A 142,381-nucleotide genomic window follows, 5' to 3' on the forward strand; every position below is an offset into this window, starting at 1 on the left:
GTCCCCAGATGTGATTTTTAGCTCTGTGGTTTGCTTAACCAACCATGTTGTGCACTTCATGCTTAGAAGTCACAATCTTCCTAGTTTCCTACATTCACCCCCAGTGCTTTTATTCTTACCCTATTCCAGAACTCCATCCTCTTTCGCTTAAAAATAACACTAATTGTGTTATATGTGTAATATTTAACACAAATTGTGTTATATGTGTAATATTTAACACAAATTGTCTCACAGTGGGTTAAGGACTAAGCTGCTTCTGATGCTCAGCATGCTAAATAAATTCATGATCATGAGGTGTCTGCTAGACCCTTAGACCCTTTGGCACTTCCTTGTGAGCTTGATTTCCTATCTAGGTTTCTAAAGAAGTGAGTTTTATGCCTTCCCATGCCAGCAAAGCCCTTCCAGTCTAGCATTGTCTGCTCATCAGGAGCAGCACAGAAGAAGAATCAGACCTTCTGCAGCAAGACAAAATGAGCTATACTGGCTATCAGCTTTCTTGCTCAAATGAGATTTTTAGGCATAACTACACAAAGTGATGTACTTTGCTGCTACTGCAAGTTGAAGCCTGACCAAGGTAGCTTACAGCACTGTGTCCCACATCCTTTTCTTGCATTGATTTTCAGCTCCATATCCCTACCCTTTTGCCACAGAGTGGCACCAAATTGGCTGGTGCAATTTGACCTTGTGTCTTCCAGCACAGTTGCAGAGTTTGTGACGTGAGCAGGATTTGAACTGGAGGACTGCTCACTGTGGCCATTCATCACTGTTAAATAATATTATCTCCTACTTGCTTCCCAGCCAGTGACATCCTGAAAGCAATTAGAAGTTCAGTACTCTTATCCCTCTCTTCTGTTTTCTTAATACTGTCTACATTCAGTGGATTTCCAGTGATTTTAGCCATGTTGACTCCATAGCATCCATCTGTGCTCCCTGTGCTTTGAACATGGTGCAGTTATTAGACCCAACCTGTCCCAGGCTGGAACAAAAAAAACTTCAAGTCCCTTCAATAAATCACTTAATCAAATGTTTCATTATGGGAAGAGCCAGACCTGATCCACTGCTTATGTTTTCCCCTACAAAGGCTATGACAGAGATAGATTCTGCTCACAGAAGCGATAGTACTGTCAGAGTTACTGTAGCCATGAAATGGATGAGAGGGGCCACTGACACTCAGGGCACTTCCAGACAAATAATCCATATTCTTACCCACCCTGAATACTGCCAGCACCATGACTAGAGAAAACTGGTTGTGCCAGTGCAGGCAATGACTTTCCTGGGACCTCAGGGTATGGAAAATTTAGAATTTGGTGCAGCACACTCACAATCTTTCAGCCTGCATCTGCAGAGCCTATCTGCACAGCCTGTCAGTCGCCAGTGTGACTCAGCAGCACAGGGAAATTCGGTTTTGGATGATGAAGGCAGAGCCTGGTGAAGCCCCAAGCTCTGACTCACAGAAAGCAAATGCATTTGACATATGCTGGACGTGAATGAAAGTTCCCAAATCTGGATGTTCCTCAGGACTCAAGAGCAAGCACCTTCAAGACAATGCTGGCTCTCAGATGGTCATGCTTTAAAGTGTTTGCTCACTGAGGTGCAGGTTGTGTCCCTTCCAGATATTTCTGCCTTTTACTGTTTCTGTGCAATTGTAGTGTGTTGGGTACATTTAGATTTGATGTCATTGTAATTCTCCAAACAGATTTTCATTCTGATTCCACAATGTTTGCAAAAAAGTGATGGAAAATCCTTGGTGACTGAGTGATGGGAGAATGTGTGTGTGTATGGGAGGGTCTGTCCACTTGCTGTGGCCAGGAAGCTTGTAACCACTCTGATGCTACCACATGTTGAACAAACCTGTTTTCAGCCTGAAGATTATGCCTGGAAAAACAGCTGATTGCACTAAGGCCAAATCTTTCCTACCTAACATTGTGAATATCCTTCTTTCAGCCTAGTTCTGCCTGCAGAGGAACTCTGGAGGAAACTGGGGAGGAGTGAGTCTCAGAATCCTCACCAAAGGCTGTAATTGTAGCCACCCTCCATCCTGGTTGCCAAACTGCAGAAATCATTCTCAGTGAGGCCACCTCAGTCATTATCTAAGAAAGAGACAGAGATGATGTAGTGAGGTTGATTTTAATCTACTGCTTCCTTGGCTTTCTTTGAAACAAATCCCACCATTTATTTGGGAGGAAAATATGAAGTGAATATCCTTCCCACACCCCAGCCTTGCACAAAGTTGACCCTCTGTGCCTTCTGTGTTAGCAGTATTAATAATCATATCCATATCTACTCATGTAGTTCTTGGCAGCAAGTATGGCTTCATAGCATAGATCAGGTTGGAGATTTAGGCTATTGCTTTTTGTCTGTTAAAAAGGTTGTGACAGAATGAACAGTTCTTTCCTTTCACATTGGAGGTATAGTTAATATATGCCTTGGAGATATATTTAATAATAATTATTGGTTTGCATGGGACTTCATCTTTATACTGATTCCCAAAGATGAGCTAACTGGTCTGCACAACTTGCCAGTGGGTGAACCCTTACAATTTATCTTTGGGATTATTAAAGAGAGGAAAGCCTCAACCCCTCATTCAGCAAAGCATTTGAGATTATGCTTCATTTTGAGTGTGTCTGGGAGTGAAGTATCTATTTAAGTGGGCTTAAAATCCCAGCTACCTGGTTGGGGGAGAAGCTTCCTATTTATCATAGATAATAAATGTGTGAGTGTTGCTGTGATGATTTTTCTCTCACAGCCCTGGTAAGATGCCTCAGGTAATGCCATCATTAGTAATAATAGTGAAGCCAAAGCACCCATGGTTTTAATGCAGTTTGTATCAGCCTGTCACTGACCTTAGATAACTATTTGAGTAACTTAGAGTGGTGAAATCACATCTTTGTGGTTCCTGTTCCTTCTGCTAACTGCTGTAAATTGCACTTTGCAGTTGCATCATAGATGCAAGGTGTAAGTCCCTGTGACTGTATTTTTTTCTAGAAGGTTTCCTGTCTGTCTGTTCTTGAGCTTTATGAACTGGAGTCCCACAATTTCTAAATGCACTGAACAGAGCCATGGTACTCTGAGAAAGACTTTCCATATCCTAGTAGTTTTACTTTAGTGAGTGTCTCAGGCTTATCTCCATTCAGGAGATTTCTCAGCATGATTTCAACTCTCAGTGTTGCTGATGTTATGTAAATGGAGAAAAATAGACAATATAAATAAAATTATTTGCTACTCTCTCCCTTCCTACTTTGTTCCTGTCTAGACTTACAAAATCATAGAATCATAGAGTATGCAGAGTTGGAAGGGACCCTGAAGGCTCATTGAACCCAACTCCTGGCACTGTGCAGGACCATCCCCAAGAATCCCCCCATGTACTTGAGAGCATTGTTCAAATGATTCTTAAACTCAGACAGCCTTGGCGCTGGGACAACTCTCCTGGGGAGTCTGTTCCAGTGCTCATCTACCCTCTAGGTGAAAAGCTTTTTCTTCATATCCAACCTTGATCTCCCCTGACTCAGCTTCATGCCATTTCCTTATGTTGTGTCACTGGTCAGGAGAGTGAAGAGATACCTGCCCCTCCACTTCCCCTTGTGAAGATATTGAAGACCACAATGAGGTCTTCCCTCAATCTCCTCTTCTCCAGGCTGAACAAACCAAGTGACCTCTGTCACTCTTCATAAGGCTTCCCCTCCAGACCACCCCATCCTGTGGTACTCCTTTGGACCTTCTCTAATAAATTAATGTCTTTTTTGTGGTGCCCAAAACTGCACACAAGCTGGGGCGGTGCCAGTGCAGAGCAGAGCAGGACAATCCCATGCCCAGCTGGTGATGCTGTGTGTGATGTCCCTCAGGACTTCCTGGCTGCCAGGGCACTGCTGGCTCAGATTCAATTTGCCATTGTCCAGGATCTCCAGGTCCCTTTCCCATGGCACTGCTCTCCAGCCTCTTGTGCCCCATACAGCCAGGGTTGCCCTGTCCCAGTACAGAATCTGGCCCTTGTTAAGCTTCATACAGTTGGTGATTGGCCACTTCTCTAATTTTACCAGGACTCTCTGCAGGGTCTCCCTGCCTTGGAGGCAGTCAACAGCTACTCACAATTTTGTATCATTGGCAAGATTACTTAGTGTTCCTTCAAGTCTTTCTTCCAACTTCTAATGTTGAAGAAAAGTGGGCCAAGGATGGAGCACTGTGGAACATCACCAGTGACAGGTCACCAGCTGGATGCTACCCCATTCACTCTAACTCTTTGTGCCCAACCTGTGAGCCAGTTGCTCACCCATCTCATAACATGGTTATTCAGCTGTATGCTGGACATTTTATCCAGAAGGTTACTATGAGAGGCAGTATCAAAAGCTTTGCTGAAGTCCAAAAAGATTACATCATCAAGATAACTAGGTGGGTTACTCTGTCACAGAAGGAAACATGTTTGACAATCAAGACTTCCCCCTCATGAAGCCGTGCTGGCTGTGATCAATGCTTGCATTGTCCTCCAGGTGTTTTTCAATACCTTCCAGAAGAATATTTTCCATTATTTTAATGGGCACTGAAGTGAGATTGACCACCCTGCAGTTTCCAGGGTCCTCCTTCTTGCCTTTCTTGAAAATTGGGACAATGTTCATCAGTTTCCAGTCAGCTGGGACCTCTCCAAATTCCCAAGACACTCAAAAATCATCAAGAGGGGCTTTGCAATGATATCAGCAGCTCTTTGAGGATTCTTGGTTGAATCCCATCAGGCCTCTTATAGTTGTGGAGACCCATCTGGAGCAGCAGATCCCTCACAATTTCAGGGTCAGCTGGGAATTAATCATTCTTGTAGTCATGGTTCTCCAGCTCAGGGCACTGAGACCCCTGATGTGTGCTTTTTTTACATTTTCATTTACAGAAAATGTAATTTTCTGTAATATTCTTCAATATTTGCAGTCTTTCTTATCTCAGACTTCCTTCCACACTTCTGTAAATGAGCCATTGTCCATAAGCTCCTGATATCTGCTCTACAGTTAGCTCCTTCCAGCTACTCCTTGATGTTCCTCCAACTTGGAGCCACTTGTGTGCATTCTGCTGACCCAGTGCAATAGCAATGAGCTGGAATATATGTATATGATATGTATATCAGAATATATTACATGACAGAATCACAGAATATTCTGAGTTGGAAGGGACCCACAAGGATCATTGTGTCCAGCTCTGAAGTGAATGGCCCATTGGGGATCAAACACACAACCTCGATTTTCTTAGCACCACGCTCTAACAAACTCAGCTAATGCCAGGTTCTGTATAGTCATGGAAACATGAACATGAACATGAACTACCCTGGAGCCAATTAGCCTCTTTTACCTCATTGGAATCCCTTGTCTTGTCTTCTGGACACCACCTTACATCTTCCTCCTTCTTGCCTTTATATTAACAGGTTGGAAAGGACACAATGTCTAACATTCATACTGTGCATCAGTGGTACAAGCAGGACTTGAACCCTAGCACCCTCCCTTGCCTCTGAAACTGAAACTGAAAACTGATGTTTACCAGAGATTGTGGTGCAGTCTCTGGGTAAAAGTCACTTGCATTCTTGCTCTGACCCAAGCCCTGAAAATGTGGCCTTCTCCTCCTTGGAGTCCATCAGCCCATGTTGTATATTTTCAGATGTGCCTGTGCAGCAGGAAAATTAAAAAAAAAACTATGCCAAGGAGATCTTTTCTGTGACTCATCTGTGCTAGGAGGGGAGAGTTTCTTTTTCATGTCTCAGCTGGGAGCGGTCCATCCTCCAGTTCCTCAGCAGGCCAATTTCTGACGTGTTTCTGAGCCACCGCACTAACACAGTATGTGCAGGGCCAGAGAGGGAGGACTGTGCTCTCTGTCAGTGATTTGAGGGGAATCATCCTTTTTTAAAATATGCCTTTCTGTCTCCCTCCCCCACTTTCCTTTTTCCTCCTTCAGTGTTGCCACCTTGTAGTATTTTAATCAGAGGAAGCAGATATATCAAGGAAGTCAATGGCAGGGGCGAGGTGGGCGGGGGGGGGCAGAGAGGAAGAGGAGGAAAATCACATCACAGCCCAGTCTGCCAGTGTAAACACTTGATGATTTCCTGTTATTGTAGCCTAAAATGTACCATGACATCATTTGCAGGCCTCCCAGAATCACCCAGAAGGAGGAAAAGCCAGCATTCCCAGCCCGCCCCCAGTGTGATTCCAGGGGATTCAGACCCTATAAGGCAGTGAAGCTCTGCAAGCAGCAAAGATAGTGTTTCGAAAGCTTTCTTGTTCTTGGCAATGTGGAAATTTCACAAACAGGAAAAACTGCTTTTACTTTTCCTAAAGGGGAACCGTTTATGCCTCATGAAATATTAATGCCTTGAACTATGGTTACTTTAGAGGCAGAGCTGAAATAAATGAAATGCTCTGAGCTGAGGACAAATACCGGGAATCCCCTCACCAAAATCACATCAGTTCATCATAACCAGACATCTATTGTTTTATAATACCTACTTTCATTCCAAATCACTCTACACACAAGGCAATTAAGTCAAAAGCTGTGGATTATATAAAAGAGTACAATATGAAATTAATCTGATAATTTTGAAAGGTCAAGCTAGCCCTCAATATAGCTGACATTGCCAATGAAATGTTCTTCTTTAATTTCTGAGCATTAAGTCAATTCCTGGAAAGTGAAGAGCCAAGCTCTGTGGAGCCTGGATACAGAAACTGTCCTAGAATTTGACCCAAGTCAGATTTCTGTCTCAGTTACAGTTAATCACTCAGTCTGTGCCACTGTAAGAAAGAATAGAATCAGGATCAGAGTGATGGGCTCTCATAACTTTTTTGAGAAAGATAACTAGGCTGATTTCACAGCATGCCCTTCAGCTACAATTTCTTTGGGCAGACTTTCACATGATCACAGTGGGATATCTGCAAAATATCCCACATTTTTCCCCTAAACAAAGTTAAAAACTTCATAATACAGTATACAGTATACAGTACTGTATATGAAATCATTTGGACTCATACCCTCCTTTGCACACCTGCCAACTGCCTGGCAAACATCAGTAACTACAGTGACTTTTTGTTATTGAAATATGCAAAATCAGTCTTTTCATGTTATATCTAAGGAAAGTGAGACACTGAGATTAAATGAACCTCCGTTCTGCAGAATAAAATGAATTGTCTTAATCTGGGTTTAAATCAATCCTATGCCTCTGAATAGTACCAGAATATTAGATTTGTTTTACCATAAAGTAGACTTAAAATTCTGAAGAGAGTCAGCCTAGAGAAGAATACAAGCAAGTATAATAAATAAAGCACACCTGAGACTGATATTAAAAGGAAACAGAATGGTCTTGCAGTTTACTGAGCAAAAAGTAAAATCATGTATAAATTTTGCTGGTTTACTCTCACTTGGACTTACTGGAATATAAAAGTGGGCTGTTCCCCATGAGCTATTTTTGGATAGGAGAACCAAGCCATTCAATTCTTCACCATGCTGAGCTCTTTTCAAAGCTATATATACAAGATTATCAGTCATTAAGTAGTTTGCTCTTCATTCCCAATGCTGCAGGGTGCAGCACTAGGAACTGAAATGAATTTAGGCACAGCTGTGCCAGGACCCTGCATCCAATGAAGTCAAGTGCTAGGCTCCAATAACAACATCAGGATCTTACAGACTCACACCCAGCTGTGCTGCAAGAAAGGCACCAGGACAACAAAGTGCTCAGGCACCCTTGTGAGAGCTGTGGGGTGTCAGGCCTGGAATTAACTTCTGTTATTCTGTGTCATTAGAGGGCTGGGGTAATTGGGTGGGCTTGGCAAGGCAGGAGAGGAGATTCCTCTGAACACTGAGCTTGCCAGGTCCTTTGTGCAGTTATCCTCTGGGTTTTTGCTGAGTAATGTGAAAACTTGTGGCCTGCACACTGAGAGGGGGGGCAGCAGCAGGGCTGTGTACCTGGCAGAGGATGGGCAGCCACAGCTTTGGAGTTGGGGAACCTGTGGAGCTTTGTGAGGTGTGAATGTTCATCTAAGGTACTGGTTTGTGTGCTTCTAGGATATTTATCTGTGTTTGTGCAGCAGGAAATCTGGGTCATGTGCTGAGTCTGATTTCATTCTCACAGCACAAAGATGACTTTCTACATGAGGCTGCTTTCACTTGGTGCTTACGCACTGCAGGCTGCTTCAGTGCTCTGCATGACAGGTTTTTTTCAGGTGATTTTTGATGTGAGTAATCTTTGCTGCTAAATGTTTCCCAATTTGGTTTTATGGCATGATGCCATGCCATGTTTCCTGTGTCTGGGCAAGATAAAAATGACACAGTACTGTGATGTAGTATGGTTGGGATTTATGGGAATTCTTAATCCCTTATGACAAATATTAAATGATGTAGAGAGAAGATCAGAGAAGATGACAAAGTAGAACTGATGGAAGTTCAGGTTATGATATATTTGGGAGAAGAGCAAAGTGTGCTTGATTTCCACTGGTTTGTACAGGATTATCTCTGCTTGCAGCCAGGGTAAATCCCCCAGGAAAGTCTCCATTTATTGGGAAAAAATCTAGGCAAAATCAAAGTGAAAGAGAAAGCAAAAGAGCAATCATTCACTAGGGCAGTAAAGTCAGATTTAGGACTCTGAATATCAGAGCAGAAACAAATCAGTCTGGTGATACAAAGAACCAGTCCAGAGGTGGCTATTTCTTCTGGTCCAAACTTATTAAACAACATTACTGCATTTGTTTGTTCCAGGAAGAAAGATCAGACATCACCTGTCCACATACCTGTAGACTTACACCAGATCAAATCTCATGTCTGCTGAAATGTTTTAGCATTAAAGCATGAAGTCAGCAAAACTCAAAATGCCCTAGCTAATCAGACGGAAATGTCCTGTCTGCTTCAGATGAAAAGTTTACTGTCAGCAGTACAGAACTGTGTGAATCCAGTATAAGTATTCACAGAAACACAGCTTGTGTGAAAAAAAAAATCTTCTAAAATAAAATAAATACCTTATTTGTATTTCGTTGGTCTACTTCCTCTAAATTCTTTAAAATGGAAATTGCCAGAAAATTCAACTGAAGGGAAACTGACACAGTTCACATCTGTGGTTTGGCATAGATTCAGGTAGTTTGAACATATATTCTGTCCTCACACTTGGCCTTTTTTTTTGTTCCCTGAAGTAAATAGACAAGGTTCACAGATATAAAATTAATGCCAGGCCCAAGAAATGGTCCATGTCAAGTAACTTGAGAGGAACTTAGGGAAGGTGTTGACTTTTTAAGTTTCGTAGCTCATTAGTGTGTTTTTGTTTTGGTCTGCTGTGGACATGCAGAGGCCTGGGGCAGGGACTGAACAGGCATTAGGTTGTTCAGTAGGTTAGTCCATGAAGGTTTTGAGGCAAGGGAAGGGGATGTCTGCTACATTTTAATGCTAACAAGCAGGGTATGTGATGTATCATGTAGTACAGGAATCCCTCTAAACAACATAATTTCAAAATCTTCTGCGCCTTCATGGAATGGAGGAAAAAGCCCGAGGAAAACAGAGTTTTCTGTGATTGTGGTAGATGAAACAGCTTCCTAATTTTATTCTGTTTGAAGTAGATGTCAGCAGTCTGCACGTGTCTTCAAGTCACTGGTTTTGTCTGCACCCATGGGAGAAGTGGGCCAAGTCATGCAAGGCCAAGGAATACCTTGGGAGATCAGCTGCTCAGCAGCCCAGAAAAGTAGGTGGGCACCTACCTAATACATGTTTTTTTGACATGTATTTATATGTATCTAAGATCTTCTGTCTGGAATGAAAAAGATCAAAAACTCAGGCTCAAGGCTTTTACACAAGGAATGGAGCTCGTACAATGTAAGCATTGCACTGTTTTGAGATCTCCTTGTCTCTTTGTATAATACTGGTACCAACCATCAGGCTTAGGTGGACTGGGCTCTAGCAGCTAAAGTAACACCACCTGTATTCTGAAATACAAGGAGCTACTCAGCAATTCTGAGCCAACCTCACAAAAATCAGTATCAGTTTTCTTCTCCTTGCCTTGTGTCTTTTATTTGTCCAGAGAATCACGCTTTATATTCCCTGTTTATTTACTGATAGCAGCAGTGCTGGGGCAAAGGGAGTGGGTCAGCTCTCTCCATGCAAGCGCTTGGGCAAAGATCTGGCATATGAAATCTCTTCTTGTGATTCCTGCAGAGTCCTTAGCAGAGCTTTTAACAGTATTTTTAACACTTTTGTACCATAAGATCCCCACATATTCTCAGGGCCCAGAGGTTTGTCTAATAAGATATGAGGCAGATTCCCTGCCAGTCCCTCAGAATACCCATACCAAATGAATCCTGGGAAGCTAATGCCTTTTTATATATAATATAATTTTTTATATTTATATAATTATTTATATAATACTTTTTGCTTTTGGGCCTCAGTGTGCACTGCAATTGTTAATTAAGACTATCAGCATCCCAGTAATTAAGAACTGACTGAAGAAATCCAGGCAAGACAGAACAACTTGCAGTAATTCCTCTTGAGATAAATAGCCATTCTTTCAAAGCAATTCATTTTCTCAGAGAGAAGGCATCAGCCTGGAGGTGGAATAATGAAATAGAGTGTGGTCTGGTGATGTACTTCACCATTTTTTTATGTTGTAGTGGGGCAATACAGGGTTTACATTTTGTTTCAAGAAAGCTTGTTATCTTGGCAGGCTGTGCAGGTGGTGCCTGACCATGTGATGGTTAATATGGATCTTGTTGTCTGTGCTGCTGAAATGAAATATTTACTGAATTGACATTGCCTGAAATATTAACTGTAAATTATATTTTATTATGTCTTTACTATACTATATTATATTTTAATGTATCTTTACTATAAATAATATCATTGTAAACATTGAGGACATTGAGACCAAGGATTAGATCAAGTTTGCTTCTGTGCTATGCTCTACCTTGCTATTCTTGCTATTCTGTCTGCCTTACACCGTCCTGTTCCTATACTTATTATTCTTCTGGAAGCATTCAGCTCCTACAAATGGAGCTTACATTTTAGTAGCAGGGTTAGTAGAAAATAGGAATGGACTTTCCAGAAACCACCTAGTCCTGTCTTTAAAGCAAAGTTAACTATCCAGCTTAATATTTTCTGACAGTGCCAACCATACTGCAGGGAATTAAATACTAGAGTCAACCAGTGGAAGACCTTGGACCTCTATGGCAAAGTGAGTTCAGTTTCTAATTCTGACCTCCACTGTCTTTGGTGGTAGTGGAAGGATCTGAATGCCAAGTCCAGGACGGGGCCTGTCCCAGTTTCTCTGTGTGCATGAAAACCTCTCCAGAGCAAATCAGCTCCAAACTCAAGCAAACTCATTGTTCTGAGGTCCTATAATCAGGGAAATGCAGGGAATATGTATGGTGGGGAAAGGGAAAACTCCTGGGCTTGATCTTCTCAAAATATGTTTGGATTTAAAAAACTAATTTTGAGATTAGAGGCTTTTATCCTTGTTATTTTAACTCAGGGGATTTTATTTTCTTAATGATGAAGAAACAGAAATGGGTTGAGAGAAAAAAATTGTAAGACAAAGCAAAGAAGTCATGGCTGTGTTTTAAAGGTAGAAGTCTGTGTTCCTTATGAGGACAGAAGAATTCTCCTGAAACAGGGCAGGTATAATTGGGACTGAGTGCCTGCTTCTTTGTGTCTGTTGCTGAAGACAAGGAAGTTCTGTGACACAAAACAGCCAAGAACATAGCGTGTATCTATGTGTCTATATATGTGCCTATCTGTCAATCTGTTATCTATCTATCTATCTATCTACTTATCTACCTATTTATCTATCTACTTATCTATTTATCTGTCTACTTATCTATCTACTTATCTATCTATCTATCTATCTATCTATCTATCTATCTATCTATCTATCTATCTATCTACCCATAATTCCTCTTACCCACTCTCTCTGCTTGTACAAATATCCTAAATGCTTTAATTCTCTGCACTTTTTGATCAGAGATACAATGTGTTTAGCAAAAACCTAAAAAAAAATAAATGATGTAATCTTTCATGCCTTCATCTCTCTGGGTGGAGTGTTCTGTGTAGTGCATCATCGTGTTTCACTGTAGGGAAGAATAATGCTGGGTACAGAGTGTGTGTAGAGTTAGGCTTGCCCAAGCATGCACATCTCTCTCAGTCATGTAACCCTGACTGTATATCACACCCTGTGATGTTAAAAGGGTGGGAGGGAATTCCCTTCACTTGTGAGTGTGTCAGCTGAGTGGGAGAGGCAGCATCAGCAGTCCCAGATTAGACTCCCGCTCTTGGCAGCTTCTGCACAATGAAGTCCTGGGTTTGAGTCCACTTCATGCTCTAGCACAGAAACAGATGCAATACTTACCTAAATGACTGCCATGGGTCAGGGCTTGGTGTTCACCTTGAAAAAAACCTGATATTCGAGCAAGAGCCAGGAGTAATGCCTTCAGTATAAAATGTTCCCACATTGGAATAAAAATGGCTGGCAACTCCCTGTATATTTTTAAGGTTTCCAAAAATAGATCTAAGTCACAGGCAAAAATGAATGGAGCTGAGGCTTAAATGGAAAGAACTGGTAAAGGGTCATTTGTCTGAAATGGTTAGTGCTGAGATCATCTTCCACATTACATGCCACTACCTGGAAACATGGGCCAGTTTTCTTTTCCCTTTTATGACTTTCTGAGCCCTATTTTCCAATGCATTGATTCACTTGACCAAGTTTCAGTACAGTGGGGAGAACTGACTTAATAATAGCATTGAGACTGAGAACCCCACCCCTGCTCTGATTCTACTCTGTAGGAGCTGGAATTCCTGGAGCACAGAGTCAGCCTTGGAGCCCTGGAGTAGCAGAAGAAAGTTAGATTATAAGCAGTTGCACTGTGTATGAGGGAGAGAAGGTTTTAAAATCACAATGTCAGGTGAGAAGGTTTTAAAATCACAAGGTATGGGATAGTTGAGTGGGAGTAGGGGCTGACTGGAGGGTTAAACCTTGGGGGAGGTTCACTCCTCCGTTCCAGGAGGAATTTGATGTTAATCAGAATTAATGCATGGGTGAATCTAGAGCACTTTGTAGAGGGGAGAAGGAGAATTCTGAAGCCAGCTCCAAAACTGCAGTTTGATGCTAAACCCAGCCAGGCATGTCTCCCAGGCATGGCCTGGGGCTGAAGGTGCTATTCTGACTGCATTTGAGACTGTCAAATGTCCTCCTTGGAGGCTGCTGTCCCCACAGAGGTGCCAGTAAATCTGCATGTCTCCTTGCTTCCTAACTTCTGTCACCCTGATTAAAATCTAACCTTGCTAAAAATATTTGAACAGGTTCTATAGACACACAAGCAAGTCTGGATCATTTTGACAGGTAAATATGCCTACATTAACAAGTAATGTGGTGTAATAAGAGCAGATTTGGAAAACAAAAGAGCTGCTGCTGCTGATTTAACATTAACACTAAGGGCTCTTCACAGTGAGATTATTTTGGAATTGCTCTGTTTTGCTGCAATTAACTGAATGCTTGCCAACAGCTGGAGCAGGATAGATACACTCCTGGAGTATATCCAAAAGGAATTCAGTTCACTGGGTATGACACTGCACTGTGATAGGAAACAAAATGCACTGAATTAGGAAATTAACTTCAAAACCAAACTCCTGGTCTGAGTTAAACAGCTAATGTAAATGTGACTTGCTCATGCTGTTGGTGGCTGAGAAGCTGATCATCCCCAGGAGACCTGGGGGTAGTGATGATGGGGATGTGTGAAAACTTTTTAACAACTATTTGTACACTGGTACAGGTTATTTCTATATGTGCAGAGTGAAAATGTCAAATACATGACCCTGACTTTCCAGCTGTTCTTGACACCTGTGTAACATGAGCACATGGACACTTTCCAAGTAGAGGGGCATATTTTAGACCATTACTGTCCCTGATGACATAAAGTATTAAGATATGGAGAATGAGAATCCAAATTAATCTGCATCTGTTCTACAACTTTGCATCTGGTGGGATTTGGGTAAGACTGTTGTGCAGTTTTCCCCTCTTTATGTATCATAGAGCCTGGACAAGAAAAACAGCTGTTGTTCTTGTCCTGCTATCTGCTTCTCTGGCTCTTGATGCTAGCAGTGCTCTGAAGTACTTAAACTGTAACACCACAAAAGACTTTAAAAATGAACTCTTCACACTGACAGCTCAAAAAAAAAAAAAAATTAGGAAACTAGTGTCTTAAATTAAGAATTGAAATAATATGTTGAGGTATTTATTTATAAACCATTAATATAAAATACAGAATTTGCACCGTTGCCTGAAGACTTAAGATGACAACTTTGTCAGCCACCTCTGAGATAGCCAATCTTATTATATGACCTTCATTGTTAGTCAAAAGGAATATAAAACCATCCAGTCACCCACTGACACAGCTTGTAGTACCAAGGAGAGCTATCTGCTAGTCTCTGTTTCTAGTCTAGAGGACACTACTGCCTCCACTATCTCCTGTCATAACTGGGTTTTGTTTGCAGCTGGAGGTTCCTGCTATTACAGCTCATTGTGAGTGTTAGTGACCCGTGTGCCTTTGGGAGAGGTTTAATTTTAAATAGTGAAACTGCATGACCTGAAAATCCCTCTCAGAAGTGGATCTTCCCTGATTCTTGCTCAGTGACACTTGGTTTGGTCCTTCTTTGGTCCTTTTCACAATCTAGGAAGGATTCTATATACAGTTACTCCTGATTATTAAATGTTGGTACATTCAGAAAACCCCAGTGTAAGTGGATGCCTTCCATACAGACTCCTATGCAGTGGTCACCTGTATCAGAACCCTCTGGAGCCTGGTCCTCAGCCCTGGAGGTTGGACTGGCCACTCCCATTCTCTGGCAGGCAGGGAAGGAAACGCCTGGTGTCCTTGGTTACAGCCTCCAAGTTCCCAATCTCTGAGTCAGAAAGGCAGTGGCCCTACATGGTCATCACACCAGTACCATCATCTTGGCTCCACACCAGCCATCTCAGGAGGCAGAGCAGGACAGAGGGGGAAGAGAGGAGAAAACTCCCGTGGAGCCTGTTTCTTTGGGCCACTGAAACTCTGAAGATCTTGGCTGAAAACTCCAAATCACCTCCCTTTCTGCAGCAAAGCCTATTAGTACTGCATGAAAACTCTTGATGATCTGAGCTCTCTTGAATAAAAAATTGCTAGATTTTATGTCTACAAAGTTTGAATTGTCCTGTTAAGAAAGTAAGATGGATGAAGTGCAGAGGCTCATATTTTGTTAGATTTTGGAGATTTATTTGGGGTTTTTTTCATCATGGTTTGTTACAGTGAGGTTTTGCTGGTCAAGACAGGTCTGGTGGATGTCCCACAGGTTTTGTGGACTGCCTGTTGAGAAATACATTTGGTGCAGGTAGCTCAGTGTGCAGACTCCAGTGCAGGCTGAGGATTGAGCTCTGGGACAGGAGATCATGAACTGGCACCAGCCCTTTGCACAATGGTAAGAGGACCTGTGGTGCCAGCCAGGTGACCAGACACTCAGAGACACAGCAGGAGCCAATGACTCAGAAGGTCCCAGGCTATGGCCAGCACAGAGTGTGAGGATGTAAAAGCGCAGGGAGTCCTTTGTTCACGGTCCCTCCCTGGAGGCACCAGGACAAACTGTGACTCTGTTGCTGCACTGTGATAAAATTACTTAAAAGAACCAGAGGCCTGAGACTCTGCTATGAGAAACCTGGTAAGGAAAACGTGTCTGACTGTGAGAGTGGGGTGTGTAGGGAGTCAAGTGGGGCCCCTTCCAGGTCACTGGGGGTTTCCTGTTGAGAAGGGGCTTTGGTCCCTGCATTCAAGTCTCTGGTGCTGGGAGTGTAACTGCCCGAGTGGTTGTGGAATGGTCACGTAGGGAAATTTCCTTAATGTGCCTCAAGGGAATAAAATGCAATGGGTAACGTAGGTTTTTTTACCTTTTGCTTCCAGTATGTTTTTAGCTGACCATGATTACGGTAAATGCTTAATGGCCTCTGAGAAATACACATGAGTAAGCATGTTTCCTTTTGAATACACATCACACCATGAAACCTATCAGAAAAAATACCAGCAGAGTTCCTTTCTAGATAAGATAAATTTTTCTAAAACTGGAAGCCCTACCTTGATTCTTCCCATCACCCACAGTATTAATTTTCTTCACTGGTTTGAGGTGGAACAGAGCAGTGGGATTACTCAACCTTCTTGCTCTAAGGAGAAGGTGCCAGTATCAGTCTCTAAACCTCACATTGTTCCAGTTCTGCACAGATTTAAGAACATTTCTACATCAGTACCTTCCACACAGACTGGCAAAACATATTCCTATTGATTGTATTGTCCTTCTTAGTGATATCTGTTATTTGGATTGTTAATATTTGGGGTAAAGTCCCAGAACATCCATTAGATTTCCCTTTGTTCCCCACATTGCTGCAAGCAGTACAAGATGTAGAAAGCATGAGCATTTACTCCTATATGGTACAAAAAAATAAAAATGAAGATGAGACAATTCCAGCAGATGGCTTGTTCTTACATTTTTTTTTCATATGATCACTGCATTCATTGCACACCTTTTGCCTGGTTTGAAACCCTCCTCTTTAGTCTCCCCTGCACAAGCAGCACATTCCCAGCACATCCCCAGACATGCAGGAAGAGATGAGTGGTGTGGGCCATACAGTGAGTCATTGTTCCTAGTAAAGCCTTGTCCATGTTCCTTGCAGGGCTGTCACTGCCAGTGCAGGATTTATATCTGGAGGGAATGAGGAGCTAGGGCTTTACAAAGAGTCTGGCAGACACAAATCCCTGGGATTTCCAGGCAGTTTCAGCTATTTCTGCACTGGTAAATGGACAAGCCAGGAGCTGGGACCATATGCTGTAATGAGTTCCTTTTCTTGAGGTGGAAAGGGGATCAGATAAATGGGTTCAAAAATCCAATGGTCCCATCAGCTTCCACCCTGTCACTGCAGCTGCGTGTGAATGGAATTATTCTGGCCTTTTCAAATCCTGCCTTCCTGAATGTGGTATGCTCTCCCCTTTACCCCTCTCATCCTTCCAGCCTGAGAATCACTGCAAAAAATTACCCTGATTCTCAAAACATAAAGGTGTGGATGGAATGATAGTATTTGTTTGGGAGGAAAGATGCTTTTTACCCCTAAGTACAATTAGACGCTAAAAAGATTCAAGACATCACTGTCAGCAACTCATTGTGAACCTATAGGCATTGATGTCTGAGCAGATGGAAAGCAGTAAGAGCAGGAGAAATAAGTTTAGCTGCTATTTAAAGAAGACCTTAGAACCAGACCAGTTAATTTTAAATAGAGTCAATCCAGGACTACTGCGTGTTGAAGGCACAATTCTCATACTATGGTAACAATTTCATTTTGTGCCTTCCTTTATTTATGTGAATCAAACTAAATTTTAGCCCTCTGAAATACTCCTCTAGCATGCAACACCTTTGGCTTCTATCCTCTGTCAAAGCCATGCAAAGAGGAGCTCAAGCTACTCCTCATTAGTCAAAAAACCTATATGCTGATCAAACAGCCCCTTGTTTAATGCTCATGCCAAATAATTCTGGTATGTCAGACCAAATAATTTGTGTTCTTTTTGCTTCAAATAAGCTACTACAAAAGGTTTGATGAAAATAAAACCAAGACAAATCCCCAGTGAAACACCAGACCTCTTCCCAGGAGAATGCTTAATGTCATCCTGGTCTAATCTAATTCTGAAATATTTTAATATTATTTGGGATCTGAGCAGTCTGGAAGTAACAGCATTTTTGAGGCCCTGGGTAATGTTACTCATTTCTCCAGCCTCCTGCAAGGAGGACTTGTAATCAGCTGATACTTCTACCCCTTGGAATTTCATCCTGAAGTCAGAGTGAGATGTAACCCCTGCCTGCAATTCTCAATCCACCGATATGCTTGCTGTCACACATGGCCAGGCAGGGAAGGCTCAGCAAAAGGCTGCTGGATGACACCATCACTTCTCAGCTGCTGGTAAAGGAGGGGTCTGTGGGGAAGATCAGGCCTTGGTGCAGCACCTTCACCACAGGAATTCATCATAAACTGTGGCTGAAGCACCACAAGGTTCAAATTGCAGATGTCTTGTTCTCCACCTCAGCAGTGAAGGGGAAGGGGAAAAGAAGAAGCAAGAGAGGAAGTGAAGTGTAAAGACTCATGTGCCTGTCACAGGATACTCATGTCTTTCAAAGTGGCATGGATGGTATTTTGTTTGGCTGTTGACATGAATAACTGTGAAGAAGGACAAGAGAAGTGGCTAGGGTCAGAAACAAGTGTATGTTATGCTGAAGCTTTGTCTCAGCCCTTCAGACTGTTTGACATGGTGTTTATGACTCCCTGTGGACATGGCCAATGCCTGGCACACTGTAAGTGGGAATAGAGTTCCTTTGGACTGGATGGTTTCACTGGCATGGGGATTCATTTGCCTCATTAGCACTCCTGTCATTAGCACTATGAAGAAAATCTTAGGTCCCTGGATGTTAAACTATGGCCCCTTAAATTTGACAAGGAAACAGCTAGACTTTTATCATGTAAAGTTTTATCACCTTTGCAAAAAAGATTAATGTAATTCTCCAAACTGTTTCAACAGAAGCAGAACTGGGCTCTCCCCATTATATATGTTGCTAGCATAAAAGAAGTCTCCACAGAGTCTCTTGAATTTAGGGAGAAAACTCACACCTAATATTTCTAGATCCAAATCTGGTAAAAAATCATTTTTATTTAATATTTCATATTTAATCATACATTATTCTGCATGTGTTCTGTCAGTATCTATTTCTGTAGGAAATAAGTGAAACTCTTTAATGGACCAGTCTTGTTTGACCTAGTCTAAGAAATGTAAAATATAAAAAGGAGACAGAAAATGAAAACTTTGTAGAACAGCCTTCTAGGCATGCCGTGACTTTATGTGCAGAAAAGTTACACCAGTTTACATCAATCCAATTATACTCATGGTTTTTTTCCTATGTAAGCACAGCACAGAGATTCTAGTTTAAGTGAAACCTGCATATTCAGCTGAAGCAAACAAAGTGCCTGGACCCTGTTTCCATCTCCTGCCAGACAAAAATGTTAAACAGATTTGATGAGAAGACACAAAGTTAAGGGAAAAAAAATTGTACATTCCTATTTTCTTTAAAAATAAGACATTACATTTATTTAATTTCCTTCTTCTGGACATTGTTAATGTTAAAAAGAATTCTAATTTCCTGTGAGAAAACAGGACTTAGTTTACTGCATGAAAGTTGTGTTCAAAGTCTCAAATGAGATGAGATGAGATGGTTTCTTTAAATCCCCATGAAAATGGTGAGCCTTGATTCCCTCCATCAGTGGCTGCAAAACAGAGATGGCAGGAGAAGTTTTGGTGGATGGACTGCCACTGGTTCTCCAGTCTCTTCATCCTTGAATTTGATTGCTCATTCATATTGTGTAGTTATGTGTGTGGCCTTGGACAAGCTTTGAAGACCAGACGTGACTTGCCAAGCATCAGGGAGTCACAGTTCCTCGGGTTTTTGAGGCACCTGGATCTTGAGAGGGAAGATGTGTGCTAATGTCTTTACAAACAATTCGGTAGGTGAAGCTACAGGCGTTAAAGTCTTTGAAACGGGTCTTAATGTCTCTATTAACTTTGTGCAGCAGGTTTGTTGCAGATCCCAGACAGCTTGGCTCCTGAAACAGTCAAGTGGATCTGCACGAACTTGAGTTTCTGATCTTTGGGGTAAAATGACAGGTTCAAGGGGACAATACGCGGTAGTCGGTTTGGGAAGGCTCTAACCTCCTAGTACCTCAGCCAGTGAGGAAAGGAAGAGGGCAACGTGCGACCGGGAGTGTAGCACAAAAGGAAGCTGCGCCCTCCAAAACCTCGAGAGAAAAAACTCCGGGGATGCATGTGTACGCTCCAGTGGACTCTTTCCCTTTACTCGAATAAAGTTGCAGTACTCTTCTGCCTCTTTTATGGACGCTGGCTTTTCTGTACAAGCTGGAAGCGTGCTTTTTAATCAAAGAGATGGCTGTGAAAACCTTGTACAGAACAGCACCCTGACCGGCCGTGTACACCATGGGCTGAGGAGCCCGCTGAGCTGCGCCTGAGCGCACCCGGCTCTGGCTGCACCAGGGACAGAGGGACTGCTCACAGGTCAGTGCCGCGGTCTGGCTTTGAACAGTGCAATCCCCTACAAAATAGCATTGTTTTCTTAAATAATGCTTTTATCAAGGACCAGAAGTCCCAATGACAATGATCCGCGCATAAACTTCAGCGACCGGGGCTGTTTAGGCACCAGTTTATGGGCGCTGGAAGCCCTCGGCTCTTGCAGCGGTGGGAGTGCGCCGCAGCCCCCGCAGCCCCGCCCGGGCCGCTCGGCAGGGACCGCCCGGCTCTGCCTTCCCGGGGCGGGGGCGCCGCGGCTCCAGCCCCGCACGGAGGCGGCCGGGCGGGGCCGGGCGGGGCCTGGCCGGGCGAGAGGCGCGGCGCGGAGTCCCGTTAGAAGCAGCGCGGAGCCCGTGCGGATCCCCAGCGGCGCAGGAGGAGCGACGGCCGTGCCCAGCCCGCCGGGAAGATGCCGAAAACGGTGGGTGCCGCCGGCGCGGGGCAGAGCGGAGGCCCCGCCGAGGGGTCCGGGCGGGTGCGCGGGGCCGGGCGGGCGCGGCCTGGGGGCTCCTCCCGCCTGGGCTCGGCTGCGCCCCGGCCGGCGGCGGCAGCGCCAGAGGGAGCGGCGAAGGGCACGGAGGAGATCCGCGGAGCGGAGCCTCCCTCCCGCCCCTCCATCTTGCGCTCCCCTGCCCGGCCGCCGCCGTTCTCCCGCCCGAGGGGCCGGGCCGGGGCCGCGCCCGGCCCGCGGGGTCTCGGCGCGGCGGGGCCGCCTCTCCGCCCTAAAATGTCCGGCGGAGCGCGGCGGCGCCGCCCGGCCGCGTGTGCGGCCGCACCGGGGGGGAGCGGGGCGAGGCTTCCCGGAGCCTGGTGGGAGCCGCGGCTGCTATGGCCGCCTCGTGCGCGCCCTGGAGAGGAGAAGTTGGGGTTTTCACAACTTGCTCTTAGTCGGTTTGGGTTGCCAGGGAACCTTGTCCCAGCTTGACTCGAGGTATTTCTTGGCTAAAGAGGTTTTAGTACTTTAGAAAGTCTAGTCAAGTCCGTACTTGACTCTCCTCGCAGCAGGAGTTCGGTGACTAATGAGGAGCATGGGGTTTTTCCATTTATTTTCTCCTGGTTGGAGTAAAAGAATTGGTCCCAGCCCTTCATTGATAAAACAGGAAGGAGCAGGCTGGAAGTCTCTGGATGTTTCCGTACTGAAGCGATCTGAAATGGCCTAAGAAAATCTAATGTTGAAGCTAAGAATCTGTGGTTTACGTAAAGGAGAGAAAAAATTAAATCCAAACAAAAACCCACCCCTATGAAAATAGAAGTTGAAATGAAATCCACAGTGATTTTCTTCTCTTTTAATAGCTTAATTTTTAAATTCTAGATATTGAATGCCTATTTGATTGACAGCTACTTTTCCCGATGTCTTAAATGCCATCTCTGATAGCATGGATAGTAGATGATGGTTATTATTATTTAAACATCAACAGCTTAAAGGATATAAAACTTCAACCACTTCAAGGTTAAAACAGGTTAAGGTTTTCTTAAGCTTTAGAAAGGCCATCCATCAAATATTAGTGATGATTAGTGAAGATTTACTTGCTAAAAAAGCTAAAGTACAGGCAACAAGTTCAGCAAGATAAACAGAGATAGCACAAGTTAGGGCACTTCTGTGTAAAATGCAGTTGAGACCTTTTAGCTGGAGAGTGGATAGTCGTGATGAGTGATTTTTTTTTTCTTTAGTGTGGATCGGCCAAGAAATCCCGAACAAGAGAGGCTTGTGGGGCGGGGTTCCCAGCAGCAGGCTGAATCTGAGCGCTGGCTGTGCGAGGTGCTCATTGCAGCCTCTGCAGACACACCCTAGGCTGGATTCACCTTCTCAGTCTGTTGCTTTCTGGTTTTGACAGAGCAGTTCTGGTTTTGACAGAGCAGTTCTGCTTTTGGCGCTTTTAAAAACAGGAGCAGATAGAGGAATGTAAGTGTTTGGTGTAATGCTTTCTATTGCACACTGAAGATTCTACAGAAAGCTGTTCCAGTGTCTGTGCCTGTTGCAGTACAGAGCTGCAGGCCTCCTGCTGTATCAGCCTTTGGTTTTCTGCCCCATCTGCTCTAGTTACAGACCCAACTGAAATAATATTTGAAACATTATTTCTTGATCTTTAGTTTGCAGGAACAGGATATGCTGGCATAACTGTGTAATCAGTTCTTCATGTGAAGTATACATGACTACTAGTGTGCTAGCTTAAGATTTGTTAATAGCTGCTTGATTAACAAAAAAAAAAAAAAAAGTAAAATGCAAGAGACTTTTCTGAATCAAGGAAAAAATCAAAGTCAAATGTGGGTGAAACCTGGGCACATAGATGCAGGTTTATGTGGGCTTCATCACAAAAATAAATCTATTGTGAAGAAGACAGATGGAGGAAATGTTCTAGGCAGCAGCTCTGGCTGGGCAGGAAAAGCATTTGTGTCAAAACTACTTGGTTGGTAGCTCTTATCATTCATCTCACCAGGCTTACAGAAACATGCTGCTGCGTGGCTTAAGCAGCAAAACCTGTTGAGTTCTGGGTCTCTACACCTCCTTAAGCTCAGCTAAATGTTAGCACATGTAGCTGGAGATTTCCATTTTGTTTTGTGAGGTTTGCTATGAGTGACACTAGGCTGTATGGCACTATTAATAAGAATCCAAGATTAACTCTGGTAACCTTTGAACTAGTGCACGTGATTTGCTGTTGTGACATGTAATGGGGGGGTTTGGTTGCTGGAGGCTTTGTAGGCTGTGTAGAAAGTCCATCATGCATCAGCCTGCTGATCCTGCCATGCTCTCAACAGGAAACCTTCACTGTTTTGTTTAGTGATACAACTCTGGTTTAAATATTTTGTGTTCTGTAAAGTTTGTGAAGTGTGAGCAGTTAAAGCAGACACCAGAAAGAGCATGTAATTCCCCCTGTGCTTTGCACTGCAGAGAGTAGAAGTAGTTGAGTGCTAAAAATGAGTAGTCAAGCTCTGAAAAGGCTCTCTTCCAGTTGTGAGCAGTGTCTCTCCTCACCTGCCATGGGTAGGCTCTGATCTCTCCCTGACTGAGGAGTGCAAGGCTTCTGTATCAGTATTCATTGACTATTTTGCCTGTGCATGTGCTTACTCTGTGGCTTTGTGAATGGATTGGCCACTGAAGGTGAAACATGAGCACTCATCACATGTGAGGTGTGCACTCGACAATCTTGTCCAAGGACTTGGCAGTTCTGTTTCAGGTAACACAGCCTTCACTCATTGTAGAGATAAGGTTTTGATCAAAGTTAGTCTTGTGAATACAGAAAGTTTTAGGACGTAACAAGGGAAAAGGTACCAGTCCAATCTTTATTACACCTTAGTTTGAAGATAAATGTAGAAGTAGTTATTAGGATCATTAGGGACCCCGTCTGTATGAATTGATGGCCCTAATTCCCAGTAGGACTTGAAAGCTGTTTTTCCCCGTTGTTATTTGGAACTTCAAGGTTCTGGTGAGAGGAAAAGTAACTGAGAGATTGAAGTGTCCATCAAGAGAAACCTCTGGTTAATTAGTTTCTTGTGTGTAGCTACTTGCTACCAAATGCTGCAACAAGATGTCAACTATTAGCAGAATGCTACACTTGTTTGTGTGATAGTTTTTCTTCTTTTTCTTTTTTTCCTCTTGTGGAATTTGCTTGATATCTTGAAGGGGGAAGGCATACTGATGAAAACTGACCTTAATAGATGGGCACTTCTCTCTTGATCCTGTTGTGCTATGAAGGAACTCTAGAAGCATTCTAGATGCCTCCTGTCTTATTTCATGACAGACCCATTGGTCATATCTCTTCTTTTCCTCACTCAGTACTTGGAAATCTTGGTGACACTGATCCAAGTTTAACATGTGTGCTAACTTGTTAGGCAAACTCAATCCATTATATGTTTCTTCTAATGTCATCAGATATATGACTTGCTGTAAAGAGGTGTGTTTGAATGCTCCCAAAGACCTTCCTTTATACAGAAGTGTTTCTTTCAGATTACTTTGTACTTCAGATGAAACAATAGCTAAAACATTCTGCATTTACAGTGGAAACTGTAAATTCAGGTAAACTACTGAAACTGGTAAGCAGTGAATTATCTGTCGCTGTATACCATGGGACTTTGCAAAACAGGAAAGGCCTTTACACCCTAGCTCGTATTGTATTTAACAGCTTGGTTGCTAGGTTCTGCAAGAATAGCTAAGTTTTACTTCATATCAGATGAAGCAATTGAGCCTGCCAGTGAGCAAAAGCTTCTGTTTGGTACTTTTAGGCCTTCTATATTAAAGTTAAACAGGGATTTTTAAAATACACCACTGATGATGAACAAACACTCACTTTGTTTTTGCATACTAGTGAAATCTTCCTTTCTCTTCTTATGGCAAGCCCTGAGCCTGACTGTGTAATATCTATCAGTTTTAGTGGTTTTACACTGTTGTGACCAGGAGCTGTTCCAAGTGCCTGATCTGAACTGGTAGTCTTGATCCAGGTTACAAAACTTCAAGATGACAGTGTTACGTCTAAGAGTGCTTACCATACATGAGGTTTTAGAAGATTAAACGTCTTAGTTGAGTCCTTTAATTTTTTGTTGTCTTGATTTGTTGCACGAGGCAGCTGAGCAAGAAGCAGGTTGGTGATGTGCAGCCAATAAAAGGGGCCAAGGAGAGCTTTAGGTCTGCTGCTTCAGCTGTAAGAATCCTACAGGAAACAGGGTGTCTCTTCTCAGGAGTTCACCATCACTCACTTCTTGCAAATATCCTGTCACCACAACGTTTACAAGCAGCATCTTTCTTAAACCTTCAGGGCATTGTAGCCCTTTCCTTGAGGTGATTCTACTTTGATTACTCACCCCTGAAGTTTAATTACAATTCTTGCTTTTCTCTTGAGGATGGTTCATAAGATGTCTTAATACGGACTCCTTTATTTTGAAAGGAAATGGCATGTCTGCCTCTAGAGGAAACCTGCTTCAGTTGTTTTATGTATGATGTCTACTCTGAAGTGAAATTCTCCTCAGAAAGCTCACTAAGTGCCTAGTAGCTGCTTGAAAGACTGATGAACTGAAACTGAAGGATTCAAATACGCACTGCTTGTGCCACTGGGTGTGCCGGGGGAGAGCTCCCTCCTGGGGCTGCTGGCCTGGCCACTGGTCCCTGCAGATCAGTGGCTGCTCCACAGAGAAGCCCCTCTTCCTCCTCAGAGCTGCCTCTGGCTCTGCTCCAGGGTATGAAGGAAACTGACTAAAAGCTTCCTCTGGCTGCGTCACCTCCTGGACTCTTTCCTGGCTCGGTGCAGCTCAAGCAACCTTATTTGGCTGACTTCATTTATTATTTTTTTTTTTCCCTTTCTGTGCAGCAAGAGGGCCTCCCTGAATTTGCACAATAAAGCTGTTATCTGTGCTTAATCACTGTTCTGAGAACTACAATGGGGTTTGTTTGAAAAGAGCTCCAAAATTTCAACTCCTTGGATCTCTTGTCATTCTCGTGTATTTTTTCTCTTTTGTCTGTTTGCTAAGTGATTCTACCAGAAACCTCCAGAGAGGAGTGTCTGCTGTTGTAGTCACACTATTGGAAAAGAGGAAATCTCTCTCTACCCAGGAATAATCCAGGGCAATTAACTGGTGTAAATTAAGAGCAATAGTAAGCAGCTAGTTAATTGCTTGTTTTTTCCTAGGGGTATTTGGGAACAGCGGGTATTTGCATAGTGCAGCCAATAATACTGAATTAAGTTTGTTTTTATCCCATCTGAAACTTCCAAACTAGGCTGAAGTCTCTAGGTTGATGGAAGGCTACCCTTTCATGCACATCTCTTTGCAACATTCCTGTGGCTGTTTCTAGGTGGAGCATTCAAGTGTTTGGGAAGTTGTGGGCATAAAACCCACCCTTCTGAGCCCAGTAGCTAATGCTGACTCTTAAGGTAGTGTTTAGAGCAAATACTTGGTGGGGAGGTGGGAAGAGACAGTCACTGGCAGGCTTGGTGGTTATAAGACCACAGGATCATCTACAACTTCTTGGGGGTTTAGAACCTGAAATTGCAGAGGTTTGGGCCTTATATTGACAAGACACAATTATGGCTGCAGCCACTGTGGCTATCAATAGGTGGGTGATCTAGTGCTGCTTCCTTCCTGTGCAGCTGTGAAAGGATATATTCACTTCTATCAATGTGTGATCCTCCACTGCAGTGCTGGGGCAATCAAACTCCTCACCTTTGTGTAGCAGCTTGTTGAACTTAAATGGGGGAAAAAACACACTTTGAAGATGTTTTTAAAGGCATGACTCCTGCAGAGTGCTTTTTCCTCACTGTTCTAACATCTCTGAAGCTTCAGTGTTTGTTTTGAGGAACCTATTGAAAAATACAAGCTGTGGATGAAAGAATGCTGACCAGTTCTCATCCTATTGCCAGGCTAAGGAATAGGAGTACTTGGCCATGCTAAGCCTCTTTGCCTTTGGCTGTTGCTGGTTGATGAATAGCTATGGACAAGGGCACAGAAGTGCACTAAAGGAGGAAAGAATGAAAAAGCTCTGAATCTGATCAGCTCTGTATAGAGAAACATGTAATTAGGCAAGAGTGAGGTGATGGACTAGAAGGGGGGAAAGACACTCCTTTCTCTGCCAGCTGGGATTTTGTGTAGAGTAAAATGAAACCACAGAAGAGTTCAGAAAGAATACCTGAAACAGTGAATTAAGTGCCATGGTGTTCATGGTCCAGCCTGAGCTGTATTCTTGCAAATTTTTAGTTCTCTTTGTCAGCTTGTTTGTTTCCTAGAGGAAGGCTTCTCAGGAGACAGAATTTTACTGTTCTGGAGTGTGAATACTGTAAAAACTTGTTTGTTTTATTTTTCATTGTCTCTTGTTTTGGTGGGGGAAGTGGGGTTTTGTTAAATTGATATTGGAGAATTTTGCATGCAACATATTGGTGAACAGTTATTCTGCCAATGGATGCCATCCTATGTTCTTAAGGTGGAATCATAGAATCAGTTTGGTTGAAAAACACCTTTAAGTTTGAATCCAGCTGTAAACTGATGACTTTCTGCAACCACAAGCCATTCTTGTCTGTCTGTACACCACTGATTTGTAGTAGTCTCCTTTGTAGGCTCTTATCAGAGCATGTTTTTCCTCTCTTGATTAGGAATCAAGTTGTGGTGAAGTGACAGTACAGGAAAAACCTGCCATTGCAATCTGATCAATCACTTAGTCACAGCATTTAATAAATGTATTTGGTTTTATATATCACGGGCTAATAAAGCATAGAATTCTAGGCTAACTAATGGAATTCTTGCCATACCTTTTCAACTGTACAGTGCAGTGCAAGGAAAAAGCCCAGAATTCCATTGTGCATTGTTACAGTGCAAAAACTGAACTGCCAGAGAAATTACTAGGATGAAATTAGGAAATTATTAGGAGAAATTAGGATGAAGTGTCAGGATGCTTGATATCTTCCATCCCCCAGAAGTGTGGCTTTTCATTCATAATGTCTCTAAGAATATAAATATGGCATACGTTTTATTTTTTTAATTCACTTTTCCAGAACAATATACTCAGAGAGTAAAAAAAAAAAATTAGCTCTCCAATGTGCTAAATGTCTTTTCAGGCAATTTTCTGGATGGACAAGAGGGTTTTGGTTGTGAATAATTTTTTTTCTCTGTTAAAATCCAGAACTTGATATCTTCCTGACTACTGTAGTCTACAGGACTTGCAGAATGTCAGCAAATGATTCTGAAAGCCACTGTAAGAAATAAGGCAGTTCCACTGCTGACAAATTCAAGCAATATCAGGTTTCCCAGTAAAAAAAGTAGTAATGTAAAACCCACACAATACTTGGTGGTCCCATACATCTTTTTACATGGAAAGAATCCTACTAGTCCTATGAGTTAGAAGTGATAGAAAAGGAGGGATTTGTACATACGTATTAAAAGTAAGGGCTTGCTTACAGATCATTAAATAGACACTTTAATGAAGATAACCTCTTTGGATTGGCTGTTTTTGCTGTGTTTGACGCCCCCCAGGGTGTGTTTTACCCTCTTGTCTACAAGGGCACAGTGCTGGCTCCTCTTGAGCCTGCTGCTGATCAGATCCCTTTCTGCAGGGCTGCTCTCCTCTCCCAGTTTGGGCTTGTGCCTGGTATTGCTCTGTTCAACATGCAGAATCTGGCATTTGTTCTTTTTAAATTTTATGCCACTGATCAATCGTGCTCTGATTTACCTGGATGCCTTTGCAAGACCTCGTGTCCCTTGAGAGAGTCAACAGCACACCCAGTGCTGTACTGTCAGCACCTTTGCTCATGGTGCATCCAGCTCCTGCAATCCAAATCCTTGCCAAAAATACGGAGCCACACTGGCCCCGTTGTGGAGACCTGGGGAACGTCACTGGTGACTGAATTCCAGCCAGACACAGCCCCATTCCCTGCAGCCCTCTGAGCCCTGCTGCCACTGGTTCTTCATCCAGCACACTTTGAACTTCCTTATCTTGCAACTGAACAACTTGGCCAGAAGGATGCTGTGAAAAGCAGTATCAAAAGCTTTACTAAAATACTGAAAAACTAAATCCATGACCTCTCCTTCATCCATTGAGTGGGTGACCTTATTGTAGAAGGATTCCAAATTAGTTACAGCTTTCTCTTCATGAGCCCATGCTGGCTGTGCCTGATGATTGCGTTGTCTTTTAAATGCTTTAATATCCTTTAAATGCCTTTCAGTAGCACCCAGTAACTTGGTAAATTTAATTACTGCTCAAACAGTTCTTCAAGAAAGCAAAATTGCCTGGAAAGCTGGAAGGATTGAAAGAAACTTGCTTATAGCACAGCAGAGACAATAGAATACTTGGTGTCTTAGCAATAAAAATGTGCAATATTGTGACATGTTTGGTTTGGTGTATGGTTTATGTGTGTTTTGTTTTGTTTTTAAAATCAGCAAAGTTATCCTTTAGGGATGTCACTAGATTATATTACTCATTGTATTCATGTGTTCCTCTAAGTTTTGACAGGGGTCATTAATGGGGACACTGCACAGCAGTCATAAGAAGGGAGTTGCTTCTCTAGTGGGTTGTTTGTTACTACTGTATGTTACATCCAAATGTTAAAAAATGTCTGTGGTCTGTGAGATGAGATTGAAAGCTTAAGCCTCAATAACTGTTTTGCCAGCATCTGTTTATTTCATTTGTTCCTATGTATATCTCAATATTAAGGAACTGTAAAACTGCTTTTGAAAAAGTGAGTGATAAACTTTATTTGTTTTTTTGGATAGACAATGAAAGCTTTAGCTGAGACATATTGAATCCAACGTCTGTCCATATTCTGTGTTCTGTGGCTACAGTTATCCTCCTACAGTGAAAAATCAGGATCTGAGCTTGCCTGAAGTTGAGAAAGCTGGCTTCTTCTGTTACTGAAAATGTGCTGCTTGAGCAACTGGATTTTTGTTGCAGTATCTGTAATTTTCACTAAGGCACCCTCAACATGTGAATTTGTTTGCATTGGTGAAATACTGGAAGCAGAGAGCAGTAAAATGATTATGTTCTATCACTTCACTATTCACAGTCCCCTAGACAACCAGAAGCTGCTGTAGGAACTGTTAGATATGACTGCTCATTTTGTGAACTGCCTCAAAATACTGGTAATTTGAACAATGGGGTCAGAAAATACTAGAATTGCTAAAAATGGCAAGAAGCTCCAAGACCATGGTTGGGACTGTGGAAGGCTTGAAGAGGTTTTTTATTCAACACCATGAAATTCTTTATCACTAAGCCAAGAAAACATTCTGATAAGTGATGTCTTAGTCCTTCAGCCTGCAGCTCCATTGTGCTGATTTTGTTACAGAAGCTGGACTGTAACTTATTCTTTGCTGTAATACTGAGGTGACATACTTTCTTTGTTGCTATGCTTACATTTCAAAAACTGTTGAGGAAACCCTCTTAGCTGAAGTTGGTATTGAAAAAACCCAAGTATTGACTCAGTATTTTTTGGTTTGCTTAAAACACTAAACTGCACCTGAAATTGATAGCATTTTGACCCAGCCATGACAAACTGGGAAGCAGAAAGTTCCTGAAAATTAATTTTCTTACTCTGCTTGTAATAGCTTGCTGCTGCATGTGTCTTGGGCTTTGTAAAATCTATAGACACCAACGTCTTCTGCACTGTACACCTGTGTACTCTGTGTTGGCAGCCATACATGCAGAAGTGCAAATCTCAAAAAAACCCCAACTTAGGGTTTTTTTTTCCCTTTATCTTGCTCTGTGTTTTGTTATTACCATGTCAAATTGAAGGGTGACTGCAAGAGGCAATGCAATGTATTATGCTCAGTTGGAATACCCTTTTGCACATCCAGCAGTTTAAGGTAGAGATCTTTTTTTGAAAGGGGGTCCATGTCAGCATTTTCAGCTGTAAGAATATATCAGTATAGCAGTGCTGTCTTGAATCTACCAAAATAACAAATAGAAGGACTAAATAACTTCAAATCACTGAAAGATCAGACCAGTCTGAACAGTACTTGCTTCAGCATCATGCACAGGAAATACAATGCTATCTTTGTGTTTGTTCTGACAAATTCTAAAAAATCAAGTGAAAATCTAACAGAAGGCTGTCCTGCTCCTTTGCTGCTTCAAGTTCTGACAGATTTAATACATAGGCTTTGTTGCTTGCTCTGTACTTGATTCACCACTGTGCAGTCTCTTCTGCCCCTAAGCATCATATGTACCTTAGTCAGAGGTGACCAGCCACTTCTCCCATGGCTAAGTTTTCAATGTCTTTAGTATTGGAAAAAAATACTTGGTGAGTGTCTCTTTTTTTCTCTCTAGAACATCTTGGACTATGTGCTGCATTGCTCTGTCAAGTTTTTCCTTCTCTTATTACAAATAGCTTTGTGCAAATGCTCTGGACTCAGGAAAGTTGGGCATAGAGGACTTTCCCTAATTAAATGTTTTTACTGTATTCTAATGACAGCTTTGATTTGACAGTTGGGAAGGATTTAAAAATAATTGTGATTTGAGAGGATTCAGATAGTCTTATAAATCAAGTGATTTTGCTGGTCTGCTATTCCCTTAGAGAAAGATGGGTGGTTAAATTCATTAATGTGGATCTATCCATTTCTACAACAATTTTGAGTGGGAGTAGTTAGCTGCTCTTACTGCTCCCAGTGTTCTGGAGAAGTGCAGTTAGGGGTAAGATATCTGCACGCAGGAGCATTGAAGGAGGAGCCCCTGACTTGGATCAAAGTTGAATTCATGTCTGCCAACCCTATGCTGCTGTACCTTAGCATATGGAAAAACCTGAAAACATAAAGCAACCCTACACAGCAGGTCTGGGTAAGAGATAAACTCTCAAGCTGACTTCTGAATGTTCTCTGCAGAAGGCTGCTTTTCAGGCTCCCTGCCTCTCCTTAGTCTAATGAGTTTTACTGTTTGCTTTTTTAGGTTATCTCTGCATGTATGTTGACCTGTTCAGGAGATGTACTCTGCATCTGGCTATTTATCTTCCTACTACCCAGTTGAGTTTCTCAGTTTTGACCTGCAGCTTTAGGAAAACCACTAAGAGTTTGGCTTATCTGCATGTTTGGCTGCATAAAGATGATCCATAACACCTCTGTAGAGGAGAATCAGGGATCTAGATACTGAAACTGCAATTTGTGTAAGGAAATTACTTTTGCCTAGTACAAAAAGTCTGTGTTAATGTCTTATTTGACCACTGACATTCCTGGGCATTCAGCAATGTCTTCATCAATGCACCTAGGTCTCAGGTGTTACTTGAAGTTTATCAGGCTTTCTTTCTGAAATAGCCCCATTTCAAACAGTGTATTTCAAGAAGTGTATGAATGTGAACCCGAAAGTGTGGATTTAATTGCAGCCTTGAATGAACTAAATTAACTTGGTTGATTGCCTGAGAACTTTGACAGTTTGCTGCCACTGTAAAGTTTTGCATCAGTTCTGTTCTGAAGTTCAACAAAAAACGGGGTTAATGGCATGTATATATGTGGCTTGATGGTAAATCTCACCAGGGGTTTGTGTATCAGAGGTGTCAGAGTTGCTGCAAAGGATAAAGCAGGTATGCCTGGGAGTGAGAAATAAGAGTGGTTCAACAGCTTGGTCCATCTTGTCCAGTTGTACCCAAAAAGCCATTTTGCCCTTTTTCTTCTATGGCCTGTAGCAGTGCCCTGTGTAAATGTAGTGAACAGGACCAAAAAAAATTATTCTGCTAGAGAAAATAACAGAAGAGTTATTCCCACCCTGGTTCATCCTTTTGAATTCCTGCTTGTGGTGTAATTGTGGAGTACAAGAATGAACCCAGAGAGGTGATTGGGAGGGTGCAGGTTGTTCAGGATGGCTTCCCATGGTGGTGGATACAGACATTGCATGTGCTGGCACTGCTCTCCTCAGCTCCTGTGCCCCTTCAGGAACCTTCTGTGACATGAGGTTCTGTGTCATGGTGGTGTAGCCACTCTCCTCTGTATTAGGAGAGCTCAAATGCTAGAACTAGATGGAGCTTAAAATAACAAAGAATACTTCAGCAATTCACAAGCTGGTCTTTTATAAACTGTGGACAGTTCAACAGAACTATTTAAAATCTAAAATAGGTCAGTGGTAGGGAAGCAAATATGGGTGGGGAAACTGAATATTAAAAAGAAGTGTAGAACTGAGCCATTTAGGGGAAATCCTGTGTTTTAGGGAACTATGACCTAAATAGATATGAAAATGCAGCCAGCCTAAAGGAGACCGTGTACTGAAAGGAAGTTGCAGGATTTGTCTAGCGTGCTGGAAATGATAAAGCTGAAAATCACAGGATGATGAAACAGCTTTAGCTCATACTTGACTGTGCATGTAGTTAAATTTGGAGGGATGGCTCATAGTCTGGGCAGTCAGATCCCACAGTAAGACTGTGTTCTAGCTCCTAGAAGTCTGGCCATTGTTCAGAGGTTCAGTGAGGGCTGTGAGCTGGCCAAGAACTTGATGTGCCACACCCAGGCCATGCTCTGGGTGTCTAGAACAGGCAGCCCTGTGTTCAGCTCCCCTCTCTGTAATAGAGCTAAACTGCTAGGAATCTCTTAGTTGAAGGACAGAGAGAAGCACGTGAAACAGATAAGCTTGCTGTGACTTTTTATCTAAATGTGAGGCTTTTAGGAGGAAGATCTTGGCCACAGCAGTTATTCTCATGCTTTCTTCCCTGTGGAAAGTGTCTTTAGTGATTAGCAGAGTGTTGGAGTGTAGCAAATTTTATGTGCCCTCGATTCCAAGTTACCTCTGAAACCATTCTTAACTGCAGGTGAATTTAGAGACCTTTACATAGGGACTGAGTATTGAGTCTATTAGCTTATGAACCTCAAGTACTTGCTGTACATGTGATGCCTCAATGCAGGTCACACTTGTCTTGTTAGCATCCTGTCTTGATCTTGTTTTGAGCTCCTTCCAGCAAAGTAGGTGCTTGTGATTTTGGCAGACATTCACTGGATGCTATGTTTGGAAAGCTCATTGGCTTTTTGGGAACATATCTTGGCTCTCAGTCTTGACTGATCAGCCCCTCCAACTGTCTTTGCAACTGTTAAAAGGTTCTGGGGAATTCCCTGTCCTTGGCTTGAGGATGGAAGGGGAAGAACTGGACTAAGGGGAGGTTGGGGTGGGGAAGAAAGTTGCCTTCTAATAGCCTTCTCAGAAAATCTGAAGTGCCTCTGATGGTGGTAGGGAGTGCAGTGCCTGTTTTGCTGGTCAAGTGACTGCAGTCACAGCCAGGATCATAACACCTTTGTGCAGTGTTCAACATAAGGGAGGTGACACAAAACACTTGTTTGTAACCTGTGAGTGGGATTGCCTGGGAGGAGCACACAATAGTGTGAGGAATGTCACCCATACCACTGCTGGCATTCAAATGTGCCCACTCCATGCTAACTGCCCTTAGGTTGAGGAGCTTTAGCAAGGGATATGGTTAAGCTCTGACATGTCAAGTACATCTTCCAACCCTACTATCAGTGTGCAGAGCCTATAATAGGTGTGTATATTTCTCCAGAGAAAAGTTCTTCTAGCAGGCACGAAAAAAAAGGTGTTTACAAAACAAGCAACCTCCCCAAAACAAAACCCAAAGATGCACGGATTGTAGAAGTTGAATGATGCTAACTGCACTTTGCTAGATTTTGCTTTAAGTTTTACCTTCTGATCCAGATGTTTGGAAAAGGGGTTGGGGATTTTCCCCATGGTATTTTAATTTCCTTCTGGGTTTTGACCAGTAAAGGATGTTCTCTCTAAGCAGGTCAAACAACAGGTATAAAAATAGCTATTCCAAGGGCTTCTTCAAACTGACTCTAAAGAAACAGAAAATGGCAATGTTAATTACTTGGAACAGCTACAGGAAAGCAAAGGGAGGTGCATGAATAATCTATTTATGGAAAAGGAAATGGCAAAAATAGAGGAATTGATCTATTGCACAAGGTTGGGAGTAAGTAGTGTACTAAGTGGCATACAAGTATCTGGTCTTGACTGTAAATGTGGGGATCCACCCATGGCTGCTTCTACTGGCTTAGTACTCTCATCTTGCAACTCCTTTCCTTTAAGTGAAACTTTTTTGCTCTCTGGAGAGGATGGCAAGCTGCTAGTAGCCATGGTGTTCAAACATCACTGGTGGGATGTGACTGGTTGAAAAGTAAAGAATTGCATTTAAGTAGCTTTAACCTGGAAACATCATTAATGATTTTGGAAGCCAGATTCTGTGGGCAGTAGGGGAATTTTAATAACAGTTTTGAATTGATAGCTTTGTAGTAGCCTTTGTAAAGTAGAACCTTCATTCCTGAAAAGGAATCAAATCAAATCACTGATTAAATTGGGTAAATGATACATTTGGAGTTCTAAAATGTGGAGTTCTCCTGTCCTATGGAGCCAGCATTGGCACAGCCCTGGCTGTGCAGTGTTTTGAGTGTGTGCTTGCTGGTGCTAATGAAGCAAGGTGCCTCCAGAGCAGTGGAACATTGTGAGACAGCTGCAAAGCTGGGGCAGGGTGGGTGAGTGAAGGCATCTAAAGAAAGGCAACTGCAAACAACAGACCCTTTGCATGAGGAGTAGGCTTTTTTGAAGTTTTTTTGTGAATGCTGTGAACGTTTTTTTGAAGGAGACCTCATTTTTTAGAGAAACTGTCCTTGAGGGTAATAAATCTGATTCTCCATCATTTGAGGGAAAAAAAGAATCTGTAATTCATATAAGGGTGTCTGAAGTAGACTCCCTGGCTTGATATGAATAACTGATCTCTGGACTGACAAACATGTCCTGCAAGGATGATCCCCTCCAACTCCACTTAGTGATCCTCTGCTCGGGCCTCTCTGAGTACCAGGTATCAGTCATGTGCAAAGGAAGACTTTAACAGGAAGGTACCTGTGGCTTCTCACACTTGATCTTGAGAACCAGATAAACAATACAGCAAATTATTGCTGTGTTGCTGTGCTCTGTAGAGATTGCCTTTTCAATGGCAGCAACCGTTTCAAGGAAACGTATTTTTTTAAAAAAAATTTCAATGAGAGCATTCCTGATTACCCTTTGCTGTATGGAAGAATTTTATTTTTCTTCTCATCACTGTGAGATAAGTACAAATTAACACATGAATATTTTGAGATTAACAATCAAACAAACACACCAGGGCTCTGATACTAAAGAATGAGAGGGTTTTTATTAGAAGAAATCACTTGGTTTCCTTTTTTAAAACTGACTGTTTTAGCATTATATATTGTAGCAGATTTTTAGTTACAGACACATACACAGAGAGAGAGAATATTCTGAGTTTGAAGGGACCCACAAAGATCAAGTCCAGATATCAAGTGAATGATGTGTATGGGGATTGAAACTGCAGCTGTGGATGTTATTAGCACCATGCTCTAATCAACTGAGCTGATCTCGTTAATCACCTCAATCAGTTTCTTGTCTTTTCTCAAGGATAAGGTTAAGTTTTCAACCACTGGATGCTATGGCTGCTATAAACCTTGTTAGAAAGCTCCTATGGAAATGCAGTTGGAATGGGCACAGAATTGGTTTATTTTGAACCCCTTTGTCAGGTAAAGCAGAAATCCTCTGCTCTTCCAAGCTCTGCATAGGAAAGATTATCTTTTTTATGGCTGATGTGATGTAACTATGTTTGCCCCCTACCCAGTGTTTGTAAATTGGTGCTATGAAGGTGAGTTTTGCTGGAAGCTATGGGCAAGCACTGGCAGCATCCCTTGGTATCTCTGCTGCAGTGAGGTATTAAATGCCACAGATGAGACAGAGCAGGTCTGCCCAGACACTGCTGCTTCCACCCTTTCTTAGGTGCTGGTGCCTCCAGCCTTCCTCCATCCAGGTTTTGCAGACAGACTTCCGAAAGCTGTGAACTTTCTTGGTCTTGCAGGCTGGTGCTCTGGCCTGCTTCCTCTTCCTGTCCTCAGCAGCGTGGCTCCTGAAGCTGTGTGGGTGCTGTGGTTCATTGCCCACACGAGCAATCTTGTCTTGCTGTGGATGAAGAGCAGTTGCTGGTGGTGGGGATACAGCTCTGGTGTGACTGTGCTCAGGTGTGGCTCCACAGCAGCTTTGGTATCCGAGCTGGCTTGCTGCTCTGCTCCTTCACAAGGAAGGCATAAGACCATGTGAGCACAAATTTTGTTAGACTTAGCCTGAATTCTTCCCTGACCAGGCTTGCTGTTGCTCACAAGAGAGGTTTGTGAAGCTGGGTAGTAGCAACTACTCCTTCACTGCTCTCTGTCTTCAGGCTCCATGCTAAAGTCATTAGAGATGCTTTAAAAGATGCATTCCTGCTACAGGCTGTACTTAGGTACCAAAAGAAAGCCACATACTCTGTAGGATGTAAGTCCTGCTTCTGGCTGACTGGTATCAGAAGTACCATGGCAAGTTTCTCCTTGGGAGGTGGCTTTATTCAAATGTGGGGTGGGATGGGATGCCTTGATTTACTGTGTGGCCTGTGCTCCAGTCAAATGAGAAGTGCTGTGTCCCCAGCAGAGCAGGATGGGGCTGGTGGAGAGAGCTGGGAAGCTCCCAGGAGCTGCTGGGAGGGTTAACCTCTCTCTGGTGTCTGCAGTGCGGTGCCTAGGGTGTCCCTGCTGCTGTTCTGTTCCCTGATGGGCTTAGAGGTATGAAAAGGCCCTTTAAGACTGGTGGAAGGGGGCTTGGTTAATTAAGTGTAATCCTTTGAGAAATTGCAAGCGCTTTCACATGACCCGATCCCAGCCTCACCCTGACACAGAGGGCCCAGGGCTGTTTCGGCAGGGTGCTGGCACTCGGGAAGGAGCCAGATGTCTGTGAGTATGGCTGGTGCTGGAGGTGTGGGGCATCACCTCTGATTCCTCTCCAAGGCAATGCAGAGCTCTGCTGTCCTCACTGAGCAGTGTGGTGGGAAGGGAAGCGCAGCACTGCGGAGTGCTCGTACTCCAGAATCCACCTGCGCACTCTGAGGAACAGAGGGACACTTCTTGTTAAATTTACCATATTGCTGCTAATCTTGCTAAAAGCCAAAAATGGGCAGATTTTTAGATTATTGAGGTGCTTTATGAGATCTTAGTTCATGCAGCTCCAGCTGGATTTGATGTGCTTCCCAGGTCAGACCTGTTGGAACTGATGCATGATATTGGGCTAGTATTTTTACATGGAGTAACTGCTGGGTAAACTGGTGCTTTTCAGTGCAGAGGCTATAAAGGTTGGTCTGAAATTTCTTTTTAATTGAGCTTGCTTCTGTTGCCAGTCAAATTTGCAATAAAGTATAAGTTTTCCCTATGTTATGTTCTCCAGAAATAGTCCACTTGGTGGCTTGGAACCTGGGAAGCAGGGAATATCTGAAGCTCAGAGCCTCCGGCCCAGCAGGGTAAAACAGCTTCCTTGCACACAGGAAATGCAGGGAGGAAAGAAGCTTTAGCTCAGGGTCAGGGTTTTGTAGAGGTCGATACTCTGTTGTGCTGACTCCACTTATTATTCTGACATGAATTTCCTAGTACTCTATTCCTGTCTCAGCTTATGACAAACAGAACTGTCTTTTCTACCTCTCATGCTGCTCAATGCACTGGGGCATTAGCACAAGCAATACATCCGTTACTGAGCGTGACAGCATCAGCCTTTCCTGTTTGTCCTGCCACATGCAGTTACACATTTTCATCTCAGGAAGTTGTTATAGCACACTACTAGGAGGACTTATTTGCAGACCTGGAAGATACCTGACAATTACTGCTGATAGTAAAATTTATTTGGAATCACAGTGTGGCAGAAAGTGCGATTTGAAGGCACATGGGCAATTTTAAAATACCTGAGAAGATGCTGCAGATAGGTGCCTGGTACCACTGTCTATGAAGTGTGTCTCTTGTAGACTGCTGAACACCATGGGAGGAGGGGGGCAGTGGTGGCATGTGCCTTCAGAAAGCTTTTGCTGGTTTCTTTGGCTGCAGCTGCTCTGGGGGTGGAAGAGTATCTCTTCCATGCAAGAGCTTCTGTCTGTGCAGGAGTTATCACACTTGACAATACTGTCCTTGGCAGCAGGAAGCTCTTTAATGTGCTCTGGCAGTGGCAAGCTTTAGCAGTGCTTAGACTGGTGGAACCATGGTAATTCCCCAAATAGAGAAGAGGAAGGGTTGCTAGTTTTCCATCTCTTTCCTGTAGCTGTTATGAAAGAAATCAGTTAAATATGGGCACTTTTTGGGCATGTTTTTTAAATTTGGTGAGTATAAATTTGCCTGTTGAAATGTGATAGTTGAATGTTCTTGCAATGTGCAAAATAACATCTGGAAGCATTTCTTATAGTGTTACTAGCTGTTTGTATGAGAGCATATTAAATGATGATGGAAAGACAAAAAACTATTTAGAGGCCACCTACTAGAATAAACTTCTGTTACTTTACGATCCAAGTAGAATTTAGAGAGTTGCAAATACTTGTATGCTGCAGTGGGTGTATTATAAATGCTGTAATGAATAAATTCAATTAATTGGTTTAAACAGAATTTGAGTACAAATTACTGCCTTAGGTCAGTATTTTTGATAAATCTGTTGATGAAATCCAGTAAACCTTCTTAAAACACCTCCTGAGGGTTGAAAGGTTGATAGATGTTTAGTAACTGAATATTTGGAATAGTAGGGTAGTATACTTGGGGATGAGTACTGCCACTAGACCTTGTGATTGAATCACTGGTGTGCAATGTCTTTCTCTTGCATATCTCTCAACACCGTGCACCTTACCTGTCTGGACTGACAGAGCTAAGCTAGATCAACAGTCCAAGTCAGATACCTTATTGACATTTTTTTTTTGTTTGCAACCCAAATTATAAGCATGCCAAGGCTTATGCCAGCCCTCAAACCTTATTAGATGGTTTAGAAATACAAAATCTAATAGCTTAATGCTGGTGAATCTTGAGGCTTTTCTTAGAATAAGCAGTGGTAGTAAACTAGATAGATAAATGGCTTAACAGTGCTTTGACGGGTAACTCTCAATAAATGAAGCAAATGAGTCTAAATTATGATGGGACTGCATAGCATTGGCTTTGCTTTGTTATAGCATTTTTATTCCTATGTGTAACATTTGTGTTGGTCAGTACTTAGCTATGAGTACCTTAGTAAAGTGGTTTTACTTAAAGTGAGACTTCAAATGAATGAGGAGGAAGAAGGTAAACATGCAGTGCCTGGCACATACTTGTCTGGTAGAGATTATAGCAGTCTGTAGATCTCTTCTTGTAGCTTGTTGGAGCTGCAGGCAGAGAGCATTGAGATCAGTACCTCCCACCACCTGAAATGGTAGAAACCTCCCTTTGAGCCAGCTGTTGTGAACTGGAAAAACAAAACCACCCTGGCTTGGTAGCATATGGGGAAAAAATGCCTTTGTGTGTTGTTTTCACACCAATGAGCCTTAACAAAGCTCAATTTTATAGCAAACTAGCTTCTCAGCCAAGTATTAAATTACCACTGATGGTTCAAACTAACCAATGGTTAAAATGTCAGTGGCCCAGGCCAGGATGTGCTCGCTCGTTCTGCTGACAGCTCACAGCAGTGCGCTGCTGAATGTGTTAAAACCCTGCTCAGTCTGGGGAAACGGCACTACCGGGGTGTGGCTCTCCAAGCACAAACCTGTTTCCTGTGCTATCTCAGCTTCTGCTCTCTTAGAGCAGGCTCCTGGGGCTGGGGAAATGTGTAAATCTTCCTACTGAATTTACTAATTGAAGGATAATATCGGGTCAGATAGCTTAAGGGCATTTAAGTGACTGACAGTGAGGGAATTTTGCTGGTTCCAGCATGGGTCCTTATTTTACTGTGCTAACAAATATGTGAGTCTTAATAAGTATTCTGCATGAAGTATGGGGTTACTGCAGCAGCTTTATTTTAAATGTTAGTGTGATTTGTTCTAATAGCTCCAAGAGCTATTTAAGCCTAAGTTGCAAAGAGGTGCCACAGATGTTTCTATTTTCTGGTGCTCAGATATTTGCCCCTTAATCACCTATGCACATGGTATCAGATAAAAGTAGCTACTTTGTTTTGTCCATAAACAATGGAGCAAAGACTTATTTTCTTTCATGGTAGCTGATACATTAATGCTTTAGGTGAACAGGAAATACTTCAAAGCTAACAAAATGTAAGGTGTAACTTAATGGCTCATTTCATGTAACCCCTCTTATATGTGAATGTAGTTTATGGAGAGCTTTGCTGTCACTGGTGGCTGTGCTGGGTGAATCAGGCTTACATGCCAGTGTCTTTCTGCTAGAAGAGTCTGCTTCCAAGTGTAAGTAGCAAAGCTGTTTTGGGGAGCATTCAGCCCTTCTTGGAAGTGGCCAGATTCTTGTTTCACCAAAGCACCATGAACTTAGCCCATTCTCAAGGTCTAGGATTCAAAGAGAATAATTTTGGGAAGGTGTACACTATGAGAATGTAGGGCATCTGCATGCTATTGAAAGCTGCTAATTAAAAATAGAAAAGCTTCATTCTTAGGAGTTTAGGCCATTTGTGCTTTCCTTGCTACTTCTGTGGGATGGTTTTGCCTCAGTGTGATATTGTGTCAGATGGTTTAGAGGGCTTCAAAACCAACTTATTCCTGATATACTTGTTCATGATATCTTTGTTCTGGTAATGTCTAAATAGCATTCCTTTTGCATGAAACAGCTAGAAATTCAACTTGTGTGTACTTCAGCTTAGCTGTGCTAAGCCTGCCTTTAACCTTACAGAATTTTTAGCTTAACGTAAAACAAGAAAATCTTTAGGTTCATCTCAAGAGGATCTCAAGTACAAAATAGTGGTGTGCCTAGTCTGAAGCAGGCTTTTTGGGAAACCTCGAAAAGTATTTCTTATACTTAATGGTCTCTATTTGGCACTTACCTAGATTGAACTAGCATTTCTTGCTTGTTGAGGGAAAAAACAACCCTGGTTCTAGTTCTCTTGCATGGTGTCTTAGTAAGCAAGATGTGAAATCTGTACATATTTTTGGTAGAAATACAGGAATTAGAACTGTCTGTGATCATATTGGTATTATGTGGTTCCTTGAATATTTCTCTGCTTACTCTTGCTTTTTTTGGTCTCCCGTGTCATGCAGTTAGCTTATAGTCCAAATATGACTTTGAGTTGTTCTTAAAGCCGTTCACAGTGTAATTCCCTCCACCCCTCACCACTGGAAGTCTGGTGGAGTGTACTAATAGGATTGATTGCACTGGAGAGCAAAAAATTCAGGATTTGTTGATCTCAGGTAAATGACTGTTGGCAAGAGAGAGAACTGTTAGAGCAAGGCCTGTGTGCTGGGGTTTGGTGCATTGTGAGTATCTTGTCTGTTCAATTTCAAGCCTTGAACCTTTGATGGAAAAATACTTTAAATAAAACTGTTTTATTATGTACAGCTTGTGTTCAAAAACTGTGAAGTATCTTTACCTTTTCCAGTTGATAGGCCTGCAAATAGAATTGGATTCTCAGGCAGCTTGGTGTACTCACAGACCTCACTTATACCTAAAGTTAAGGCATCTGCTTTCAGGTCAGGGCTCTTTCTGTTTAACCCCAAACATCTAAATCATGTTTCCTAGTAATTATCAGGAGTTTTGAATGGGCTCTGCAGTGTTTTACACTAGCAATTGAGGTGAAATGTCCCTGCTGTTTAACCTGCCTCATGAGAAGAGAAAGGTGTGGGTATGTCTTCCTGCTTCTGTGGCATGAGGCTGCAAACTCCCTTGCTGCAGTTCCTTGCCACTTTCATGCCACAAGTGAAAATGTGATGGTGAGAAATTCCTGTCAAAGTAGTGCATCATATAACATTTCTTCTGGAAGACCATTCATGGTCTTGCATCTAAGGCTAGTATAGTCATGGAATCTTGATTGCAATTTTAAATAACACCTAAAAAATTTCTTGTTTTTAGAAGTCTTTAATCTCTCTGATAGAACTGGAAAGCAATATTGGCAGCTCTGCTGCTATGGAAAGTGTTCTCATGCACACTTGAGAACCTTTCTGTCTTAGCCTGTGAAGGCATCCTTGCATGCTGTCTTCTTCACACCCACAGCCCTTGGAGCATGTCAGGGATTGTGCCTTATAACTTCTCCAAGTACTCACAAAGACTGGAACTGTATCATTATTATTGACCAGTCTCCTGTGGCAGAATATCAACTTCCTCGATATTCACCCTGCAAACAAAAGGGTTGGATGTCTTCTTGTGTGCACCAAGGTTTGGAACATCTCTGCTTTCGTGAAAGACAGCAGAATGTTCTGCTCTGGGAATTAAACTTTGTAAGATGTAAATGGCTCTCATGTGTGTCAGTACATGTGGATATTTGTGGGACCAGAGAGGATAAAAACACTTCAAAAGTAATATTCTTTAGGAAAATTGTGAGTACCATGCTGGCAGAGCAGATGACTTTGTGACTGCTGGTAGTGAAGTTCCTGGAGACTTGAGAGCTTCCTGGTCCTGGGCAGTGCTTGTTTTTGTTATTGGGTAGCATCACTTAGAGCATGTGTTGTAATGATGCATTTTTCTGTCTTCCAGATCAGTGTGCGTGTTACCACCATGGATGCTGAGCTGGAGTTTGCCATCCAGCCCAACACCACAGGGAAGCAACTCTTCGATCAGGTAAGCCATAGAGGTGCAGAAGATATAAAGTTGATAAAGACATTATCATTCTATTGAGGCAACAACAAATAATTTCTAAAGGACTTCAAAGGTTGAGTATCACTGTATGTAATAGCTTCAAGAGAACTCAGCACAATAAGAAATTGTACTTTTTTTCCAAAACTACCGCATTTTTTAATCTCCAAGATTGCTTTAAGAGCTATTACTTCTGATTGAATTACTGAGTTTGTGCTATGGTTCATAATAATGGCAATTGGAAAGCAGTAGATATCTGCAGTCTTTGTTTGTAAGAAAAGTCTTATGGGAGGCCTAGTAGGCTATTTTACCTGCAAGCATTGTGTAGTTGATTCCAAAGGGTAGTTGGTACCTAAACCAGGAGAGGCTTAGCTTCAAATGCTGCTGCAACCTTTAAGTGCAGGTGAAGTGATATTCTGTACTCCCATCAGGCTCTGGGGAAACATTGGGCAGTGATGTACCATTCTCTGGTGGGCTGTCTGCATGGAGTACTTCAGCTTTCACTGGGCAGGCAAATTTCCTGCTGCTTTGGCCCAAACAGAAGCAGAGAGGTGTGTACAGCCCAAAGTTGGAGCAGCAGAGGACAGACATTATCAGCTGCAGTGGGTGAAGCTTTGACAGACTCCTCTGTGTTTCTCTGCTGTAATTGGCCATGGATTTGCTCCTTGGAGAAAAATTGGAACAGTAAATTCATAGCTCAAAGATATGCAAATTGAATCTTGGACTAATGACAAGATGAGGGAACTGCCAGACCAGATATGTCAGAGATTTGGGTGTGGTTCAGTAGAGCTAAGCACTCTGGGGTCAGCTCTACGTGGTACTTATCATAATGGAGAGAGAAAATTAAGGGCTGATTCACCCATTGAAGTCAGCTATTTCATTTGGGGCCAGCAAGTATACTTTATATTATATTTTTATATATTTTTTTCAGATCTTTAACCACAAACTACTGTTTTCTCTTGTACTCAGCTGGATGATTCAACACTAGATGATATATTGCTCTTTGCAGCCCAGCTCTGAAATGGATTGAGATCCAAAGCTCTAGTGAAAGAGCATCCTTTCATAATGGGAGAAGTAAAAAGGCTTTCAAGAAAGTTCTGAATTGCAGTGTAGCTCTCAGCTGTCTATATCTTACTATGTAGTAGCTCCTGCATGTTTTAGCCCTGTGTGGTCTCAGATCTGACAGGTCTGCATTGATAAAAGTGAAAGTTAAGTTCTGTCCAGAATCCATGTGTGCAACATGGACCTCTGCCAGAGTTGGCTTATGAGAGTGTTTGCTAATGAAGCTGTCCCCAAGTTCATCAAAAAATGTACTTTTTTTTTGTGTTGTGTTTTTAGTTTGTTTGGTTTTTTTTAAGGGAGTGTTCTTCATGTGGATGTTTCCCATGATTATTTTTCAATATCTGGCTTTTGCTATTATCCAAGCAAACCACCAAGTGCTGAGAAACAATACTACTCACATCAGTAATATTTTTAATCTGCACATGATATTTTCAGTCAGTTCTAGGTCATCTGTGGCTTCTGCTGCAAACTGACATTGCTAGCAGACTTGGGCTTCATCAGTTTGTCTCTGAGAAGCATCTAGTCATGTTTCCAATATAGCAGCTCTTCATGTCTAGCAATTGATTTCACTCCTTTTTCAGGCTCTTGGACAGCTTTGGGTTTTCCTCCCTTCAGTGTATTTCACACAGCACCTGTCTAAACAGAAGTTTTGTTTTGCTTTTTCCACAGTAAACACTTTGCCAAGGGAGAAAACAAGTGCTGTTGCAGAGCTGAGTTTCTAAGTTGAGGCAGTGCTTACTTCACCTAAGTTGGATTGTAGGTGAAGCTGGAAATGGGGAGGAAAAAAAGTGTCTGAAGCTAGTTTTAAACATTTCTTATTTCTAAAAGGTTTGGTTGACATAAAACTTTCTCGCTTTAGGAAAGGGATGGACCTCTAAATGTATTGTCAGCTGTTAAAGTATCTTTCACATGACTGAGCTGTTTGTGGGTATTGGTTCCTGTAAAGGGATAGTCCAGTGCTGCTGTCCCTGCTGACACTGTGACTGCTCTCTGGCTGCTCATTGTTCACTCTGCCTCAGTTTCTATCCTTAGGTTGTCTGGGGTCCCGTGATGGAGTGCACAAGAACAAAGTTACTTCTGTTTCTTCTCTAGCTCCCTTAAGCCATGCTGTGCCCCTGGACTTGATAATCTAGTATTTTCTGCATGATGCTGGTTCGGAAAAAATATCTGCTTTCATCAGTGCTTTTTTGAGGGAAGAGAGAGCTCCTCTACAAAGCAGACCTATGATTTTGCTGTTGTAAGACATTGACTTCTGGTGTGAAACCTGATTTTTGACTCTTGTACAGAAAAAATTTAAGATATCCAGCATCTTTTTGCCCTGGGGTGCCCTTTCATTTTGAACTGTCAGTTCTGAGTTAAGCAAGAAGGAAGCTGCAAAGCATTACCAAGCTTTTTAGCTGCATGGCTACCTCCGTGCAATCTGCTGGCTTTGCTCAGTAACATTTAGGCAGTATTTATTTTCACCTGTTGTGTATAAAGGTAGATAAATGTATTCATTATGCCACACATGATCTTGGCCCACTCTGAATAGGATTCAGAAGATTTTGGAAAGCTTGTAGTTAGGTTTTAGCTTAATGAGGAGAAAATCATTTGAGTCTAAAGTTCCATATTAATAATATGTGAATGGGCATGAGGCAGAAATGTTCCTGTGTTCCTCTTTCCTGCTTGGTTAAATTTCAAAGTGAATTTTTGTAGTGACAGAACAATGCAGGTGCCTCACTGCTTTGTCAGAAGTGGTTTCTGCCCCAAAGTAGCTGGCTGTAGAAATACCACTGAACATGTGCAGTAACATCATGATTTATACTAGACCTCTTCCTATTCCCTAATCTTGAAACTGTACAGCTGTAGCTTAAATATCCCAGGCTTGTGTAAACCTGGATTAAATGAGACAGGATTGTATTGTCTGCTTTCTGCAGCTTTGCTGATGTACCTCAACATCAGCTGCTGAACTCCAGTGCTTACTGACTTGCTAGCAAGGACTGTAACTTTGCTCCTATTCCTCAGCTGCCAGTGGTGGATTAAAAGAAGAGCTCAAGGATGAAAATGTCAGGGGTGCTGCTTATCCCATAGGCCTGATTACTTCCCAGGTACCTTGAAATATTGCTTTCCTGGGGATGCAGTGCACAGGCACTATAACTGTGATAGCTGCTTGTTTTCCTCCTTTGACCCCTTTCTGTACTGGACTGAGGTGCAGCTGGTCTGGAGAGCAGTCAGTAAAACAAAGCAGTGCTTTGCATTGTATGTCTTCTACACATCAAAGATTAGTCTGCTGTCTGGTGAAACTAGTTACTTGTTGCTGTGGACAGATTTGAAATCTAATCTTTTGCCTCTCAAACCTCCTTTTTTTGGGTAAATTGATTCTAGATTGAATCACTGATCATCCAATCTCCTTAAAGGTGATTTCTGTCCAATTAAGAGCCACGAAGGCAAGTCACAGGTTAAAGAAAATGTGACATGGGAAACTTCAGTAGCTATCACTTCAAACTTAAAAAACGTGTGGTTAACCTTCTGAAGAAGCTTTTCCTTATTATTGTGAACTTTTGGGGTCAAAACTTAGCTTGTAATAGAAAAGTGCACTTATCTATGAATTAAAATATAACAATAAGCATCTCTTTGCACCCTTTAAACTTGATCACTGATGCTGTATTTTTTGTTCAGCATTAAGTCTTCCACATAGTAGAAGGTGTGTTGGGAGGTATTTTTGTTTCATTTTCCTTTTAATTCTTAATGTTTTTTCAGATTTCATGAAGAGCCAGATCTCCTAAGATTCTGAGATTGTGTGTCCTGGCTTGTCTTGCCTTGCTTTTCTATCTGCATGGCCATCGAGGCAGTTATGCAGCTAAAAGCCTTGGTAATGCTTAGCAGCTTCCTTCTTGTTTATCTGCTGCAGTGAATTTAGTGGTTTTATAGAGTACCAGTTTGTCAGACTTCTTTCATGTCTGCTTAAGCTTACAACACAGGGCTGATCAAACCCCTCTTGAATTTTGAGTAACTCCATCTGAGTTGAGCTGTGTTTGGAATAAAAGTGGTTGGTGTCTCATGGCCTGCAAACTAAGCTTTTTGAGGAGGGAAAGTGTAAGAAAAACCTTTGGCCTTGGTAAGGTCCTACCTATAGTGTTTAAACAGAGGAAATGGCTCTGGAACATTTAATCCAGTAGGTGAAAGCACTGAAACCAAAACTCACTAAGGTAGTTTCATGGTAGAAAGCAGCAAGTCTCAGGACAGTGGCTGGTTGCCCCAGCAAACCCCAGAAGTCTTGTTCCTGTAGTGAAGCCTTGTGGTTGAGTTGTATGAAAATGTGTCTCAAATTTCACAGGAACATATGGAAACTTTCTGACTTTTAGTAAGAAAGGCAGTAGTTCCAACAAAAAATGGATTGCATGTTGCTAAAGATGTCAATGGCAAACTGCAGTAAGTACAAAAACTTGAAGATCCTGGAGTTTATCACACTGGCATTTTAGCACTTTGGAAGGGAAAATTAGAAATACATCCACCAGCTAAATGGAGGGGGAACAGTTGAATACTTGTGGCTGTAGATGGAGCCTATCTTGGGTACTAAGTTAGGGTACCTGGAAGACCATGTTCTAAGCTGTTTTTGACCAGCATAAGAAACTGCAGGTGTGGCACCAGTTCAGAACTCCTCCAGCAATAAAGTTAGCTGCAAGTTTTCTCTCAGATGTATTGATATGTCATAGAAAGGGAGAGAGACTTACCTCATCTTTAACTAGGGCAACATGCAAGGCACTTGTACCATGATATAGCCTGAGATATTTGGCCTTTGATGCAGGAACATGATCCAAGTGGAACGCCTTTTCCTCTGCTTGCATGCTTTGGTCTTGCCTGTGTGTAAATAGTGCTTTCATCAGAATCTGTACTTGTTTGCCAGTGTGGTGGTGTGTTTCCTGGGCTGAGACTGACAGCCATTTTCAGTCATCATCTTGGTGCTAAAATGTACATTTAAGAGGCTGCTTATGGCTCCCTCTTCTGCTGTGGAGCAGCACCCAAAAGCAGGAACATTGTTCAGAGGGAGCTGGGTGAGTGCTGAGAGGAAGGACAGGAATTGTCATGCAGACCTAGAAAATATGGATTAAGAAGGAGTTGAGAGAAACTGTTACCTGAAAGATCTTCTGCTTCTCCTCTGAACATAAGTAAAAAAACCCTACTAATGTGTGCTTAGACTTTCTGCTGAGGATGAAGTGAGTCATCAGGAAGGCACCTTATTCCCTACGTCAGTATGGCTTACTGAGTAGAATATTAAGCTAAAGGTAGTACTTAAGAGTTTTGTAGTAGCTGGTCAAGGTTCCATGGGACATCTGGATTTTAAGGCTGCATACAATCTGTTGTCTATTGTAAACCGAGCTTTATCCAGCAGGCTAAACAAGATCCAGGGTCTGACTTAATGCTCCCCCTGGCATGAAGAAAAGATGCTACTCTCCAGATGAGAGTGTAGATTTTAGGTATTTAAGTACTGTGGTCTGTGTTAAACAGTACTCTCTATTCTCCCATCCTTTGTGCCAGCCCTTCTCCATCCTTAGCCACTGCCAGTAGCTGTTTGCTTTTTGGAACATCTCACAGTTCATTAAGGCTCCAATTGCTGTACACCCCCAGACACAATTATGCTGCTGCCAACCAGATTCCTTGCAGCTGTAGAAAGCTGTTTCTTTTTCATGCTTTTCCCCTTGCTGAATGGAACTAAATAGCCTGCTAAAGCTGAGGAGGGAGGAGGACTATCCTCCCTGCCTTAGTTCAGTGGCAGTTTGGGAGTGTGATGGTGAGTGCTGTGCTGTTCCCCCTATTCTTTGCCCCCAGCTCGTTGTTGTCTCTGCTGTTGCTGTGCAGGCTTCTGCTGTGGAATAAAAGTCCTTTTGTGTGGGACCACAGTGTGGAGCCTTTCAGCTCCTTGCTGGCAGTCCAGCCTGTTGAATTCCCAGGCATAAGCTGCTGTCAAGTGGAAGGAGGAAAGCAGACCCATGCAGTCGAGTGAGGAGCTTCCATCCCATTCATATGTTAATGCTTCCAAGAACAGAGCTGTCCTTGGGCTCTAGAACAGCCTTTCTTCCCCTTCTTGAATCATCTACTTCCCATCACAGAATATGCTGGGTTGGAAGGGACCCACAAGGATCATTGAGTCCAACTACTGGCCCTGCACAGGACCATCCTAAAGAATCACACCATGGGCCTGAGAGCATTGTACAAATCTTTCTTGAACTCTGTCAAGCTTGGTGCTATGACCACTTCCCTGAGGAACCAGTTCTAGTGCCCAGCCACCTTCTGGGTGAGGAATCCTTTTTTCTGGTGTCCAGCCTAAACCTTCCCTGACAACTTCAGGCCATTCCCTTGGGTCTGGTCACTGGTCACCACAGGGATGTGATCAGTGTCTGCCCCTCTTCTTCCTCTCACGAGGGAAGCTGTAGACTGTGATGAGGTCCCCCCCTCAGTCTCCTCCTCTCTAGGCTGAATGGGCCAAGTGCCCTCAGCTGCCTCTCATGGGGCTTCCCCTCAAGGCCCTTCATCTTCTTTGCCCCCTTTGGACCCTCTCTAGTATCTTAATATTAGAGATTAATATCTTATATTGCAATGACCAAAAGTTCATGTATATAGCAAACCCTGATTCTTCTCCAAAAACCTTCTCAGCTGTGTGCATCCTGCTGTGTGATGCACAAGTGACCTACATTCCCCCTAATCTGCAGGGGCTCTAGCCCAGCTCTCCAGTTCATGTTTGAGCAAGGACAGCCTGAATAATTTCAGGAACCCCAGTGGGATGATGTACATAGACTACATGACCTAGTGTAGGTTTTGTCTTGGTGTGTGCCACCAATGGCATGCATCTGCTGAAAACTGGATTTGCTTTTTCTGCCTGAAAGGAGCAGAGGCCCTAATGCTGCTTTGAAAGGCCAGAAGAAATGTCTGATCCAAGCCCTAAACAATCTAATTAGTGATATTTGTGGGGAACATAAGTCTTTGGTGCTGTATCTTGCCAAAGTAGAGACCACATCAGAAGGGAACAGAGTGCACCTTTGGGCAGTACAAAATTCTATCAACTGACCTGGCAGCTGGTTTTCATAGGGCAAGTCTGAGTCTCTGCATCTATTGCTGGCCCCTTTGAAAGGGGGAAGCTCTGAGTTGAATAGTATGTGAAAACAGTTGACAGTGTCATACTTCAGGAACCAAGTCAACCTGAAGACAGATGTCTTCTTCCTTCCCCTTTCTTGTCCAGTAATGGAGGTGACCAGTGGGTGCCTTGTTTGTCAGTATGAGACCATCCCCTGGTTGTGAGGGGAAGGTTCACTGTGTAGACTTGCTGCACCATGTGGCATGTCCCAGGCTTTTCAGTGTACAAAGGGGCATGGCCTGATAGCACTCAGGACTTTGGAGAAACTTCCCCCTCCTTTTAACCAACAGTGGCACTATACTGCAGTAGTCTTGCTGCCCCACCATGAGGCTCTTGTCTCTTGTCACAACACATCTTTAAAGCCTTAATTCTTATTTACATAGCATGCCTGATGTGCTGGGGAAGTAACTACAGAGAGAGCTTACATAGTGGTATAGTTAATATCTGGTGGCTCTTTGTCCTGGCACAAGGGATAGCATATGGATTTAGCCTCTGCACTTCCTCTTAATGGTGCTGCTCAGTAAAGAGCTGTATGAAAGGCCTGTCTATAGCTATCAGTGGAGTAGAGACAAATCTTAAAGCAGCACAGCCTAGCAGGGAGATTCATGACTTGCCCAGGAATAGTACATTTGCATTGTAAGTGTGGGGTGTACCTGGAAATGGAGCTGTGTTCCTCATTCCTGCCAGTCACTAAACCTGTCAGAGCTGTTACATTGTATTTTGGCTATACATGTTGGCCTATAAGTAGCTGAAAAAAATAATATCCTAGCTGTTGTTTATAAATAGCCACAAGCCTTAAAGAGCTGAAGGAGAAGAAATAATATTACACACATCTACTTAAGACCTTAGATGCCCAATCATTTTTCTGTGCACTGCAGCAGGAGAGGCAGGTGGTCAGGGCACCGTCTTTGTCTGAACTTACCTTTAACACGTTCTCAACCACTGGTTAGTTCAATCCATCTGGGCATCTTGCTAATAATCATCTTTCTTTCAGGTTGTCAAGACAATTGGTTTGCGAGAGGTCTGGTTTTTCGGACTTCAGTATCAGGACACCAAGGGTTTCTCAACATGGCTAAAATTGAACAAAAAGGTATGTTTGCTCCAAGACTTTAAGTCTCCTTGTTCTCTTCTCTGAGAGTGCAGGGCCAAATTCAGACCTCCATACTCTGTCAGGGATCTCTTCTTTCCTGTCCATGCACCTCAAAGACTGCAAGATCAGTGAATTGGTGTTGTGTGTCCACACAGTCTCTCTCCAGAGTTTGAGGAATTGTGGTACCTGACCTGGTCCTGCATCTAGCTCTGTTTGTTACCAGGCCAGATCTGGTACCTTTCCTGGTAAAAGGCTGATGTCATGCTTATGTGAGCATCTTTGTTGGGGAGAAACCTGGAAAGTAACTTAGCTACCACTGGTCATAACTACTGGCTTGTGTAAGTCCAGTGAAGAGATGTGATGAGGTATTTAGTAGTAAGTAACTGAAAATCCTTGGTTTTCTGCCCACTCTCTTCTGCATTGGAAAGGAGAAATATTTTGTCTAGTGCATGCTTATCTTTGTGTTTGTAAAGTGTTTCCCTGCACTTGGTACACAGGTTATAAAATCTGCTAACTCTGTTCCAGGTAACAGCACAGGACGTACGTAAAGAAAGCCCCCTGCTTTTCAAATTCCGTGCCAAGTTCTACCCAGAAGATGTGGCAGAAGAGCTGATCCAGGACATCACACAGCGCCTTTTCTTTCTCCAAGTGAAGGAGGCAATTCTGAATGATGACATTTACTGTCCTCCAGAAACAGCTGTCCTTCTGGCTTCTTATGCTGTCCAGTCCAAATACGGAGACTTCAACAAAGATGTGCACAAGTCTGGCTATCTTGCTAGTGATAAACTGCTCCCACAAAGGCAAGTGAACCTGGACAGTCTTAGACATTCTCAGTCTCAAAGGATTTGTGATTTATTAATTTATTTTTCATTTAAATGAAGGAGGTCTTTTGATTGCAATGCTCAGAATAAAACGAAGCCTTGTGCCAATTTGAGCGTTTAGATTATTATTCAATTATTTTTAACCTTAAATTTCCTATTGCTACTCTGAAACTCTAATCAGAAGTAGTGAGAGAAGCTCCAAAACAAAATACACTATAAGGAGAAGCAAAACTGAATAAAATTTGTCATTTGTTATAGATCTCAATACTGACCATTGTGTCTCTATCTAACCTTTTAATTAAACTGTATTTCTTGGAATATTTTTGTGGGGAAACTCTGATGCCAATGGAGTATTTAATGAAGCATTATTATAGAGTGATTGTATGTATGTATATATGTAGTTTTTGGTTTTAAACATCCCGTGTATGCTCTTTCTAGGGTTTTGGAGCAGCACAAGCTTAACAAGGACCAGTGGGAGGAGAGGATCCAGGTGTGGCATGAGGAACATCGAGGAATGATTAGGTAACTGATGCAATGTGAAACTGATGTATTTAAAGTGGTGTTAGTGTGTAGTGTACAAATGCATATGAAAATCTGTGACTTGCTTCAGGATAAGTTAGCATTCTTCATGTTATTTTGCTCAGAGTAACTAGGTTCATGCGCCCCTGCTCTTGCTGGTCCACATCAGGTGGCTGTTCTTAGTAAAACAAGACTGAGTTTGCAGAGTTTATAATTATCTCCTAGGATCTAGTAGGTTTGAACTGTTGCCAGCTTGTTGCTGCTCTGTCCATGTGGGAAGATGGCACCTTCTTGTTCTAATGGCTTAAAGACTCAAAAAAGAGTATCTGCTTTCTTTTTACATGCTGCAGAGAAGATGCTGTCTTGGAGTACCTGAAAATTGCACAGGATCTGGAAATGTACGGTGTGAACTACTTCAGCATTAAGAACAAGAAAGGCTCTGAGCTGTGGCTAGGTGTAGATGCTCTTGGACTCAACATTTATGAGCAGAATGATAGGTAATAAACCCCTCTTTTCATCATTGCCTTCAGCTCCTTTCCAATAGAAAATCAGTATCTCCTGGAATTCAAATCTTTAACGAAACTCCACAATTTCTGTATCATTTTCGGCTGTGTTTTTGACATTGCCAGAATAATCCAAAAAATGTGCTTCTTTGGACCAACAAATACAAGGAATTGGCAAATCTTTTCAAGATAGTTTCACTTGTATCCCTAGTCTTCCTGCTATCGATGCATTTTCCAGTTCTGTTTTTCATTTAAAAAAAACCAAAAAAGTGGGATTGAAAAACTGCTTCTTACATTTATTTATATTTCATCTGCGAGACTAATTTTGTCTGCTAATTTCAACTGCCATAAGAGCACTGAAATATGAGGGTGGATTTGGTATAATTTAGAACTTTATAGTCTAAGTCAAGAATTTGGAATGACTTTGGGCTGTCTTTTCTTTTTGTTTCCCATTTCTGCAGGCTAACACCAAAAATCGGATTCCCTTGGAGTGAGATCAGAAATATCTCATTCAATGACAAGAAATTTGTTATTAAGCCTATTGACAAGAAAGCACCAGTAAGAAGCAAGATTCATATTAATATATTAAACTTTCAGCTTCTTAGCTGAACAATTTCTGTGGGTTTGGTTTTGGGGGATTTTTGCACAGAATCTTTTCATCAATAGCGTTAATGCTGATGTAAGCAGGGAGACCTGTTCAGGGCAGTCAAGTGATAGTTAGGATTTTTTTTTTCTGGCTAAGAGGGTAAAAATTTAGTGTAAGCTTAAGCTTTTAAGGTCAGTGGCAGGGAGCTGCTCTTTTCTTAGAGTTTCTGATTCTCCTAAGACTGTTCAGATTCTCTGATAATACAGTTAGGGGTCTGAGGTACCTCTGTTAGCCGTGGATGCTTCCTTTGCAACCTGTTGGCTTTAATAGCGTTTGGGATGATCTCTTCCAGGTTTTTACTTTACTTAAAGTAGACGCTTTAGGTCATTTTGTAGGGTAGGCTGGAAGTTTTTTTCCTTGCAAATTTATATTGAATGTAATTGCTTTCATCTTTAAGGCCTAATAATTTCCTGTGCTAGCCAGTACCTTCTGTTCTTCTGGTCATTCTTGTTCTGTTGCTGCTTGAAAGTATTTCCCTGCTGCTGTTGCCCCTTTTTAATAGAACAAAGTTACTTATCCATTGATTGTAACATTTTACACCCTTTCTGGCATAAGCCAAGACATTACATCAATGTGGCAGGCCAGGCTATTGTACAGATTACTGAAGTGGGAAGGAAGGTGGGAGAAGCCAGGGACTCAGTGTGCCTGGTAAACCAGCCCTGCTGGTGTTTGTAATGAAATGGTGATGCTAAGACACTGCTTGGTGATAGGGATGTGTTACAGCGGAACCCAGAACGCTGCAATGACACGTTGGGTGCTCCTGCCCTGGGTGTGTTTGTCAGGTTGAAATCCACTCCAGAAAGAAGTGTTCATCACTCAATAATGAATTAGTCATTATTAAGAAAAGCTGGCTGGCAACTCTGAAAAGCTCGGGGTCTTGGGAGCGTAGTGCATACACAAGGGGCTTCTAATGCTGAAGGAACAGGTCTAATGCCACCTTTTTCTTGTCCCAAGGACTTTGTATTCTATGCCCCTCGGTTACGGATTAACAAACGAATCTTGGCACTTTGCATGGGGAACCATGAGCTCTACATGCGCAGACGTAAACCAGACACCATTGAGGTGCAGCAGATGAAGGCACAAGCTCGGGAAGAGAAACATCAGAAACAGATGGAGAGGTTGGTAGGGTTTTGAGTAACCTGGGTGTGACTAATCACTGCATAAGTAGCATCATGTGCTAGATAAATGGCTGGAAGCACCTTAATCTGCTTGAGCCAAAAGTAGAGCAGGTTCCTTTTTGCTTCAGTAGGTCTAATGGGTTGATAGTAATGGTACTCATCACAAATGTGATTCCCCATTACTTTCTTGGACTTAAGGATTTGTCTGTCCATTTGATGGGACTAATACAGACCTTGAAATGTGGAGATTTCCCTTATAACATTGCTATTATGAATGCCACCAGAGCTTTTCATCTTTGCACTTCTATAAAGGGGTACATTTAGAGTAAAGCTCATTACCTGAATGCTGTAGGGCACATGTTGTGTGTGCTCTTTTTGTGTGTTTACTAGGAAGTGCTTCAATTTGGGTAATAGCTGGTTTGAAATTACATTGTGACTTCCTTCCATCAGAGCCCTGCTGGAGAATGAGAAGAAGAAGAGGGAATTGGCAGAAAAGGAGAAGGAAAAGATTGAGCGTGAGAAGGAGGAGCTGATGGAGAGACTCAAGCAAATTGAGGAGCAAACCAAGAAAGCTCAGCAAGGTAGTAGGAAATCTTTCAGTGTTTCCTTTGATGATGAATAGTCTTGAGTGAGAAGGGCTCAAACAGTAAAGCTACGAGCATCTCTGAGTAATTTGTCTCTCCAGTGTTGTGTGCTAACTGATTTAGCCTTCTGAAGACAAATGTAAGCCCTCCACATGCAGTTGCTGAAAAAAGACTTGCATTAAAGAAATGGGTAACAGCCAAGATGTCTCCCTTGGCAGAGGAAGTACCTTGCCATTGTTCCTGTGCTGGTTGGAAGCTTTATCCCAGCATATCTGTAGAGGAAGGAGTCAAAAAGTGTAGCAGGGGATCACACCAGCCATTGCTGTGGTGATTTACTAACTAATTGCTTGGCTAGAGTTAGTGTGGTGTGTCCCAGGCAAAATACTGACTGCTTCTCTGCCTTTAGGTATGTAAATCTGGGATGGGTGGGCCTGACTTCTAGTCTTACAGCTCCAGGTAAAATGTAAAGGAGAGGAAAGGGGACAGTTGCTTTTGTTCCTCCTTTAGTTGTCTCTCTGAAGGAAAACCCTTATCCAGACAGACTTTCCTCTTCCACTGCTGTTCTTTACTTGATCTGTCTTGAAATGTGCTCCCCTATTTTTCAGAATTGGAAGAACAGACCCGCAGAGCTCTGGAGCTGGAACAGGAGAGAAAACGAGCTCAGGAGGAAGCAGAGAAACTGGCTAAGGAACGTAGAGAAGCAGAAGAGGCAAAGGAGGCCCTATTGAGAGCATCCCATGATCAACAAAAGACCCAGGAACAGTTGGTAAGTTGGTGAACTGAAAACCAAGTAGGAAAAATAGTGAAAGGGGATGCATCTAGGCTTTTGAGGGAAACCAGGCTATGAATATAGTGAGGAAGCACTATATTTATACGTCCTCTAATTTTTATCCTCAAGTAGATGAAAAGATACGTAAATACAAGTGTATTTGTACAGTAGATTTATATTGTTTTTTGCCTTTTGTTCTATGTGATAATGATAAATTGTTGCTTTCCCTGGTTTGGATTCAAACAACTGATTTTTGTAGCTCTGTTTTGGGGAGATGGAAAAGGAACCAACCCAACAACCAAAGAAAACCCCAACCCACAATGAAATACAAAACTTTTTTAGCTTTATTTCCTCTTTCATCATGGAGATATGTTAACAGAAGTTAACAGGAAGGTTTTCTTCTTACTGAAAAGATGTGTTTTCACTCAGGACTTGAGCTAAATGCTTCATTTAGCAAGTACCTTGGGTTTTGTTTCCACTAAAAGCCTTTCTTCTGCAGGCTGCTGAGATGGCAGAACTCACAGCTAGGATCACACAGCTGGAGCTGGCCAGGCAGAAGAAGGAGAGCGAGGCCCAGGAGTGGCAGTATAAGGTAAAGCAGAATCTGAGCAAATGGCATGCTTTTTGTGGAATTGCTCTTTGTTCTGGGTTGTAACCTAAACTACTGCACTAGATTCCACACTAGACTCTATGCTTGCAAGCTTGAGGCTATTGTAAATACACAGCTTTGGTTTTCTCCATGGAATGGGTGACTTATTCTAATTTCATGTAGCAATTTTTGACTAATTAGACCTGTAGCCCATTTTCCATTAACAGTAGCCATTCTTCAAACCTCTGAAGTGTTATCCATCAGAAAATTTTGCAGATGATGGTGACTGAGTAGCTTGGGAATATTCCCCTTCAGAGATGCAAGGTTTCCTGTAACAAGCACTGAGAGGTGCTTCTGTGACAAGTCTCAGGCACTCAGGATTATACCGACTGACTCACTGTGGCATATCCTACTGCAGGCACAGAGGGTGCAGGAGGACCTAGAGAAGACCAAAGAGGAGTTGAAGACTGCCATGAGCACCCCTCATGTCACTGAACCCATGCACTCTGAGAACGAGCATGATGATGAGCAGGATGAGAATGCAGCAGAAGCCAGTGCTGAGTTACGGTCAGAGGCCACCATCAAGGACCGCAGTGAGGAGGAGCGCACCACTGAGGCAGAGAAGAACGAGCGGGTCCAGAAACACTTGAAGGTAAGAAGCGGGCTGCAGCTTCTACTTTTCTCAAAATTTCTTGCAGCTGGAAGGTATTACTGTTATTTTAAAAAAATTGAGGGGGGAAGAGGGATGATTGTGATCTTGCCAGATAGCTGCTTAACCACTGAGTAGAGAGGCAGATCTTGTCTCCTGGCACTTGACTTCCATTTTACTGGAAGCAGTGAAGTATTTTGAAGCAGTGCCAACAAGTAGCATGTGTCAGATGTAGTGTGCTTTGTGTGAGTATTGCCAGCCACCTGACAGCTGTTCATAGCCCTGGCTGCAATGAATTGAAGATTTTGGTCTGATTCCTATCCAGAAGCTGTCTCTAACTGTCGAGTCTGGGTTGCATTGCAAAACTCTGCATTGCAAAACCCTGGAGTAACCCACTAGGGCTCAGCACAGAGACAGCACTACTGCACCATCTTGTGAGGAACTCCAGTGTTCTAGTGTTCAATTCTAAGCATTTAATTGTGCTGCCTGTGCTGCACCAAACTTTGCTCATTCTGCATTGTACTGTCGTGATTACACACAGCAGGGCTGAGGTGCATTTCATCCTCTGCAGCAAGTTTCTTTTAGTGGAAAGCTAGTAATTCCTCAAATTCTGCAAGATGCTCCTGCTGTCTTCAGGGTTCCTCCACATTGCTGTTCTTTTAAAGATTGGAGACAATCTTTCTTACCTGTGCTAGATGAAGATCAATAGGTGCCATGACAGATTGCCTGATGTTTTCTACCTTCAAATGTTAGGGAGAAATATTAACAACTTCCACAAAATCATAGATCTGTTTAGGTTCATGGAGGGGCCTCCATGAGGCCATCTAATCCCACTTCCTTGCTCAAGCAAGGTCAGCTAGAGCAGGTTGCCCAGAAGAATGAATACACTGGGGCTTTTCTGTTTCCTGTCTCTGTAGATACTGAATCTTTAGGAGGATCAGCAGGAAATCTCCTTGTCCAGCTTTGAGTCTCTGGCATGTACTAACCTGTTGCTGTCTGTTTCTCCTCCTCCAAAGGCTCTTTCCTCAGAGCTGGCAAACGCTCGGGATGAAACCAAGAAGACAGCAAATGATATGATCCACGCTGAGAACATGCGCCTAGGCCGAGACAAGTACAAGACCCTCCGTCAGATTCGGCAGGGTAACACCAAGCAGCGCATTGATGAGTTTGAGTCCATGTAAACTCTCCCCTGCACCTGCTGCCCTGCACTCTCTTCTCCCCTCTTTCCCATCCTCTCCCATCATTCACTCATAATCGTGCTATGCTGGAACCACTACAGAAGAGTGACCATGGTCTTATTTATCAAGTTTTGGGCAAATGCTGGAGTTAAGTGACAGAAGAAAGAATAGTAATTATGTCTGCCTGGGGTGGCTTGGGAAAGCAAACATGTATTGGGGCAAATCTGAAGTTGTTTGGCTTGGGGTAAAGTCTTAGTGTGCTGGGTTTGCCCACTGAGGTGGCTGTGTTGCTGTCTTCTCCCATCATGTGGGGAGACCAGCAGATACTTGTACTGCGTTATATACAGTCAAGAGCTGACTCTCTGACACTCTGCCTTCCTACTAACTGTGCAAGCTTCAGGATTAAACTTAGTAGCCAGGGTCTGAATTTCTGACTTAACCCAGAGTCTGAATCATGTAGTTGAAAAGGGGAGACTGGATCTTAGGAAGAAGGATTGAAGGTAAAATATGGACTTTCTCTCTAAAAGACCAAAGCTTTTGTCCTACAAAAATAAGCAGACCAAACAGATTCTGTGGTGTTCCTGCTAGTGTTACCTTTGGTTGTTTTATGATGGAGCTTTGAATTTCCTAATCATGAGGAGGCCTTTGGAATATTTCCACTGATACAGTGTGGTTTGAAGCCTCGAATTCTCTGTTTTCCAGAGGTTTTGTCTCTGGTCAATGGCTTTGTTCACTATCATTTGTCCAACTTCAATGTAACCAGTGAGGCAGAGATAGCTAAAGTACACTGCCTTCCTTTTTGGTTTTTCCAATGAAAACCTAAAGTGGGAGGTAGAAATGTAAAAGACTAAAAATTATTGTAGCTGTATTTTCCCTTGCTGAATAGATACTTTTCTAGTTACATGAACAAGATTTCAGGTTTTTCCATAAGAGGCCTTTTTAGCACATAGTCCTTGGTGCCTTATGACTGTGTATAGATCTACTGTAGCTCAGATACCTTTAGTTGAAACTAGATGCAATCATAAAAAGTGATCAGCAGCTGGGGACCAAAAACTGCTCTCATATCTGGGTTATGTACAAGACTGCATCTATCTTCCTGGCTTCAAGCAGCATTTGAGGGGAGAGGATCCTGAGGCACTTGTCCAATTGCTTTCTCAATCCTCACTAGCAGTCTGCCACATCCCTGGCTAAAGTGCTTTTCCTTCCCCAGAAGGATGCTTTGGCCTTTTGTAGCTTTGAGAACAGAAGGCTTTCTCTTAGAAATGGGATACAAATGGTTGTGAGACTGGTCCTGAGAGCTGCTTGTGCCAGTTATGGTAATAACCATCACCTCCTGTCATCCAAGCTGTCCATGCTGTAGCTACCCAGAATCCTCCCTACCATTTCTGTGGAGGAAATAGCCATGTATGCTCAGGGTTGTATTGAATGTTGCCTTGATCCCTCATAAAATGAACAGTTAACCTTCAGGAAAGTCATCTTAAAAATGGGTCCCAAATAAAGTGAAGTCCTTCTTTGTTTTGCCCTCCTTGGATTAGCCTGTCCCTATAGGAAGTCATTAGGCTAGCCTGGGATTTATTTTCTTGCCTAGCATTATCCCAAGTTTTGTCACTTGCTCAGTTTTGTTGATTCTCCCTTGGTATGATGTTACTGGTAATGGTGATAGAAGGAAAGCATCTGAAAACTGCAGCATTTTCAGCTCCCTGGTGTATGAAAAAGGGCAAAGGGGAGGACTGTGCCAAACAATAAATGTTCATGATAGTGTTAACAAACTGCAGTATTTCCCCAAGAATTCCTTGGGTGGCTGGAAACAACCTCACCAGTTCTGTGTTACTTTATTTTTTGAAAGCAATGCAAGTCTGTGTGGAGATTCATACAAATACCAGCCAACCTCTGTTAGAAGCAACATGCCAACCTATGTTCTTAAACATCCAGGTGTGTCATGTGAGAGTCCCCTTCTCTCCCCTGGACACAGAGTGCTTTTGGGGGACACATGACATGGGAAGACCAAGAAAAATATGCCTCAGTACCATGGAAGTCACAAATGAAAGATTGCAGTTAAATTTGTCAGAATGTATTTGTGTATTTCCGTACTGAAGGTGATTGGCATTGGCTCTGTGTGAGTCTCACTACTGGGGAACAGACAACCTTTAAACTTCTGTTTTGGTGCTTTAAAGCTGGTTCTCAGCACTTCTGCTCTGTCCATGGCAACTATTGATGCATTTGAGGGGAGAAAAGCCTATCTAATATTTTAATAATTTCCTAACAAGCTGACGTATGGTGCCTGGAATATGTGTTCAAATAATAAACCAGTAAACCTTTTCTGCTTTGATGGGTCACACAACACTGCTGAGCTCTCATGTGTTATGATGTTGGCATGACTTCTGTTTATATGGTTTTTTTAAACGTTCTAATTCCACATGGTCCAATAAAGGAATAGAACGGCTTGTGCCAGTGAGTCCACCTAACTCTTTGTAGTTGTTTCAGCCCTGCCTTCTTTTTAACCAGTATTATATTCCAGTGGTATCTAATGATATTTGATTTCAATATTTCTAGCTATGCACAATTAGAAAATATTAGTCAAGGGATGGAGGGTATGTTTATGGTTCTCCTTCCCTTGGAAATGTATACTGTATTATAAAGATGATATTTTGCAAGAAAACTAATGTAAGAAGCTTTCAGTATTATGGTGAGATTTGTAGACACATTTTTTATTTGTTAGAATACAGTGAATTGTTCTTCCTCTTCATGTTCCAGTTTAATTGGATAACTACTCCTCTTGGGGGTGGGGGGAGGGAAATATTTTATCACATGTTGCCTGGCTTATTTTTTCTTGTTTTATTTTTTGTTGCTGTAAATTATGTTGAAGGTTTTTGACCAGTTGTTTTACTGGATTATAATAAAACATCAATTCCTTAAGGTTGTGGAGTAATTCATGGGTCCATGTGATTATCTACAGAGAGAACCTTGATTAAGACACATTTTTTTTGTTCAGAGGAGTTGTTAAAATCCATACCTTGTTCTTCCTGAAGTGCCAATAAAGTTCAGAGAAATTCAGCAGATTGTGTCTGGCTGGTTACTTAAGGTTTGCTTTAAATGCAGTGCTGTGTCTCGTAGCTGAGCAGATCCACCTCGTGGTGCCCAGCGGTCAGCCTGGGAACTCCCCTGCAAATAAGGAGATCTTCCTTGCTCTGAAAAGGAACTGCTTCAGTAACAGCCCTTTCCCCCTCCCCAGCCATCCAGCTGCAGCCAGTACTGGAATTGACACTTCTTTGTGGAGGCACTGAGTATAAATGTTCAACTTACAAATGGACCGGCCAGATGGAGGGGATGGAGCTGCTGTGGGTGAGCTCCTGCTGGGCCGAGCCCAGGCCCGTGTGCATCCAGGTTAGTCTGGAGAGGGTGGCTGGGCCTTGGTGCTGCTGCTTGCATGGACACCCTGCCAAGTCTGTACTGCCATCAGCCTGTACCGGGGATTGTGGCACAATTTCCTTCACAGCTGCCTTGCTGTGGCTGTCTCTGTTTCCCAGTGGATGGGTTCCAGAATGGAAGAGTGGCTGCTGCCACCTTCCTGCTAATCAACTGTGTGATCTTTATTTGCAGCTGCTTTCTTTATGGTTGTGAAGAGGGACCTCACAGAACCTCTGCCTAAACATTGCTGCACTGCAGAATAAGGGGAGATTTTATTGGAACTTGTTAGTGCTCAGAGATCTGGTGCTGGGGAAGAGACCTGAACTTTTCTATCAACAAAACATGATGTGTTGAGCAATAGAGGCTTCTGCAATCCCCACCAGGCATGGCTTGGATCCAGTTTCTACAGGTGAGTGGTTTTTTTTGTTCCTTCCTGCCAGGATTCAAAAAACCTGAGCACTTGACCAATTGCATATCTCCTTTAATGCTGCAGCAGCCTTCAATTAAAGGTTGCACTGTTCTGGAAAGGTTGATCCTGTTCTTGCTGTTTCTAGTGCCCTTGCTTCTCAGTGGCTGTTACCTTAGAGGCTTGAGGCTTAGTAATTCTCCATTTAGGTCTATCTATATTCAGTTTGTCTTTGAAGAAATGGAAGTGTAAAGCATTAAAGGCTGAGGGCTGCTTCTGTACAGGACCATGTTAAAAAAAATTCTCACCACCCTATTCTAGTTTGTTGTAAGGTATTCTGTAGTTTAAGATCAGAAATTTGCATTAAACGTCTAATTTTTGTAGACAGCTTCTGTTGGATTTGCTAGTCTGTCTGGGATGTTTCAGATCCAGTTTAGGCTATATTTACATGTTTGGGGCCCAGCTACTTTTGGCTGTGGGATGGGGCAGACTAGAGCATGAAAGACTCTCAGAAGGCTGGGGGGTCTATAAACACCATCTTTTTGCAATGTTGCTTTATTAAGCAGTGCAATTTATTAAGAACTCTAAAGAAAAGCCAAAGTAACTCTGTAGAGTAAAATACTCATTAAGTTCAATCTGTTTGGTAGACTTATGCATTTGGCCTGAGATGCACTGAGTCCAAGTAGGACAAAGTAACTGCAGAAGTAAGACTCTGATTGCTTCCTCCTTCTCTTGTTTGCTCTTTCTAAAGCAGGGAATTGCAAGGGCATGGTCTTCAAATTCTGAATTGTTTTGATGCAGACAAGTCCTGTAGGGATTTTGCTAGGTCGATGAACAGCTTATTAGTTTCTTGCTCAAGATAATATGTTTGGAGGAAAGCACAAGCATTTTTCCGGCATCCCAAGGTTGGTAGTACAATGTACAGTGTAAGGTATGATAATTGTAGGCATTGGTATGGCAGCTGCTTGAGCACCCACAAAGTCAGACTGCAATTGAGAAAGCAGAGAGCACCTGAGGCATGGCTTGTTTGCCCTGTACCATCAGTATGACTCTTCTGTTCCCTGCCAGCTTTGCAGCTGTGCATAACTCAAACTTGGCTATGTAGTTTAAATGTCTTATAGCAGGGCATGTAATCTCAGAGCATGTGACAACTGGCAGAGAACAGAATTCCTCTGTGACTGATGTCAACCCATAACTGTTGCATGCCCATATGCAAATTGATGCCACATGTGATGTTAATGTCTCCCTTGTAGAAAAATAACTTCTGTAAGAAAAATGCTCCATCCCTGGAAATGTTCAAGGCCAGGTTGGGTGAGGCCCTGAGCAATCTGATCTGGTGGGTGGCATCCTTGCCCGTGGTCAGGGGATTGGAACTAAATGATCTTTACCCCTTCCAACCCAAAGCATTCTGTAAAAAATGGTCTGGGCCTCAATGTATGAAATGCTAGGCTGAGGCTGGCTTTTGCCTTGCAGGTTTGCTCTTCCAAGTGCAGTTTGTAGACAAAGGAGCAGGCTCCTGTGTCTGAACCATGCCTACATGAGTATCTAGCTCCAGGTGATGGGTCTCTAAACATTACTAGCAATTCCAAGATGAAGCTTTTCAGGACAGGTGTCAGGATGAGGGATATAGTGAAAAGTGGAAGAAAGAATGAGGAGATATTAGAGAAAAAGTAGTGCTGAAACTGCAAAAAGTAATACTGGATGCTTGTAGGGGAAGGGGACTGTACCTTCAGCTTCTGGTCAGAATGCACTTACTCAGAGCAGGTATTAATACACATCTTTCTGGTGAGCAGAGCTAATTTAAAAATTACAAGCCCCCATGATTGCTATAGCCTGTGGTTGTGCATCATCCTTTAACAAAATGCAGCCTGGTCTGAGTCAACAAGTTTGACTGAAGGGGTGTGAAATAAACTGCTCTTGAGCTGGGAGGTTAAGGTGAAGGCTGTCTATACCCACATGCAGCAGAATTGCACTCCCATCCATCTTTGAAGCAACCTTGACTGGATGCTTGAAGGAGAAGCATGTGCGAGTGAAGCTCTTGGCTGGGGCACTGTAACTTCTTAGTGGCCTTCACCCAGCCAGGCAGCAGCTGCATTGTCAGAAGTGGCTGCTGTCCAGAAGCCCTGTTGTGAATTCATTGTGCTTTCTTGTTGCAGTGTCAGCCCATCTCTGATTGCATGTCTGTCCTCCTGCTTCCAGTGGTGACAATATGGTCCTTGCTCCTTTTGTTTGTGCTATTCTCAGAAGGTTGCCGAATGTCTAGGGAAAGTTAGAATGGGGCAAGCAGTCTTGTTTGAGAGATGTAGAAACTGAGGCACATTTACAGTTCTCTCCTCAAGCCCCAGCCTCTGAGGCAGTATCTGTGACTTGAGCTCACTTGGTGTGTGCACTTTGTCCTGGATCTGTGTTCAGTGCATCTCTTTTGAGGCAGCAGAAGCACTCTCTGTCTGGGCTTGTAGGCTTGCAAAAAGTCAAACCAGTACAAGTTGTTCTGTTTGCTTTTATTAGCAACTTGCTCTGGAACAGGAAAGGTGGTTAATGGTTTTTTAAAGTGACAGTGGGAAAGGTGAATTTTAGTTTTGCTCAGTGCTTTAGTTCTGTGTCAGCAAGCAGCCCATATCTGCTTCCCTACACGAGTGTTTGTGAGGCAGTGAGCTTGGTAGGAGGGGAGGGGTAAGCTATTCTTGCTTTTCCAATTAATGAAGGCTGGCTTCTGGAAATCTTCATTATTCCTGGGTCTGTGTGCCTGCTGCTCTGACTACAGTCCCTTAGACTTCCCCCATAGGACTATCTACACCTGAATAACATGGGCAGTGACTGAGACAGGGCAGCTCTGCTTGCTGGCAAGAAACTAGCAGTGCTCAGAGGAGCTGGGTTGGGTAGCTCAAAAATCCAAGTATGCTTCTCAGCTGTGGAGGGCTGCAAAGGTGTTTTGTAACTTCTGGTTGGAGTAGGCCAGTGCTGATTTCAGTGTTTACTTCCTTGTGCAGAAATTGGGGCTGAGATGGAGTTAATGGCAGCTCATAGGTGTTTTGGATATTTGCATGAGAGTCCCTAGACTGGGGAGAGGGAGGACCACGTCATTTGGTGTGTGGTACAGAAGATATTGGAGGATGTATTTCAAGCTAGAAAACCACTTCCTTACCAGCATGTGCCAACACATGACTGGATGTGTGAGTATAGCCACTGCACTGACAGAGTGTGGGGAGCTGGGGGGCAATGTGCCTATGTGAACTGCTGGGAAGTTGGTTTCTGCCAAACCATATTAGAAACAGAGCTAAAGATTCTTTTCAGCTGTCTGGCCTGCTCATAAAATATGTGCTGATCTGTGAAGCAAAATCTTGAGGTGTTTTTTTTGGTTTTTTTTTAAGCAATGGTATTTTTTCTTAGTTGGTTGGTTGGTTTGGGTTTTTTGTTGGCTGGTTTTGCATTTTTTTTGTGGGAGGGGTGGTTATTTGTAAAGCTTTCTATTTTTGTGGCCTTGGCTAAATGAAAAATGATTTATTCTGGAAAGGAGATTTTGCTTCTGTCTTTTCTCAGTATTTCAAAGACCTTAAAACAGACTATTCAAAACCTGTAAGGGCCTGAATCTCTCCTGCCTCAGCAGAATTGTTTTGCTTTCACCAGGGAGCAGTTGTCCCCTTTGCTGCTCCTCATATCCCTGACTTCACTCTCTGCATTGGCCTCTCTTCCATCAGGTGACATTGACCTGTCGCTTGCTGTGCTCTGAGTTCCTGGTAGGGAGAGGAGTCAGTGCCAGACAAACACACAAATGTCCTTGCTGTGAAAACTGCTGTGCATATATCTCATGTATCTCTCTCAGCTCAAGGTTTGCTGGAGAGATAAGATGCTTTGTGGTTTGTATGTGCTGTGGCCCCTCTCCTTGTGTCTCTCATGGCAAGCCTTGCTTTCTTGCTGTGGAAATGGCTGAGAGATGGAACTGGGCTGTCTGCTGCCTCTGTAGGGCCTGAAAAGCAAAGGCAGACCTGGCCAGAGTCTCTCAGCTGCAGAGGCTGCACAGAGTGGTTTTAAGTTTGGGGGTGAGATGGAACTCAAGAATTTGGCTTTGAAGACTGAAGCATTTGGGGCAGCTTGTAGGAGAGAGCAAACCACCTGAAAAAGTTGACCTGAGAATTTTTTTTGTTTTAATCCTTTATCCATTGCCCATGCATTTGTCTCCACTGGAGCTGTCTGAGGGGTGTGTTTGAATGCTTGAACTCTTGCCTTTGAACTGAAGAATACATTTCTCTCCCAGCTTATGGAAAATACTTGCATTCCTTAATGTCATTGATGCTTTTTTCAGAAAGTTTAAGGACCCCTTTCCAACCCTTCCAGCCTGAAAGCTTTGGGAGGAAAATTTTCATTTTGAGGCAAAAAGTCAAAATGTTCTGGTTATCTTCAGAACTGTGAGTCCAACACTGTGTGTGTTTTGAGGCAGACATTTTCTATCTTACGCTGTCATTTTTCCCCTGTACAGATGGATTAGAGAGTCCAGTATCAACATTTTTTTGCTTATAATGGCTACCAAATATGTTACTGCATTAATAAAACTTGATTAAAGCAGACATCCTACCAAAGGGTGAGCTGTTAATTTGGTGGAAGGAACCATTCAGGCTCTTGAGGTGAGAGCTGTTCCCCTGGTTCCACAGAAACCAGGAACTGAAACTGTCTTTTGTTATATTTTTGGCCCTTGGGTTCATATTGATTTACCCTGTAGAGGAAGGTAGACTAAACCAGCAATGTGTTTCTGGGAATAAATTAAGAGTTTTCTTCTCCAAGGCTTCAAAGCTTAGTAGCATGGATTATCAGTTAGAATTAAATGAATGACAGTCATCTGCACCTTTATGGTACTTTTCAGCAGAGAGTTTAGCAAATAAGCTAAGTGTGGCTGCTTCTCATCACCATCATGTGAAGTAAGTGAATATTCACATTTTAGAGATGGAAGCCTGCAGTTTTGGGTAAGGCAATGATGTGCCTGGATGCCATCTTGTCAAGAGAAGAATTCCTGTGTTTTGCTTTTACTCTATTGCTGTAGGAACTGCATCCCCTCTCCTCAAGGCAGCAGTCATCAGCGCTCCTGCCTCTCTGTTCTCCCAGTCCTCAACTCGCAACTCCCTGTATGATTAGACATCACAATGAATATTTCTCCTGAAATTTGATTTAGTTCTGGCTCCTGAAAGGGAAGCCTGTAGGGAGAACAAAGTGAACATTGCTCAGAAACTGGCATGTGGAGGTGATTCACATGTTCCCGTGCTTCAACCAATTCCCATGCCCTGATGGGCTGGACTGCAGCAAGATCCAAGCACAATCCCTTTGTCCATCCTTCCTTCCTGCTTCCCTTCCCTCCTCCCTCCCTCCACCCCCAGGGAGGCTGTCCTACTATTTTCTTTTTTTTTTTCTTCCCCCCCCCCCCCCCCATCCTCCCCAGCTGTACGTATAAGTCCCCAATCAAGCTGTCCTTGCATCAAAGGACAGCTCGGGGGACACGGAGCAGCACCCACAGCAGCAGGATGGCTCACGGCATCTTGGGGCTCATGCAGCCCTTGAGGAGGGGTCTGAACACAAGCAAAATTCGCCTCATTTTTCTCTGTGGTGTGACTGAGCAGCACCACAGCCCAGCAAAGTGGTGGCCAGAAAGAGGCTTCAGCTCCACACATGGGTCCCAGGATGCCCCTGGGGAATCAAGGTGAGTCAAACGCTACATTGCTGCGTCCAAAGGGATGGGCATGCACCTCTGCCTTGCCCTGAGAGAGGAAGAGGAGAGAGGCCAGCGAAGCCCTGGGATGTGGGGGACAAGACCACCTTAGGTGAGCAGACACTGATGGGAGGAAGATGGTGCCAGGACCCAGCCTGAGAGGTGCTGCTTCCTGTCCCTGGAGCTTTGGGGACCTGTCAGAAGTGCTAGTCCTGCCTCCAGAGCTGTGGGGGCCACAGCTAACAGCAGGGAACCATCTGGTGGAGGTGACAAAGAGGCACAAGGGTTTTTTGGCCCATTTCCACAGCAGGAACTACTGCAGGCTCCCTGCCAGCCTTTCCTCTCTCTGCTTCAGGGATAGTTCAGGAAGAGAAGGTAAAATAAATGTAATTTGTGAATCTCCTAGACTAGTATGATCTGGGTCAGACTGTAATGCTAGGCATTGAGGGGGAGAGCCAACCAACATTGCAGAAAACACAATAAGCTATTTTGCTATCTGACCTTAGAGAAAAGTCACAGTGATAACCCTGCCTGGTGGGATTTATGAAGACTCATTATCAATGGGATTTTTTTCTAATTGGTTTGTTGCTTGTGAAATTATCTCTGGCAGTACTTGTAGGCATCTTGCTGGTTTGTATGGCCTTGGAAAGTATCTTTTAGGGAAAACATTGACGGGGGAAGAACTACTTTCTTGAAACCTCCTTCACCACTTTCCTGTGTCACAAAAGGTTTGAGATTTTATTTTTTAAAAGGGAATAATCAGTTGGCATACACTGAATTTGCAGTGTTGAGTTTATCACATCCTGCTAAGATCTTTACAAGCCTCTGACCACGTATCCTGTGACAGTAATGCCATTGTAAAACTATTTTACATTACAAATTAGTTGATGCTAAATGAAGAAAAATTTAATCTAACCAATTTTGGTGTTTTTTGGTGTGTTTTTTTTTTTAATCCTGGTTCAAAATTACTTAACAAAATGTGAAAGGAATTTTTTCACTCTTTCAAAAGCAAAGAAAATTAAAATATGAAGACTTTGTTTCCAGCATTGGCTACCCAAAGCAGGTGTCTTTCAGAGGACACTTGAGCAGCCCGGCACTGATTTGAGTGATATAAAGACAATGAGACCAGTATGCAAGTCAGTTACTGAACTGAACAGTGAAAACAAGGAGTCATCAGATTGGGTTTATCTCTCAACAGAGGCACCAATCCTGAGAACACAGCCAAATACCTTAAATACTCCCTTCAGCCAGTAGAGAGGGAAGCTGCTTGAAGGTGCTCTCTGCATCATGGTCAGGAGTGTTTGGCATCATCCCTGCTCTTGAGAAGAGTGAATTCTGCAGCCAGGCTTATCCAGAGTCATGCAGGGTGTCTCAGGATAGCATCTGTCTTTCCTTGTACCTAACAGGATACCCTGAGTGCTGTCCCTGGCTGCAGCTTGGCTGCCTTGGGTCCCACATAACTGAGAGCAGCAGCCAAAGCAAGCTTTGAACTCAGAGGAACTGCAGGGAACTAGATTTGTGTGAGGTTGGTGCACAGATTCTTCTGCAATTAATGTTGGGTAAAGCTCTAGGTGCCTCAAGGATAACAGGAATTAAGTTTTCTGACAATAAATGTGCAGACAGCTTTGGGGATTTTTGGATCCAGCAGTCTCTGCAGGCGGTCATCTCTCATTACCCAGCCTAAAAATCCATTTGGTTGCAGCACTAAATGGAATTCTATTACTCTACCATTTCTGTTGTGTAACAAATTATTTCACCCATAAAGATAAACCAAACATTGTCTGGAAACATGCCAATTTGCCACACAAATGGAATAAATTACTCTGATGCATCAAAAATGAAGCAGGTTATTTTAGTCTGTTTTGACAATTGAGAACTAGTCTTTAAATTGTGTATTTAGAAATATCTGTAGGTGTCTTTATTGAAGGAAACTGTGGTGTATGTTGTCAGCCTGATGAAAGAGAAGCTTCTGCCACTGGAGAATGCCCTGGGCTTTGGGATGATGGGCACTTGGGCTACACTGAGAGTTACTGGACAAAAGGCCCACCTACCTCCAGGGTGCTGCCTTCTTTCAGCACAGGAGGTGGGACCTTTGAGTAACAGGAATCTCCTTTATCTAAATGAGCATTTGGTACATACACTAAGAAAAAAACCAGTGTTTGCTCATGTGCTTTCTCTGCCAAATACAAGTCTCAGAGTATACTGTATTGGTAAGAAATCCTAAACACTGCTGTCAGAGTAGCAGCCTTCTCCAGATTGGTGTGAGAGCCTGGTCAGGAGGAGATGAACTGGATGCTGTTTCCCCTCTCATTTTTAGATTCCCTTTCTGGAAGGTATCATTAAGAGAAGCTGATGGCCATGTTCATAACTCTTGGCCAGATTAAATCTTGCAGGCTGTCAAAATAACTAGCAATTTTTCCTGAGCATGGATCACATCAGTTCAGAGGAAGTTACTCAGCCCAGTAGCTCTGTAAGCTGGGGCTGGGTGTGTCTCACCACAAGAAAGCTCCCTGTGATGGAGTTAAGGAAAGGAATGGGCAGTTCATGGAAGAAAAAGCAGCAGAAAAGGAACAATCATCAAGTAATCCCCTTGGAAGGAGAAGCAAAACATGAATGACAACAGCCCTTCTTGCTGGATTAGCATTTGATCCTGAGCACTTTGCTTGTTATTGCATCATTCTACCCAGGATTAACATCCCAGGCCTGGGACTTGCAAATGCTCTGCCTACATCTGTTCCCCCTGCCAGCCAGCCCAAGCAGGGGTAGCACATGCAGAACACCTGTACTTGTTTGTGCACAGATAGACATTTATTCTCTGGGCCATCTGATAAAATGGGAAATATTTTGGGGCAACTCAGATTTTTCTGCCACTGAGGATGGATAATTTGAATTGTTTCCCATGTGCATGGCATAATCCTTTGAGAAAGTGTTTGCATGCACATTTCCCTCTAAGTGCCATGTCTCTAGCACTCAGCCAAATACCTCAATTGTGGATGTGCAGAAAAGGGTGGACTCCTCTGACTTTTGCAAATTTGTCTTACAGCTCTGAGGATCAGGTGACAGTGCATTTTATAAATCGGGATGGAGAGCGACTTACAACCACAGCCAAAGAAGGGGAGAGTTTGCTGGAAGTGGTAGTCAATCACAACTTGGCCATTGATGGATTTGGTAGGTGTTGCAGCAGGATATGTACATGTGCTGTTAGGGCCAGTACATATGCCACTATGTTCTGCTAAGACCATAAACAAGCTTCCCTTCTCCACCAGCTGCTTGCTGGGTGGCTCACCATGCTGAGATGGCAATGTAACCTCACACAGTCACCACTGGCATTCCAGCAGCCTCTGTCAGTGCTTTTGGCTGCATAGAGCCGATGTAAAAATTTGAAAACTGATGGTGATTCTCCCAGAGAAGAGGCAGGCTGGAAACTACATACATCTGTTGTGTTTCCTAGCATCTCTTTTGACATGCTCCAGATCTTTTAAAGCGCCTTTTCTCATGTTGTTCCTAAAGACGGTCTCTCACCCCCTTATTTTTCCTGATTTGGTGTCATTCCCTTCATATTCCACCAGGTGCCTGTGAAGGGACATTAGCCTGCTCTACCTGTCACCTCATCTTTGACAAGGATGCCTTCCAAAAGCTTGATGCCATCTCAGATGAAGAGCTGGACATGCTGGACTTGGCATATGGACTCACTGACACGTAAGCCTCCCTGCTGATTGCAGCAGATCCTCAAGCCTCTACGGCAGATTCTCACCATGCAGCACTTATTCCCAAGGGGATGGGACTTGTTCTGTATTATAGTTGTGCCTTGAGAGCTGCTTTCTCTTGAGGCACAACAGATCATTAAAAGGAGTTTTAGTGAAAACTCATCCTGAAGCAGACATCCCAGTGTGGGTGGGGAATTTCTCCCTTTAATTTGGGAACAGAGGAGCCTCACTTCTTTTTTTCTTCTCAGATCGCGCCTTGGCTGCCAGGTGTGCGTTAAGAAGTCGATGGATGGTCTGACGGTGAGGGTCCCCATGGATGTGTCAGACATCAGGAAGCAGCAGGAGGTTGGAAAGCAAAGCAAACAGTAACTGGAAACGATTGCTGTACAGCTTACATTCTCATTTAGGCGTGGCAGCGTACTTAGCTTTTGGTTGACACTCTTGCTTTTTGTGGCTGGCTTGCAGTAGGCCATAAAGGTCTGAATCACTATAAAAGGTGTGTTTGGAAAATCTCTTATTTAAACAAGGCATCATGCTTAATAGGGTCTTTGGTATTTTAAGGGCTTAAATGCTCTGCTGAACACAACTGGATTAAAGTGTATGGCTTTATTCCCTGGGTGGGTGTCAGTAAATACCTCTGTTGTATGTGACTCACTTTCTCCTTTGAAATTTAAGAATTCTGCTATTCTGAGAAACTGCTGAGAATTTTGCAAGGCTTAACTCTTTAAAGGTGGAGCAGACTTTTCCAGTTTGGGAAGATTGGAAGATTTGGTTGCTGTTTGCAGATCAGTGATGGGCTGGGTGATATAGGTGACTTCAGTTTGGCCAGCAAGAGCATACTGAGGACACTTGTGTGCTGACAGTTCCTGTAAGCAGTAACCACTTCTACAACCTTGAGATGTTTCAGGTGCCTGAATTGTTCTGTTCTGGGAGCAGCCACTTTCTCCAAATGTTAAATTTTCTTATTGCTGTACTATCCCCCATGTCAAATAAAATTCTTATAATGAGCCTTTTAGACCTACAAGATGCACTGTTCTGGTACCATGAGCCAGGCTGGAATAGAATGAGTTGGAAGGAAATTTGGTTGGCTGCATTAAGCACAGCACTGCCAGCTGATCAAAGGAGGTGATTGTCCTGCTGTACTCAACACTGTTGGGCATTGAATATAAAAAAGACATTATTCTGTTAGAGAGTGTCCAGAGCAGGATTGTGAGGATGATGAAAGGTCTGGAGCGGAAGCCTTATGAGGAAGAATAGCTGAGGTCACTCGGTTTGTTCAGCCTGGAGAGGGGGAGGCCGAGGTCAGACCTCATTGTGGTCTTCAACATCTTCATGGGGGGAAGCAGAGGGGCAGGTACTGATCTCTTCACTCTTGTGACCACTGACAGGACTCAAGAAAATGGCAGGAAGCTGAGTCAGGGGAAGTTTAGGTTAGATCTCAAGTAAAGGTTCTTCACCCAGAGGGTGTTTGGGCACTGAACACGATCCCAGGGCAGCAGCATGTCTGAGTTAAGAATCATTTGGACAATACTCCTGGGCACATGGTGGGATTCTTGGCATGTCCTGCACAGAGCCTGGAGTTGGATGATCCTGAAGGGTCCCTTCCAGCTCAGGATATTCTGCGATTCCACAACTCTGTGATTTATGTCATTTCGGTGTGACCGTGGGGCCTAGGCCGCGGGGGCTGCAGCGGCGCCAGGGGGCGCTCGCGGGGCGGCTCTGAGGGTGAGGGGGAGGAGGAGGAGGAGGAGGAGGAGGAGGGTGAGGAGGAGGAGGAGGAGGCCGCAGTGGCGGCGGGGCCGCTGCGCCGTGCCCGTCCCTCCTTCATCCCGCACGGACCAGTGCCTGGGCCTGTCTCGGGGAGCCACAATTGCCATCTGTGTCTGATGGTCTCTGTGCACCTCCGTGCCTTCCTCCTGCTGACACCAGCCCTGCCACGCCTGGCGTGATGATGTGATCTCACTCAGGTGATGAGTGACACCCTGTGAATCCTCTTAACAGCCTTTGTCTTCCTCTCTGATCGAGATTTTTCCTTCGTGCAAAAATCGGTTCAAGTGTTTATCCATGTCAGTTTTATCCTTAGCAGAAGGATACCTGCAGGAAGGATTTCCTGGCATGAGCCAGAACCGTGTGCTGTGAGAGGTGATGGCAGCAGGGTGGATTTTTGCAGGGTGACAGTTCTGTTTGGGGACCACGGATTTGGTGATGTACTAATGCTTCAGGCTTGTGACTGGCATGTGACAGGGTAGCCCTATGCTTTGTCATACATTAGAAAAGTCTTCCAGCATGTGCCTGTTTCTCCCAAATCTCTTCTCCTCCAAGTTGTCCCAGGTTTACTGTAAAAAAAAAACAAAGAATAAATATGGATTAAAATAAAACAGTTAAGCCATCACCTTCAGTAGCACTTCAAGTTTCTCCCCCTCCTGATGCTGCCACTTGCAAAGCCAAGGTGATCTGGAGCTTTGCAGTCCCACTCCTCAGTCCCCACCTTGTGAGCTTGAAGCTGGACCCCAGGCTGCTGCTGGAAGGTGTCTGCTCTCTGCACACATCATGGCAGGATGGCAAGGGATAGAGCAGCTTCTGGCTTGGAAGGGTTGAATAACTGCTGTGCTCCTCTTCAGAGTGTGGGTGACCTCTGAAGAAAGAATTTCTAGGACAAGCTGTTAGCATTGAAATGCAGAGAGTCAAAGTAGCTCGTGTTGCTCTGGTGGGGCTGCGTGTCCCTCGAAGGCCCCATGGGATAATGGAGAGGCCTCTGCACAAAGGAGCTACCTGCAAAGGATGAGGGAGACTATGTCTTGGAAGACTGGCTTTCCTGACAGTTGAAACATCAGAAATAGAACTGGAAAGTTTCAAGTAAACTACAGCTGCCTCAGGCACTTCCGTTATGTTTCTGTCAGCCTGCAGGCTAAGGAAAGAAATCATATATCCTGAGCAGAAATAAGATGAGGCTGAACTGCATGAGTCATTTCTCTTCAAGGCAGATGAGCTGGACTTGTTTGGCCTTGGTCTAAATTGGGAACGGGCCCTGAAGGCTCCTCGCATCCTGGATGGTGACCATGGAACACGACTTCCCAAGAGCCTGCATCCAGTGGGGCAGTGAGTAGGGCTTTCAGTATGTGACAGGCCAGCGTGGTCTAAATGATCTGAAAAAGGGCAGAGAAAGAAATGGAAGCTTGTTTGCATCTCAGGGCTATACATTAAGGGAAAATGTGGCCTTCCTGGGGCAGAAAGCCAACCAAGTGTCTGTGTATTTGTTATTACTTGTTATGAGCAAGCTGGAGTCTATGGAACATTTTCAAGATTGGTCTCTGAGTTGCATTATTGTCTGGCTCATGGAAAAGGAGGGCTGCAAATTTCCAAGCCCAGAACTCTGTTTTGTGCTATGTTTTGCAGGATTTTGCTTTGTTTAAAATAAAGAAAAATGCTATAATACAGACCTGGGTTAGAGCAGCTATCCAGGGAACTGTGTCCACATTAGGCAGCCTAAGATGAGGCAAGGGAAACTGTGTTTTTCCCTGCCTCTCCCAATGTTTATCTAAACGAATCTAAGTTTCTTGTAATCCTTTCAGGTGATGCAAATTGTAAGCTCTTACTCTGCACTTGGTTAGGTTCCCTTTAACCTGAGTCCAGCCACTGAGTTTACAATCTGTAGTATGTTTAGAATACAAAATAATATCTTTTACAAGAATAGGCAGGCTTTTCTTATAATATTTAGTGCTGTTTCACCTTCTTGACAAGACAAGAGTAATACCTGGACTGCTGTGCTGGCAGAAGGCTTCTTGCCAGCGTGGCCAGCCTGGCAGATCTGGGCTGGAGGTGAGTGTGTTTCACAGCAGTTCAGTGCAAATGCCACCACCCTGACACAGGGGAGAGGGCAGCAAGAGCAAGGGAACAAAAGGTGACAACACCACAACGACAACTCGTGTGTCTTTTATTAAAACAGTTACAACTGTAGCTCTGGAAAAAAAGACTGTGGATGCCTTGTTCATGTGTGAGGAAAATTATGGTGGTGGAGTCATATTATGATTATATACACCTTTCATTATACAAGGGCCACAAAGGTGATCTGGGACAGAGTGCCACATCTGATAGTTAAATACCCTTCATCTAACAAAACAAACTCTATACACCTTGGAAAGTGGGCTCTGGGCTTCCCCCTGGTTCCCTTGCCCTAGTATTTGATGATGTGAATTTGGAGTGCTGGGCTGGGTTCCTGTCACTGACCCTCATAGGCACCTGGCAGATGAGCAGAGGGATCTGACACTTGATAATTTTACAGAGGTGGCTTTCCCCTCTGTGCAAGGACTGAACCATGACAGCTGTCATGCAGCTCCAGCTCTGGCTATTTGCAGACACACAGCAGCTTGCAGGGATAGTTATTCCACAAGCACAACCTTTCAGTCATCAGAATTCATGTATTTCTCTTTTCCTTCACCCATTCTCTGTTCATTGACCAAAAGGATTGTCTCTCTGACAGATACCACCATAGAAAACTCTCATGTAACTTTCAAATGAACCATCCCAAACCTTTTAACCTTTGAGACTTTTCCCACTGTTTTCTTAAAACAACCTGTCAAACTAATGTGGTGCTCTCAGCATCTTTTTAGATCTCAGCTGGCAGTGTCACAACCCTCTAACAAGTCCCTTTACATCTGTGGCACTTTTGAGCATGGCTTTGGGGGATGCTTCAGGAGTCCACTGGCTGCATCTCTTTGGTTGTCCTTACCAGCAGCCTGCTTAGCACACCCCTGCCTGGAATTCCCCACACTTAATTCTGCTGGAGCACACAGGGCCACACACTCTGCTGAGTGGGAAGTCAGTGTTTCTCTGAGCCAGCATCAGTGATGAAGCCAGGACAGTTTCAGTGCATGGACTGACAGCTTTCTGGCCACATGAGACTTTGCTTTAGCATCTACTCAACAACATTCCTGACAACTTCCACAACTCCTTGACCTCATGCTAAAACCAAGCCCTGCTCAAATCCCTCTCAGCATGACTAGGAATTTGGTCAGTTGTCTCATCTACACTGCCTCTAGAAAGAGGCATCAGCATTGACAGAAAATTGTCAACTTTCACTAGGACTGAAACTCCTAGCTACTGAGCTACTCCCAGAAGACACAGAAGAACATTCACATCCCTGTCAAGCTGACAGTACTAAAATCCTTTATAGCAACTGTGTCCCTGTCAAATGCTAACTTTGGGGAAGGTATGAGAAGAAAGAATCGCTGCATAGTTAATTCCAGAAAAAAGCAATCTTGGGCTTAAAATGATACACATGCTATCTGTCAGTGAATGCTGGACTTTGGACTCTGGGCTCCAGCTGCTGATTTTGGAACCCAGCCTCAACCAATAATGGATGTGGGCTTTGAGCTAGACCAGAGTAGACAACAAATGAGCCAAGTGAAGCAGCAGTGATTTCTGGAATGAAGGTGAAGGATGAATGGTTGTGATGAACAGTGAATAATGGTGGGTTTTGTGCAAGTGTAAAGATTTTTAACTAATTCTTATGGAGCATTAGCTGTCCCTGTTGTCCAGTCATCCACACACATCAGCAGCTGACTGGAGAAAATAAAACAAAGTTTCTCTTTTCCCTCTATAAAGAAAAATGGAGTCAGGCCCTGTACAGGTCAGCTAATACAAGGACAGGGAGAGTCTGGTGGTATTCACTCCACACCCACCCAGTGAAGTCTCTTCCATCTGAAAAGGGCATAAAGAAAATGCAAGAACAGCCCCCCCCACCTCCCACCAAAATGAGTATTGAACCCCATCAGTACATACACATTAGTGTCACTTTACACTTGTTGTCCCATGCAGCCTGCTAAATTCTTCACACCCTGATCATATATTACAGAATATTTTCTGTTGCACATACACAAAATAGTATTTAGTTCCTCCACATCCATTGCCTTAGACAAATGTCTCTTCTGCAAACACTGCTGTGTCACGCTCCTCTGCGGCCACCTCTGTCAGAGGCTGGCTCCTGAGCCACTCCACCCTGCTCCGGAGGAGTTCCTTCTCCACTGCTTCCACCTCTGCTGCGGGACAGGGCTCGGTTTCATCGTGGTTGAAATAGTCCCTGATGGTGTTTCGGATGGAGTCGGGGAGGATGATGCGGATGGTGTGGCTGAACGTGTCAAAGCCCTTGCTCAGGGTTGGCGCCTGCGCCATTTCCACTGGTTTTCTCTCCAGCTCCTCAGGAGCAGAGGCACTTTGGGGGCTCTCTTTGTGCTCGGCCTGCAGGGATGGGACCACAGGTTCACGGTGGTAGCGCCTGGAGATGGACTGCAGGACAAGAGGGGTGTTTTGCCCATAGAAAACTGTCTGGGGGATGTGGACTCTCACAGTCTGCAAGCTCTTGGACAGGCTCTGTTCACTACTGCTGCTGGGTGAGTCTCTGCTGGTGGTGTTTGTAACAGATTTCTCCTTTTCTCCTCCTTGAGACCCCCAAGAGCTTTCTTTATTTGGGGCCATGTAAAAAGTTATCTTGGTGCGCTTCAGGCTTTCCTGGTTCAGAGGGCAGTCATCAATGCCTTTGATTTCTATGTTCTTCACTGCCTTCTCCCTGTGCTGCTGCTGGCTGACCTGTGGGGATGTCTCACTGGATGGGCTGGCAGCTGGGTACTCAGGGCTTTGCTCAAACTCTTTGGTACAATCCTGGCTCCTGAGCCCTGGGCCAGGAGCTGAACAACTCAGCTGTCTCTCCTCTTCTTCCCAGTCAATGTCAGTAAATGGGCTTCCCATGGCAGCTCTGCTGACACATGGGAAACTTTTCTGCTCTCCTGAGCAATGACTGCTCTCTCCAGTCTTGGGTTCATCCTCATGAAAACCATCCAGATGTAAAGGCACAGGAGATGTGAAAGATTTGTGCCACTCTTTTTGGGACCTCTTGACAGCCATGGGAGACACAGCATGAAGCCTGGCAGAAGTGCCAAACATGAATGGCAGGGATGAGACATCTGTGGGGCTAATGGCTGATGACTCTGAGCAGTAGGAGAAAGCACTGTCTAAGGAGCTGAGTGAGGAGGCAGATGGGGAGGTGGTGGTAGAGGACAGGCTGGAGAAGCTGGACCTGTTGGACAGGCTGGACTTCTGAAGGCTGAGCTGCTTCACCCTGGAGGTGGTCTGAGGTGATTGCCACAAGTTCTGCCTGGCCTTATTAACCCCAGAGCTTAGGCCTTCATCAATCAGCTTCTGGCTCTCCATCTGCAGCTGCCTGAGCCTGTGGATGTAGTCTGTGTGGCTGCTCATGATGGTGGCATCGCAGCTGGACTGGCGGGCCACCGGCTCATGGCTCTGTGCGGGCAGCTGGGAGCTGAGGCAGACGCTGGGTTCTGAGGAGCACCGGTCCCTGGCAGGGCTGAGCGAGCGTATGGAGCCAATGGAACAGAAGGAGCCATCCTCCTCCAGGAGCTCATAGCTGTCTGCACTGGCATTGGTCTGGGCTTTGCTTTGGTAGCAGGCTGTGATCTCACTGAACAAGTCCCAGTCTTCCTGATCCTCATCAAGTAACAAGCTGCTGGGTGCATCAAAAATGGCATCTGTTTCAGATTCCAGGTGGTGCTTTGGCCCTTCTGGATCACAAGTGGAAAACTCTAGCTCATCAGAGGAATCATCATGCTGAGCCAAGCCTATATCTGGGGCAGAGGACACGAATTAATTTGTTTCCATATACATAGTACCTCACAACCAAAACAGGGAAATTATATCAAGAAAAACAAAGATGATCCATTATTCTCAAAGAAAATAAAAAAAATTCTGGCTTAATGTCCAGTTTTCACCACTGGCCTGTATTCATAGGATAGTTAATAGAGACAACTCCATCTCTTTCCATACAAACAATGTGGTTTAGCTTTGCAGAACTAACCTGGAAAATTAAAATACTGCTGGGACATGGCAGTCCTAAGGCTACACTAAATTCTTGCAATGGCTAGACTAGGTTTAACAGCAGCCACAGAGAAAGACAACCATCCCTAGGGACACATTGAAGTTTCTGCAGCTCAGTTCTCTGCTTTGCTATGTCTTCCTGCCTATGCTTGACAGGGAAAGGGAAAACCAAACCCAACTGGTTTTCAATGCTGTTCTTTAGAAGAAACATGAAGGTAAAGCAAACTATTTTGTCTGAGGACTTTACCTATTAAAAGATTTAAAATATTTCTGGAAGATTTGCTACCACAAACTTACCCAGAGATTCTGCTGAGTTTTTGGACTTCTTTTTGTCAGGTCTTTGGAACAAGGAAGCAATATCACCCCCAAAAATCTCTCCTGAGTTTTCAATCAGAAACTGCACTAACAAGGCCACCTGGCAAAGACAGGAATTCACAGATTCAGTTTCATGAAAACAGAGCAAGTAAAATCATACCCAGATCATTCCCTTTTTTTACAAAGATGCAATTTCCTCAAGAAGCTGTTAATAATGTGGCAGTGCATCTGTATGAACACCTGAGGCAAGAATATGAACTACGTGAACTGATACTGTGAGTCAGGTACAGCACATTCTACAGTTTTCCTCACTATTTCTTATACCTCATAAGCTACAAGCAAGCATTCCTCTTTTCTCGTGCACTGTTGTGCTCATTGCTTACTTTGTCCCAGCTGAGGTGGCACTGCCCAGCTTAAGCTGCTCCAATTTTCTTGTGCTTTCTTGACCATATAGGAAGTTCATCTGGTACAGCAATCACTGTTTTCCTTTTCACCCTGAACAGTCTTGAGCAGCTAAACTGCTCCCAGCATGGGCACAGCTGCACAGAGGAAAGGATGGGGCCTGGATGACACTCAGCCAGCACTGTCACTGGCCCTATGCCTTCCTTTGGACTACAAATGGCAGAGCCCATAAAAAACAGTGAAAGGGGAACACAGAGGTGAGGCTAAGCCCATGGAAGATTACCTTCTTTGTAGACCGGCTCTCCTCTTCAGGCCCAGTGGGACTTGGTAGCCACAGCATATTGGGTGCTATGCAAAGAGCCAGGTTAAAGGCATTCATCTGATTCACTCCAGAATTCTGCTCAATATGATGGAGGACTCCAAAGAGGTGTCTGAGTAAGATGAGGTTGGCCTCTGGAAGCTGGTTGACGAGACTATTCAGGGAGTGGGAAAAAAACCAACAATGCTGTTCACAAACATCTGCTCTTTGAATTCCAGAAGCTACATCCCAAAGCTTTTCCCCTCTCCTGCCCCTTTGTACCCAACCTGAGACATCCACATTTGATAATAAGGTGAATCTGTGTCACTCCCCTCCACCAACTCATGTGAGAGCCACAACTCTGCATCCAAATTGCCCACCTGCTCTGGTCACAGAGCTGGAGGGACAAGGGACTTGGGTTCAGAGCATGTGGGAGGCAACCCCCAATGCCTTCACCAAACAGGAACCACCCAGAGGAGACAGCTCCAGGCCAGCAGCGTGCCAGACCATGCCACTGCCATGTCATGTGCTATGGAGAACATGGAGGAAGAAGGCCCAGGCTAAATGATAAGGTTAAAAAACTGAGCTGAACCATGGTTGAATAAATGGGATGTGCAACAGGAGACTGATAAACTGCTCATGCTCAGGGCAGCAGTTTCAAGGCAGTAAACCTGTTTTCAAGGTCCATGTCTCCACCTTGACAGGGCTGTTTCTTCTAACTGCCATTATGATGATCAGCCTCATTTTGAGCACATAATAAAATTACTGTCATTAAAGATCTAATTCTTCTACAGTAGAAGCACTCCTGGTGGCTGAATTATTATGCTTTTTCAGTTTACTTGTTCTGGCAATTTGAACTAATCATCAGAAGAGAATTTTTAAATTAGTTTTTGGGGGTCAGAAATGTTAAGGATGTTCAAAAAAGACCATTGAAAAGAAATTTTTCTCATCAGTGACACTGGCAATCAGCAATAGCTCCTCCAATGCCTGGAGCATTGCCAGTAGTCTCCCAGAAAATGAAGGTGATTCTTTGGGCCATATGATCCCACTTTTCCCACCAAAAGAAACTTTTACAAAGGCTTTTACAAACCTCTTGATAGCTTCAATCTTATGTGCCCGATTTTCTGTGTCCACAGCTTCCATCCACAGTCCGTGCATGTCTGAGGATAGAACACTGTCAGGTATATTTCGGAGAAAATCCTGAATTAAATATATATATGTAGAGCAGTCTGGTCAGTTTTGAATTCCTGGTTTCAGTTTCACAATGCATATAAGTCACTGTTTATTCATATTAAGCACAAGATAAAGCAAGACACTACACAAACATCTCCCCTCCCATGCCCACCTCAGGCTCTTCTATGACAGCACTGCAGGATGAACAGGCAGCCCTCCTGTTCTGCCCCTCCTCCAGAGCAGGACTGACTTCCAGTCCAGCAGAGGACTCAGCCCTGAGGCTCTGCACAGATCTCTCTGAAACATTTCTCAGCTAGGAGGACTGCTGTTTTTTCTCAGGGGACTATTGAACAACTCAATGTATGTCTTGTATTGGGAAGTGCCTGAATATCAGGCGAACAAGAAAAAGGGGGATTTTTTTTGGATACTTTGGTACCTAAATTACTCTGACCAGATTTAATTGCCAGTACAAAATACAGGCTTTTCTTTATTTAAACATGGGTCTTATCACAAGTTTCATCCCCCAGCCACCACAACCCCTCTGCTTGGATTTAGCAGCTGCTTTCCCTCATGCTTGCTGACTGATCAGAGGGTGAAGGCTGGAGAGATCACAGGTGAGCTCCTGTTTTGAGGGTTGCAAAGCAGCTGCCCTCAAATGGCACAAGTCCTCCCAAACCTTCTGCAGCCTCTTCCTTGCATTCAGAAATGACAAAGAACGTCTATGCTGCTGCCACCAAAGGGTTTTATGCATATGTCAGTGCAGCATCTGCCGTGTTATTTGGCCCTGTACAGACATCATGGCTGCCTTGCAGGTGGACATCACTGTATTTCCTGCTGGGGGTGGTTTGGTGCTGGGAGGTGTCAAAGGAAGCACCATCCTGAGGAGCTGAACATGTCTGCATGTGAAAACTAGGGTCACTGTAATTGTCAGACACCTCTGTGTACACAAACACACAATAACACCATCAGGTGAAAATGTTGCATGCTGGAAAATGCTTTCTGCTTCCCTGAAATCCTCCCCACCTATAAAGACTCATTGCTTCCTTAAGGAAGGAAGGTACCATTAGCTCAGGCAGCTGAGTTACTTGGCCAAACATACCGTGATGACAGCTGCAGCCACAAAGACTGACTCTCCATCCACCTGAACATCATCTCCAGAGTTCAGCTTCTCTTTCAATTCCTTGCAAGTCTTGGCATTGGCAGAACGTCTGAAAATGCCCCTAGTAGAGGGACCTTCATGGTACAAGAGGAGCAGCATATCCTAAGAAATAAAACAGTTGTACTTTAGAACCTAAAACTTTACTCTCTTGTTTATTATACACCATGTGTTGTAATGTAATTAGCAGAAGATCAAGTCAGTAATGGGAAGAAAACAATACAAGAAATTTATCCTGACCTAACCAGGGACAAGAACCTGGCAGCCAAGCTGCAGATACAGTTTATGTGGGCACGCTTATCCTGTGACAAGTGTGAGCCCAGGGGACTCTTGTAGTGAGAGAGTTCTAGGCTACATAGCAGAGCAGGATCCACTGACATTGCCCCTTGTCATCTGGTGATGACCTGGAGACACCCACTGAAACAGGACAGACATCTGTCAATGAAGGGATAGGGATTACCCAGGAGAGAGTTGTTCCCACCCTTGTTACTGAGCTGAGTCTGGATCACAAGTAAACGATGGTCCTCTTCCCCATTCAATCCTCATAAATGCTGCAAGTGGCTTTAAACGTTGGGCTAAACACATCAAGTTCATGTCAAGACAAGCAGTCCAGGCTGCTTCTTACCATGATTGGCTTGGGAAGGATTCCATCAGGACAGACAGAGGACAGGGACAGGCCGAAGAGTTTGCGTGGTGTGGTAGGTGACTGGGAAGGAGGGCTGCCCGTGGGGGTGCTGGTGCTGCGGCGCAGGGCCCAGTCAATCAACGACTTCTTCCTCTTGGTGTGTTTCTGCAGTGACTCTGGAAGAAAACACAGACCTTCACCTGTCTGTCCTCCTGCTGGACACTGAGTGATCTACAGTGGAGGCAGAGTTCCCAGCAAAACAAGCACTTTCTACCTTCACCTGTTTATTAACTGCACTCTTAATGGGGATGGCTAGACAATATACAGAAGTGAAACCACTTGTTCATCTCTCAACCATCAGCAAAACTCTCAATCATCATTCTTCAGAGAACCTTGCTGTCTCTGCAGAGCAAGAATCACTTTGCTCTTGTGACCAGTGATAGGCCTTGAGAAAATACCATGAAGCTGAGTCAGGGGAGGTTTAGGTTAAATCTCTGGAAAAGGTTTTTCACCCGGAGGGTGGCTGAGCACTGGAACAGGATCCCAGGGCAGTGGTCACAGCATCAAGGCTGTGGAGCATATGGACAATGCTCTCAGGCAGATGGTGGGTTCTTGGGTATAGGGCCAGGACTTGATGATGCTGATGGTTCTCTTCCAACTCAGCATTTTCTATGATTCTATTACAATGACTTGCAGTTGAAGATTAATGAAGGACTGAAAGCTAACTCTGAACATTTGCACAGAGAAATTTCACCTCTCTGCAATCTCTTCCTCTTTACATTACATTCAGGTATGAGAGCAAGTCTGGGATACATGTATGATGCCATGAGAGTTCAGCAATGCAGTGGAGAGCAATAAAATCTCTATCTGGCTGTACCACACTCCTGCAGCCCCTACCTCTCCTCAGCTGCATCGGAGCTTGGAGTCTGGGTTTCAAGACAAACTGACACTGTTTTTCCTTTGGGAGCTGAGCAAGGAAGGAAGCCTCTGTCCCATCAGCCAGGAGAGTGTTATTGTTGGTTCTTTGTTGCTGGTCAGCAGAGTCCCGGAGATAGCTCAAAGCAATGCTGAAGGGATGCTCGTGCCCTGTTGAACAGAGTTGTGTAGAGAGCAAGCAAAGATGCTGAGCTATGGTAAAAACTTATTGTTATTGGAAGATTCCAGCTTTGGTGATCTCCATGATGAACGCTTAGAACTTAATAGACAAAATTCCGTGTTTTATTTTAAAATGTTTCTTCTATTTCTAAAATCATCCCCTACACATCTGTAGCACCCTCCTCCATTGTGATTGTCCTCAAGGCCCCCATATACAGACCTACCCTCCCTCAAGCCTGAGGAGTTTCTAAAACCTAAACACAAATAGTTAAAAAGGAAATTTTTTGAATAAACAGCCTGCAAAGGCATTGATGCAAGTGGCCCACATATGCTCATGAGGTCAATTTAGTATTGGATTAAGGTAGCAGTTCAGAAGAGAACAACCCATATGCAACAAAATGGGTTTTCAATATGATACAACGATTTGTGTGGAAGGCAATTTCATTATTTGTGAACTGAAATGCAATGAAAACTAATTAAGTCCTGAAAAAGTAGGATAAACATGTTAGCTTCCTAACTAGAGGTTTGTATGTCACCAACAGGCCGTCTAAAAATCTGCTTCTTTCAATTGCCAAAGTGCTTTCCTCTAGATCTAACACACTCTTGCTGAATGACCACCTGACTGCAGCAATTGGTTTGGTTCTGACAGAACCCAAAGGCAAAGGGCCTGGGGAGTGTCAGGAGATGCTCTGTCTGGCAGAGGTCAGTGGACATCTCCATCAGACAGTGAACGTGGGCTGAGGCTGCCCCTGACCTCCTGCTCTGCCCGTGAGGAGATGCCTGCAAAGCTGAGCAGGAGAGATCAGCCTCCAAGCCTGCAGCCCTGCAAGCTCATACCAGCAGCCAGAGGAATTGAATTAGGCTTTGAGACATGTCCTACCCCTGCATCACATCTGCTGCAAAGAAGGTATGTCTTTGGGTCAGCCTAAAGATCTGCTATTTATTTGGAGCATCTGCTGAAAAGTGTGATGGGCTCCCACCCAGAAATGCACAGATTTGCTTGGAAAAGGGAGGTAAGTGCAGTTTATGAAAGATATCATCATGCTTTGATTAAATGTGAATGCTAAGACAATAAAAGCCAAGTGACATCTCACAGCAACTTGATGTCACATCTTACATCAGCAACAGTGTCCTTCTGTTACTTTTTAAGTGAAGAGTGCAATGTTTGTGATGTTTCTCTGCCACACACACTAATATAATTTATCAGTTGTTCCTCTGGTGCCAGAATTAAGCACCAAAATGATGCTCAATATGGGTGGGCTCTTACCAATGAGAGGGTAAGCAGGCTCATCTTTTCCTGAGACCACCCAGAGGTGGTGTTCACTGGTCTTGTCCTGTTGGGTGAGGAATAGAGAACAGAAAAAACGTTAGTTGAGAGGGGCCAGAGTGAAGCTCCATGAGGTTGCCCTCCACTCAGAAAGCAACAGACAGCAAATCTACACTTAACCACACCCACACTGTCCTGTCAACCAGATGTTACCAGCATCCTTAGCTAAGATCTGTCACCTGTCACTTACAGGGAGCCCAAGCTGTAGAAGGGTCTTCTTCATCACACTCTCTGCAGTTTCCACATTGGACACGTTGACTGCAGTAGTCTAGAAAGGCAAACAGAGAAAATACAGGAAGCTCAGACAAAGGTGAGAAGTTTGGTTGCAGTTTCTAATAGCTTCAAAATCTGGAGAAAACGTCACATCTCTGTGTAATGACTGTCTTTACTAAATGTTCATGGTTGGATGAGCTGTACAAATTTGAACTACACCAGAAAGGATGATGGCTATACAACATGAAAGCTCTTCTCCACTACTTCTGTCATGGGTCTATTGTACCATCCAATGATTTCATCCAGCAGAAATCACATGAGGTGGGTGGTGCTTGGGTGCTGTGTTTGATCCCATCAGTGTTTGGCTGATTATAGTGCCACTGTCACTCTAAAGAGTGAACATGGAACATGGCAATGCTCATCAACATGAGTGTCAGGGGTCACTCTTTGAGGGAAGAATGTCCAGGAGGCAAATGTGACCCACCAAACTCGGCAAGAAGCCAAGAAAAGTGTGCTAGACAGGGACACATTCCAGTAAATTAGTTCAGGTCAACACACTAGTGACTCCATGATCAATATCCTCAATTCATAGCATTGGAAAGAGGAATTGACTGTGGCACTCGGCCACAAACTGTAATTAATTCTGAAGTAAAAGAAAAAGAGAAAAGATGTCAGAGGCAAAAAATAATCCTGAGAATTAAGTGCTGTTTGGTAAGGGTCTGGCTACCTCATTTCTCAAACCAAGACTCTCCAAGTGGGCTTCCAAGTGGGATGTATGTAGATACCTAGATGCACACCTTCTAAATTTTTTAAGCTGGGACTTGAACTTGAAACTGGAATACCAGCACAGCCCTGCATTCCTTCCCCTACCCCACAGACCCCTGTGTAGTCTTGATCTGATGAGCAGGTTCTTAGCTTTACTTACAGAAGAACAGTTGTCATCATCCAGCACAACGATGCGAAGGGTCAGATTCTTCAGATACTCATTTTGTTTTACCTCATTGATATGCCTGAAAGTCAAAGAAAGGGGGAAGGATGTAATTTCCCAACCAAATTTGAAAAGTTCCCTAAAATTTGGATGGGACATCCTCCTTGGCACTGTAATAAATACAAGTTAATTATGACATACATTAATGTAATGTTCATAATGAAGCCACATGCTCTTACTGACTTCTTTATCTACCTGGAGCACAAAGGCTAACAATCCCCCACATGCAGTACTTCACTGCAGGTAGGATTTTTTCCCTTTTGTCTCTTTATAAACACTTTTGTTTGGGTGTTAGTGGAAGCAACATATAAAACATAAAAGAAAAAGAAAAAACTGTAGCCTCTAGATGCAATGTAATAAAAATGGTAGTTAAAATCTAAAAACATCTGAAGAATGTTTTGCTAATCACTTGTGACAGTTCCACAGTGATTAGTAAAGTCGATCTCCAGCTCCAAAGGAAAAAGGATGCTTCAACAATATCATCTTCTGATGGATCCCTTTTTTTCCCAACTGTTACCACCAATTTGGTACTCTCCTAGGGGCATTTATATTCAGATTTCAAAGGTGGATTTTTCAAACAGCACTCAGACATGCTGAAAATCAGAGCACAGTCTGACAGGCAAATTTCTCTAAGGTCTGTAGAGGAACCACCTGGAAGGGGGATGAAAGGAGGGTCACTTACCACAGTAATGCTGACAGCCATCGTTCCTTCACATCAGCTGAGCTGAAGACAAAAAGGGAGGCAGATCATCAAACAAGTGCTGAATGGGTAACAGCCTTTGGAAACTCTACCCAATTTCATTTATATATGGCTGTAAGTCAAAGTTGCTTCCTGCAAAGCCCTGGAACAAAAGCACAGTCCTTTCCTTCTTCTGTTCTATTTTAACAAATAACAAAAATAATAATAACACAAAAATCCCAGCAACAAACTGGACCAGGTTTCCTGTCACACTGGTGAGTGTTCAGATAAGGGACAAATCCCTTTCTGTGAAGTTGGAGTTAACTCATCTCGTGGGCCCTTGTTATTTTTGCAGTGACCTTTAATTGCTATTTTCTTCTCCTAGTGTTTCCTTCCCAATGTCTGCAGTTCCTAGAACTCCTGCTGCCAGCACAGGTTGCCTGGGTTTCAGAGTAAGGAAATGGAAAAGGAAATGGGCCCTTTAGACTCAGTCATTGTTTCACTTGACACATGGGAGACCTGAGTAGCTACTGGGATGCAGAGGGAGGTCTGATGTGTGATAAGATACCTGAAGGTGACAACATAGTTGGTGATAGGCCAGCCGATGACAAATGAATTCTCGGGACTCATCTTTTTCTCTGTCACTTCGCTGAGACAGGTGCCAGTCCACACTTCACTCAGATGCACTTGCTTTTTCAGCTTCAGGCTGGAGGAGGATCTACAATGGAAATTATTAATTCCTTAGGCCAGAGAAAAACATTTAGACCTCCAGAGTCTGATCATGCTCCTTTAAAGTCATGCAGATGCAGATAGAGCTCTTAATTTATATGACAGAAGGAGTCAGACTGAAAGTCAGTTTTGTCCATCTGCCTCTTGCCCTCATGGTGTATCTTCAAGCAACCTCATAAGGAAGCGGGCAAAACTGATTAGACAACCTTTTTCTTCAGACAAATGGAGTGAAACATTAATACCAAGAAGAATTTGTGAAGGTGGAAGGGGGAAATGCCACATTTCAGATCCACATTTCCAAAGAAGCATTGTTTTGGAGGCTGCTAGGTTCTCCACAACTAGATCAGAGCCTCATAGTATTATAGAATTTCATGAGTTGGAAGGTACCCACATGACCATTGAGTCCAACACCTGGCTCTGCCAGGACTGCCCCAAAAATCCCAGCACTGAGGTGCTGAGCCTAGCTTCAACAGCACCTACTGGGGAAAAGGAACGAGTGGGAATTCCTCTTACTTGGACTTGGCAATGACCAGCACATCACTGAACAAAATCAGGTGTCTTTCCTGGGTCTGCAGGCCCACAGTTAGCTGCACTCGCTCATCCAGGATGAAGGTGGAGCCTGGGCTGCTGAACACCCCACTTGGCAGCCCATTGTCTGAATGGGAAGAGGAAAGAGTAGTTTCCCTGGAGGAATAAGAAAAATCACAAGACTTTGTCAGAAGCTTTCCTTAGAAGGGTTTGTGATTGGACACAGGCATTTGTTTCAGAGCAGCCTGATAGCCCCGTGCTTCTCCCTCCTATTGCTCTCTATTATCACCCACATTCACCTGCATGATTAACTTTACCAGCCTCAGACTGATGGAAAACTCCCTAAATGCCCACACCAAATCTTGTGAGATTAAGCTGCTGAAATAGTAGTTTTTGAGTAATTTCTCACTCAGGTAAAAGACTTACTACCTGCACATATGTGTGAGCTGTGACTTGAACGTGGAAAACCCATGGCTCATTGTGTGGATCAGCTGGGCTTCACTGCCCTTTCTGTGCGTGTTTTCCATCCAGACTGAACAATTTGTCAGCATGAGACAAAAAGCAAAAAGAAAATGAACTGCATGTACTCATCTAATTCCAGACATCTGATTCTGGCTTGCTTGGCTGCCATCCAGCTTGTTGTTTTCACTGAGATTCATATAGGTGCTCACCATTTCCAAAAGCCCCTGAGGGTTTTTGCATGGTGACTGCAACAAGGCAGCATGGGGATTGAACCAGACCCTCTCCCTACTCTGTCACCAGCTGGAAGAGCTCTGCCAAGTGCAATCTGCTTGCTTGCACCTCAGCACCCACAGAGCAGCTCCTCAGCACTGTTCCAGGCTCAGGTCAGCTGGCACACAGCAGCTCCCACAGCCATTCCTGGGTCTCAGCGCGTGGGATGTGCTGCGTGAACATGGAAGAGTTCCTGTTCACACAGTGTGTTCATGTGCCTGAGCCTGACTTAGTGAACCTCTGAGACATGGCCTTAGACCAGCACAGAAAAATCTTCACAGAGATCCTCCTGTCTCTACACATAGACAAAAATATGTATCTTGCTTTCAGGCAAGGATACTTGTCTTCCCTTCACCCCTCAGCAATTCTGCTCGACCCTTTACTCTCTAGTCTGAGAACACTGTACACATAAAAAACAAGCATGAGCTGAAAGTGTAGTATTTTTGACGTTGTTGGTTTTAACTCAGTTTCCACTGCCCAATTTCAGTTGATTTCACAGGAGTGAGGTTAAAACCAGCCAGTAGCTGCTTTACTAAAATCCTCCTCCAGTCACAGGAACACCTGTACCCTGGCAAACAGAAATTCCCTCTCCCCTCCTCCACAGCCACCACCAAGTGAATGCTTGACTTATGGAGCTGTGGGGCTGTAAATGAGAAGCTTAATCACCTTCAGATATTATATTAAAAGCTCTCCATGTCCATCAGCTGAGCAGTGGGAGCAACAGCATCTTACAGTCCCAAGCAGTGGATTTCCTAAAGCTGGAGGATTACCCAGCTTTATAAACACAATGGCAGGCTGGCAAAAAAAATCTTGCTGATGCTTTCATGGCCTAAGCAAAGATGGCATTGGACCAGCCCCCTCCATAGCAATCCATCACAAGAAACATTTAAAGCTTCCCTCCCTCATGAGGAGGTTCTCCAGCCAAATAAAGTCAAGAATTTCTTTCTCTTCCTCACTTTTTTTTTCCCCTACTGCAATTTAGAGGGGGTGGGAGGAAGGAAAAAGAAGTCACATAACTTTGTCAAATGACAACCAAGTGAAAACCAGTCCTGCCCTTCTTATTAAATGATCCTGTGAGACTGACACCCCTGCCTTATTCCAGAGAAGCAGGCTGTACTTGCATTGATCACCAATGGTGTGATACAAAAGGGATATTCTTTGGGAGGGCTGGTCCAGATCAAAGTGTTAATCAGTTCTGCTTTATCTTCTGTTTCTTACAAGGAAAGAAAAAATCAAACTAAACAAATCCCCCAGGAAATTTACATGGCTGCAATCAGAGCAAGGCAGAAAGGACAATGTTATCCCCTTATCTGTCTCTAGCAGTGACACAGTGCTGCAGGAGGGGATGAGGTCAAGGAGAACTCAGCTCCCACTGGACTGAGGTGCTCAGGGCTAAGTCAGAACATTCAGTGTTTCAGCAGAAGATGTGCATGTCTGGCATGTGGCTCCCTGTCTGCTGACACTCCTGGTGCCTCACACTGCAGGAGCAAAGCATCAGCAGACTTGATGGAGCTGCAGGCATGGAGGCAGCTTTCCACCTGAGCTGGTAGTATGGGAAAGCTGCTGTCCCCTGACAGGGCTGGCCTGGAGCACATCTGGGTCTGCTGCCTTTTCCAGCAAATGTCCTGAGCTGATGCCATCCTGCACAGGGCTGTCAGGACATGGCCATGCCTCCCACAATTCCCTCCATCTCCAGAAGCAGCTCCAGCCCCCTCACCTGCCCAGGTGTACATGTAGCTGAGCCAGAAGCAATTCTCAGGACTATCCCTCCCACTGGCAGTCCAGCACATGGAGCAGGGGCTGCAGGGAGCTCTGTTAGTGAGTAAGCTCGGGGTGGCTGCACAGGGAAACTCTGAGGTGGAATGCCAGGATGGTCCCCAGGGCTGCTAAATCTGCATCATCCCATGTCCTGCAACCCACCTCCTCTGTCTGGTGCCTCATTCCCCTCCACCTGCCCCTGCCTGCCCCTGCCACAGGACCAAATTGCCCTCAACACTTAAATTAATTTGAAACCAGTGTGATTTCAGTCTGTGTAGGCAGAAAGATGGAAACAGAAGTCAGAAAGGTATTTTTTCTACCTGGAATGGGACTTTGATTTGCCAAGAGCTTTAGTAATGGCAGATGAGGTAGATCGTCTTCTTTGGACGATGGGCTTCATCTTCTGCAAGACAAAAAGATGTTCAAGTTAGCCTGGCCACCTTGGAAGCAGATCTGCTCATTTCACTCTACAAATGTTCTTTTTGTCTAGCTAATAATCATGAAATGTCATGAAATGTCATGAAATGTCAGCACTAATCATGTGCTGTCAGACACCTCCCTCCCCTTCCTGATCAATAAAACACTGGCCAATTCTCACATTTATTTTTATACAGCCAAACTCAGAGTAATTATATGAATAAACAGAGGGAAAAAAACAAAGTGTGAAGTTCAAGAAAAACTTCCAAACACTCATACCATGGAATACTTTGTTAAGGAAAGGTATAGAAATAAAATTTAACACTGGACTAGACAAAGAGATGAAGAGCATATAACACTCTAAGGAGTTGTACTTTATCAGTTGGAGGAATGGATGAGGTTCTTTAGTAGATTTTTCTCTATTTTCATTTTCCATACTCACAAGTTGTTACTAGCCCCCTCTCCAGGCAGCCTAACCTCAAGACATTTGTGTCCTTTTTAACAGCCACAGCCACCAAGTCTTGTGTAACACAGAACTGGAGTGACTGTAATGGTGAGACCTGAGAGTTAGAAATTATAACTATCCAAGTCAACATATACAGAGGTCACAGGTCTCCTTTTATTTGCTAAATTAATTTTGTGCTGGAGAAAGATGAGAGATTTTAGCCTGGGAGAGAAATCCTTAAATCAGTGACTCTTGATTAGTAAGCATGGGAAAATCTGTCCCATGGCTCATTTCTAATTTCAGCATTTGCCTATGTTAGAGCTTTAAGTACCAGAGTTCAGAGCATGTTGATACTTACTGATCTTTTGACTTCTGAATGTTACAAAATAAGAAAAATTCTAAGAATAAAAGAAACCATGATTGCTGGTTGATGAGGGAGAGCTCCTATGGGGAAAGTATGTTGCTTTTGTTAACTGTATACTTTTCAAGGTCTGTGCTGGACAGTGAAAACATTCATTGCACGTGAGCTCACTGGTCCCATCTCTGGAGATGCAAGGCTGTTACAGCTCAGCACCTCATGACAACATTACCATCCTTGTGATGTCAGAGGAAGGTATTATCCTCATATCAGTGATGGAAACATGAAGGACAGGGTCATTTCAGTCTATTTGCATGGCTAGTGTTCACCACATTGTGTCTGGTTTTTCAGAGCAAACTGGAAGGCTGGCTGGGGCTGGTTTGAAGTAATTGCTTCTGTTTGCCCTCCCTGGAGCTACAGGAGCTCAGCACAGCTGCAAGTCTGTCTCCAGGTGTTTGTGTGAGAAAATAAAAGTTGGTGGAGTGATTTAATGCTGTTCAGAAAGGAAATCCATGGCAGAGGCTGGAGTGGAGGGAAGGGACATCCTCCTCATCTCCCATTCAGTTTACAAGACACCTTTTGACTTCTGCAGCCAAGGACCTGGGAATCCTACAGGCTAGAGCTTTCTACAACACAGACTCATGATTCCATGCCTGCTCAGGTCCAACAAAGGCCTCCAAAGCACAAATGACCTTGTGAAAAAGAATGTATGATTACATAACACAAAGTTAGAGTGGGCCTGCAAGTATGATTTAATAAATGAATTTCCTAATATATGAATATTCAGCTTTGCAGTATCAGTGGTGCTCCCTGAGTAGGTTCTCTGGGTGCATGTACATATGTAGTCAGAGGCAGATGGACGGCAATTTCTCCCTCATATCCTGCTGTGACACTGCCAAGCAAAAATCTGTCTTTGGAAGTTTCACAAGGAGAACTGAATAAAAATAACATCAGCTCAGAAATGCTTGTTTTAAAAAAAGGAAGTCCCTACTAAAACAGAACATCTGGCTTCTGGAGGTGCCTTAATAGGAGAAAACATTCCTGCAAACGTAATGCAGCAAAGCATCTGTCATACACTATCTTAAAGTGGGGAGCGAGGATGGGTGTGGATGCCTGGGGGCAGACACCAGCAGCTCCAGCTGCAGAGCTCACTGATGAAACAGGGTGAGCTGATCACCTCTGTGCCAGAGGCATTGCAGACTGCAGCAATGGCTTCAATGGCACTGTAATAAACCCTTGCTTGTGACAGTATCTTCTGTGCCAAAGAATCCCACGGCACACGATACCTTGCTGTAGGTAAATCAATCATTATGGCCACCCCAAAACCACTGTCTTCTAGGGTATAAGTCATACTAAAGACATTTAGTGTAGGAGAGCATTTATCTCAGAATAAATTTCAGTGGGTCATAACTGGTGGATTTCTTCTTCTGACCGCAGGGAGAGGTTTCAGATGTATCTGAATGGTGGCAGCAGTGCCTTCCAAGGCACTTGTCTGAGGACCTGTCCTACAGCATCACCTCCAGCAGGCACTAGACTACTCCTGGGAGTCTAACAAAGACAGCACTGTGAGTTTCCAGTGAAATGCTGTGACTACAGGACACAAGGTACTCCCCATACTTGATCTCTCCAAAAAAAAATGCTGAAACCATCAGCTGTCCAGAGGTCCAGGTGTTGTCCATCAGTTCTCCTGATCCCAAACAGACTCTAGGCAAACAAAAAATTGCCTCCCAAGACCTCAGCCAGTCATTTTGATCCTAGCCAGTCACATTCCTTTGGCAGGACATCACTGAGATTATGGAATCCCCTTACTGTAGGTAACGCAATCATTTTGGCCACTCTGAAACTATGATCCGACTGAGGGAATTGGACAAAACTAATTGGCACAATTTCAGGTTTAATGTACTTAATTTGCATACTTAATAGAAGAATAATAAACTGTTCTGTCTTTGGTTTCAGTAGGCATCCAAAGTAAAATTGTTGCTTGTGTGCTCCCTCTCTGCATGAGAGAACCTAGCTGTGTACCCAATTTTAAACAATTTGAATGTGTATGGGCCAGCCCATGTAAGTGATATTTTCTTAAGGGACTGCTGGACCAGGACAGAATCTCCTAACACCTGGAGTGTTCTCTCAGTGCCATGTAAATGCACTCTGAATCCAGCATGTTTCTAAGCTCTAGTCTTTCAGTTTTCTTGCAAAAAACCCCCTCCCATCTCACTACACAGAAGCAGCATTACAAATCCTCTGTCTGATGTTGGAGCCCCTCACTCTCCTGCCCAAAGGCTGGGCTCCAGCAGAGCTGGCTGGGCTCCGAGGGGGTGGCTGGTGGCTCCCAGCCAGGCTCACCTGGCTGCCAGCAGCGTTGGGCAGCCCTTGCCCACGAGCACTGCTTCTAGATGAAGAGCACCTCCTTGTGCTCCTCCACACTGGAGCCAGGGAGTGCTTTTCCTGTTGGTCAGCTCTGCTCTCATTCACTGGGCACGGAATCAGAGAACTGCTGAAGGACATGGCGTGATCTCTGTGCTGTTTTGGTGGCATGGAAACAGATACTCATTTACCCAACATACTCTGGAAGTGCTTGAACACTTCTAACACTCTGGACCATGTTTGTGCATTACTCATCTCTGAGCTGCTGATTTTAGCTGTGTATTTCTTGGCACCGGGGAGGTTGTGAGTCTGATGCCCTTCATTCCAAATCCATGTATGGTCTATGCTATCGGCTCAGCTGGCCAGCAGCAGTGGTTATATTTTTTCCTCCACTGACCTCTGCACTTGAATGTTATTCTCCAGATAGTTAAGGTGGGATGGAGCTGAAAAATAATGACATCTGCTAAGCACAGGGTGGATTTTCCTTCTGACAATAGCTGGTCAAAGTTTGCAATGCCTGTAGCACTGGAATGATGCTGCTTGATTCAGTTGCCATTCAGAAATGAAAAAAAAAATGTATAATAGGGGCATTTTTCTGCAAAACATAAATTGAAATATCTGTTTCAGGAACATTGATACACTGTTCGTTTGAAACCATCCTGTGCTTTCTTCAACCCCAGCGTTTCAGGGTGGGGCTGCAGCACCCAGCTTACACTTCCAAGGGAAATTTGTTGCTCCCAATGCTCTTAACTGCCAGGCTCTGTTACATCTTTTATGTGGAACATTAAGCTGTCAGTGTCACTCTCCCGTCGTTAGACAAACAGTTTGCTTCCCAGCTGCAAAGATGATGAAAGGGTATCATATACTCTTCAAGAAAACCACCCCAAATTTTATAAACGTGGACTCGGAGTCCATGCTGACATTCTTATCTGTCAGGGAGGCTTATGTTGCTAAAGACATGGTCAGAGGGAGTAAAACATGGGCCACAATGTCTTTGATCATTTGGAGCATCACAGATTGTTCAGAGCTTGCAACATCAACATTATTCTTATTCTTGCATAGATGTTGCGAAACATCATCTTCCTACATTCTCCTCACAGTATCAGCATGTGGTGTCAGAGCAGACAGCAGATCACTGCTATTGATCAGCTGAGCACAGCTGTCAGTGGTCTACTGGAACAGGGCAAAAGTTACTGTATAAATGTAGCACATGGCCACTTAGTTCTCAGGCAACATTCAAAAAAATACTTAACCCAGTTAAGAGTAGAGAAACAATTCATCACTTGGACTTGGATCTATCCATGTGAAAACAACTGCTGCTGTTTTATCCGATAATGAGTTTACATTAGCAGAGGCATGCCTGTGAAAGTCTCTTAATGAGATAATGTGGGACACTGCTGCCTCCTCCTCTGTTCGTGTGAGTGCTGGATGCTCCTACCATGTATCCATGTCAGACTGCTGTTGCATTGCTAGTTAGAAAATGCCATTAGAGAGAGATAACGAAACAGAAGGGGAAATTGTTCAGTTCATAAAAGGGAATCAGGCATCAGGTTACATGAACTGAAAAAACCTGGGCTTGCAGATTTACATTTAAAATGAGTTTAGGGAAAAGTGCACTCACACGACTGCTGTCTCCTCCACTCCTGCTCCCAGACTTCATCTGCCACTCAGCAAACTATTCAGTTTGAACATGACCCCTCAAGCTGGAACAGTTTTACCAGGGGCTCCAGCAGCTGTTGTCTTGCAGCCATTCCCCCTCGCTTCAAATGGGAAATCCATCACAGGGCACCCACTGGGAATCAGGCCAGCTGTCTACCCTGAATCTCAAAAGGGTTCTGTGCCAGTCTGCCAACCTGCTCTTGGCTGATACTGCCTTGAAAACTACACTCCTTCCTACATCATGCCATCAGCTCCTTAGAAGAGATGTGTTTTCTTCTCAGCTTTGGTTTCCTGCCCAGATCAGAAGATTAAAACCCCTCCACTTCTTCTCCAAGTGTCTCATAAAGGTGAATGTTTGGAGTTCTAGGACCAAAACAAAAGTCTGGTCTGTGATTTGTTTTCCACACTGGTTTCCCTCTCTTTGCACAGTTTTCAGCCAGGGGAAGAAGATTGGATCATCTCATTTACAAGGACTGGCTGAGGGAGCTGGGCTTGTTCAGCCTTGAGAAGAGACAACTGAGAGGTGATCTCATCAATGTCTATCAGTATCTGAAGGGAGGGTGTCAGAGGCTGGAGCCAGGCTCTGCTCAGTGGTGCTGAGCAGAAGGACAAGAGGCAATGGGCAGAAACTGGAAGACAGGAGGTTCCATCTGAACATGAGGAAGAATTTTGCTGTGCAGGTTCTGTGTGCACAGAACAGATTGCCCAGAGAGGGTGTGGAGTCCCCCTCTCTGGAGATATTCCAGAACTGTCTGCACACAATCCTGTGCATTGTGTTCTGGGATGACCCTGCTTGAACAGGGAGGATGGACCTGCTCCAGGTGACCCAACGTGGTTCCTTCCAGCCTGAATCATTCTGTGATTCTGTGAAGATGCCATATATAGCAGGGATACACTCCCGTGATAGTGGTCATGACTAGGCATTGCTAACCAGCTTCCTTCCAGCTCACTGCCAGCCAGGCAGGCCAGCATGACCTGACAGGGAGAAGGGAGAAGGCTCCAAAATGGAGCAGACCCAGCAAAAAACATGCTCTGTATGAACCATGGTTTGATGTGAACTCAGAGCTAAGAAATTTGGGTGTAAATACTTATCTGAACCATTTTACATAACTTCGTCTTCCTGTCATGTTTCACTAACTGATTCCCTCTCCCTTACTGCTAATATACAGTTCCAAACAAACAAAATAATTTCTTAAAATATGCAGTCTGGTGGCAGTAAATCAGTTTGCAAGGACACACTTTGAAATATTTCCTTTTCCTTCCAAGAAATGGAACCCTGCTGGCTTATTTTAAAGTGTCCCATACAAGCAGGACTGGGAGAAACAGTTCTTGTCTGCCAAGGGCCAAGTGGGTTTTCCACCTGGAGGTGGAAAGGAGGTGGCTGGGGATTAGCTTAATTCACACTAATCTATTCCATGCCATTTTTTTCCCTGCTCCCATGGATTATTTGTGCCTTCCTTGGAGTCTGGAGCAATGCCAACAGTGGATGGCAATAAGGGAGGATGTCCTGCAAAGCATGGAGGGGACTGTCACCACACAGAGCACCAGTCTTCCTGACTGAAGCAGGTCTCTCTGAACAGCTGATGTAATGGGGATATTCTTAAATGGCACTGGGCTGGAACCCAAATAAGAACACTTGGAACTTGTCATGGCTTGGGGCTGTGTTTCTGGCTACTGAGCACAGCTTTGCCTTGTCCTCCACCAGCAATGCCCATGCCTGGAGAACAGCACAAATGTTCAGGGTCCCAAAGCAGAGCAAAACTCTCAGCTGTCACTCAAAGACAGGCACCTGAAAAGGGGCCCAAAAGCTTTAAGCAAGAAGGCAAACCACAGCTCTCATCCATCAGCTGTGCCTCTGTAAAAAACATGGTGCTCTGTGCTCCCTCATGAGGTCCCAGAATCAGACAGAGAGGTGAAAACTGATGAATTCAAGAATAAAAAAATACCCTGCTATTTCCAAGCCTCAACCCTGATACAGGGTTGGTGGACAGAATCTCTGAAAATTACAGGCAGACTGCTGAGAACTTTAACTTTCACAGGTGGTTTTTTCTCTGTAAATCTTAATGTTCAGCAGGAGAGGGGTGTTTATGTATTCTGGGACAACAAAAAAAAACCAACACTGCATGAAAAATGCTTACTGCTGGTGAGGATAATTCTTAGTCATCACCTGCAACAGGAATAGGCCCTGAACATCCAAAGGATACACTATCAAAGTGTTTCTTGAATCAATATCAATTTGAAAAACTTTGAACAACACAAATGCCAGTCTCTTCTCTGTCACTAGCACAGCACAGCAAATCACTAATTGATGGAAACTGACGAGATCAATAAATATTGATGTTGATTCATAAATACTTCTGAATTTCAAGCACTTGGCCTGGCAAGATGTGAACAGCTGCTAGAGGAAGCACTTCCTTCCCCCTTCTAGTACTGGCACAGGAGGTTGAAAGCAGGGAGAAAACCTTGTTTTGCAAAATTTCTTCACCTTTTCTTGGAGGTCCAGACAGTTTTGTTGCAATTCTGATGTAAATTTGAAATATGTGTTGACAATGGATTAGACCAAACAGCTGACACCTGTTGGGATTTTCCTGAAGTGCTTCTTCCCATGGTGAAAACCCATCACAACAAATTGCCCCTACATGTTTTGATATCATTTTATATCAGGACTCTTTCCTCATTCCTTTCCTTCCTTTGAACCAGTGATGAAAGCCACCCCAGGAACATCTCACAAGGAATTCTTGCCTCTCTAGCTCTGAAGAAAACCTCTACACAACTCCACATACATATATGGTCTCTGGCCTTAAGCTGAGGCATACTCTGACAATGAGCATGACATCAGTGATCAAAAGGTACAGATACCACTCACATGGGAAATCAGAGGGGGCACACTTTTATAAAACCCTTTGGACCATTTAATTTAGGTTGGTACTGTGGGGTAGAAGTTTCTGTTATGAAGTTGTACATACATAACATTGGAAGGGAACTTGCTGGGTTTCACAGTATAAAAATTCATCAATGAGGCCAAAGTAGATTAAGAATCATGTTCTTTCTTTAAAAAAAGCAAATAAACAGTCCACTGAATTGAGCTTTGGCAAAATGAAAAACTTGCAGAGCAGCCAAACCTGACGAACAGAAAAATGTAACACATTCCTTAGTCTCTTTTAAATAACTCCTTTTCTCCCTGCCTCTTGGTTCAAAACCCCTCCTCCTGCCATATTAAAAATTAAAAGCTCATAGACAGCTGGATCTGCTCAGCTGCAGAATTACTTCAGCCTTTCCTCTCAGTGCTTCTGAGCATGAGTATGGTGGTCCAGACCCTACTGGGCCCAGATTAACTTTGAGTGCTTGAAATGCAGATTACCCAGGTCTGGCGTGTGACAAAGGAAAATATAAACTGCACAAGGAAGAGAAAGTGCAAACCACAACAGTTTACAAAGCAGAAATGCTCCAGGTCTCCTGAGCAGACAGTGCAGCTCCACTTGACACTGGTACAAATCCTCACCTCTCCCAGACACAGAGCCAGGGCAAGGCCAAGGTGCCAGTGGCCCACAACAGCCCTGGGAGAGTGACCAGAGACTCACCATGCTCAGAGCTGCCTTGGCCTTTGCTCAGGGATAAAGGAGGCTGGTTTCCAAGCCAGCTTCCCCCAGCCCTAATGCAAACTTGAACAAATCGTGCTCCCCAGGGAAGTTCCCCAGTTCCCCCCTGATGCTCCTGCAGGCAGAGGGTCAGTGGGTGACCCTGGCCCCTCCACCAGGCCACCGCCAGCACTCGAGCTTAAGGACTGAGTGAATGTGGCTTCATGTTGAGTGATGGTGCTTCTCCTCTATTTACAATGATTAAATCATTTTATTTGCAGCTTGGCCAGGGAAAGGACTTTGAGAAGAGGCAGCTCTGTACATCTGGATTTCATTAGAGTTGAACATTAATCCCTTTATGCCTTATAAGCACCCCGTTAGCATTATACAGACTCGGCAGTTGTTAAATGGTATTTGCAGAGCTGGCTGGCTGAAAAATGGGTTAATCAACAGCATCTCTGCTAGCACTCACACCATGAAAGGCATTTTCCTCCTTCTGCTGCTTGCTCATCTGCCTGTCAGCATCCATGTGGGCACACTCATAGTAGCATTTACTGTCAAACTACTTCTCAAACCCTAGAATAGATTTGTGCTGAATTGCAGGATATAATTCCACAGAATTCTGCAGTTGATTGAAATGGAAAATAGACATCCTAGTCTCAAATGAGGACTCAAACATCATGAATTTCAGTGGAGCTGTGAGTCTAAAGTTACATGAGCTAGGCGAATAAAAGTAGATTTTGGCTTAAACAATCACACTTTTTTGCCAGTTTTTGGAGTTGCAGGAAGGCATTAAGAGTTGAGCAATGATAGAGGCCAAGAGAGAGACACAGCTCAGCAGCTGAGAAGAGGTCAAGAAAGGAATGGCAGGAGGGAGCAGCGAAGCCCATGTGAAACTGAAGGTGCAAAGGAGAGGTTTGAAAACACAGCCTGAAGAGCTGCCAGCAGGCTGTGAAAGGGAAGGAAGCTGATCAGAGCTGATGAGGAGCTTGAAGATCAAATAACCTGGAGGCCATGGGAGAGTTTGCCAAAGCTAGCAAAGAAATGTGCACATTCTTTTACTAAAAAGAATGCTATGAAGCAATGCAAGTCAGGCTATGTGGCCTTAAAGAACACATCCCATTCTTTGATGGCATGAGAGGTGGAAAAATACAAACAGTGGAATCACTACTATGCACATAAAGTTCCTTACACAAGGCTGTTATAATTATTCCACAGGAGCAACTGCTGCAAGCCACTGCAGAAACTCAGAGATGAGCCAAAGAAAAGAAACAACAAAGGCAGAAAATCTTGTTCCCTTGAAGGCAGTAATAAAATGCCAGTGTTCTGCAGGGGATGGGGGTGGTGAGAGTGGGTATATCATCCCCTGGCAAACAGAGTAAGGCTAAAGCAGAGTAGTGACCCCTCATGCCCCATGCAAGGGCACAGGATGGGTTGTGGGGGTTGGATCTGTGTGACAGAGGGATGGAGGTTCACCTGCCCCCAGGAGCACCTGGAGAGTGGCCATGGGGCTTTTTGGAGATGTTGTTCTCTGTGCCTCCATTTCCAGTACAGCCTGAAGGGGCAGGTGATGGAAAACTTCAAGAAACATTCCATTTAAAGACAATTATTCTATTCATATATTTATTCCCTGCTTGAATTTCTCACAGTATTTCTTTTTCACTTTTGCCTTAACACCTACAGTGTGAAAACTGTATCAGCTGGTACTAGGCTAAATACAGGACATACTGTGGGGTACAAATGACCCCAAGGGCTTCTTAATCTACCTGTTATGCCCCATTTCCCATTACTTGGGCTTAACATGTTTATGCATAAACTAATACCTCCAATCATGAGTATTTCCACAGGTCTTTGGTAAACACTTTATAATTTGACATAATTTTTCTGATATTGAGGTGTTCAGAGCAAAAAAAATTATCCAGCAAGATTTACACAAGAGCTACATAGAATTTATATATGCCATTACTTAGCTGTTAGTTCCTACTAGTTCTACTAATTTTCAGGAGGGAAATTTTCCTCAGGTTGAGTAGTAGCCTCTTCATGAGCAATGCCTACACAAGGAAACGTGCACATACACATCTGCATACACACATAATACATGCACAAAGCTCTTCAGGTTATAAATTTCCCAATAAATGTAGCAGGCAACTTCAAAACCAAACCAAGCCTTTAAATAGGAATTATGAAATATAAGTTTTAAATCACAAAAACATCCTGTTTTGCTTTCTCTCTCACATGCCACAAACTGGGCTCCACCCTAGCTGTTTTCCAAGGGGCTAACTATGGGTGCCTGGTTTTGGAAACTTTCATGTCCTTATCTGTCCTGCCACTTGCTCTGTGGGAACATGAGGAGGGCAGCACAGTGCACAAGCAAAGAAGGGTTGATCTCTAGTGCATGGGTACTGAGCACCCATCCCTGAGCCAGCTCCTCTTCCCACACCTCAGGAAGAAATGCAGAGAAGTGGGAGACAGAAGAAGCGGGGTTTATTGGTTATTAGCTTTGTTTCAAACTACAGTGACTGTCACACTTCCAGCCTCTGGATGAAGTGGAGAAGATGCTGTTAAGGAAACTTTCTGTTTGCTCTGTTAGATGTCAGCACCCACAGTGCTGCCACTGCCTTGAGGAGATGTCAGTCCCTCACCAGCAGCGCACAGAGGGGTGGGGAGCTGCCAGGGTAGATTTCCTGACTTAGCTGAGAAACCATCCATGTGGCTCGGTGTGCACCGCAGCACCACACTTCAGCACGGCCCCCGGGTGACCTCTGCACGGCAGACACTGTCAGACACCGCGGGTGTCCCCTGAGCCAGCTCCTGGCTGGGCGCTGAGGGGTGTCCCCTGAGCCAGCTCCTGGCCAGGCACTGAGGGGTGTCCCCTGAGCCAGCTCCTGGCCAGGCGCTGAGGGGTGTCCCCTGAGCCAGCTCCTGGCTGGGCGCTGAGGGGTGTCCCCTGAGCCAGCTCCCCCATGTGACATCGCGGGATGTCCCCTGAGCAGTGCTGCCAAGCAGCCCATGTGCTGCCTGTGCTCCAGAGGCTGCTGAGGGTTCATTTGAGACAGGTGCAGGGTGACACAGGTGTGACCGCACACAGGTGATACAGGACACAGGTGAACAAGTCTGAGAGGCTGAGTGCTGCTGTGGGTATTCTCAGAGGTGTTTGTATCCAGATCTGCTGGGAGCTCTTGCTCCAGCAAGATCTGAATGGTGTCACTGGTAAGAGTGGAGGGTGAGTGGTATATGGATGAAGGTGAACAGAACAAACACAGGAATCTGGGGGTGTTTTGGAGGGTGCTGGTGTGACAGAGGGGTGGTGAGCCTGGGGCAGGCAGGAAGATGGAGTATGGCGTGCTGATGAAATGCTGTCCACGAGGGACTAGGAAAGCATCCACAAGGATCTCTGCATTGGAGCTGCAAATCAGAATCTTATGCATTGCAAGCAGGAGAGGATCTGAGATCCCTCATCACTGGTCATGAAGAACAAGCATCCGCTACATTTTCAGGTTAATTAAGAGAAACCATATTCATGGTACATTCCTCATCATCTCCCATACCTGTGAAGTAAAACCAGTCTGACTACACAGGTGATTGAATCACATACCCTGGTTACAACCTAAAAGAGTTCCAAGCCCCTGGAGCTAGCTCCTCTGCGAAGACAAGGCCACTTCCCAAGTCTGGGGCCAGCTCAATTGAATTATAATTAAGGAAGGTGGAGCACCAAGAAGCGTAAGCAATCACCAAGACCAGAGCCATGTCAAGTGATCTGCATGTGGGTTCAGCCAAAACCTAAAGTGCAACAGCACTTAAAAGACAGGTAAAAAAAAAAGGAACAGTGTCCAGTGCTGTTGTTGCAAAGACCTTTGCTGAGCACCCAGAGACTGCAAGGGAGACACACACTATTATTACGTATCCATGCCTATCCAAAATCAGGCTATGCAACCATCCAAAGTGTGGTATGATGTTTGAGAGGGATTCCCTGAGGCCACTGACTCTCAGAAAATTTAAATCTTTTTAAACAGACAAACTCTAATATTTATTTTCCTCATGGAAGGAATCTATGTTAATTTTTAAGACCTCACTAGAGGGCGATAAATAGATGGGCTACAACCAATGCCCGTGCAGGCAGAGATCTTGGAGAAAACTGGTCAGCTGCAGGCTCAGGGGATAGGTTTAAAAGGTCTGTGCTTACCAAGACAGCCTCCTGAATACCCCTCTCTGCTTCACAGACTAAATACTTTACTTCTCTCTAGCTGTTCACTGGAAAGCACCAGCCCAGGGGCCCAGGAAGTTTACCCAGGAACCAGGTGTGAGCCAGGTCTCAGTGAGGCACTGGAAGCTGTGTCATGACCAGGAATATTCCCATTTGTACATAACCCATCAAATACCAGTGGTTTAATAAGCTGAAAGTCATGCTGGACAAACTGATGACCTGGTCCTTGAAGGCATCAGTGGAAGGCTGAGGTGAAGTGCCTCGTCCTGCTTTGTCCATCTGGGGAATACAATCTATGTAGAGCATCATGCTCCTGCAGGAGCAGATGTTCATGGCCCTACTGCTGTGCAAGTGAAACCCTGGCTGTAATGATGAGGCAAAAGCACTGCTAAGGATCCCCATTTTCCATCATTTTCAGATAACGTGGAGTTGCCACATCACAGCAACACTCTAGGTTGACACAAAGGCATCAAAAAGCAGGGGTCTGCTTAGGAAACGAATGTTAAGGAATGTTCTAAATATTGAACAACATCAGAAGGTAAAGGGAAATCCAGCCACCTGTGTCTTAGGTAGAGCTCATAGGAAAAAACTACAAGTGGCTTTAAAGAACTTGCAGCAAAAACTGCAATAAGCCATTACTCTGGATCACAAGGATTTCACTGACTGTGGGCACATTCCAGCCCCTGGCAAACATTAAAAATATTACAACTAGCTGCAAATTTTTATTATTTTTTTTTTTTTAACAGAACTTGCTATTTATTCCAGTGGAAACTCCCCGAAAAGAAAATTGTTCCACTCAGCTACTGTTTGTGTTGGATGATTCATTTGAGAATTTCAAACTGGCATTTTGGGAAATGCTTACAGTTTTCTCTCTTATTTTCCATTATTTCAGGCTAACCTTATGCTAATACGATATTTTGCCGTTCGCTCTGTTGAGCTGAAAAATCACTAAGGGCAGCTGCGGCTCCGTGAAGCCCGGGCCGCCCTGTCCGGCCGCAGCCGGTGCCGCCAGCTGCCTCAGCAGCTGCTGCGGGGAGGCAAAGGGACGAGGCAGCGATGGCAGGGTACCGCCTGTCCCTCTGTCCCGACACGAGCAGAACGCACCCCCGACAGCTCCCGCGGCTGCAGCGCCCCGGCGCTCCCGGAGCCCCGCGAGTCCCGCACGGCCCCGGCCCCGCACACGCCCCCGGCCCGTCCAGCGCCCCCCGATCCACCCCCGCGGAGCCTCCCGCTGCCCCGGCGCCGAGAGCTGCGGGACTCCTGCCCCGGCCCGCAGCGCGGCCACCCCGGCGGTGTCGAAGCCGGCCCGTCCCCGCTCGGTACTCGCCTGGCTCCGCGCGGAGCCCGCGGCGCAGCTCGGGGCGCGGCCGCGCTCTCATGCCCGCGGCAGCGGCGCGGCGCGGCCCATGGCCGGTGCCCGGTGGCCCACGGCCGGTGCCCGGTGGCCCATGGCCGGTGCCCGCTGGCCGGTGCCCGGTGGCTGCTGGCCGGTGGTGCCGCCGGCCCCAGCGCTCGGTCCCGGAGCGGCGGCGAGCGGGGCGGGCGGGGCGGAGCGGGGCCGGGCGGGGCCGGGCCGGGCGGGGCCGCGGCGCCCCCGCCCCGAGCGCGGCCCCGGCGGCCGGACGGCCGAGCCCCGGGGGCCCGCGGGAGCCCCTTCGGGCACGGGAAGGGCTTCTGGGGCTGCCCGGAGCTGCCTCCGCCGCAGCTCGCGGTGGCCGCGATGCCCAGGAGCCCGGAGCTGGTGCGGAGAAAGAGCGACCCAGAAAGTGACGCTGCGAGTTCGATTTTCTGGGCAAACGCGGTGGGAGAGCCGAGAAGTGACGGGAGCCGCGACAGCCGGACACGTGTGTTCTGGAGGGCCGCTCGTCCTGCACGCCAGGGCACCTGAACACTCTGTTTCGCACTCTAGGACTCTTAAGGCTCCTCTCGTGGGGATTTTTGCCATACCGGAGAGCGCAGAGCGGGGTGTGCCAGCCCTCAGAGACTGGACCGGGCTCCTGCTGCGCTCCATTTCTGGTGCTGCCTAGAGTGGGCTCTGCCCGGGGGCTGTCTGCCAGGCTGGGGCTTCTCGTACCAGTTATCATAGAGAAGGCAGGAAAAGCAATAGGGGCCCAAGCGCATTCTTTTTCTGCCCCCTCGTCCCCTCCCAAACTCATTTGAGGGTTTCAGTTGTTGTTGTGTAGGAAGTTTCCTTTAGAAAGTTTTCTGTCTGCACTGCAGGGAAAATTTGTGTCTATGGAGAAGTCTGTTTGTGTTGAGAAAGAAGCCTCTTGAGAGACTATTCCAAGGTAAACACGTACCAAGGGCACACACTTTCACAGTTCTGTCACTTTGAGAAATATCTGTGCTATAAAATCCTCTCTGGAGATGTGCTGAAAGGGATATATTACATGAGAAAAATGTACTCTAATCCACGTTAAGCTATTTTGATCTCTTTTACGTCACAGGTTCAGTTCTGCAAACTACTTAAAGTGTTAAATAAATGGAAGTCTTTAGAAAACAAGAGTGTATCACATCTCAGTCACACAGACTGTCTTGGAAGGTCAAAAGATTTTTAAAAACTATGAAGAAATGTGAAGAATACTGTATTTGCCATCTGGTACTCCATGGTCTGAGCTTTGTTTTTTCTCTGCATACAAGATTTGACAAGTTGTGAAATTTCGGGAATGACGTCTCCTCTGTCTCTAAACAACCCTTACAAGTACTTTTGAATGTAAGATATATAAGAGACATTTTTGGAAAATGAAAGAGTAGCCCCCTCCCCCCCATAAAAGTGATTTGCCTTTAAAAAGACAAAATAAAGCAGCCAGTCCCCTCCTTCCCTTCCTCCTCCCCGCCTATCCCCCCCCTCGCCTCCCCACACACATTCATGGAGTATTCCAAACTATGCAGTCCCTCCCCATCAGCTCTCATTCTCCTGGGAAATACCTCAGGAGCCATTTCCTGTAAGCAAAAAGGTACCACTGGGACAGGCTAATTTAAGGCTGCAGTCAAGACTAATGCTTGTTAGTGCTTTTCATCCATATTTTTCCATGTCTAGTGTCCACAGTCTCAATATGGTTGTGCTTACTGTTGTAGCAACAATACAATAACTAAAATGGCACAGCCTTTTCCAAAGGATTCCCATAGATAAAATTTCTTGATATTTTCTTTCCAAAGTACCTCTTTCATAATCTATGAGCAGTAAAGGTTTCCTCTGCAGTTGTAAGTTCCTCTGAATTCTGAGTTTAACAACACTCCTTACACTAAATAAAAATGCTTTAGAATCTCTAAGATTATTACATGTAAAATAATACAGTAATAATTACATTATTACTGGTAGCTGGGTGGATTTCAGCTGTGTTCCTTTATCTTCACTGCTGGGCAAGGGGATTCAGGAGATCTGTGTGCCATAGGTCACAAAAATGTACCAAGAACAATGGGAACATTTCTCCTAAATTTCTGAGCAAACTTAAACAGAGAATCATCCTCCCTCCTCTTTGCCTCCTGCCTAAGAAACATCCATGAATGATCAGTTTTGAAAGAACAGTGAGTCTTCACATAAAAGAAATCATAAATAGCCCACTGTGTTTTCAAACTAGTTTTTTTATGGTATCACAGCAGCCATGTAGGGAATCAGATATGGAGAAAGGAAATAGTTGTATCGGGCTGGGGTACAAATGCTCAGGCACTCTTTCCAAGGAGCAGAATTAGTGCTGTGGAATTTAGAAAGGTCATCTCTGCTTGTGTTGGCTTTGCCTGTGACTTTGTTGCTCCACTCCATCATCTGTGTATCTTTCTGAATCACTGCAATGCTTGGTTTGTTTTTTTTTTTCCTTTTTGAAATCTGAATACACATCAAGCATGTTTTAAAGCTACAACTGCTCCAAGCCAGCTAAGTTGGCTGCAAGCCTGGATATTATAGGGAGGAATTCAGTCTTGGAAATTTGACAGCATCAATGGACTTTAGGTCCCTGGTGTCTTTCAAAGGGGCCCTGAATGTCACTGCTCCACTGAAACAGCCTTTTCTAGCAGGTAAACCCATCAGTAAATAGATCAAAACCAATTTGTCACAACTGTAGCTCTTAGAGTTAAAGAAACTTATTTAAAAAAGAACTCAGCACCCTCCAAAAAATAAAACCCCAACAGTTTGGAATTTGTTTTCAAAAGGGCATTCAAAATAAATTCTTTGACAACTGTTATTCCAAATGCTTTGGACAAATGCAAACAGCAAATTATCCCATGGGAGGCATCATAGAGGGACCCAGTTCCACACCTCTGGCTCCACCTATATTAGAAAATGAAAAATAAGCCAAGGGATTCCACTCCAATGCAATTGTTTCCTTTGCTGGTCATGGATTTGTTTCAGAACACAGTGCAAGCAGGAAAGGGCTTGGAAAACTCTGCTTGTTTATGGGACAGGGCTGGAAACTTTGCTGCTGTCAGATCTCCATGACGCTGTTGTGGGAGCAGCAGCTCTGAGGTCTCTCTCTGACAGAGCCACTCAGACAGACCAGGGCTGAACAGAAGGAAAAAAAATTATCAACTAATAGGAATCTCTTGTTTTATTCTTTAGAGTTATTGCTTGATAGTGAAGATAAACTATGCGAAAGAGTTTACCAACACACAGCATTGACTGATTCCACCGTGCTCCTGGGTTTGTTTTCCACACTACAGTGCTGCAAACACACAGTGTGACTCAGGGATTGCCATGCTGCTGACACTGCTGCCTGTGCATGTAATTCTCTGATGTCCAGTGGCCCTAATTAGATGAACAAATGTGGGAACTAGCTAAGAAACTTCAGCAAATCTGGGTCTATACTGTCAGTGAGCTGAAACCAGGGGGGACCCTCCTTTTCAAACTCTAACCCTAACCCTTCAAGCACTAAGTCATGGGCTGCATCTGAGAGCAGGAGACTGGGTTAGCTGGAGCATGGGTCAGATCTGTAAAAAAAATCTGTGTTCCTGTGCCATGACTTGGAGGGTAACCTTTGATGTGTGAAGGCCAGCCCATGACATCCTCCCTACACAACGTCATTTAACACAGCTGCCCAGGCTTAATCTTGTTCTCAAGCCAAAGGCTGAGCTGGCCCCTGCTATAGAAGTAATACATCCTATAGTCATTGTGACCTCCTCTCCCTGATTTACATGGTGTTTCCTTTAGCAAGGCTTGCTGGCATCCTGTTTGCCTGGTTCCTTTGTGTGTTGTAGCCTTATTCTGGGCTGAAAATACCATCAGGGTTTCTACACAATGACTGAGCATGTCTGAAGAGCATGAAGGGTACTAAAAGAAATATGCTTCTAAATGGCAGATGCTCCTTTTTCTTTCCTCCTTCTGGGCAAAAAGTCAGTTTTATAAAAGATTTCTTGCCACAGTTCTTGAACCCCCACATCAAGTATGCATTTCCCATGCCACTGGTGCCAGTCATTGCCCTTTCTTGCTCTCAGCCTGAGGACCCTTACCTCTCATGGCTGACTTGCTGCTTTGTAAAGACTTTTTTTCCCAATTAGCAATATGTTCCCTCACTGCCTGCCTAGTACTCATTAGAGTGGGGTGACACATAGTTTTGCTGCTACGTCAGGCAAAAAAATGTATTTACAACATACTCAGGTTCTCCTTCTCAGGTGCACCCTTCCTCTCCCCCCAGCTCGGGGCTGTGCTCCTGTTTGCAAACACAGAGCGTGTCTTGCTGCAGAATTAGGAAACACCTTGATCCTGTTCTGGCCAACGTTATTTGGCCAAGGTGTTGATTCTTTTGTCTCATCTTCTGCATTTCCATGCATACAAGGCCAGCCAGTTCCAGTGGGGTTAAACCATCCTTTGGTTGTAAACACCCACGTAAAAATCCACAATCCACTGAAATTGGTGGGGTAACTCCTTGGTTGCCCCCTGTTCTCCTATTTCAATGAGACTTTAATCACATGAGTAAACCCAGTGAGAATGGGCCATGATTTAGTCAGTGGGATAATTAGGTTTTGCCTTGCTTCTATTTCAGAGTCCTGCAGACTCAGAGGAGAAAGCCTCTGGATTAGCAAAGTTGTACTTTCTAAACAGTTTTGCAGAGATTTGGGAGGAACCAGCAAGGGAAAGAGCTGGAGAACAGGTCTTTAGATCTTTAATAGTAATGGCATGAGGAAGACTCTCTTCCCGTGCCTGTTCTTGTCATTGCCTGCCTGGAAATAGCTTGACACAAAGCTGGTTTGAAAGGGCAGGAATGTCTATTTGCATTGGGACTGCTTAATCAGAGGTAGAATAGCAGACTGGAACTCAGGGCTTGATTCCCAGTTGAAAAGAGCACCTTCCCAGCTCTGCTCTCATACACTGGGTCTTGTTGAGGCAGCTGAAAGGCAGGAGTTCCCTGGATGCAGGAGACCTGTGAGTTCCTTTTTTCCCTGAGCAAAGGCCAGGTCACCCAAGAATTCTGCTTTGTGAAGCTGATGTTGAAGTCTTCTTCATGCAAACTACCCCAGCAGAAGCACTGAAGCAGCAATGATTTGTCCTGTACAGTGACAGAGAATAAGCCTGGGTAAGATCCATTACAGAACTCTAACAGAGGCCCCAAAGCACACTCAGGGGAAACTTTCAAGCGCTGGTAATAGTTTCCCTCCAGGTTCCACCCTCCTGCCTCACTGCAATGTAACATCATTGCAGACAGAGATTTAGTGGTGTTGGATTAATTCCAGGTTTCAGACCTGGTCCTGAACTCTGCCTTTCATCTCTCCTTGGTAGAGGCCTGTTGAAAAGAGCACAGCCTCAGTATTGGTACAGAGGGGAGGACCGCACAGTGGGGGCTTGGGTTTGTTTCTTTTCACTTTCCTTGAACTTGAAAATACCTATTGGGATTCTATACCAACAAAACAACCCTTCTTAAGAGGGACCAAGCATGGGAAATATGAAGTCAAATACTCAATGGAAGCAAACTCAGGATGACAGCAAATGTTACAGTGTGACCTGTGGTGGTGTCTGGTATCTGCTGTAACAGTACACTGAAATAGGGTCATTTCAACAGAAAATACTCTAAATTTTGATAGGCTCAGAGAGCCTTTTCTATGGCCATATGTGACAAAGCTTTTGAAATGTAGTTTAAACAGGTGATTAAAGCTGTGTATTTTCTAAAATAGTTTAAAAGGAGTCGATGTGGTTGTTAAAGTACACTCTATCTCCTCAGACAGTTGAGGAGATCTCGTCAGATGCTGTCAGTGCCCAAGAGAGGCTGGAGTCAGAGGTGTGTGCTGCTTGGTCTGGACATTCAGCAGCTGCTGAAAACCTGAGTGTGCTAAAAAGGGGTTTTGTTGCTCTGTGTCCTCCAAGGGCTGGGGACAGGTGAAAGTCCCAAGCACTGTGTGCTAGCTGAGGGCCCCAGGTACCATCTGTGCACATTGCAGTGGCTGTGAAGTCACCCTCAATTTCATCCTGCAGTTCAATCACCTCACAGAGCTGCTCCTCATCATTAATGGACATTAGAGCTCCTCCCTATGCCCACAGCAGCTCGTGGTTGCCGGTTCTTTGTGACTGGCCATTTATGGGAAAATATGTGCTTTTGGGAGTATGAGTTTTTGCCATGGAAGCACTCTGCCTATGCAGACAGGGTTGTTCTCCTTGCCAGCTTCCAGCCTTAGTCCTGTGTACATGATTTAGCCTTTGGAAAAAGAGGTGATCAGTGCATCCCACGTGTGTTTGGAGAGGAATGCACAGCAGCTTGTGAAAATGATCTAGCACATGTGTTGAGCACCAAGAATGTCAGCACTGAGGGCTCTGCAGGGGCAACCCACAGCTCTTTGCAGTCATTGCTGAGAGCAGTTCTGAGCAACAACCATCAAACAGCCACGGCTGTGAGGAGCACAATGCTCATCCTGGAAAACTGGACCCCCAGGAGCACCTTCAAATGGATTAGTTACGAGGAGCAGGGCAAAGTTCAGAGGGCTTACCCAAAAATTATTTTAACCTGAAATAAGAGAAATAAGACCTGGGAATAGTCCTCCAATCTGGGATTCAGGATCAGGAACTCCACAGGAGACACCTGTACTGCATGGCACAGGTTACAACTGATGGGCTGAGCTTTCTCGCCTGTGAGCTGTGGGCTGGGGCATCTGAACTATGAGATAACCTGAACTGTGAGATAACCTGAGCTGTGAGATAACCTGAGCTGTGAGATCAACTGAGCTGTGAGATCAGCAGCACCAACAGGCTGGCTGTGGCTGCAGACCCCATAGCCCAAGAGGAGCACATATGAATTAAGGTGACACACGTGATGTGTGTTTGTAACCGCGTGGCTGCAGTGTGTTTTTGGAGGGGTGTGTTTACAGATGTTTTTGGCCCACTTAAAATATCCTTGGCAAGAGGCAATCCTGTGAATCTGAACCAAGCCAAACACACCTCTGAGGTCATTACTGCCATGAGATCACCACCTAGGCACGGTGCTCAGGACCTCTGAAGGCTCCTTTTGTCTTTTATTTGAACTTATTTTTCACCTATTTGAAGCTGATCCAGGGAAATTACAATCCACCAAAGGAACAAACTGAAACCCTTTACAAACCAGAGCCTAACAGCAAGGCGTGGAGATGGCATGCAGGGGCTAAGACAAAGTGTGTATTGCTGTGGTCTGATTCTTCAGGACTCCAAACTCATGAAGTCAGTGTACATATCAGATTACCATGATCCTCTGGAATTTTGAGCAGAGCCTCCCACTAGGTCACTATTTCTATGTTTTTACTTTGTGGAGGATATTTATGAACAAGCTTGATTTTTATTTTTTTTTTTTTAAATTTTCTTTTTATTTATTTATTTTTTTTTAAATTTACTTTGCCTTCAAACCTGTTAATTTTATTTATCAACCTCTTTGGCCCATGCCAACTGCTTTTCAGGAACCTGGCTTAGCGAGGGATCTGATTTCACATGTCACTAGCACCCCAGGGTGTTTGGGGTCAGCTGCCTCTTGGTCTAAGCCATGTGGGTCAGGCAGTCTCCAAACAAAGCAATTTTTTTTTTTTTTTTAAGCAGAGGAGGCAAAAACTTGAACTGCAAAATGTTGAAGTTGTAGGGAGGAGTGTAGTTGGAAGGCTACTGCAATGAGGGATGAAGCTTTTGTTTTCCCTGTGGTGACACTGAAATGTGTTATTACTTCTTGTAAGAAGATGGCTCAGTGACTCAAAAATCAGGAGAAACATTCCTGGAGAGGTTGTTCTCTAATGACCCTCAGACCCAACGCTACAGCAACTCTGAAGCCTCTCTGTGTGCTCAAGGGAGCTTCGAAAAGGTGCTCCTTGTTTGCTTGAAGGGATGGACAGCTCTTGCTGAACTTTGGCACCCTACCCAGACTCTTATACCACAATTTTTCTTCTTCAGACAAGGACATTGAATATAGAGGGTTAACAGGGTAAAATAAGGGTGTAGTTGATGGAGTTGAAAAGGTGGTTAGAACATCTGGGATGGAGTGTCCTGTTTGGCAGCACAGAGCAGGCGCTGCATCCTTCTCCATGCCACCCACAGACATTCTGCCTCTCATCTCATCTTTGCAATCCTCTCACACACAGCCATAACAGCCTCTTTTGTCTCCTTCCCACTCCCTTGACACCACCCACCCACCCACGCATCCACTCTCTCTCAAATACTTTCTTCTCCTCTGGTTTCCATGCAGATACCTCCCCTCTGGACCCTGTCTTGCACAACATCCCCTCCTGCCTGGCATTAGCACTCTCCCTCTCCAGACCATATGCAGAGCAGAGGCATTTCCTTTTATTGTCCATGCAGCTCCTGCAGCCCCACCCAGCTCCCGTCTATTCCTTGCAATAACACATTCAGAGTGGAAGTAATCCTGCTCAGAGCAGCCACACAGACAGCACAGGAGAGCTGTCTTCACCCCAGATTGCTCCTACTTGTAGACTACTACTTCCTGCCTGTGGTCCCAGAGGAAGAAGCTAACTCAGCCTTGGAATATGTGGTGGTGAGATGCCCTGGGCTGCTCAAAGGCTGTGAGAACGTGTGCAAAGCACCTCTGTGTTCTGCTCTGCAAGATCAAACCTGACACAGGCAGCTTCAACAAGTTCTCCAGCAGATGCTCTCCTGGGACATCCACCTGGTCTACAAAAATGAGCGTGATGGGGATCAGAATGACATGGCAACGTCTTTATGGGTGGTAAAGCACTTGATCTCCTTGTTGAGGGTGATGGCAAAAGGGCTGGAGAGGACAAGTGATGACCATGTGGGACTACCAGTTTGTATTACACATGTCACAGGCAGAACAGCTTCAGTGCAGTCAGAGAAATAACACCATAGCACAACAGCTTGTGCATGCCAAGGAAGTCACCCTAAAAGGTAAATCTTAGTAGAAGTAGGTGACAAAAAAATCCACCAGAAATAAGACCATAAGCAGGACCCTGCCGATATAATCTATTTCTCTCTTAGAAAAGCAAATCTGGAGGCACAGAGCATTTCTGTATTGCAATAAACTGCAGCCTACAGGACCACACTGAACTTTCCAGCAGTGTCTCTGATTTCTTTCCTCAGGGCTTCCCCATAAGGAGCTCCTGTGCCAGTCATAAGCTGGGAACACTTTTGGCTCTCCACCGCTATCCACTCAGGAGAGGCCAAACACAAACTGGAGTCCACTATTCAATACAGAGCTTGCCAGCCCTTTCACAGCAAAGCTTTCCCTTACTCTTCCTCATCTCCAGAATTCCCAAACCCTGCCACTGCACTGCCAGCTCCATACAGAGCCTGGAGGAATGTGTTACAAAACACTTGCTCCTTGCTTTATTTATAGTGCTGGTGTATTCTGCTAGCAGGGGGCACCTTGATCCTGAAGGATCAGTGATGGTGCACAGGGCTAAGGACCCAGTGAAATCAGTGCTGTAGTATGCCAGGAGCTGCTAGCGGAGCACAGCTGATCCCAAAGTCACCAGACTCTGGTATGGAAAGGATAAATGAAGCCCTGGTAACTGCTGGGAGCCGGCTGGGTGAAATATATGTGCTGTTTTGCTGGGATGAAGTTGGGATAAGATCTGCAAGCACCATGCAAACCCTGTGTCAGCACTGCTGCTGCTGCTGGTGAAACCAGCTTCTGCCAGTTTAAAGAGAATCTGAATGTAAAATACAAGCAAAAGGACAGACAGAAACCAAACCCCTGTGGTGGTCAGTGCCAGGGCTGGCAATGTAACAACCTTGGCTGCTGAGTCCTCAGCCAGGGCAGCAGTCACTCACTCAAGCTTGCCATAGACATGCAGAAGCAAATAAATACAGCAGGGAAGTCACAGAACCTGAAGACTCCATGTCTGTATCTCTAACTCTTCCTCTCCTCATTTGGCTGGAGACATTTGGCAAAGGATATTGTTACAGCCCTTCCTGGACTGGGGGACCGCGGCAGGAGCAAAGGGCACTGAATCCACCAGCCCTAACCCTTCATACACCACAGCTGTCCCAGAGTGGTGAGGACCATGGGCACGTGGCAAACCTGATTGCTGCCTGGAGATGGTTTTAATAGAGAAATCTCACATTGGGATCACTTCAAACATCTCTGCCTGCTGCCTAGAGCAGGAAGAGTAGTTGTAGGCTTTGAGAGGTGATCAGTGCTGCTTTCTGGAAATGTCTGACAACCCCAGTCCAGTAAGAACTACTGACTCTCCTTGCCAGGGAAGTCATTGCCAGAACTTTGTTCAAAGTTTGACTAATTAGGCACTTAATTACTTTTGTGTTATATGTAAAAGGAAACCCTGTTAGCAAAGACTTTTGCCACACAGACAGATGAGAGGGCAACATTTTTCCAACCAAAACTAATGAATCTGATGAAAATTTGGTGAACATTTGCAAGTACTCAGATGTAAAACCTCCCAGTGCATAGACCTCACTTCATCTTATGGCTTGCCAGACTTGGTTCACAACACTTTCCTTCCCGCTCCATGTTTTGAAGTGTTAATAATGCTTTATTAAAGTGAGGACTCTTGTGTTCCATTGTTCTATATCATTTCTACTACTAAAAATATAACTACAAAAGGTCACAAGAGCACTTTCTAAGCGTGAAGACATGCAAGTCCTCTGGCTTTGTAGTCTGACTGGGCATAATCCCATTAAAATTCATTAAAAACACCATGTCCAGGTGAATTAGAGCCTTCTGGTTTGTGTTGTAATGGAATTATGTGTTTTTCATGCTCAAAATAAGCAAAGCTACCTCTTTACGGCCCCTCCCATCTCATATAAACATATATTTAGGTTTAATTGTAAAGTGCTTCACAGTTCTTGGGAGAAAAGTTCAAAGTGCCAAGTTATCAAACTGCTGCAGTTATCAGTTTGGCCCCCTATTAAAGATGCTGTGATGTACATCCTTATTAGAGAGGGGAACCTTATCATGAGGATGAACTCATGTCAATCTTTTCTTTTGGTGTGTTGAATTCCAGACTTCCCTTCTGCATCTGACATATGGGTTTTATTGCTCAACTGGCTTTCTTCTCGCACAAACATCCTGGCTGAAGCACATGGAAAGGGAGGAGGGCAGACATTCCTCTCTGTATATGTTTGAGCTTTTCTGTCTTCTTGCTATGTGGTCCCAGGAACACAGGGAGGTCCCTGCATATTTATAAGCTCTTTGTTTCCCAGTTTCCAAGGCCAGATGACACATTCTGGTGTCTTGTGGCTCTTTTACCTCTAGGCTCTGAATTTGTTATAAACAGAGTTGAGATGCCCTCACTAAGGCTCTGTGCAGCTAAGGAACTTCTTGTTGGTAACCACTGTGGTAATAGAGCAAGTTGCACCAGGAAAAAGGGCAGAGAAGATCCTGGCAAGGCACTTTTCTTGCACTCATCTTGGCAGAGGGCACTGTTCTCATCACCTGTGCACGAGATCTGGTACCGTGCACCTCGGCCACTATCACAGCACAGGTAATGGATGTGCTGGCTACATCCAAACTCACTGGACTGCATCTAAGAGCACAGGTGCCTTCCACTGGGCTTTGGATTGGTCCTTTGTGCCTTTGTTAGCAGAACAAATTGTCAGATGATCCCACCTGGTCTTGGCATCACCTTTATTATTAAACAGTTTATTATTGACTGGATTGTTATAATACCTCAGTGTTATATTTTACATAAGCACAAGTCATGAGGTGGTCCCTCACAATCTCATGCAAGGAGAGGAGTAGAAGAGTCAATAGAAGAGTCAGGAGTAGAAGAGTCAGAGTTCATTCTGTTCATGGACATGCCTTTTCTCATTCTATTTGTGAAAAATGCTGCAAACCATGTATGACTGAGAAGGTGAGCTTGTAGTGTATATGTGGACTAGGTTTCTGCAGAAGTAGAAGAAGGTATCCACTTGTCAGCACAAGGTCAGAGATTGTGAAGTTATAATTTTATAACTTTTTTTGAGGACAATAAGATCCATGATCTACAGAGCATGAAAATTCTTATTTATCTTTCAGTCAAAACCTGCAACGTATTTTATGTCAGAGAAGGGATGAACTAGGTTATATGCTTTTCTGAAATGAAAACAGCAGGATGGCCAAGGCCCAGGGAGCTGAAATGCTGGGGAGTGGGAGCAGGAGGAGCCAGGATGCACTCCTGGGGTAGCAGTGTTCCCCTGGGCTGTGCTGGAGCACACGTGTGTGCACGGGCACACGCTGCTGGCCTGCCCACAGTGACTCCCATGGCCAGTCCTCCCTGAAAGAGCTTATTTAACATCCAGAGGGAGAGCACAAAGGAGGCATGGAAGTGAACGCAGTGAAGCCAGGCTTTCAGCTTTCCACCCTTTAAAGGATGAAAACATAAGGGAAGGTGTCACAAGTCAATTTGTTTTGGCAGAGAAAGGGGGAAAGAAACCCTGTGGGCTGGCAGGGGGCCAGAGATTTGTGCTGGCCACAGCCAGGGTGCTGCTGTGCTGAGGAACAGAGCAAGGTCTGTGCATGGGGCTGCTGACCCAGCTCTGAGCACCGGGGAGGGCTGAGGGCAAGGACACACCAGCTGCTGGTATCATCTGAGGTCCTGGCCTGCGTCCTGCTGTCCTGCAGGGAATTCCTCTCCTTGCTCCAGGATGTGTGTGTGCCAGACCGTGTGTGTGTTTGTGTGTGTGTGTGTGTTGGAATGGGGGGTGGAGGAGAAAAAAAAAAGCCACCATTCAAGTTAAATAACCTTCTTGGCATTAACCTTCACCTTCCTGGCTTTTTCTGCCCAGCTGGACAAAAGAAGTCTCTGAGGGATGAGCAAAGGAAGATCCTGTTCCTCCATGCAGGGAATCACACAGGCTTTGCATGGAAGTTTTTAGGGAGACCTCAGTTTGTGTCTGTCTCTTGCTTCTCTCTCTCTCTCTGTTTATGAATTTCCACATTCTGGACAGCCCTGAAAGAGCCTGAATACCAAACCTGCCGACCTGGAAGAGACAGTCAAGGTTTTAATCTAAACTGGAAGTGAAAGGTGCATCTGTTCAGGCTCTTTAATCAGTAAAGTATGATCATGGTGCTGAGAGTTCAGCCCATGTCAAACCCTCCCCACCTCACACCTCTAGCAATAATTCTGCCTCTGTTCACTGACACATCAGTTTGCAGCTGATTTTATTTTGGTGGTGTGATGGAGACCAAAACAGAAAACAGGACAGATCTTATTTTAAAGGACATGGAAATCCTTCTCATCTAACAAGCTGTATCTATCTCCTAACCTGTAGTTCTTGTTTTCAAGTCCTACATATGGAAATTGTTACTCTGAGTTATTACAAATAATTACTTCGTGACACTGGAATTCCTGAGCAGGGTATCACACCCATGTTAAGGCTTCCCCAGACATGCTGGACTGTGCTGGCTGTTCTTAGGACATCTCTGGGGCAGGACCAGGCTGCTGTCTGCAGCCTGTGACTGCTGTTCTGAGGAAATGGGCTGTATGCAGGAGTTAGTCACAGTGTTCTGAATTGGGTGGAGGAGCTTTGCAAAACTGTCTCGCCCTTAGAAGCATTACCAAGACCAGATCAGCCAAAGTGTCATCAAAGTGTTTCCCTCAACTGCCTCCTGCCTTGGACAGCTGCTTATTGAGGTGGTAAAAATCCCTTGTAGGAAAATGACAAATGTTTAGAAACAGTCCCAGTCTCCTTCCAACAACTAAGTAATTTGCCTGTGATCTCACTCCTCCTGTAAAAGTGCATGTCAAAGTTCCAAGATATTCGTCTTGCTCTCTAATGCCATTGTCCTGTGCTTCCAAAGGTGGAGCAGCTTAGAGAGCTCTCCAGGAAGTCAGAAATCCTGAAAATATTTCTACTAAGATGCAGCAATGCCCACATACAAAAGTTTGCCATCATCCCTCCTTGAACAGAGAGGCACATCAGCCTCACTGATGGAAAATAAAAGCCCATCATTGTGTGAGTCCTGGGACACCGTGAGGCACAAGCTGTGTGCATGAGATGGGTCAGAGAATGAGGCTCATGAGCTATGTCACAGAGCTGGTGATGTGACAGTCATGTGTCACCCTCCCTCATCACACTGGTGTTTGGGCAGAATGAGCACTCTTCTGCTGTCCATGTTCCCAAGGATTTTCTGGGATCATTGTGAGACACTGTACAGTTAATGGACATAAGTTAGGAATAAAACAATCTCAGAAATGGATTTTTGTGACTCTCATGACAAATGAACAAAGAAAATAACACATTTCTATCTGTTTTCTTACATTTCTGCATGAAGGCCAAAACATTTCAGAAATGAAACAAAATGAAACCAAACCAAACAGTTAAAAACAAACAAATGAAACATATTGTATGTTTCTTTTTCTATTTTTTTTTTCAAATTAACCTTGAGTAACTTGAAATTAAACTACTAAAACATATAAAGCTACTGTCTTTTGACTTCTCACATTTTTTCAGGTTTTCTGGACAAATAAATTGGGTACAGGGGGCTTTGGTTGCTGGAAATATTTGGGGCATTTGGTCTGAACAAATGTTCCTAGTTTGCTCAATATTGCTGATTCTTTCTGCCTGTCTTCACCAGGAAACTGCTGCTTGCTGATTGATAAAGGAGGAAAACAGAGGAGAAAAGAGAAATAATCTCCAGAGATTTTGGCTTCCATTTGGCCTTTTGGACTTTGGCTGGAGATGCTCATCACCTTGGCAAAGAGAGCTCACACAGAATTCTTGGGAACAAATGGCAGGGAGGGGACAGCAGAGCCCAGGAGCTCTGTCAGGAGCAAGGTTACTCCAAGGGACAAGGTGACATGGGACTCTCTCTGAAACTCTCAGTCCATGAGTCAATGGGTGTCAGAAGAAAGACATCTGATGGCAGCAAGTGTGGGACCGTGGGGGCACTGGGGAAAGGGGAAACTGCTGAGGAGAAGCAATTTTTATTCTTTTCTGCTGTTTAAAGCTCATCCACTGGTTCACCCTGGCAGCCAAGGCTGCCTGCAAGGCTGGGAAGGGCTGGTACTGCCTGAGGAGCTGCTGGGAACACTGGAAGAAAACACTGATGGGACAACAACAGGAACAGAGGGTCGTGGAGAGCAGGTGTGAGCAGGATGGTGCTGGGGAGTGGATGTGAAGAACTGTACACTGCTGCTGGACCCTGCTCTCTGCCTTCTGGCCTTGCTCTCAACAATGTCTACAAGGACTGTGAGAGCCATATCCAGGCACTCCTCCAGCAGGAAGGAGCTGTCAGGGTGTAAGGAGGCTTTGTGAGGTGCTTGATGTTTGAAGGTGGCTCACAAAATACTGAGCTTTGTGCTCCTTTCTGTGTGCCAGTTTAATCCATCAGGGACTCATTGAAGGGGGCAAAAATAAGATGGGATTTGATCTGCTCAAGGAATGGAGAAAGTGGAATTCCTCCTGAGTTTTACCCAGTACTTTACCAACCTCCTGCTTTACCACAGCCCTCATTAAGATTCTGGTCTTAGCTTGAAGGCCTGGGCACAGGTGACAGCTCTGCATGGACAGAGGTGTCTCTCATCCTAGTTGGACCAGGGCTCAACTCTGCACATTTTGTCAGACAGGATTTCTCTGAACCGTTGGACTGCTGGCACTTCCTGACCTGTGAAACACGAGCTGGGAGACATTGTGTAACGTGTGCCTTTGACTGGCATGAAATATCCACTGCAGTCAGGCTCCCACCCATACCTGAAGGTGCAGGCACACCCTCCCGACATCACTGGCCAACAGGTTGGAAATTCACACCCCAAGGCTTTTAAAATGCTTTTAATTTCTTGTGGGTTCGCCCCTTCCTTCTTTGCACTAGTGCCACACACTTCCTAGGATAGGAATTAGTTGGGAGAAAAAACGATGATGGAGACAGGCAAGCGGAAACATCTGTCAGCCAAATGGTTATCCAGAACTGAAGCTCCAATTTTCAGTCCATGAATGGCACTTTTTGTATCTGCCAGAGGGTGAGTCTGGGTGAGTGCCCAGGAGCCAAACAAGAACTGAACAGAGAAAGCATCAGCACAGTCAGTAATACAGGAAAAGGAGGAATTTTTGTGGAATCTTCACTCTTTCCTGCTGGTTTCCTGCTTGCTACATGTGAGCCACAGAGACATCTTTTGTATTGCAAAGTAAAGCATAGCAGTGATTCTGGGATGACCAGACAGAGAAAAATAGCCCATGGATAACCCAATGCCATTAACCTGACTTCAACTTTTGTTGTGATGTGCAAGTCAACTAACAATACTCTGACTGCCAGGAATTTGGTCAAAGTTCTCATTCTCTTTATTTTCTCATTCCTTTGGTAGCAGCCTGGCAGCCACCCAGCATCAGGGAGGAAGGTCACACTGGAAGCCAGTGCCATGACCAGACCTATCGATGTCACACACAGGCACCCAAGCAGCTCCACACCTGCATGGGTTTTCCCTCTCATGGTCATAAGAGTTTCTATTTATTGATGTATTCTAAACTATGTGTGTAGTAATTCAGGAAAACCTTTATCTGGAGACCTCTCAAACCTTTTTTTTTTTTGGTGCAAGGACTAAGGAAAAACCTTTCACATGAATTTCCTGCTGTTGAGGACAGAAATAAAACTGGACATTCACTAAGAAGATTCTTTCAGTTTGTTTTAGACTTGGTTTGGCAGTGAGGTGGTGTGATTAATGATGAACACCACATCCAGCACAAGGCTGCTGTAAGCTATGTGAGTGTGTGTTTTTATAAAGAGATTACATTTATCTCAAAACCAGAAGGCTGATGGGGGAAACTTTCCCAGGGTCCTTACAGTATCTTGCACACAAAGGAAGGAAAAAAACCCAACATAAAATCTTATAAAAAATATCATACACAATTTTGGAATTGCTTCCACTACCAAAGCTTGACCTATCTAAGAATAAAACTCAGACTAAATTAGTCTCCTTTTGAAAGAAATGCTAGCTTTCTTTTGAAAGGAAACAGTCCAGGCCCCATCCCAAGGCAATCGGTTTAAGAGCAAGTGCCAGAGAGATGGGAGCCTCAGAGATAATTCACTAACCAGCCCTCGTTATCGTGGCTCAAACATGATTAATTCATGTGGAACTTGTTGTAATAATATTAGTCTGGTGACCTCATTTGTTATACATGTTGCTGCCATTAGAACTCCAATACATCACCAGAAGATACAGAGCTCACAGCCATCTGTCCTGTACCTGCTTGTGAGGTTCTCTGGATCTCCTCCTCTGTGATTGCTGCCCAGTTATTTTCTCCTGGTAGCTGAAGCTGTCAAAAGAAAACTGCTGGCAGTGATTTGGGTGGTTTAGGTTTCAGGACTGGTCCAATATCCCAGCATGTTCAGACATTGTTTTGGTGCTGCTCCACTCACTGAGAAATCCTCACTTTGTTCAATTTGTCGTTATTGGGTTTCAGTACTGACTTTTTTTTTGTCCTCTTTCCTGTCAGCCTTATCAAATCTCTCCTCTTAATCCATCTTAATTCTCTCACCTGACAGATACTGGGGGTCTGCTGACTTTTCTTCTGTCCACAGCATGGCTCTCATCTTGACTTGATTGAGAAAGACAAAAGGATTAAATCAATTTAAAACTCTCTTTTGTTTGCCAAATGTATGTGCACCAATCACAGCTACTGTCAGAGGTTGCTGGGCTTGGATCTTCTGCTCAGGGTTTAGGCTAGCAATCCATTTGAAGTGCAGGCATGACTAAAATTCCCTCCATGCTTTTTAGCTCTCATGCAATCAAAGTTTGCCAGGTACTTAGAGTCAGATTAATGCACTAATTTATCTAGCCTTGCTCCTAGAAGCTACCCTGTGCATTCCCCCAAGCCAGCAGGTCCAGATGATTCCTGTGGGGATGCCCAGCACTGGAGATTACCCAGCTGTGTGGGGGCAGGCACAGGGCTGCTTGATAACCCACAAGATCCAAATGCAAACCCTGCAATCCCCTACCCTGAGCTACCCTGATCACTTTGCAGATCTGCACTATGAAGTTAACACATGGGGACTTCACAGCAGTTATAAAACTTCTTTGGTGTCTGCAGCATGAAACTTGTTATTAACAATACTTTGTTCTCCCAAGGACTTTTTGTCCCCTTCTATCAATGTACTCTGCAAACATCACTTAATACATTTCCCTTGGCTTCATTTCATGTCATTCTTCTTCATTTTAGCTTGTATCTGAAACTAGTGGGATGCAACTGTGCAAAAGGATACTTAAGATTGAAACATAGTAAGAAAAATGCCCTAACAGCAAGATTTGTAAAACCTTGGCAGCATTTCCCAGCGTGAGGGGCTGGAAGCCCTTCCACTTAAATCATGTTTGTCTGGGCTCAGTCTGCAGCTCAGGAATGTGCTGCAGGGAACCAACTTCTGCTAGGCCACAGTACCTTTCCATGCATATGAATATTCCCACTCCAGATGTGAGGCTTTAGAAGAGGTGCCATGGAGTACAGGCAGCTCTTTGTAGCCTTCCAGTTTGATTTTCTCCTGCCGTCACTTTTCATCAAAAGTCCCTGGAATAACTGATAGGTAGAAACATCTAAGAAATCATGAAATAATGTAAAGCTTGCTGAGAACAAATAATAATTTAGGGAAGAGCTGCAGAAAAGGCAGTCCCTTGGCAGTGGCCTTCTCATTGGAACAGTCTCACCCTAGCTGAGCCAGGTGTATTCACTAGGAAGGTCAGGGGCTGATCAGTGCACCCAAGCTATGAGCTCTGTGGAGCTGTGAGCAGGAAAGCTGGTGGGAACCCAGGGGTGGGAGCCAGAGCCTTGCAGAGACGAGCTGGGAGCTGCTCGTGGCAGAGGATGTGATCTCAGACTGGACACACAAATGGCTTTAAAAAGTGAGTAAATAAAGAAAATGATGGGGAGGAGCGTAAGAACAGAATACTCACAGAATTCGTCCAATTTCTGACTATGAGCAATTTCTGCTGTGTGCAAGAGAAGAAAATGAACTGTTTAAGAGACACAAAACATATTAAAAGTCTTTATTCTTAAATGCTTTTCTTTTAACTTAATGTCCTTGAGACGTTTTTGACTACTTTTCCATGGAAATGTGGACCATCCCGTTTTTAGGAATAATCCACATTGATTCCTTCCTGATCCCAATACTGCTCCCATATTATTTGTATTCCATACAAATAGCAGGAGAAAAAAAGCTTGCTAGGTATTTGAAGAACAACCAAGGCAGCCCTTCAAAAACATAGTATCAGTGCATGCAGCCCTTATCCCTGTTGCTTTAGTATCCACAATCTCTAAGATTGGTACCACAATGCTACCTGTGATGCTGTCACTCTCCTTGGAGAAAAGCCTCCTCCTGCTCTCCAGGTGACAATCCTCTGCTTGCTACAGACCCACCACATCCATTGCACCCCATTGCTGCCTGAATCCCTACACAGTGTGCAACATTTCATTTATGTTCCTCTTTTGGACCAAAACAACCTTCATAGTTGAACAGACTTTGTGATTATTTATATAAGAATATAAATACTACAGTGCTTGAATTACGGTATGGCAGCTGATGGTCACTGAAAAAGAAGAAACGGGGCAGTGTTGGAAGGACCAAGGTTTCCTGGTGCTATGGGATATGCCAGTTGGCAGAGCAGTGTATAAACTACATACTTCCCAAATCACATCCATCCAGCTTCCATTGATTCTCAGGCTGTGGCTATGCTGTGAACAAAACATTCTCAACTTAAGAGCTGCAGCACTGGACCAGTGATTGTCTATGCAACTTAATTATTAGCTCACATCCTGGCACAATTTTAGCCTTTGCTAATAATACTCTCCTAAATGATGCCTGAACACTGTTTGGACAATATCATAAATTTGGAACAATTTCCAATAGGCAGCATGGGCAAGTGTACAGTTTCATGCTATGCAAACACTGCTCAGATGAACTGCAGCACAGAATGTGTTTTCTTTAATGTGCTTTGAACTGAAAAAAAGAACCCACATGAAAAATGAAGCTTATGCTTTAGGAGCACAAAGGCTCCACAAGTGGATTCGAGGGCTTTGTAATGTGGACACAACCAAACTCATGCTGTTTCTTCCTGGGGCTCAGGAATGGCCTGATCTTTTCAGAGGTGTGGGCAGAGCTGGGTGCTCCCCACAGGACCTGGGTTACATCCCAGAGGGAGCTGCTGGCCTGGGAAGGGCAGTGTCAGGCTGCATGAGCAGTGCCATGCTGTGGGCTGTAGGTTAGGAGGGAAAAAGCTTTTCTGTTGGAAGAAAAACCCTCCTTTAAAGACAGGAATGAAAGAAAATGGGAAACGATCCCACAGTGCCAGTTTAGCTTTTACTGGACCTTGCCAAACTTTGTTGTGAATGCATTTAAATACAGCTGAAATGCAGAAGGTTTTAGGGGTCTGTGTCTTTCATGTTCTTCCTGAGAGTAAGAGTTTTCACTGCAGTGGACCCACCAGGACTTCTAACCAGACAGGCAGCTTGCCTGGTGTCACTGCTGGCAAGGTCTGGGAAAGGCATGGGCCAAATGCTGTCAGCATGTGGCAAGCTCAAGAGAAGCTAAAGCTATCTTGTGAGAAGTGAAATGCTCCCAATTTTTTGATGTCAGCTAAAAAAAATTGGGGAACACAAACTTGCTTTCAAGCTATTGTCACACTGTACTAGTGGGGAAGTGTGTATATCTGTGTAAACTGAGAAAAAAAGAGGCAAAGAACCCCAAATTCTCAGGTCACATGAAATAAGAAATCCTTTTTATCTTTCCCCTGGGCACATGATGCAAAAGGCTAAAAAAAAAGGGCTGAAAGAAAAAAGTATCTGAAATATGCATTTATTTTATTCTTACCATGTTTTTGCAAGAGAAAAATGTTACATATGTAAAGAAACTGGAGAGCCCTCTCACTTCATCAAATAAATGAAAGGAAATATGAGAAGGACCATGCCCCACTCAGTATGCATATATACTTTTATTTATCTCCCAAAGATTGATTAAAGGGAAAAACTGTGTCCCTGAGTAGAAAAACAAAATGTTTCATTCTCTAAGAAAATTACATTGCAAACCACGTTTTCACTGACAAATTGCACCAGTAACAGTGTGACTTGGGAGCTGCTCAAAGGGGATGAATGACCTCTGTAGCTGTGAGCAGGAAAGCTTCTGGGAGCCCAGGGGTGGGAGCCAGAGCCTTGCAGAGATGCACAGGGAGCTCTGGGTCTGCTGCAGGAGTGAGGCACACTGGCAGGGCGACACAGATAGAGAGCAGCACTGCCATTTTGTCTGCATCAGCCTTGGCTCTCCCCACCACGTGCTCATAGGAATTCCAATTTCCATCATGGAGTGCAGGTACTCCTGATGATTCAGGAGTACTTCCTGATGATTGAAGAGAAATAATGTCTCCTTTTTGCCCCTACTCCACTGTAGTTTACAACTGCCATCACTCTTCCCAGCCCAGCCAAACTCGCTGTCCCTGCTCTTCCTGAGGCTGGTTCCCCTTCCTCAGGATGTGAGCTGCCTGTGGGTCAGCTCAGTTCCTCATCTCATTTCGCATCCTCTCAGGCCTGGCACAGCCCCCTTTCCTGCAGGACATTCCAGTGGTGAGTACTCACTTGCACCCTGAACAATGCCACATCCACACAGAGTGCTGGCTGTGTGACCGGTCTGTCACTCACCCATCCTTTTTGTTCCTCAAGTTTCCCCAGTCTCAAGGTATTAGTAGCATGAAACTCATTACAGCACTCATCCCAACTGGAAACACCTGCAAAACCTGAGGGACTGTAACTGCCAGATAGCAGGCAAGAACTTTGCCTGGGTCAGGCTGAAGGATGCAAAGTTAGTCCAGTGGGGGAACGATGGTTGGTCACTGTGATCCTGTGCAGAGGCATGAGGTGCCCTGTGCCCAGGAATCAGGTCCATGGCAGGTGTTTGCCATCAGCTCTGTGCCCAGAAATGCTTAGGGACAGTCCCTGAGCACACGCTGTGCTTGGCAGCAGTGCTGGGACAGGGATGGAGATGGCCGGCAGAGCAGTGTGAGTTTGATGATGGCTTGGGGCTGACAAGAACCAAGTTCTTGCCATTACTGACAATGGCAGACTCTGCAGTTTACTTTTTCAGCCGGGTCCCAGCAGAAAGCTGCGGCGATATCGAGGGCAGGGCTGCCAGGAAGGCAATTCCCAGGACAAGGAATTCTTCGGTGCTGCAGCTTCCTGCAGTTGCTGAGCGGGACTGCCCGGCGCTGACTGCGAATGAGCCTCCGGGTCCGTCAGCCGGCTCGGGATTTATTTGCAGTATTTTTACACAGATTTTAAAAATAAAACCCGCCCCCCCCCCCCCCCGAAAGTCGTCCTTGTCCCTTTCTGACCAGCAGTCCTCTCCCTGGAGAGGCTGCGAGCCCAGGACCGCCAAGAATGTTCCCACGCAGCTTCCACGGCACCACCCGCCGCGGAACGCGGGGCTCTGCCGGCCGCCAGCCCCGCCGGGCCGCGGGTCCCTCAGGCGCTCCCGCCGGCCGGACCGGGGCCGGGGCCGGGGCTGGAGCCGAGGAGGGCCCAGGGCTGAGGCCGGACCGGGTGCAGGGCTGGAGCCGCGTAGGGGCCGGGGCCGGGGCCGGGGCCGGGGCCGGGGCCGGGGCCGGGGCCGGGGCCGGGGCCGGGGCCGGGGCCGGGGCCGGGGCCGGGGCCGGGGCCGGGGCCGGGGCCGGGGCCGGGGCCGGGGCCGGGGCCGGGGCCGGGGCCGGGGCCGGGGCCGGGGCCGGGCGGGGAGCGGCGCGGCAGCGACACCTGACGGCCGCAGGAGGCAGCGGAGGCCGCTCCGCTCCACCCAGCGCCGGCCCTGCAGGGCCCCTCCGCAGCTCCGGGCCCTGCCCTGGGTAATGGCTGCTCTGTGCTCGGCGGAGCCCGGCCCGGTGCGGTCCCGAGAGGCGGCTCTGCGAGGCCGGGACAGCTCATTTTCCCCCGCAACCTCCGGAGACTGCTCCGCTCTCCCCGGTGTGCCGGTGGCTTCGGGAGCACAGCATCTCCTCTTCATCTCTTCCGCCTTCCTTGCACCAGTCACGCTAAATTTCACTTTGTGTCTACTAATAAGTTTCATATCCTTAATATAACACATACTGCAGAATACACAGCAGAAGTTTTAAAATGACACTTGTCTTTGTGGCCTGCCAAATTCCAGGCTGAGCCTATCCCAACAGGACACTACTGGAACAGCCGTGTCCCTGCCCAGCCTGCCCATGGGGCTCGGTATTTACCTGCCCAAAGAAGTGACCCTGCCTCGAGTTTCCCTATCTGCTCCAGGTTTAAGATTCAACATTCACATTTGCTCAGCCTTTGACAGAAAGCCACGAGAACCGCTGTGTCCCTGCCAGCCCTTCCAACCAGCCCTGCAGGCAGATGGATGGCCTGACTCCTTGCCTGTGGGCATTTCAGTGGATAATCAGTGCTCTGACACTAACACCTCACTCGGGCCATGTGCTCTGATGGGCAATTTCTTGTCTTTCTTGGTGCCAAGTGTAAGTTCACTGTCTGGATAAGGCTGGAGTGCTGCTTAAAATAGACTGTATGTGCCTTGTTGGATTTGTGCAATGTTCCATAAGCTGCTTTGGAAAAAGACATTTGTGTCTACATTTGAACTTTTCAGTCTGAGTGTTTTTAAAGTGTTCATTCACATCCTGGGATAAGATTAAGCCATCAAGGTCAATAAAACCTCTTTCCTTCCATGTATTTCCGTGCTTTTGCCTGAAGTGATCTCGGATTCATACCTGACAGAGTAAAGGATGTGAAGCAACTCAGCTGCTTTGGGAAGGGGGAGAAATCCCCAATTGCTACAGGCTGGCCTTTCAGCCTGCATCGCTGCTCTAGGCTGTCACATGAGGCACTGCAGAGGGAAGAGGTGTGCTGATAGAATTTCACTGGACTGGAAAACACCCTGGAATGTCTCAAAAGCTCCAGTACAAGAGGGAAGATGTGATGGAAATAGATAATGGGCGTTGGAGAGATTCTGGTCTGTTTGGTGCTCCTGTCCCAGTTCAGCTACAGTGTGAAGGTATATGACTAAATGAATTATCTCTTAAGAGTCTAAAAGAAAAGAAAAGGCTGCCCAAGTTATGAGGGCTGTGGCCTTCTCTCAAAGTACACTTTTCCTCTTGGGATGAGTGAGAAGCCTTGCAGCAGCCAAGGCAATGCTGATGAAAACCAGGGCTCTCACTTTTGCAAACTCATTGGCAGTTGTACCAACCCACACAATTCTGTTCTGGCTTTCCTTGTGCCACTCTGAAGAGGTCTGATGAAGCAGGTGATCCAGCTGTGACAGATGTTTTTTCACAATGTCTGTGAACTTCTTCTGTGTCCCCAACAGGGACGTTTGATGTAATCATTACGACGTGGCCTAGCAGCATGAAATCTCATGTACTGCCAGACAGAGGTGTGTTGTACAGAAACCCCCTTTTGTTCTGTTATGATGGTCTTGGGGAAGCACTTCATTGCCACAGAGAAGGGTGGCTGATGTAAACCCAACTGTCACTGTTGAGCAACACAGCAGGCAAGCTGTGAGCCAGAGCCCCGCGGTCACATACTTCCCTTTGACAGTGACTCTGCAAGCAGGATAGTGGTGTCGAAATGCCCTCTGTGTTCTAAAAAGGGGGGTGAGTGATAATTGCACATCTGCCTCCTTCCAGCAGCTCAAAGTGAAGGGTCTGAGAATAGTCAATGCTCAAGGGACATCTCTGTTACACTGCAGCAGTTGCCTGTGGAGTGCAGGACTGATAAACACATCAACTTCGTGTTTAGGTGTTCCTGGTATGTTGATCCCATGCTGTTCCTGCAGTCATTTCTGAGGCTTAACTGAAGAGCAGAACATCTGCCCAGGATCAGAGTAGGGGCAGGCTGACCCAGCACCCTATCACTTGGAGCTCACTGGCAGCAGATGCTAAAGGAAGAATGGCAGAACTGGGTAACTAATATCTCTCTAGCTGCAGTCCCGGTTTCCAGTTATCTGTGACTTAGGAGCCTTTAGAAGTGGTATCTCCAAACATGGAAGGCCTGATGTGGTTTTCTTTCCTGACTGCCAATTGCTTTTGCCAGCACTGGCTGCTTTGAGCAATGTGAGGGCAGTCTGACAGCACCACTGCAAAGCTGCTCTTCCCGCTGTATTCCCATGTGGGAGAGAGCCTGGCATGGCACAGAGACTGCAGTCGCAGAGCAGGAGTGTGCAGGTTCACCACAGACCTTTGCCTGCTATGCCTTGTAACCATCACCAGTGCTTTGTACCCAGGATATTCATTTGGTAGGATCTCCAGAAAGTGGCAGCAGAGAAACTTGCCTAATGTGTGGTTTCTGAAAGTAATATGCAGAGAAAAAAAACAAAAACCAGTTACTGCATGTTCAGTAAAACACAGTAATGAGTGTCAGAAACACAGTTGCTCTCTGCCTTCATTGTCTGTGAAAAGGAATTGGCACAATTCCTTGAGACCTTAAATGCTTGTTAATTTTTTTAGGGAAAAAAAATTTAAAGAAAATATATATCAGAATCCACAGTTGTCTTTTTTGAATTCCAGGGTCGTTCAGAATACTGTTCAGAAGTAACAGTATTGATACCGGCAGTGAATAAAGCAGTTCCATAGCTCATGATTCCTTTAAGAGATAAAATATATAAATCTTTCACACCTAGAGTAAGACTTTACTGTTTGTCTAGCCATGTAATAAGATTACTGCAAGAAAAAAAGATAGTCCTTTGAGGGAGCATATATGGGAAAATATAGCTTTATTTTTCAATGACGTGCTGGAATTAAGGAGATAGGTGGCTGCAATACAAATTGTATTTTGAAGCAAAATCTCTAGACAAGGTTACTTAGCACCAATGAACAGAGAACTGGTCTCAACTGAACAGGTATGTCAGACCTGGGGGAAAAAAGGAAGTCTGGTTTTCCTTCCACTCATATAAAAATCCAAATGTACTCATTAAAATTAAATAAGAATAAATTTGAGCTACCTGAACCTGCCTGACCCCTGGCTGATGCTATTTTGATGCTATTTTGCTACTTCTTTAGGATTAAGGATTTTTGATGCTATTTTACTACTTCTTTAGTATTAAGTCAACACTACTGCTGTTCCCTGAATACTATTCTTAACAGTGTATGAAGTACAGGATGTCTTCTGGGTCATTCAGTAGCTGTGACAGTTAGTGGGGTTTTCTTATCTCTCACTGTCCATCTGAAAAACAGCTTTGAACCTCCTGGTTGGTGTCTGCCTTTTTTTTTTTCCCCTCTCTCTCTGTCTCTCATTTTTCCCTCCCTTAACCAGAGGTCTAAAATAAATGCGCCAACCACATAATCAGCCATGAACAGAAATATCCTCTGCTGGAGCCCAGCCTCTGACTCTTGTTGCTGTGCACCTGCCAGAAAAGAGGACAGGAAGGGAGGATGGCACTAACAGGAAAACTTGGAGGTCCACGTGGTGTGTTGATTTGTTTTTCTTTTTCTGAACAAGGTGAAGAATGGAAAGGGGAACAAGGTGTTGATATGACTCAAAGCTGAGGTCGGCCAGTGAGGCAGGGTTCAGCCGAGTGAGTTTTGCTGACAAGAAGTGGCAGTTGAGAAATTCTGTGCCTAGAGGCAGGCTGGTGGTGAGGATGAAATGTCTCTAACCTTGCTGGCTGAAGAGATCCCTGCCCAGATGCAGGGATTAAAGATCTCCCAAGTGAGTTCCTCCATGATGCACAGCTTGGCCTTCAAGGAATAACTGTGATATCTTCCCGCATCGTTGCAGGTTGTTTTAGTGGCTAGAGCTAAGCTGTCATAATCAGCCATCTTCTGGAGGGAACTGTGAAAACACTCACCCCATCTTGCTCCCTGGAGAATCCAGCACCACGAGTGCTTTCAGAGGCACAGGGAAGTGCTGCAGTGCAGCTCAGGGCTGCTCCTGGTCTCCCCTTTCCTCCTCTCCTCTCTCACACGGTCGCTGTGGTCGCTCACATAAACACCTTTATTTTCACTCATTCCCCCGTGGGCATGCTGGGCTCTCACTGGGCCTCACAGCTTCTCCCAAGCAGCAGCTGTAATGCTGAGAAGTGTCACAGCTCACCCACACCTGGACACACTAAAAAAAGAAGGGCGGTGTTATAGCTGACTGCTGGAGGGGTCACTGCTGGCTTTGTTAGAGCGTGGGTCATTAACACCTCGCTGCAGGGCAAGGCAGTGCCTGCTGTTCTCACAGATAGCTCAGGAGAAAGTCTGGTAGTAACTGTCTCTCTGAGATTTAGTCTGAAAGCTCTGCAAGAACTAAGGATGAAGGAAAACAATTTGAACAGCTAGCCAATGCAGGAGTAAATAATAGTATTCTTCACCTGGGAGAAGAAACTCCAGAAGAATGGTTTGGTATTTTTGAATTTGATGTATGAATAATTTGTCTTTCCATCCTTTCATATGGTGGCTTCAAAACTGATGGACTTAATTCCAGATGCTGCAGGATGGCAGAACTGGATTGACTAAGCAAACTGAAATGGGAGACAGTCATTGACGACTGGAGTTGGGTCTGACTTGGTAACACACAGCTTTAATTCCTTCATCAAAAGGAGTATATTGACTTTGAAGATATTGTGTGAGAAGCTGTCCCAGTGTAAAATCTTCTGGTGTGCTGCGAAGGTATGCTGACCAAGGGCCAGATTCTGCACCCACCTGGCCTTGGCTAAGTCAGTTTGGATCACAGAAACATTGGAAATTAAGGGCTGGAAGGAACCTTAAAGATCATCTAGTCCCAACTCCCCCTGCCATGAGCAGGACACCTTCCACAAGACCAGCTTGCTCAAGGCCTTTTCCAGCCTGGCCTTGAACTCTGACAGTGTTGGGGCTTTCACAACTTCCCTGGGAAATTTGTTCCAGTATCTCACCACCTTTACAGTAAATAATTGCTTCCTAATAGCTAGCCTAAATTTCTTCTCTTTCAATTTTGCACCCATTACTCCTTGTCGTGTCACTACAGTTCCTGATGAAGAGTCCCTCTCCAGCTTCCAGTATCTGTAGGCCCTTCAAATACTGAAGTTGCTATAAGGTCTCCACATACTCTTCTCTTCTCTGGGCTGAACAGCTTCAACTCTTTTCCATTTCTTTGTTGGGAAGGTGTTCCCGTCCTCTTATCCTATCCTTTGTGGATCTGCTCTGGACTTGCTCCAAGAGTTCTGTGTCCTTTTTGTTTCATGTCTGTGTGGATTGATCTGCACAGAGGAGCATCAATATTAAATGAGTCCAAGTTTTTCCATGTCCAGTACAAACCTGCTAATCCTTCATGTCCTACTTTATGGCAGGTAAAAAGTACAAGAATTTGAGACTGCAGTGTGAGAGAATTTGCTGCATGCTAATCAAATGGATGCACTTTTTTTCAAGTGATTTTCCAAGAAAAGTTGGGGAGCAGTGTGCAGAAGCCTCTGAAACATTATTTGATGACCGTCTGTGATGGCCACAGCTTCTCTACCTCCTTTCTTCCTCTTCCCAGAGCAATCTACAGAGCTGTGTGCACTGCAAGTGCACTGCAAACACTCCCTTCATTGGGAAATGCTGAGTGTGATTTCAAGGCTGTTGCACAGAGTAGGGCAGTGTGGTGACATCTGCAAAGTATAGGGGAAATCAGCTTCTCTGAGAGGCTTTCACCTTGGACATTACTGTGTGCCCACAGGACTGGGCTGGGGTCAGGTGCAGGCAAAGCAAAGTGTCCTGGCTGGGGGAGGATGCTTCATCTCCCACTGCCCCAGCTGATGAGTCTCAGGTTTCTGGTGGCATGTTGGCTAGAAAGCCTTCATGGACTGAAGCTCATGCTGCTTGCATAAAAAACTACATAGACTACATGAACAGACCTACTTCTGTCCCCCAGTTTAAACCAAAGTAAAAACAGAACAAAACCACCCAGACCTGTCCATTCCTCTTTTACTGTGTATTTTAAAACACAGGCAAATGAAAGAGGAACTGGACAGTAACTGTATTCCTCATTATCTAGCTCTTCCTTGGGCACAGGGAATGGGTTTGACTGTTTGCAGGATGGCTGGTCTTATTATGTGTGCACACAGCCTCAGGAGTACCTTGTAGGTGCTCCCAGAGGGCTCAGTTACTTGGAGGCATAAGTAAGTGCTGTCCAGATTAAGGGTTTGGTCAGAGCTGCAGAAACATAAAGTCTGTGGTTACAGTCCTGGCATGCTGATAATGTAACTGAAAGCTGCTGGACTAGGGCAGGCCCCAGCCACCAGCACTGGAGGGTGTCTGTGGGGTTTGGTTGAAGAGCCAGACAGCAGTGGGAAGGCAAAACTGGAAAGGAAGGGCTGCAGCTGAATTCTAGGAGTGGGAAAACAAATTCTACAAGAGGGATGTCTGTCAAGTGTCCATCACACTGTCAGAGCTCGATGATGGCAAACATGCTTGGGATGGTGCAGACAGAGCAAGAATTTTTTTAATGAATCCTGGCTTTACAAAATATACTGTGTGTCATACTGGCCTAGAAAGATGAGGAATCTCTAAAATTCCTGGGTTTGCTTGAATTAATTTTGCTATTGCATGGCCAGCTATGCTGCTGGCCTGGGCAAATGCAGCTTGCTGGTCTCTGTTCCCACAGCTGTGCTGGCCAGTTGGGGTTCTGGCCAGGCTGGACAGAAACAGCACTGATGCTGGGTGCCACCTGAGAGTGCCTCATACTGAGGGTGGTACAGGGAGGGGACAGGAGAGGAGAAACTGGGACTTGCTTTGGTTACAGCTCTGAACTAAGCACTCGTGTTTACTTTTTTGTGCAGGCTTTGTGGATGCTCCAGAGACAGCGACGGGGACCTCAGTGGACACCAGAGTGTGTGGAGGGACCAGCGGGGGCACACAGGGAGGGCCAGCTCCTTGTTCGAGTGCTGCAACTGGGAAAGCAAAACCTGTCTGCTCATGTGAGTGTGAGGGAACAGAAGAACTGAGGCATGGCTGTGAATTCAAAAGTGAGGTGAACTTGTGGGACAGCTTTTGGAACAAAACCTCCTGCAGTGGCTGAAGTGTCAGCCCACTCTTGAGAACAGAACTCTGTTTCTCTGTGCCTCACTCGGACTCCTCTCCGGGTAAGAGATCCAGCCCTCTGTGCACAGCCTGGTCATGAGCCTGTCTCCTGAACCCAGAGCCCTTCTGGCTGTTTTTTGTGCCTTCACAGCCGTCTCCATGGCTCCTCAGCAGCCAGGGCAGCGGAGCCTGAGCACTGCGAGATCGATGGCCTGCGGTGGCCGGACTTGGGACAGTCGCTGTGGCTGCCCCCAGCTGCCCTGGTGCCGTTCCCCGTGCTGCCAGCGGCTGGCCCGGCCGCAGGCGCTGTGGGCCCGGCCCTCTGAGGCGTCCTGGCTGCTCTGGCCAAAGGCCGAGGCGCTCGCCCTCAGCCCGCTCGTGAGGCGCGTGCCCCGCGGCAGGATGGGGAGAGCTGCTTTCACAACCTGGATGTGTTGTCACTCACATCCAGACATTTCCTGTTATCTAACCTCAGCCTTATCTTCCCCATTCGCAGCTTCCTCTTGAAGGAGGAGCAGCCCCTTCAAAACCGAGCTGTGTGGCCGGGCTGTGCCCCCACCGCGCTCCTGCACGGCCCCCGCTGCGGCTCCGCGCTGCCGGCCCTGCCTGCCCCGGGTCAGGATGGCCCAGCTATGGTAGGTGCCAAGCCCCCGTTGTGCCCGCGGAAGGGGTGGCTGGGGACGGGGGAGAATGTGTCCTTTGGGGTTCATCTCCTGTTTCTCCCTCAGGAGGTCCCAAAGGCCCGTGGGTTTTGGGACACTGAAAGGTGCCGGGTGTCCATGTTCCTGGCAGTGAAGAAAATTGTTCTCCTACCCCACGTTACACCTCGAGTTTTGGGGGGATCTTAATCCTGTTTGGGATTTGGCTGCCTCCCTTCGGTGCTGGGGCTGTGCCTGCTTTCAGGGATGAGGTAGCATTTGGCTGTATGTGTGCTTGGGGAGGGCAGGCTCAGGGATGGAATGCTACTGGTCCCAGCCAGGGAGCACTGCGCTTTGGACCACAGCTCCTTGATGAATTACGATTAGCAGTGATATGTAGCCTTGCTCAGCAGCAGGATAAATTTGTGCGTGCTCCCTCAGCTCACAGACACACACATGCTGCCTGTGAGCTGCTGGCAGTGGGAGATTTTGATCTAAATTAGCCATAGATGAGGCAGCTGACAATGAACGGGAGGGTGTGGGATGGAGGAGGGTGTAACCAGGGAGAAACCCTGTCCCAGTTGTGTGCAAGTGTGCTCTTCAGCTCCATTTCTCACTGTCGCGATGGTTTTAGTAGAGCAGATGAAAGTTTACCACACCCTCTTCCCTTCTTTGGGTGTCTGGGGCATGAGCAGCCGTGGGGACAGAGTCCAGAGTGCAGAGATGGGAGCTGCGGGGCTTAGGGGAGTGCAGGGGCTATGGGAGCTTGTGAGGATGTTGACCTGAATGAAATGGGGGGATTATCAGGCCCATCCTAGGGGCTTTGAAGTGAGCCATTGTTTGTCTGGCAAAGCTCCTTGCAGTGTCCACTGCAGGGCTGGGGGCCCAGGAAGGTCATATATGGAGCAGGACAGCATCCAGTGGAAGCCTGCCATGAGTAAAGCCTTGTTTGTCTCTGTTATGACAAAGGCTTCCAGCTTCTAGAAGAAGCACAACCCAAAGTTTCAGCTGGCCAGGGTTTCAGCAGACCCTGTTGTCATACATCTGTGGGGACTCTTGCTTTCAATTCAGGTTGTGATTTGTGTTTCACCAAGTGGAAAACAGAGATGACCTTGATTCCAGTTCAAATCCTGCATAATAAATGCATGCCTTGAAATGGCTGCAGCCTGCATCCTAGGGCTCTGCTACTTACCATGTGAAAACCACACAGCCACGCTTCCCTGCATGCTGTTATTAGGTTTAGAGTTGAATGTATCCAATAATCTTACTTTTCATTTATTTTCATTACAATTTGCAGAACAGTCTCATAGCCCTGTAAAAATACCTGAGCGATGATGTGCACCGTGGAGGGGACTTTTCCTGAATTTGGTAAGGGACTGACTCCAGAATGCAGGAAGAGAAATTCTTTCTGTTTTGCCTTCAGAGTATGCAGTAGATTGCTCAGTTTTATAACACTAAGTTTTTACTTGGAAATACCCACTTTAGCTTGAAAACAGAAGTTCTAGCAATGACAAATCCATTCACATCAGATACGATCTCTACGGGTAGAGTTGCAAGTTCCATTCCCATCTGCTGACAGAATTATCTCCATTGTGTCCCCACCCCTTATCTGTCCCTCACAGCAAAAGTGGCTGTTTTTCCCCTCAGAAAGCCACAATGGGGGATTATTTTAAGCTTCAATTGCAGAAGCAGTGCTGCCTTGTTTTCTTCTTCCCCCTCCAAGGCCAGATCTGCCCCTGTTAGACATCAGCACTGAAGCTGAAGGCAGTCTGGTCGCTGATACTGTGGAAGAGCCTGCATAGTCTTTCTCTAGTGGCTTCCCCACATTTTGGTATGGCTTAGAGTCCTTTGGGGGATCACAGGTTCACATGTACTCCAGTAGGCTGACATTAAATCAGCTTATTAACACTGTTTTCTTATCTTCATGAAATGCACATGCTGCTTTTATCCATTGCCACATAGTTTTATCTGCCATGGCTGAACTGCATTTGGAATGAGGAGCCAGAAGTGGTCACTATCTACATTGCACCCAAGGCAAAGGTGGAGTTTGCAGGGGAATGCCAGAATTGCAAAGCCTGAGCAGTGAATCAGTCTAGAAACAGATTTTACCTTTAAAGCTGTAGCTGTCACCTTGCTCTTAAGTCTTACTCCGCTCTCTTCTGGTTTTGGAAAATATGTATTTGCTATGCTTTCACCTGAAAAAAGCTTTTCCTTTCCAGGTATGTTTCTGTATGTGATATTAGATGGAATCTTATGATCATCTGTGTAAAACAGTCACAGAAGTTAGAGGTAGAAATGGTTGATGAATTGCCCACTGTATGATACTGTTAATAAACTTAATCTAATTCTACTCTAGCGTCTTTCATGGTCTACCTTAAAAATATAATTAAAAACATTTCAGTTTTTATTTTGATACTAAAAATAGCATGGTGATGCTGGTCATGTGAAATTAAAATCCGTGGACTGGTAAGGAAGCTAAAACACCACGCTAAAAACTCAGCTATATCTGGATATGTCCACAAAGAGTATGAATGACGAAAACAGTGTTGTTCAGAATGGGTGTATGACTTAGGAGCCAGTATGGATTTTTCTGGGAGAGTTGTACAGTATCAGAATTTCAAATCTGTTTTTAGACTGAATTTCTAAACAGTAAGCATCTGAGCAGCACACAGAACAGAGTAATACTGTGAAATACCTTCTCTTGTGTATGTTTTGTTATTTAGTTTTCTTCAGGTGCATTTCTGCATTTCCTGCACACTTCTGTTAAAAGAACAAGGGAATAAGAGTATCGTTTGTATTTGTGCAAGAAGTGTGTATGTGTGTGTGAATATGCTGTTCATCCTTAAAGGCTGGATTATGCCAGCATTTGGAGGTGGAAAGATCCACTTATTGCAGGAGAGGCTTTTTCTGTTTGCTAGAGGTGAAGCAGAAGGGGGTTAGTTAGTCAACGGAAGAGAAAGTTTCACTTCACTTCTGAAGAATTTCATTGTTTCCCTGTGTGGAGCTTGGTTTTCTTTCAGCATCACAATCTTTACAGTATTCTGCCAAATGGAGGAGCCTCCAACAGAGGCAGTGATGAACCCCTATGTGCATGCCCAGGGGCAGAGTTGTACTTATTTTTCTGACTTTTGAATTAATATAGTGGATTCTTTTCCTTAGCAGAAAGCAGTGTTTGCTGGTGTGGTTCTCTCTCACCCAAAACAGAGTGCAGAAGGGGGAAATATGGGAGGACTAATGATGCTTTTTGCTAACTGGAAAAAGCCTCTGAAGTTAACAACAGCTGCTGTGCTTCTTTTCCCTCTGTGTGCCCAGGTTGGCATCCAGCGAGGACACTGTGACCCTGGGAGCTGCAGTGTGGCACTGCGTGTATTTGACAAGCTGAGTCCGACACTCAGTGTGCAGAGTGTCAGTTTGTCAAATACCCCAAGTGAGGCACTGCTGAGCAACGTGACGCTGAGGGTCCAGCCCTTTCCTCCTGCTCTGGCAGGAGTCTTCCTCTCCAGGCTCGGCACCTCTCCAAAAACCCACCGAGGTACTCAGCAGCCCATCCCATTGTTCCAGAACTGACTGATCCTGTGCTGCCAAGTTTCCCTTCCACCCTGGTTTTGGAAGTGTCTGTCGGGGTATCCCTCCCTACAGTAAATCAGAGCAGAAGTGGGTGTTGGTGCAACTTCTCTGCACTGTGAAGACACAGAATTGTGCCCTGGGTCCTTGTTCTCTGCATCCAAATACAATGCTGTCCTCTTACAAGCATTAACAGCCAGCTGTAAATTAAACTCAACAAGGATCCTGGCAAGTACAATCACAACATCATGGGTGAAGGCAGCATTATCCGTAATAATCTTTCCTTTGCACATGGTAGTAATCTTTTTCATATGGAGTACAAACTAATGAGGCTGCTTGTTAACTTCCCTCTGGCCCATTAGCCTGTGAAAAATGCATGTTTGCTCAATCGGTTTTAAATTAGGCCATGGAGTCCATTGCCCCTCCTGGGAGCTTTGCTGTTTGGAGAAGACTTTTTGTCTTTGGATGGTTATTCCTAGTCAGCACTTGCAGCAAAGTTGCCTATTCTGCTATTTAATTAAAGTAATTCCCTCTAAATTGTCCCACTTGAAGATGTAATGATTGATAAGTGTTTTCAGTAACTAACTTGTAGCATTTCAGATATGTCAGGGTAGGGGAATGACAGGGGCAGTATCCAGCCCAATTTGACAAATCAAACTCTTTGAAAGCATTTGACATGGAAAACTCAAAAATAAAAAAAAAATTCCAAGACCCTACTGACTAGTTTTAGGACAATACCACCAGCAAATTTTGCAATATTTGAGAGTATTAATAAACTTGAATACTAAGCTTTTGGGCTTTTTGTTGCAACTATTTCTTAGTAAATATTTTGAAGAAGTTGGAGTTTGTACAAAGCTGGGACCCGTGAATGTATATAATTGCCTAAGCAAATTGTGTTCTGCTTTCTGAATAGCTTGTGCACTTCTGGACAAACATGGTCCACAAGTGGTCAGAAATGGCCCTACTCCTTATGACTCACACTCCCATGGTCTCTCTCAAGCACCTCCTCATGACTCACAAACATCACCCTGACCTTTATCACTGAGGTTATCTTCAAAAGAGAGCAAGGTCTATGATTTCAGGCTTTGCTTTGTCCCCAGTGGATTCCCCATGAAGCACACACCCTTGTCAGCCCCAAGCCCTGCTATCACTCAAACCTCGAGGTTTCAACAGACCCAACCTCCTTTGCTGGCCAAATGTTTGTTTATGCCCTTCATCCTTGTTTTCTCATGCATTTCCAATTTTTGCTTTCAGTAGTTTGTTCTCTGCTTTTTAAATAACTCCCCCCTTCAGCTCACAGATCCATCTAGATGACTGGGGTGAAGGGGAAGAATGTAAACTCCTTCCTCTCTTACAAGAACAAGCACCAAATTACAGTGGGACAAATTTCTCTGGGACTTCATCTCCCATCTCCATACTCTGTATGGGACAAACCCAGTGGGTGTAAAAGCCAACAAGTCCCCTCTAGGGGACAGGCACTGCAAGGGGAACTGCGAGTCCCATGACACTGCGCCGGCCACTCGAGATAGTGTGTTTTTGGGAGGCAGTGTCCTTTCAGGGCAGAAGCTGAGCTTTTCCTTCTGTTTTGGAGCAGAGCTCAGCAGATGAGCTTCGGGTGAATGACCAGTGCAACAAAAAGAGAAGTTCTTTGGTTTGCTGGTGATGCAACACAGCAGAACCCTCTGTGGCTTTCAGAAGAAAAATGTTCTGTTGCCAACAGGTTTTACTAGAAACATGGAAAACATACCAAAAGTAAAATAAAGAAATAATCACACACTTGTTGCCCAGGTAAAAACACCTCAGTATTGGAGATAGGCTTCTTATTTTTCCACTGTTCTGCTACTTGTACCCAAAGTCCTTTTGCTGCCCTAACTAGAGGCAATGACAACATGGAGTACATGGGGGTGGTCCATCTGGGGCATCTGCTCTCCCTTTCTTAACTCCTTCTTCCTCTGTAGCTTCTCCCAGGCTTCATGTCTTCTGAGAAGGGTGTCCAGACCTCTGCCCAGAGCAGATCAGTG

General features: G+C 44.7%; 4 protein-coding genes and 1 long non-coding RNA gene across 8 annotated transcripts in view; 3 read left to right on the forward strand and 2 right to left on the reverse strand.

The window, feature by feature from the left end:
- The first annotated feature begins 20,379 nt into the window (after positions 1-20,379).
- On the forward strand, positions 20,380-61,776 carry MSN (moesin). Its single transcript, XM_058847442.1, has 13 exons — positions 20,380-20,535; positions 42,984-43,067; positions 51,251-51,346; positions 51,872-52,146; positions 52,606-52,689; positions 53,037-53,183; positions 53,651-53,747; positions 54,790-54,953; positions 55,404-55,534; positions 56,143-56,303; positions 56,806-56,898; positions 57,314-57,547; positions 58,561-61,776. Exons 1-13 carry the CDS (start codon positions 20,524-20,526, stop codon positions 58,723-58,725), a joined length of 1,743 nt encoding a protein of 580 aa, XP_058703425.1. The 5' UTR covers positions 20,380-20,523; the 3' UTR covers positions 58,726-61,776.
- A 187-nt stretch (positions 61,777-61,963) lies between these two features.
- LOC131583412 (adrenodoxin-like) lies at positions 61,964-74,274 on the forward strand. Of its 2 annotated transcripts, XM_058847454.1 has the most exons (6): positions 61,964-62,106; positions 62,323-62,539; positions 68,007-68,222; positions 71,275-71,399; positions 71,801-71,930; positions 72,187-74,274. In XM_058847454.1, exons 3-6 carry the CDS (start codon positions 68,047-68,049, stop codon positions 72,305-72,307), a joined length of 552 nt encoding a protein of 183 aa, XP_058703437.1. In that variant the 5' UTR covers positions 61,964-62,106; positions 62,323-62,539; positions 68,007-68,046; the 3' UTR covers positions 72,308-74,274. The 2 variants fall into 2 exon arrangements, 1 of the variants encoding a protein (XP_058703437.1); XR_009278514.1 differs by lacking the exon at positions 68,007-68,222 and having other exon boundaries at positions 71,275-72,317.
- A 1,581-nt stretch (positions 74,275-75,855) lies between these two features.
- On the reverse strand, positions 75,856-106,335 carry LOC131583403 (rho GTPase-activating protein 20-like). 2 transcript variants are annotated; one of them, XM_058847437.1, is made up of 15 exons: positions 106,196-106,335; positions 92,164-92,246; positions 89,339-89,509; positions 88,665-88,814; positions 88,100-88,141; positions 87,355-87,439; positions 86,407-86,484; positions 86,157-86,223; positions 84,692-84,880; positions 83,795-83,970; positions 83,113-83,274; positions 81,931-82,040; positions 80,826-81,015; positions 80,123-80,240; positions 75,856-79,569 (listed from the first exon to the last, which is right to left on the reverse strand). In XM_058847437.1, exons 2-15 carry the CDS (start codon positions 92,241-92,243, stop codon positions 77,849-77,851), a joined length of 3,339 nt encoding a protein of 1,112 aa, XP_058703420.1. In that variant the 5' UTR covers positions 92,244-92,246; positions 106,196-106,335; the 3' UTR covers positions 75,856-77,848. The 2 variants fall into 2 exon arrangements, with proteins under 2 accessions (XP_058703420.1, XP_058703419.1); XM_058847436.1 differs by having other exon boundaries at positions 75,856-79,575.
- A 31,751-nt stretch (positions 106,336-138,086) lies between these two features.
- On the forward strand, positions 138,087-140,897 carry LOC131583413 (uncharacterized). The gene is made up of 2 exons (XR_009278515.1): positions 138,087-138,164; positions 140,109-140,897. It is a non-coding gene; the product is annotated as an uncharacterized LOC131583413 (long non-coding RNA).
- A 1,168-nt stretch (positions 140,898-142,065) lies between these two features.
- Positions 142,066-142,381, reverse strand: part of LOC131583411 (V-set and immunoglobulin domain-containing protein 4-like) — an 8,504-nt gene continuing 8,188 nt past the window's right edge. For both annotated transcript variants that reach the window (XM_058847453.1, XM_058847452.1), the window contains one exon: positions 142,066-142,381. This exon is cut by the window's right edge and continues 1,999 nt beyond it. The gene's annotated coding sequence lies outside the window, so the exon portion shown is untranslated.

The sequence above is a fragment of the Poecile atricapillus genome, chromosome 12 (assembly GCF_030490865.1).
Source record: "Poecile atricapillus isolate bPoeAtr1 chromosome 12, bPoeAtr1.hap1, whole genome shotgun sequence".
Lineage (NCBI taxonomy): Eukaryota > Metazoa > Chordata > Aves > Passeriformes > Paridae > Poecile > Poecile atricapillus.

Bases quoted from the DNA above. Each gene is read 5' to 3' on its own strand.
- LOC131583412 (XM_058847454.1), top strand. From the start codon at position 68,047: ATGGCTCACGGCATCTTGGGGCTCATGCAGCCCTTGAGGAGGGGTCTG. The intron at 68,223-71,274 runs GTGAGTCAAACG...TTTGTCTTACAG, and splicing joins GATGCCCCTGGGGAATCAAG to CTCTGAGGATCAGGTGACAG. The intron at 71,400-71,800 runs GTAGGTGTTGCA...ATATTCCACCAG, and splicing joins CTTGGCCATTGATGGATTTG to GTGCCTGTGAAGGGACATTA.
- MSN (XM_058847442.1), top strand. The intron at 43,068-51,250 runs GTAAGCCATAGA...TCTTTCTTTCAG, and splicing joins GGAAGCAACTCTTCGATCAG to GTTGTCAAGACAATTGGTTT. The intron at 56,304-56,805 runs GTAAGTTGGTGA...TTTCTTCTGCAG, and splicing joins AAAAGACCCAGGAACAGTTG to GCTGCTGAGATGGCAGAACT.
- LOC131583403 (XM_058847436.1), bottom strand. From the start codon at position 92,243: ATGAAGCCCATCGTCCAAAGAAGACGATCTACCTCATCTGCCATTACT. The intron at 88,815-89,338 runs GTAAGAGGAATT...TTTCCATTGTAG, and splicing joins CTGGTCATTGCCAAGTCCAA to ATCCTCCTCCAGCCTGAAGC. The intron at 83,971-84,691 runs GTAGGGGCTGCA...GTTTTCTTCCAG, and splicing joins TCCGATGCAGCTGAGGAGAG to AGTCACTGCAGAAACACACC.